General features: G+C 38.9%; 2 protein-coding genes and 1 non-coding gene across 4 annotated transcripts; 1 reads left to right on the top strand and 2 right to left on the bottom strand.

The window, feature by feature from the left end:
* The first annotated feature begins 26,388 nt into the window (after positions 1 to 26,388).
* On the top strand, positions 26,389 to 67,247 carry LOC127447318 (obscurin-like protein 1). The gene is made up of 22 exons (XM_051709104.1): positions 26,389 to 27,403; positions 28,920 to 29,189; positions 29,609 to 29,869; positions 29,977 to 30,282; positions 30,374 to 30,640; positions 35,286 to 35,561; positions 44,480 to 44,755; positions 44,840 to 45,112; positions 45,254 to 45,529; positions 45,627 to 45,902; positions 46,004 to 46,279; positions 46,363 to 46,638; positions 47,936 to 48,205; positions 48,760 to 49,026; positions 50,326 to 50,592; positions 61,297 to 61,409; positions 61,594 to 61,747; positions 61,962 to 62,123; positions 62,234 to 62,338; positions 62,686 to 62,952; positions 66,064 to 66,333; positions 66,627 to 67,247. The coding sequence occupies exons 1-22, from the start codon at positions 26,389 to 26,391 to the stop codon at positions 66,635 to 66,637; spliced, it is 5,934 nt and encodes a 1,977-aa protein (XP_051565064.1). The 3' UTR covers positions 66,638 to 67,247.
* On the bottom strand, positions 65,154 to 65,257 carry LOC127447671 (small nucleolar RNA Me28S-Am2589). The gene has a single exon (XR_007898407.1). It is a non-coding gene; the product is annotated as a small nucleolar RNA Me28S-Am2589 (small nucleolar RNA).
* Positions 67,248 to 67,460: 213 nt separating the features above from the next.
* Positions 67,461 to 123,127, bottom strand: LOC127447323 (carboxy-terminal domain RNA polymerase II polypeptide A small phosphatase 1-like). Of its 2 annotated transcripts, XM_051709113.1 has the most exons (7): positions 122,746 to 123,127; positions 91,068 to 91,222; positions 85,476 to 85,577; positions 80,260 to 80,316; positions 79,312 to 79,404; positions 72,006 to 72,191; positions 67,558 to 71,254 (listed from the first exon to the last, which is right to left on the bottom strand). In XM_051709113.1, exons 1-7 carry the CDS (start codon positions 122,819 to 122,821, stop codon positions 71,126 to 71,128), a joined length of 798 nt encoding a protein of 265 aa, XP_051565073.1. In that variant the 5' UTR covers positions 122,822 to 123,127; the 3' UTR covers positions 67,558 to 71,125. The 2 variants fall into 2 exon arrangements, with proteins under 2 accessions (XP_051565071.1, XP_051565073.1); XM_051709111.1 differs by lacking the exons at positions 91,068 to 91,222; positions 122,746 to 123,127 and adding an exon at positions 86,394 to 89,037 and having other exon boundaries at positions 67,461 to 71,254.
* Between the last annotated feature and the right edge of the window lie 982 nt (positions 123,128 to 124,109).

Genomic DNA, 124,109 nt, shown 5'->3' with positions numbered 1-124,109 from the left:
AGTACATTTTACAAATAATTTTAAAAAGACATTTCTTCAGTTTTATTAGTTTATTTATATTATCTCCATCTCTCAACATTGTTAAAATGAAGATCTAATGTCCATATTTTGAAAAAGACAAAGGTTTTCATGTGGTCCAATCTTTTTCACATGACTGTATTTCAATTTAAATGATGATTTTGCTATTATTCATAAATGCGGGGGAAACATCAAAATAAATGATGACCAGGCATGTCCAAACTATTGTCTTATACAGTGCACCATTATGCAGACAAAAGTTTTTGTTTTTTTTTGCAAGCAACATATGAATTGCAAACAATTAATTATATCATAATTGAAGTTTCACATGATTTTTTGAAAGCCTCTTAAAGATGAAATATGTAACTTTTTATACTTTCTTCTATCCCAGCTTAATATGCACTGACAACTATAAATAAGCCATATGTGGATCTCTATGGCCATACCCGACACAGCAACATTAATTAAATAAATGAGTTTGAAGCAGCAGTATCTGTTTGTTCAATCAATGGGAGATGGAGGGAGTATTCGAGAAAGTGGTTTGAAAGCAATGTTTATTTTTGCAAATCCATTTGGTGACACTAGTGTCGCAGAAATTACATGCTTTAGCTTTAACACATTGCTTGAACAAACAGGTAGTCCTACCTCAAACTCATGCCATTGGTTGAGTCAATGTTTTACAGTATATCTGGTCCAGTCTGTTCACTCAAATAAACAGACTGCAATTTCGTTCAGTGCTAGAGGCACAGAAATTACTCACTTCTGATTTAAGCTGACTTTGTGTGGTTTGTATAAATTAAAGTTTGAGTTGCCATTCTGTCATTACAGAAAGCAAAAGAGAAACAAATCTGATCTTGTCACTAAGTGGGAACAATGTTGTATGTGTACAGAGGCTTTAGGTTTTGTTCATTGAACTCTTCCATGTAGTTCCTCCCATGCTTCCATTGCTAATTTGTCTTCTAGATGAACTTGTCACCATTGCTCTTAACAAAGGCATGACCTGCAGTGTTAACTTGGGTTTATTTGACATACAGTGCTTATGCAATGTAAGGGATAAGTTGAAGTCAATTGAAAGCAGAGTGCTTCTCACACATAAATGTTAATCACTCCTCAAATGTGTGTCAGATAGTCTGTCTCTCTCTCTGGTATGCTGCCAGTTAGAATGGACTCATAAAGTCAGAATCCAGATAAGGCAAACATCCAATGAGAGTAAAATGTGATAATTTAACAGATTCTTAGCAACTGCAAATGCTCTTTCATGACACTGTGGGCAAACATGTTTCTATCTAAACATAGACAGCGATCACAAAATATTTCCGTTTTCTTTCATGTCAAAGCCAGACCACACATTCTTTACGACAAGTGCAAGGTAAAGAATGGTTGCCCAATCAGATTTATGCGACAGTGTGAATCAAAACTGGGTCAGTAAGACTGCAGTCAGGTCAGTTTTCTTGGTAACAGCAGGTCACTGGGAGAGAAAGAGGTCCAGACACACACACCAAAGACTTTAGGAACAACCATTGGCACACACACACACACACACACACACACACACACACACACATCCATGCATATACCAGTTAGGCTATCTCCAGCATGTTCTCATTATGAGCCCTCTGCTCCATGGTTAACCTTTCTCTGAGAAGAAAAGGGAGAGGATGGGGAGGATCGCTGAGGAGTCTGATGCTAGTTAAGATCAGTCGCTGCCTCAATCAGGCAGCTAAAGCTGTGATCAGCAGCTTTTTGGGTTGATGTTGAAACACGTTCCCAGCCCTGATCAGCTTTGCATTCCTATAAAAGCAAAGAATGCATTAAGGGCAAAGTGTGTAATTTCTGTGCCACTAGTGGCACCAGAAGGAATCGCAAGGCCCAACAATATGGCTCAACCTATGGCTTGAGTTTGAGGCAGAAGGATTGGCTTGTCCAAACGATGGAAGACAGGGTCATTTTTGAAACTAATTTAAAAACAGTAATTACTTTTGCAGTTCGGTTTGGTGCCAGTTAATTACACACTACTTCTAAGAACATAAAGTAAATTTAAATCTATAAATACGGAAAATTAACACATAAAACACAATATCGCAACATTGGCTCAACCTAATAGTTTCTCAAAACAATGGCAGGGGTGATATTTGGGAAACCTTTTTTGAAAAGTCGCTATATTGCTGTTTGGTGTGATTTTATGTATGCATAACTGTATTTTATTTGGATATACTAGCAGTTATTTTTTCACAACTCTCAAAGCTATTTTTTAAACTGTCATAAATATTGCGTTTGAAAGTTATTTATCATGAAAATATAACTGAAACAAAAGAACTTGCATTGTGCCAGTTACTTGACAAAGTTTTCAAAATGGAACACAATACTGGATTACACAGTGTGTATGCTGTAAATTTAAAAGTATACTTAAAGATCTCATGATTTTAGAAAGAACTTTAGAGTAGACCTAGAAGAAAAAACCCATATGTTTGGCAGCACATGTTAAAGGAGCAGATTTACAGTACTTCACAGATTAAGGTAAACAATGGTTATTGAGTGAAGTCCTGAAAATTTAGTCTATAAGAAAAAGACTGGTATAATCTAACTAGCAAGAGGAAGTAACTTCAGAATTGCTCAAATGCAAAACTACTTTCACCAGAGTAAATTACTTAGGGAAACAGCACATAAAAGGCAGTATTTCTTCACAAATATTAGTCATTTCACAGTTCACTGAGAAAAGTATTTCTAGGCATTTATGGTGAATTTAATGGAGAAAGTAAACATTTGAGGTTTAAACCTTAAAGTGACTTCTTAAACATCACACACTCACAGTCCTACTGTACCATAAATAGAAGAAATGAGCAAGTTCCAATTTAATGAGAGCATGTTAGTTTTAGTAATTGTAACCTCTTTCCACAAGCATTCTACAAATTCAATTATCAATTCACTTTAATAACCTTTTTATTTTTTATTTTTATTTTTTGGTAATTTAATAAAAAAATAAATAAAAACAAATTGGCTAATATGAGTAAGCACTAGAACTATAGAAAGAACCTTTCAGATATCACTGCTGTAACCATGCTAGCACTGGCAATGATGAAGATGATGACGAAGGAGTGAAGAGAACCCAAGTGCAGTTTATTTACAAAGTGTAGTAATCCAAGCGTGATGACTAAACAAAAATAAACAACTTGACTAGACTTGACATAAACATAACACGGCTTGACTTGGCTAGGAGCAAAACACATCCACATACATTCAATACTTGACCACTAGACAATGCAAACATGAGGGCTTAAATACAAGACATGGGATATCATAAACCGATGAACAAACAGAACTCATAACAAGCTAATTAAACAATAAACCAATGAAAACATGACACATGAACATGGAGGGAAAACATGAAATCACATGACAAGGGCACAGGAACTAAACTTTTCAAAATAAAATAAATGAATCAACAAAATACACATGACAGTTGCACTACATGTGCTAAAAAACAAACAAACAAAGAAAATCATGGTCCTCCAAACTACATTCATATGGTACATCATTATTAAAGGATCTCAAGCTTACACTATCTTGTCTTAAAAGTATATATAGAATAGTTTACCCTAAAAACCCTAAAAAAAAATTTTTTAAACTGTATGCTTTTAATATTTGTCAAACATAAATGAACATTTTAGAATATACATGTACAGGTGCATCTCAATAAATTAGAATGTCATGGAAAAGTTCATTTATTTCAGTAATTCAACTCAAATTGTGAAACTCGTGTATTAAATAAATTCAATGCACACAGACTGAAGTAGTTTAAGTCTTTGGTTCTTTTAATTGTGATGATTTTGGCTCACATTTAACAAAAACCCACCAATTCACTATCTCAAAAAATTAGAATATGGTGACATGCCAATCAGCTAATCAACTGAAAACACCTGCAAAGGTTTCCTGAGCCTTCAAAATGGTCTCTCAGTTTGGTTCACTAGGCTACACAATCATGGGGAAGACTGCTGATCTGACAGTTGTCCAGAAGACAATCATTGACACCCTTCACAAGGAGGGTAAGCCACAAACATTCATTGCCAAAGAAGCTGGCTGTTCACAGAGTGCTGTATCCAAGCATGTTAACAGAAAGTTGAGTGGAAGGAAAAAGTGTGGAAGAAAAAGATGCGCAACCAACCGAGAGAACCTCAGCCTTATGAGGATTGTCAAGCAAAATCGATTCAAGAATTTGGGTGAACTTCACAAGGAATGGACTGAGGCTGGGGTCAAGGCATCAAGAGCCACCACACAGACGTGTCAAGGAATTTGGCTACAGTTGTCGTATTCCTCTTGTTAAGCCACTCCTGAACCACAGACAACGTCAGAGGCGTCTTACCTGGGCTAAGGAGAAGAAGAACTGGACTGTTGCCCAGTGTTCCAAAGTCCTCTTTTCAGATGAGAGCAAGTTTTGTATTTCATTTGGAAACCAAGGTCCTAGAGTCTGGAGGAAGGGTGGAGAAGCTCATAGCCCAAGATGCTTGAAGTCCAGTGTTAAGTTTCCACAGTCTGTGATGATTTGGGGTGCAATGTCATCTGCTGGTGTTGGTCCATTGTGTTTTTTGAAAACCAAAGTCACTGCACCCGTTTACCAAGAAATTTTGGAGCACTTCAGGCTTCCTTCTGCTGACCAGCTTTTTAAAGATGCTGATTTCATTTTCCAGCAGGATTTGGCACCTGCCCACACTGCCAAAAGCACCAAAAGTTGGTTAAATGACCATGGTGTTGGTGTGCTTGACTGGCCAGCAAACTCACCAGACCTGAACCCCATAGAGAAACTATGGGGTATTGTCAAGAGGAAAATGAGAAACAAGAGACCAAAAAATGCAGATGAGCTGAAGGCCACTGTCAAAGAAACCTGGGCTTCCATACCACCTCAGCAGTGCCACAAACTGATCACCTCCATGCCACGCCGAATTGAGGCAGTAATTAAAGCAAAAGGAGCCCCTACCAAGTATTGAGTACATATACAGTAAATGAACATACTTTCCAGAAGGCCAACATTTCACTAAAAATGTTTTTTTTTATTGGTCTTATGATGTATTCTAATTTTTTGAGATAGTGAATTGGTGGGTTTTTGTTAAATGTGAGCCAAAATCATCACAATTAAAAGAACCAAAGACTTAAACTACTTCAGTCTGTGTGCATTGAATTTATTTAATACACAAGTTTCACAATTTGAGTTGAATTACTGAAATAAATTAACTTTTCCACGACATTCTAATTTATTGAGATGCACCTGTATGTCTTTTCTATAAAATGACAAATCTCTACATTCTTTAAAATTCTCATTTAGTTTTTCACAGAAAAGAAAAAAATATGCCATGAGGGTGTGTAAATAATGAATAATGTTTTTTTTGTGTGTGTGTGTGTGTGAACTGTTCTTTTAATTCAAATCGGTGACAAGAAATACGAAGACAATATGTTTTACAGTGGGCTGTTCAGCCCTACAAAGCAAAAACACAGCAACTATGCCAACAAAAAACTGAGGAAAAATGGCTTCAAAGTTTTTTGATTGTTCATAAAAATGCTGATTATAAAACCATCTTACTCTGGTTTCTCTGAATTTAGGCATAGTTGAGCTACACCTGTCTGTCACAGGACAAATCATAGTCCACCAGACCATCCATCCATCTTCTAAAGTCGCTTGTCCTATGTAGGTTCATGGGTAGTGCTGGAGCCTATCCCAGCTGTCTCAGGCCAAAGGCAGGGAAACACCCTGAACAGGTGGCCAGTCCATCACAGGGCTTCCACCAGACCAGATTTTGGTTAACTGCTTTTGACAAAATCTGTAGTTTCTACACTTTACATTTGCAAGAGTTTGCAGGGCAGTATTATCCATCAAAGAACAAACAGTGGATCTACTCTGATCATTTTACAGTTTGTTCCACCTGTCAGTTGGCTGCCTAGACCTGAACATAGTTGGCTTAAGCTTGGTGATTGAACCTCTCCATCTTGTCTGTCAAGTTTTGCTTAAAATCCTCTTAAAAGAATAAGAGGGTCATGCATGAAGTGCCTTATTCATGTCTTCCAGCTACACTCCAGTCACTTCCTCCTTGATTCATACTGTGCTGCTGTTCTGCAATAATACGCAGATGTGTTTTAAACACAGAATCCATTCATCATCAATCATCAAATACTCATCTATGTGTGTATGGTCTAGTTGTGGAGTGAATTTCATATTTTAACTTTTAGAATAGTGCCTGATTTGTGTATGAGGCTGTATTCTCCAGGAATTTGGTTTGTTGGTGTGATGCCACAGTTAGGACATGAAGCATGACAAATTGCCAAATAGTCTGAACGCTGCATTCTTGTCTGACATCATTTTAGTGGTACATGTGCTCATACAGTATTTGCTGAAAATCTTACCCTTAGGGCTATGTATTATGAGAGCATTTATATAATGATATTTGCCCAAACTATGAATGGGATATTGTACTGTACTGTCAGTCATTATCCCAAACTAAATTCTGATAGGGTGATCAGGACCCTGAAGTGAAGCGGTACATTATCCCATTATTTACACAGCTATTTATCAAATGAATAAATGAATGGACATGAATTATTAATATGATTTTAAAATAATTTCATCATATGAGAAAAAAAGGCTGCGGAGTGCTACGGGAGACCTGAAACTAGCACAACTATGTAGGAAATCGGTTGTCTGAGACAATGGTCATTTACACAGTTTAGAGGATATTATATAAAAACACTTGGCCATAGTATGGCATGGTTGGCCAATCTGAATCAAGTATTAGCATACATGTTATTACAGTCTTTCAGATCTTGCACTTTTAATACCCTTTATAGTACTGGATAACTAGATACTCACATGCATGTTCACAGTGTGTCTCAAACTACGGATGTAGTCCAGGCTTTTAGTTATTTGGGTGAAGCTATGGCTAAACAATGACATGCATGAAAGAATCCTGTTATCTGATCGCAGAATCAGGACGAGGGGCCTCTTGTTGGGTAAGGTGCATAAATCTGGTAGCTGTTTAAGTGCAAGAAGTGAGCTCAGACATGATTAGCTATTATTCAAAGGAATTGAGACAAAGGCCTTTTCATTTTTCAGAATACTGACTTTAGTCACCAAAAAAAGTAAAAAATAAATAAAAATTGTTGGATATTTATGTAATGTCAAACATTGTTTTTTATTTTTATTTATTTATTTATTTTTCTGCATTGTTTTAAAGCCTTGTGCAGGTGATATTAAATTGATATTAAAATAACTCGGGATGATGTTACTGCTCAGAGGTTGGTATTTTATAGCCCACAAGACATAATAGAATTCTCAGTAATGTGTCATTTCAGTATCAACTTTGTGTCAGATTTCTCTACTAAAATTTACCAAAAAGGAAACATTGACTAGAAACAAATGCAACAACACATATGAGATTACTAGAGTCTTTTTCTCAGGTGAAAACCCTGATAAGCAGGAGACCTAAGCAAAACTCAAAATTTGCTCTCATTTTAATCTCAATGCTGTCTAGGAGAAACAATTGTGATATTAAAGAGATCTTATTTGTAATTCTAGTAACACTTTATTTTGATGGTCCCAAATAGATATTTATGCTGGCTTTCATAACTCCGTCTTCCATATGTCACAAGATTGACCTGTTTTTATACCTCTGTCTGGTTAAACCAACATGCAAGAGTCAAAAATAAAAACCTTACTAGATGGAAAGGACACAGCCTGCTCTTCAGCTAGCATTTAATACTTAAATAGTCAACAAGGAGCTAAGAAGACATTAAAATTTGGCAAAAAATCTTCAAATTTGGCTTGAACCACGACCCACATATTTTGGCAAACCATGTCCAATCCTCCAAATGAGCAAAATTACCAAAGCTGACAGTTGTAGAACTCTTCTAATCTTTAAAACTAGAGAAGAGAAACAGAGACATGTGCATTTAAACAACATTATTCAACAATGTAGTAGCCAGAAAATGAGGACACAAAGGTCATACTCTTTAGAAGTACCCCTCTTAGTGGAATCTGCATAATTTGGTTCCAGGTGCTCTTGCTGTCTGCCTTGTTCACACATGTAAGCCAGCATACCTTCGGCTACAACCCTACACTCTACTCCTTTGCCCGAAGGCAGGTAGTTGGTGTTGTCCAGGTCAAAAAAGATAGCTCTCAAAATTCCTGACACTTTCAGTTCTGGTATACCCATGTCTAACCATCAGGGTGGAAGCCGTTGGAAACAAATAATTAAGCAAAAAGATAATGTTTACATGGTGAAGGTGAGTTTTTCCTTTGCACAAATCAGAGAAAGCAGTGAAAAACCCTTTATCAATTATGAACTTAGTTATAGTATCTTTCAGCAAGGCTGAAAGATCGCTTGATGAAAGGGCTTTTCATTTGATGTTTGTCTGTCTCCTATATAAAATATACAACAAAGAAACAAAAAGTTACTAATTTACAAAATAATACAGGAATAAAAGAAGATAATGTATGTCCGTTATGATAGGTCCAAGGTAATGACCGTAGTCTAAAAATGGGTAACACTTTACAATAAGGTTCCATTAGTTAACATTAGTTGAACTAACAATGAACAATACGTATTAACCATTTATTAATGTTAGTTAATGTTAAGGTCAACATATAGTAATACATTTGTAAAATCCAAAGTTGTATTTGTTAACATTAGTTAATGCACTATTAACTAACAATGAACAATTGTATTTTTATTAACTAACATTAACAAAGATTAATAAATGATGTAAAAATGTATTGTATATAATTGTTTATTCATGATACCTAATGCATTAACTAATGTTAACAAATGGAACCTTATTGTAAAGTGTTACCAACGAATGATTCTTTGTCACCACACAGTGGTTGCCAGAAGAACTCCAGAAATCCAGTGGGGTTTTGAAAAATTTTCAAACAAAAGGCCTATATATGAAATGTCAGATTTCCATTGAAGCACATATTATGGAACAATATCAGATCATGCTGGAATAACATGGATCAGGTATTGCACAACTTTTGACATCCACGTTGAATAAATGTTAATTTCCATGCAAGCTCAAAGGCATGTTGTCAAAGTAAAAGTGAGACATGCCAAATACAACACAACAATCTGGCCTTCTTTACTTACCGTACATTGATCCATTCTTTATTCAGATGAAACAGACTGTGTTTTATAGTAAATATGAATATGCTTAAACAAATGAGTATCTACTATCTAGACAGACAGTTTGTAATGCCTCTGCTCAGTCAGACACCCTTCAAGCTGAAATCTTTCTTGGCAAGAAGAGACAGGGTACTACAGGCCTTAAACATCCAGGCAGCATTCTAAACCTTGTGTGAAATCGTTCTGAGCCATTGACAGGACCATGCAATTGTCTGATATAAATGCATCGCTTGTCTGTTTTCTATCACACAGCAGAAGAGCAGGATTAATATATTGCTCTTGCGATTCACAGAGGTGGTGAAATTAAATGACAGTCTGACTGTGCTGTAGATCAGCGAGGTCAGATTGGTACAGACTTTCCAGTCTCAGTTTTAAGTCATGAGGAAACAGTGAAGCTGATGTAGGAAAAACAAATAGTGAAAATGGATGCCTTTGTACCTATGGAAACTGAGAGGTCATGCCAGGTTTATGTCACTCTGACTTAGTGATACACAACTAAACACTGTCGGTCATGTCAAGAAACCTGCCATTTGATGTGTTGACTCTCCAAAGTCTGAAATGCATGAACCAATTGAAGAGACAGCATGAGAAATGTTCACGTTAACAGAGCTTCAAAAACCGATACAAACACATTTTTCAATTACCTCAAAAGATCCTTACTCATTTCAGCACATATTTCCTAGAACATTCTTTCAGACAGCATGGTCAAATATTTCTTAGAACTCTCCACTTGAAACACAGAAAAGGAAGCAAAAAATATCACAAAAATAAACCCATGCACAGATTCACAAATAATCAACCTTTCTCAGTATTCGGACATCCTCCGAGAATCCCCTGATAAAGATGTGCTACTTTACACATTCATCCTTCATGTCCATTCATGTTTCAGGAGGTGATCTTAAAAAGTATTTGGAGCCTGAAGCAACTACCAGTGCTTAAGGTTTAGACGTTTATCTGCTCATTCCAGCCCATGAAATGGTAAATGAGCCATCCAAAATATTTTTACACCTATGCAAACCAGCCCATTGAATAATATAGTGGGCCATTAGATACATTTGACAAACAGTAGCTGTGGTTGGGTGGTTTACAAAAAAAAACATTTCAGTAACTGCTAAAGAATTAGAGGACGGGGTAATGGATTCAAATTAAAAGTTTAAACGTTTATCAATTAGCAAAATAAATAAATAAATAAAAAATACTGAGCACGTTAAACATTATGCTTGGATGTTAAACCTATATTTTCTATGAGATGGTACAAAATGCTATATCAATTTGCAGACCAGAGGCCATCTTTTCTAAACAACTGACTAGAAATATACTGTTCGTTTGGATAGTTGTGCAAAAGGCATGCAGCCAAGGTTCTACTGTAGATGGTAACACATATCTGGGTTGGTCAGACAGAAAGTCATCAATAAAGGAGTGACAACACTTTCTAAACTTTCAGTACCTCTACTTGGATACAAGGATTTTGAGACAATTTCATCTCTCAAGTCTTTCTCCTGAGACGTTTGCATTTGTGTGTGGGTATGCTGTAAATTTAAAGCTGCATTCAAACTTAATGTATAAGTCACTAAGAGATGACTGATAAAAAGAAGGGGAAAAAACATATTTGTTAAATATTTTGTCTATAGATATTCAAAATTGCTATTTAAACAGCATTTGAAGTCTGTGATTATTAAAATGGAAAATTATATTTGTGGAAGTTATCCTCAAGTCGTCACATTTATTTGTATAGCGCTTTTCACAACAGGCATTGTTTCAAAGCAGCTGTTATGCTATAACAGAAAATGAATGAATATAATGCCAATATTAGTTATTTATGTTTTGAAATATTAGTGGTTAAAATTAGTAAACTGAGTAAGTGTTGTGAGTTACTGATTAAACAAAATTATTTTATATTAACTATAAGTTTTAGTGTTAAAGTCCTTGAAGTTATCCCGAATTAACTAAGGAAATATACGTAGATGCATTGTCTTTTGAATTTGGCTGATGAAGGCTTTTGTTAGTGGTTAATTAATTTTATATGTAGTTTAAGAGAGTGTTGTCCCACCTTTGACCAAGTTGATGTAGTTCAGTGAGGAGCATCACAGTTTAGATTAATAAATGATGTAAAAATGTATTGTATATAATTTTTTATTCATGATACCTAATGCATTAACTAATGTTAACAAATGGAACCTTATTGTAAAGTGTTACCAACGAATGATTCTTTGTCACCACACAGTGGTTACCAGAAGAACTCCAGAAATCCAGTGTGGTTTTGAAAAAAATTTCAAACAAAAGGCCTGTATACGAAATGTCAGATTTCCTTGCTTCCATTGAAGCACATATTATGGAACATTATCAGATCATGCTGGAATAACATGGATCAGGTATTGCACAACTTTTGACATCCATGATGAATAAATGTTAATTTCCATGCAAGCTCTTATTTGTTATTTGCTTAAAAGTGTTGTCCCACCTTTGACCAAGTTGATATAGGTATCATTCAGTGAGGAGCATCACAGTCTGGCTGGAAGCTTATGGCATGTCATTTTGGTAAACTCCAGCCTGAGCCCATGCTTCAGGCAGTGGCTCATTAATAATCCCATGTCTTTGAGTTTGCATCAATTCATCCTCTGTGAAGTCTGTCTTAGTAGACTGAAGTGAAGTGAGTCTGGCTGGCACATACTGCAGTTGGTCATCATCACTCAGCGACACAGTGGGAATCGGACATCAGGCAGGACCGGAGATGGATCTGGTAGGCTCTGGTAAGCTTTAGACAGGGAAAGAAATAGAATAAAATTAGCGTAGATGCCATTCAATTTAAACCAGGTTTAAAGAATAAGAGAAGTGTTTTCAGTTCCTGCAGACCTAACTAAAGCAGCATAGCTATGAATTGAGGGATAAATTAGGTGTATGCCTGGCTGAATAGATAAGTATTTAGTCTAGACTTAACCTGAGACAGTGTGTCTGAGTTCTGAACACTGCTAGGAATACTATTCCATAGCTTAGGAGCCAAATATGAAAATCATCTCCCTACTTTTGTTTCCTGCCAGCAGAGGAAAAACGGGAGCTGTTTGGTGCTCTCAAGAGCTGCAGAAATGCATCAATATCAAAGTATTAAATTTGCCATCATTAGGCCAACACATAATCTGTGGCCGTAAAACTCTGCAGATAGCTCAGCAGATTTCCAAAGAATTGGAAAGCCAGTCATTCATAAAGTAATACACATGCCCCCTCTTCCGTGTTTAATTTTTAAATATTTTGGCTAATTTGATAATGCTTTCAGCCATCACCGTTTAAAACATTTTTCCATGATTAAATCCATTCCCCAGAATCAGTAAAGAAAATATCTGGCCATTACTGAAATAGATATAAATAACAAACAACCAAAGTTCAAAACTACCTGCCATCCAAACAATAAATATACAGTACATAGGCTACACACAAAATTACATTTAACAATTTAAATGGGTTATGACACTATAAAAACATACTGTAAGTTTAAGAACTCAAAACTTCCTCTGCAGCCCAAAAATAGCATTTATGTTTTCCACCCTGCAATTTGTTTTTTTTTTGGAAATCAGCCACATGGTGACGTCACAATGTGGTGTTCATTTGATTAGCACCAAACCCCCCCCCCCCACAACATACGTAATCGTAGCAGTGAAAGAGAGGGCAGCCGAGGTACTTCAACACTGAAAGTGTTACCATTGTTAGTAGGGGTGCACTGATCGATTGGCCACTGATCGAAATCGGCTGATATTCATCTTGAATCCATGATCGGCGATTGGCCGATCATGCCTAGATTTAGGGCCGATCTTTTTTGCAGCATGCAAAGAATCACACATACACTGTTACTCTAATGAATAAGCTCTTGCTCAGCCCTTGATGCATGACAGAGTGACCTTTGGAAGGTGAGTTGTTGGCAGTTCTAAGCATTCACGAATTTAAACTTTCAGACATGCTGTAACTCACATGAATATGCCGTTTTGTTTTTAAAAATGTGTAAGAATTACACGTTTATGAATATTAAGTTGCGAATATTTTGAGACATAAGGGTAGTTATTCTGACTCGCTGCACAGTGAGCAGGAAGAGGATAAAGAGGCTGCTAACAGGTATACAAATAAATTAAACAACAAATAAACATGCAAATACAAAATCTGAGTACACGTGATGTAACGTGAGTCGTGACAATCAGACGTTGTGTTGCGCTATAGAGACTGTTTGAGCGATCATGAGCATTTTTGGCTTCACTCTCCTCAGCATGAGCGCTCTCTGTGTCATTCAAACATGCACAATCTGCAGGTGCTCTCAACATCCCACCATCAGTCACTCATCTCAGCGCTATTCTGTGAGGATCCCAATTTAAATCAGATTAATGTTGGTCACAATACCACTAATAACAGATGCAACTGTTTAACCTTCAATAACGGCACTGCGTCTTCACACATTTTCTTAATAATTAGTGATTTGTGTTACAACAAGATTCCAAAGACAGTAAACAAATCATAGATATTAATGATTTCTCACTGGAGCAGTTTTAGAACTTGTGATGGATATATTTGTCTTATTTTTGAAAGTATCTCTGCTGTGTGTGATGCTCTCATGGTTTTTACTGGTTGCCAGTATGTCACAATGACCTTTTGATATTGACAACAGAACTATTCATAACTGTTTTCAATACAAATAAATATTAGCAATTCACAATTAATGTAATTTTAATGTAATTTTGTTAACACTTAATAGAAAGGTTTAATTTCTTTAACATTAGTTAATGCATTAGGTATCATGAACAAAAAATGAACAATATATTTTTACAGCATTTATTAATCATAATGTTAGTTAATAAAAATACAATTGTTCATTGCTAGTTCATAGTGCATTAATATGCATTAACTAATACAACTGTTTATTTAAAAAAAATGTATTAGTATATGTTGTAACTAACATTAAGTTCATTAGTTCATGTTAACTAAGGTAATGTTGTTAAATAATGTTAACAAATGGAACCTTTTTGTAAAGTGTTACTGTAATATTACTGTGTGGAGCATAAACATATAACTGCAGCATATAACTTGCAAAAGTGTGACAAAGGTTACTTAAAAAAAATCATCAGTATTGATATCGGTATCGGCCGATCTTAGTGTTAAAAAATCGGAGATCGGTATTGGCCTCAAATTTCCTGATCGGTGCACCACTAATTGTTACTGTAGTTTGCTTTTAAGCAACAAAAATATTAAGATGTCAAGTAAGGTCCCTTATATGCATGCCTTATTTCCCATCACACATAATGCGTATTGAAGCGGTCACAACAGAGATGAACAACCGGGCCGACCGTCCATTACAGCTGGATACAGATCTATTAACCCTTCACATTCGCAGCCAACCCAGTCTCATGAAAATTCATACATATTTTACGAGTTAGCTATTTTGTATGATTTCGTATGAGCTCGTTCATATAAATGTTTACAAATTCATCAGGTCCAAATGCCCGGATGTCTAATGCGGAAGTAGGCGCGTGTTTCGCACACTTGGCATTGAGGACATGCTTATTAATATTATGCCCTAATCCAAACCTTTTATCCAAATCTAACTGATCAGTAGAGTGTGTAAATATGATAGGAAGCTGTTGTGTGTGACAGAAGCAAGTAATTGTCACGTATTAGATGGAAACGATGTCCAGCGATGTCATTGGCTGTAGTGAAAGATGTGCAAATTCATACGAGTGCAGTCGTACGATATCATACAAATTAGCCAAATTTAGAAATGTCAGATGAATCCTTACGATTTCATCGTGAGAGTGTGTAGTCGCAGCTTGTGTGAGTCTGGACTATTTTCACTGTTCTCAGCTTTATATAGCATTATTATATCACCAAATCTTGTATGCCTGATAATAAGTATTCAGTAGCAACAAAATGCTGATTTTGTTCAATTATCAATTGTTATTTCAGTCAGAAAAACTGTAGTTGTTTGATTGCGTACTTCACATAATTTGGGACATATAGCTATTAAGGATTGCCTAGATAGAATGCTTTCAAGGGATTTTCCAAATCGCTTGCACGTTTACCTTCATTTGTTTTTGGACAAAAGAGCACCCCACGAGTGTTTTGGTGTTTGCTCTGCATAGATCCTAGCCAATCATAACACAGTGGGTGTGTATAATGAAGTTTTGAAAAGGATAGCACAGAAAACCACATGTTGGAAAAAGGTAATGTAATACTATATTATGACTGTTTTTTTTGTGCAAAAACCTTTACTAACATTATAACAACTAATATTAAAAGTGAAACTCAAGAGAAAAAAAAAAGAAAGAAAAAAAAAAGCATGACATGACCCCTTTAAGGCAACAGTCAAAACAATTCTGTCCTCTTTTACACTACAGATGATATAACCTCATGTTGTAACCCTGAATTCCTTCTTAACCAACAACTTATGTCTTCTCAAATGTTCAAAGTTCAGAAGAGACTAGAGTGTGTTACAGTAATAAGATAATAATATCAAAATCCTGGTTACAGTACACTTCTAAGTTACTCTTAAGGTGCATTCATAAAGGCAGCAAATGAATTGCTGGAGGTCGTCAAGTCACTGTACTGTTGGTTGCTAGGAGTTCTTACTTGATTGCTGTATCCAACTGTATCAAGCCCCCAGATCATGTGAGCTTCACTGTCTACACTCCAACCGCCACATTGTGTCACTGTGTATTTACATAAAGTTGAACTCTGCTTTGTTTTGTCGCATCGCCAATGGTTGCTGTCACTCATGTCTACTCAAAATGGAGTTAATTAACAGAGGTTCGGGAGGAGCATGTTAATTTTAATCTGACAAATCACAGCCCGCGAGCAGGAGTATATAAGCTGCTGCTTACCTGCTTCCTGTGACAACTCTCCTGACATGACAGTCTTTGCCGCATTTGGCCCTGCCCATTGCCCACGAACAGACCCAGGCAGTCGGATCTTCGGATGCAACTTTGCTGCAAAGCATTCGGCTCCATCAGAACAGCTCTTCCATCCAAACAATCTTGTTATTCAACAGAAGCTGCCACAGCAGCTCTTTTGTTTTTAGCAGTATTGACGGCAACCACGTTTAGTGTTATATTTTTTACCCTGTCTTTCTTTCTATGCTCCATTCGCCGAAGCAGTTTATAGCGTGAAGCTGCTTCCGCAAACTGGCTGCTCCGGCTCTTTAAAAATGTGAAACGGCTCTCTACGGCTGCTCATGTTCTCTTATTTAAACTTTCCACCGAAGTCTTCACCCAAGATTGCAAGTCCATTTCTCCTGCATATCAGTATGCAGCACAGAGCCAAAGCTCTTATTTCTCAGATCATTTTATGCTGTTTTTTTTCACATTGAAAAAACTAAATTAAAGTCGACATCACTTCAGCGTTTAAAATAATGCCTATCCATCCTGATTTCTGGCATCTTTTTGGAGTTTGCTGGTGAGAGAATTATTATTTTTGCATCTGCCTTACTTTTGGCAGCAAAAGCAGCCCCAAGCTTTTTTACTTATTGTCCGAAGCTACCTGCCGGATCTTGTCAAATAACTACACCGTTCCCCACTTAATTCACCTACCAGATGATTTCCTCTTTATCTCGCCCCCCTGATACCCACCCCTGTACCGTCCAGAAACTTTTTGCCAATTTAGGAATTCCAATTTCCCATGAGAAAACAGCGGGTCCCTTCTCATCCATCGAAATCCTAGGTATCACAGACGTCTTTTAAGCCTCCCTACCAAAAGAGAAATCGACAGGATAATCATAATCATGTCCAACCTCCTATCTAACAAAAGCTGCTCTTAACGAGAGCTCCTCTCCCTCCTTGGGCATCTCAATTTCGCCATGCGCATCATTCCCCAAGGCCGCCCCTTCATCTCACACCTCCTCACCCTCACCTCATCCGTCGCTGTGCTAAACGACACAATAATCCTAAAGCCATACTGCTGCGCTGAGCTCCAGCTCTGGTTAACATTCCTAAAACAATGGAACGGACTTACCTTATTTTACGAGGACTTCCTCTCATTCCCTGAAGACATCCAACTTTTCACCGATGCCGCCCTGTCCGTCGGCTTTGGGGGATTCTACCAAGGTCGCTGGTTAGCCTCCACCTGGCCCCCAGAGCTCACCAGCCTTCCACAATCAGCAGCTTCCTCAGCCCTGCACGAATTATACCCTATCGTGGTCACAGCCTTTCTGTGGGAAAACGAATGGACTTCAAAAGCGTCATAGTCCATTGCGATAATCAGGCTATAGTTCATTGCATCAACAAGGGCCATTCTCGTGCCCCCAAAATCATGCCGTTTCTAAGATGTCTAATTTGGATTTCAGCCTGTAACCAATTCATTATCTCTGCTAGACACATACCATGATCAAAGAACCAAATTGCTGACTCACTTTCCCGCTTTTCCTTTCAGAAATTGCAGGCGGACTCGACTCCAATCCTGATACCTCCCTGTTCAGAGCTGAGATTCCTATAGACCATCCCCTCAAAAGAATCGAGTCATTAAAATTCACCACCACCATTGATTATTTTGAACAGAGTAACAGCAGACACAGTGAACTATGGTGCAATAAACTCATGTTAAACCTCCTCCATTCCGGCATCCCGGCAAAATTGTACTCCAGTCGTTCATTCCGTATCGGCGCAGCAACCACAGCTGCCCAAAAAGATAGCACAAGCCATAGAAGCAGAACGCAGCACAAGCCAACTTTTCGCCTTCCACTTCTACGACGAGTGGTGGGGTCTCGTTCGAATCGCAGCATAGCCCTCTCGACCAGCCATCATACAAGAATGCACCTTCAAACAAACACGTAAAGCGCTCCCTCTATACAAATTTTGGGGGGAAGAAAAATTCAGAAGCATCTGCCAAGCCAATTTACCAAATAGAATTGTTGCTGGCTTGCTGTCCTAAATACTTCCTGCCATAGTCATGGTACCGATCTTTCATCTTAATGCCTTTTTGGGGGTAATCAGGACTCAAGTCAAGTCTCGAGCTCCAAGCCCTCCAGTATTCGGACAGCAAGCCAAATACGTTTACTTCTTCAACACAAGATTACGTTAACATTAGCCGCTGCTTACCTGCTTCCTGTGACAACTCTCCTGACATCCCACCTCCACCCCATCTCAACCTATTCTCTAGATTCATTATCTAAATAAATTAAATCTGGGGGGGTGTAATCAGGACTCAAGTCGAGTCTCGAGCTCCGAGCCCCCCAGTATACGGACAGCAAGCTAAATATGTTTACTCCTTCAACACAAGATTACATTAACATACCAACTACTGAATCACCAACTTGCATTGAAAATTAATGACTTGCAATCACTTTGTTGCTGCAAATGTGTAAACGCCCCTGTATTGCCATGCCAAACAGTTGTTCTCTTGCAAAGCTTCCACAATACCACCTGAATGAGGTGATACCTATGGATAAGTACTGTTTTCGTGATTATTCTTTTTGCAGAACCATTTGCAATAAGTTGCAACACATAAAGAGAGGATGCACTTGCTAACACCTTTTTTTTGGCAGCTGAGGGAATTCAGAATTTTCAAAAAGAGGACAGCTAATCCCTTTTGGTTTTCACAAAGTGGCTTATACAAACCGCTTCATTGCCAGGATACTGGTTCCAGGGTTCAGGGTAAGATCAGATTACTTCCAATGGCTGAAATGAGAGGAGACAGCTTTGAGCCTGTGAGACGTGAGCCTCTAAACAGCTGAGGGGTCACTGCTCTCTGTGTTCAGCCTCACACATTCATAAGCCACATCACACGTGCATGCAGCACCCCTATGGATCTGGTCTTTGAACGATTCGTTTTCAGATATTTCTGCTGAGGCATTTCACAGTTGCAGAGTTTATTTAAGGACGCTTTGCTGTACCGTCGCTGTCAATGAAAGTCATGCTGTATTAAATAGTAATAGCTTTGCCTTTGTCAGTAGAGCTAAAAAATAAAAATAAAATAATCCACACACTGTTGTTGACAGCAGAGAGATTATGCCATTTACATTAAATTTTAACATTTGAAGAACAGTTTTGTTTTTTAAATTATCTTAATGGGGTCATATCATAAATATTTTATACATTTTTTATTATAACATTTTTTGCTAATGTCCAATTATAATGTTATTTAAGTTTTTTTGTTGTTGTCAAAAACAGTAATATTTTGGTCTTTTACAACCTCTCTCTGACCCTTAAGTGGCTTCCACGTGACTTGCGTCGGGGCATCAAGCATCACTTTTCCCTCCACATGACAAGCATTGCAAAATGTGCCAGAGGAGGGGTGATTTTACAAGTTTTTCAAGTAAGAAAGCAGGAGGAATGCAGAGTAAATTTTGACAACATGTATTTGGAGAAGAGAAAAAAGTTCTGGAAATAGCTTTTATGCATTCATTGTACAAAGAATTAAAAGGACTTGTTTATGTTAATGTCTTAGGATGTTCTTGGTGTATTGAAATTATTTTCTGGATGCTCGGAAACTAAGGTGAACATTTATGGATAAAAATAATGAGACATACAATATATATTTATAAAGTAAATAGATTTTTATATATATATTTCATGTTGCTTTGTACTCTAAAAGATATCATTAGTAAGGGAAAATTGTTTGTGAATATCACAGCCTATTTTCATGAAATTTATGTGACAATGGCAACATTTTTGTACCCGCTTAACCTAAAACCTTAACCTAAACCTAATCAATAGTTTCTTAAAAGAATATAAAAGGAAATTCAACACGAAGAGCACATTTACTGAAGCAACCACATCATATTTTGACGCTTCTATGGCACTTTCGCTTCACTTTCATTTCAAGCATCCTTGGCTGGGCTCTAGGCTGGGTCTCCAAGTCCAAAGTCCAACACCAAGTGAGCTACCGCGGAAGTTAATCACACTGGAATAAGTGTGTAAATGTATAACTCCAACCCAACAATGGGTCACTGACATAGGTACAGACCACAACATTAACTGGCAAACAATTTGTAATAACATATATTCTATGACATGCAATACCAAAATTCAACTGATCCAGTACAAAATTATCCATAGAACACAAATCACAATGTACAAACTTGGGTGGGTTTGGGTAACACACAAAGTAACACTTGTTCTTACTGTATAACTTCCATTGACAACTATTTCCATGCACTCTGGCTTTGTCCACAAAAACAGCACTTTTGGTTGAAGATCATAGACAGACTTTCAGAGATTCTTGGCCTCAGCATCCCATTGTGTCCTATAATATCTCTAATTGGAGATCTGTCTGCAATAAACATTTCTAAGCATCTCAAACCATTCATTTTAATTACTTTGACTGTAGCAAAAAACAAAAACAAAACAGTTTTATTAACTGGAAAAATAGAACAAATCTTTCAATAAATAAATTAATGGCTCAATTTGCTAATTATGCACTTCAACCTGGAAAAATGATCCTTATCCATAAAAAATAACTATGTATCTTTTAAACAAACCTGGACCCCATTTTCTCAATACTAAAGAACTGATTTTGACCTCATTTTGACAAAAACCTATAACTAACACTGCGTTGTGTTCCCTTATATTAATTTAATCACAGTGTGTCACCCCTTTCCCTAATATATTTTTTCATAGGTTTTTTTCTACTTTTTTCTACTCTTAATTTCTCTTTTAGTTTAATTTATTCCATTAAGATGATCTGTATGTAGTTTGTTCGTTGTAATATGTTTGCACTATACAAATAAAAAGTGTGTAAATGTAGTTAGTTCTGTAATACAAGCGTTAAAATATATCGTTTTTTAAATGATGCTTTAGAGTAAAACTGTTTTGATATAATAACATAGAAGGGTGCGAGTAAAGCCTGGTTTATACTTTGGAAGACGCTGAACTTTTTTCTCCTGGACGAACTACAGTACCCTAGGCGAATGAAGCCACCGTTTATACTACGCGCAACATAATTTAAAAATTCATCCATTTAGGGTGATGTCACGGTGTTTAACATACTGTTCCAGCCACAAGTAAAGCCAATAATGCAGGTTTTCTCTCCGTGGACTGCCGCTTTTAGCGCTGTGCCGCTTCTTTGCTCTAAACTTGTAACGCAACATACTTTTTAAAATTTGTAAAAACTCAAATCTCTCTCCACTCATTTGTCGTGGCCGTGATGTCTTTGTAGAGTTTGTGTTGCAAATCATGTAAAAAAGTATACTTCCACACAATCACTGAGAGACAGGCTTCAAAGTTATCCATTTTAACAACAGTAACCTAGGTAACAACTCCTTAGCTGGCACGCGCGATTCTAAATAAAAAGCGTCATGTCCAAACCACACCCACGAATAGTTTTAACCAATCATCAATTCTCTTTGACCAGATGAATTCTCTTGGGTCAAGAATTTCAGAGATGTGCGCGAACAGGAGAAATCTCACCAAACAAACACTTTGGCAGAACAAAAACGTCACTGCATTTCATCATCATTTGTAGGCGAACTAAGCAAAGCCTGTTCGCCCAGTAAGTATAAATTAGCCTTAATATTGAGAAAAATAAGTGTTTATAAAGTCCTAAACAGCCATTGCACCCACAATTTGTGTGCAAGTGAGTAAAACGCACAGCTTTAGTGCCTCTAGTGTTAATTTCACCAGGAAACTGCAGCAAGATATAAAAAGCGGCACGTAAAACTCAGTTTGCAAAAATGTTGTTATAGTAACGTTCATTCTATGAGACTAGGTTGCAGCTAAATCACTACGATGTTCAGTTGGACCTGTCATTGCAAAGACAGACTTTGCATACATGCAAATTGCCCAGTAATCATCGGCTGATGCTTTGAAAGGTCAGCGGCAACAGGGTCAAAGTTGAAATTGTTTCAACTTTAAGTGCCAGGGGCAATGATGATGCTGCCTTCATTCCATAGAGTTCAATATATTGGGCAATTCTAATTCATTGGCCTGCAGGTTTGGTGTTTTGTAAAATATAGTTTTAAATTCCCCTATCCTTCAACAACAGCCTCTATGAAAAACCTGAATAACAAAGTGACAGGTTAACAAAATAATCCATGCCGAAATACACCACACAAACATTTAAGATCAGACTGAAATGATAACTAACACTGGTTACTAAAACTGGGGTCATTCAGAAGGATCTGCAGAGCAGCAATGGTACACAAAGCCAGGAACAGCACAAGAATTAGCTTTCCCCACTTTCTGCTCTTGTAGTTATTTCTTCTGGTGTTTAGGAATAATAGCTATTTATTAAAACATCCTGCATTCTTTTTATTACTTCACCATGACTGGATGGGCCAATTATATGATCACCCAAAAGGCATCCTTGACATGTAAACACTGACGTCATGTTGATGCATTCTGTTGATACAATCTATGACATCACAATGTTGTCGTACTTGAAGTATTGAGTTCTGAAAGTTACAGTGTGTTTTTAAAGCAAATCAAGATGTTTTATCTCAGAGTACAAAGGAAAATGTGTTTATCGTGATATGACTTCTTTAATAATTCTAGAGCCACACATCTACTAGTTCTGACGACAGATCTATATAAATTATGATTATTATCAGCAATGTTCTACAGTCTCTAAATGCCTTCAGATGACTATGTGGTTTGCTGCCACAAACAAACCAAATAATGCTTTTGTGACGCCAGAAAGTTGCTGCCTTTCTCCTTAGGTTTTTATAGAAAGGTCTCAAGTAAGCCAGGCAATCTGCTCAGGACAAGCCATCCAACCTATCTTTAGCCCCTGCGAGCAAGTGAATGGAGAGCCTGACTTCTCTTCACTTCTGTCATCGAGGCTGCCAGTATTTTTAGGGGACAGCAGCAGCTGCAAAAGCATTTAACGGTCTTCTATGAACAATGACACTCGGGGTGTCTCAGGACTAAACGCCACAGAGACTGTGGGACCGCTGAAGTGTTCAAAGGAAGACAGTCCAATAAGGCTAAAAGGTATCTTAAAAAGAGGCAGGTGAAAGCCTTCGCAAAATGGGCAGGTGACAGAGTTAATGAGGATGACTTTAAAAAAAAACTGCCTTATTGAAGTGGAAAAAGATTATTCTGATAAACCTACAACTGGACGTGAGGGCCTCCAACATTAGAAGAAGAAGCTTATTGCCTTGGAATGTATATTGACAGTCATCTTTGAGGACTGAAGAGAGGTAGGTTATGTTTGTGTTACAAAGTGCAGCTTCACTTAGGCCAAAGGTCATTCTAATTAAATCAAGAAAACAAACATGAGGTTAATCTCCTCTTAACCCCCTGAGGGAAATTCCCAATGTACCAGCATCATTTTGTGTATGTTTGATCTTACACAATACCTACAGTAGGTACACTTTTAATAGTTCCCAAACTATCAGCAATTATTTGTTGATATAACTATATAATATTTGCTTTCTTTTTGATTTGATTGCTTGAATGTTGATTGCACGCATGAAGTTCAGCTGAACGACAGTATTCTTAAATTGAGACAACATAAATTTGTTGATATACAGTATACTGTGAACATATAATTGGTGTGTTTAAAGTTCTTCGGTTGGCTTATTTGAATACATCACATTTTGATGTGATGTAGCACAAAGACCAACTAGTGAAAGATTTTGGTTTTGAAGAGAACACTTGGACTTGGATCATTTTCCAAAAGAAGACAGCTGTGTGTCATAGATGCCCAGGACTGGCAATTCACGTGTTGTGCCCTCTTTAAACAGATAGTCTTGGTGTATTGACATCAACCTGTACATCCAAGAGGCCAAACTAGCAGTGAGATTAAACTTGAGAAGCCACACATAAAAAATCTGACAAGGTCTAGATTACTTCATATGCGACAGAGGTTAGACTGCTTGGAGGATATTTTCGAAGTAAGATATTATTAGTGTTTCTTCACAAGTGTTTCTTTCTTGAAACAAATGACCAGCAAACAAATTTTTTTGAAAATGACATTTAACACTTAAATTTTTCATTGCATTCACCAAAAAGGGTGTGAAAGAGGCATAGCATATTTTGACTAGAAGTCCCCATGGGGTGTGTCCTGTGCGAGTGTGTGAGACCTGTGTTGTATGTGCACGCGTGTTCTGTGATGTGCTTTGTGATACCTGACACATGCCCTCTCACAGTTCTTTATTTAGGGCATACTATATAAAGCACTTTCCCACTGAAATACAGCACCAGCTGTGTTAGTTATGTGTTGTGGTCACTGTTGCAATAGGGCTAAAAGACTGTTCACCTCTTGACGGCTGGTTTGGCTCTTCTCACACACGGTATATATCTAAGAAAATTCTAGGCTTTAAGTACACATAACCCTTTCACTCTGGGGAGAGCCCACACTATCAAATCCCACTAGTAAACATACCAATACTCGAACTCAACAACTAATCTTCGAGAAATATCTTAAGCACTCTTGAAAATTAGGGATATAGAAATGTATGTGCTGTTTTCCAAGATACGGTATATAAGATATCTTGTTACGGTATGAAAGACAAAAACAAAATTGAAAACCTCAACCAACTGCCCGGACTTGACCTGGACTTCATAACAGCTAAACAAACCCATTGTCATTAAGGGCAAAATATAGATAAATATATAAAATATATATATATGTTTTTACATTTACTTTATCTGATTTACAGAGAAATAGGGGGTGGGGTTCTAGTAAATTTTGTCAGAGGTGGGCCTCACTGTCTAAGACTTTGAAAACCCCTGGCTTACGTAAATGATGGCAAAAAAGTTAAATGCAAGAGCCAAAGCCTGGTCTCATGCCATGAGCACAAGCTGACACAAAAAATACATACTGTACATTTATTAATTTAAATTAATAAATTGATTATTTGTTCCTGACAAGGTAATCCATGGTATGTCAGTATGGGACTATGTACTAACAGTTTGTCTTACATAAATGAAATAAAATTCTGTCATCATTTACACAGCCTATATTCTTCCAAAACCTTTATGACTTTCTTTCTTCCATGGACACAAAAGGAGACATCAGAAAAAATGTTAGCCTCAGTCACCACTCACTTTATATGTATGAGGAAAAAAGGTGCGATTAATATCCAATCAAAGTGAATGGTAACTGAGGCTAACATTCATTTTTGAGTGAACTATCCGTTTAATACATCCCAAAAGATTTCCTGTTTGACTGATGCCTTGCACTTTTGGCAAATGATTGCTAGCAGATAGATAAATTAGTATCGAAAGATCAAACCAATAAAAGATTGCAGTTGGTCTAAATATCATGTATTATGATATGTTTTTTGCTGGTAATTATGCTATCATACACAGATGATGTTGTTTCCCTGATTCTTAAAATAGTCTTGATAACTACAGATGTGTTATACACTTTCTGCTCATCAACTCAGCACTTTGCGATCACCAACTAAACACTTGTATATACATCAAACGAACTGAACAAATGACGCAGCTCCAGCTACAGACTACGATCAATGCAAACATTTATAAATGAATAGAGGGCCCCATTCCATGTATAGTAACATCTACTCACCTAATTGGCTACTGTATGTGTCGACAAACTCCATCCTCCACTGCTTCATTGAGTCAAATATATATATGATCATGTCGTTTAGTCTTTCACATGTTTTTAGATCTTCCAATAACTTTTATTCCATGTATATTTTTGGCATATTTTGAAAGTTTCCCTTCACCTGTCATGTTATCCACAAGCAGGCTTGATGAAGTGTAAACGTGATACTGAAAGTCGACTGGCTTGAATAGTTACCTCTGAAAATGATTGGTATGAACGTGGAAGGAGGCAAATTTCACTTTCCTCTGTTTGGCCTTTATTTGGATGCTTTTTAAATGGAAGCAGATGACCTTGCTCCATTTGAATAACAATTTTGATTGGCCAGTATGCTAATGAGAGGAGGCTTTATGCCATCAGCCTCATCTGTGATTCACAACGATTCATATAGTAATTTAAACACCTGTCTGCCACGCATGAAAGAAATCCACAACTCAGATGCCTTTAATGAAAAATATGTTTTTCTATTTATTTTTAAGTAGGTAAACTGATTAAAACAACATTTATCTTGAATAATTTTTTTAGAAGGCTCAGCCTCTCTTGCATCCTCTGACCAGCTGCAACCGATTGCTAGCTATTAATGACTGCTATATATTATTTAACCATTAATGAAAAGTCTTTTTTTTTATATATATATTCAGAGACTTACTTGATTAAGAGCTGGACAACAAAATTCTACCAGAGTAACATAGAGACTGAATGTCTGTCAATCTGAGCGGAGGTTGGCAAGTGAGCAGGGATGGATGTGTTTGGTGGAGCGCCACGGTTTCTGGCCTACCCTCGTCCTGTGGTTGTACAGAGTGGCACAGATGCAGTTATGAAATGCCAGATCAGTGGGGATCCCAGACCGGCAGTTATATGGGAGAGAAACAATGAGAAGATCCATCAAGAGGGCAGGTACCGGGTGTTTGAGGATGGCAACGTCTACAACCTTATCATAACTTCAGTCACAATGGAAGACAGTGGGCAATACATCTGCAAGGCCAAGAACTGCATTGGAGAGACTTACGCAGCAGCAACCTTGAAAGTAGAAGGCGAAGCACAAGAGATGGAATTGAGAGAGGAAAACAAGCCACGCTTCCTCATCAAACCCCTCTCAACCAGGGTTGGACGAGGAGAGGATGCCATGTTCTCCTGTAAACTTTGGGGCAACCCTCGACCAGAGGTGATGTGGGAGAAGGACGGCAAGAAGTTGAACGAGATCTTTGAGAGCACACATTTCAGTGTTAGCTATCAGGATGGAGGGTGGTTCCAGCTAAAGATTTTCAAGACACGAGCACCAGATGGAGGAGTGTACATGTGTAAGGCCCGGAACGAGTTTGGAGAGAGTCTGGCAGGGGCTGTGCTGTTGGTGGATGCCGGACCGGGTCACGAAGATGAAGGGAATCGTAACGGTTACACAAATGGCCACCGGAAGGCTCATCAAGGAAAACAGAGAAGTGGGAGGCAAGTTGCAACAAGGTTGAAAGATGACCCACTGCCAAACTCAGCCAAAGTGAAAATGTTTGCAGTGACAGAGGGGAAACATGCAAAATTTCGTTGCTACGTAACAGGGAAGCCCAAACCAGAAATATTATGGCGGAAAGATGGTAGGCTAATCTTGTCTGGGAGACGGTATCTGCTGTATGAAGACAGAGAGGGATACTTCACACTTAAAGTTCTCTACTGCAAACAACAGGACAATGGAGTTTATGTCTGTTCTGCTTCTAACACTGCAGGGCAAACCCTAAGTGCTGTACACCTTATTGTCAAAGGTAAGAGTAATCTGTTGAATTAGCATCTGTATTTGGATATGTATGAATAGGGCAGATATATTAATACAGATAAATCCATAGGGCAACAAGACAATTGAAACAATTCTTCACATTATCCAGTCTAAAAAAGAACCACCTGATCTAGAACATTATAAAACTATATTAGTTTGTCAAACACATGTGCAACTGAGGAGCCAGTTGGTGTCTGCTGTGTCAAGCATTTGGCTCCCTAATCAACAGTTACTTTAATGATGATTCAGTTGTAAGAAATGCATCAAGGGAGCTTTACAATTACCTGACCAGGCCAAACTCATTAAAATGGAATAGATTCCATCCAGTCCTACAACTGAAAAGTCACTTAGGCTCTGAAAGGCCTGAGGCCCACACATGTGATAAAAATCTCTGGGGGCAAGCTCGTGTTTCTCACATGGACCATCGAATGGTCAAAACTGATTGCTTTGCAAAGCAATATTGCATCAGAGCCAGACAACACCATAAAGCTCAAAGGTTACCATGGCTAAACTGAAAGTACGACTGCTAAAGTAAGCATGAACGAGAAATTAGCACCTCAATACCATCAGGGATGGTGTGGTACCAACAATCTAGATAATCCTTAAAAGACATCTTGCATCAGCATACCCTAGGGTCAGCAATCTAACCACAGAAAGCACATATTTAGTTAAATACGTCAAAACTATTATGTGTTGCTAACATTGTTTAATTTACAGGTGTCTGATGGTGTCACTTACAGTTTATTCCCTATGCAAACAAGGCATTGTGTTAATATGCCTTAGCATAGTTAAATTATGAGACTTGTCTCTTTTATTCTCAGAATGTTGTTTGTTTTCTGCAACTGTACTTCCTATTCTATGAGCACTGACATGATATGTCACAGCAGTGTCTTGCAGTTTGACATGCTATACTCAAATAAATTCAGTATTTCAGTACAAACTTCTAATTACAAAAAAATTTAATCAGTAACATAATCCTGATATTTTGGATTACCTAAAAGCTACAAAAAGACAAAACGACATTTTGAGTAGCTGACTTTGAATTTTCATGCTGGACTAAGCTGGTTTATGCTGGTTAGTACTGGTTTGGGGCTGGTCTAGCAGGTGAACTAGCATAGCCATGCTGTTCGCTGTTTGATGCTAGTGTCCCCACCAAGCTTCTTAACTATCTTACAGCAAGACTTCCTTAGTTAAATTTGATGTTAGTATCCCCACCAGGCTTCTTAACTATCTTAACCAGCAAGACTTCCTTGGTTAGCCAGTTTCTCCTAAATCTTCTCCAGACCAGCACCAAACCAATACTTACCAATATAAACCAGCTAAGACCAGCATGGAAATACAAAGTCAGCCTCCAAAACACAATGTACTGTATGTTAGTTTTTTTTTTCAGTTGGCCAGGTGTTAGATATTCTGCAAATGTGAACGAAATAATGCAGATCTATCCATTACTAACACATAAGAACACTTTTGAGAACTTCTGGGTTTTTTCCCTCTTGTAACAAAAGAACCACCTGTGCGGTTTAAGCAACCACTGAATGACCTACAAGTCTGGGAGAGAGACTTGGCCATTCTTGAGTGTGAAGTTCCTGAAGACTCTGTTCCAATCACATGGTACTTAGAAGACAGACGGCTACAGCCAGGAGCCAAATACGGAATGGAAGAGTGGGGGACAAAGCGTCGACTCACAATTCGTGATATTGGAGTTGATGATGATGGGATATATCTCTGCGAGATGGCTGATGGGGGCAGAAGCATTGCTGAGGTAGCCGTTAAAGGTAAAGACCTTTAAGCTGTATTAAAGAGATGGAAATTTTGTCATCATTTACTCACTTTCATGTTGTTTCAAACCACTATGACTGACTTTCTTCAGTGGAACACAAAAAGAGATGTTAGACAGGATGTTAGCCTCAGTCACCATTCACTTTCATTGCATCTTTTTTCAATAGAATGAAAGTGAATGGTGACTGAGGCTCTCAGTCTTTATCATTCTGTCCAACATCTTCTTTTGTGATCTCGGAATAAATTCATATGACTTTGGAACAACATGAGAGTAAATTATTTAAATTTTTAGGTGAACTAACCCAGTTATTGCCAGCATCAATTTGGGAAAGCATTTTCACATGAATATGATTAGCATTTGCTGTAATCACTGAACTGAGTTTGACTTCCATCAATGTAAACTTACTCTTTGAAGGCACCATTGTAAGAAAGATGCCAAGAAAAGTTGATGTCCTGGAGGGGGAAAATGCAGCATTCTGCGTGGAGGTGGAGGAAGAGGAAATGGACATTCACTGGTACAAAGATGGAACGGAGCTAAGGGAGACCCATCAGACAATACTCAAATCTTTTGGAAGGACACACATTTTGGTCTTTGTCAACACGACACCACAAGACTCTGGTCTGGTCACTTTCTATGTGGGTAGATCAAAGACATCCTCTCAGTTACGAGTGAAAGGTTAGAAAAAATTTGCACAAATCATTTGCAATTATTAATATGTAAACCCTTGATTCCAGAATCTTCTAATGTATTACCAACTAACCTCTTCTTCTTTCTTATTTCAGGGGCAAGGCATTGTCCACCAAGCTGTCCTATTGGAGTACAGATTAACACAGAACGAGCGAATGCAGCTCTCCTTTCCTGGTTTCCAGCACAAGACTCCCGAAAGAATACATCATCTGGATATATAATTGAGAGACAAGAGGTCAGCTCACAGGAGTGGCTGCAATGTTTGACTACTGACTCTGCAACCTCAGTGGAAATTCTCGGCGACAGTGTTCCATGTGAGGCAGACTACAGATTTCGGATATGCAGCGTCAACAAATATGGAAGGAGTGGAAATGTAGAGTTTCCTCGAGCAGTTCACCTTGGTAAGTGCAAGTTTATTCATGAGGGTGATGGTTGTTATGAAGCTGTCCTGTTCATACACAGCACTAACAAAGTAATTTCCAATTTATCTAGTTCCAGTAGCCAGAATTCAAGCACCTCTACAAGATGCTTTAGTGCCAGAGGGCCAAGATGCCTGCTTTTCCATAGAGCTCTCTGCCTCAGTTATAGGCACTTGGTTTCTTAATGGAAACCAGCTTCAAGATGATGAACGTTTCTCCATAAGGCGTTCACGTACACACCAGTCCCTACGCATTCGTGGAGTACGAGATACAGACAATGGAGCAGAGATTACCTTCATTGCCTATGGAATACGAGATTCTGCTGCTCTGTATATACAAGGTGAACACTTAACATTGATTTCCTTATTTGAGATATTTATGATGTTATGGCCTGGCTTGTAGAGGCCACAGCATATGAGTCAAAGACAAAAAAAGTCCAAATATGAAAAGTTGCAAATACACTAGATATTTTACGATGGGTTCCCTATCTGTCACTCACTCAATGTTGTGTTGATGTAGTGACACTAGGGGTCATTCTTGGGAGCCCCAAACACCTCTGATCTTTGAGAAAAGGCCAACGGGAATTGGCGAGTGGAATTTGCATGCCACTACCCCGGACATACGGGTATAAAAGGAGCTGGCTCGCAACCACTCATTCAGATTTTCTCTTCGGAGCTGGGCGGTTGTGTTTCAGTGAGCTGAATTCCTCTGCCGATCCATTCACCTCTACAAAGCTGTTGGATTTACGGCGCATTACAGCGGCTTCTCCCCCTCTTGCACCGGTGGAGTGCAGAGAATACCCCTGGGTGCTTCAGCAGACTAAAAGTGTATATTCTTCCTCTGAAAGAGTATATTTTCCTTTTAAAAGAGTGGCACTCACGGAGAGTGTTTTTTTAAAGATGACTTTCCATTTGTGTATAATTCCTGGTTGCGGTCGTTACCTCTCCGCTTCCAACGGCCATGATCGCTGTCTTACGTGCTTGGGTGCTGCCCATGCAGAGACGGCATTCGTGGACGGGTCATGTCCTCACTGCGAGAACATGACCATGGCAACGTTCTGGTCGTGGCTTTCCTTCCTCAGAGAGAAAGCCACCCAGCGGCTCTTCTACCTACAGGTTTGAGGCCATGTCGGTTAGCATTGGGGGCAATTTGGGGTCCCCAATGGGAGCCGCTCCGCCGGGTATGCCCCTACGGACCTCCCATTCCCCAGCATGCTCGTTCGGCCCAGTAGAGTTCTGGGATGAGACAGCTGGCTCATCTCAGGGCGGTCTCATTCGGGGCTCGTGAAGAGGATGAGCTGTCGATCATAGCATCGGAGAGTGAGCTCATCCAGTCTGATTCTGAGGACTCGGTTGGGATCCCACCTTCGGGTGTGGTCGCCCAATCACAGGCCGTCGTGGAGCTGGCCGTGAGCGTCAGGCTGGAGTGGAACCCTCCACTCCCCCCTGAACCCTCATGGCTTGACGATTGGTTCCTGGGCCCAGAGCGCCGCTCACGGCTGCACCCCGCCCCGGTCCCTTTCTTCCCGGAGGTGCACGAGGAGCTTACGAGGTCGTGGCGGGCACCACTCACTGCCCGGACCTGGTCTCTCAGCTCCTCCGCTCTAACTACCCTTGATGTGGAAAGACGCGATAGAGCCTGTCCCTCCAGCCGAGATGAAGAAGGGGTTCTACAGCCCCTACTTCATCGTACCGAAGAAAGGCAGTGGGTTGCAGCCAATCTTGGACCTGCGAGTACTGAACCGGGCCTTGCACAGACTCCCGTTCAAGATGCTGATGCAGAAACGCATTTTAGCAAGCATTCAGCATGAAAATTGGTTTGTGGCAGTAGACCTGAAGGACACGTACTTCCAAGTCTCAGTTTTACCTCGACACAGGCCCTTCCTGCGGTTTGCTTTCGAGGGCAGTGCATACCAGTACAAGGTCCTCCCCTTCGGTCTGTCCCTGTCACCTCGCATCTTCATGAAAGTCGCAGAGGCAGCCCTTGCCCTGCTAAGGGAAGTGGGCATCTGCATCTCGATGACTGGCTAATCCTAGCTCACTCTCGGGATCTGTTATGTGCGCACAGGGACCTGGTGCTCAGGCACCTCAGCCAGCTGGGGCTTCGGGCCAACTGGTGCTGTCGCGGCAGGTCACACTCAGGGGAGAGTGGAGACTCCACCCCCAGGTGGTCCAGCTGATTTGGAGTCAATTCAGTCAAGCGCAGATAGACCTGTTCGCTTCCCGGGAATCCTCCCACTGCCCGCTCTGGTATGCCCTGACCGAGGCTCCCCTCGGCACAGATGCGCTGGCACACAGCTGGCCCCAGGGGCTACGCAAGTTTGCATTCCCCCCAGTGAGCCTACTTGCACAGATGCTGTGCAAGGTCAGGGAGGACGAGGAGCAGGTCGTCCTAGTAGCACCTTACTGGCCCACCCAGACTTGGTTCTCGGACCTCACACTCCTCGTGACAGCCCCCCTGACAAATTCCCCTGAGGAAGGACCTTCTTTCTCAGGGACGGGGCAGCATCTAGCACCCGCGACCAGGAAACTCCACGTCTGGCCCTTGGATGGGACGCGGAAGACCTAAGTGGCCTACTGCCCACAGTTGTAGACACGTTCACTCAGGCTAGGGCTCCCTCAATGCGCCTGTATGCCTTGAAGTGGCGTCTGTTCGCTACGTGGTGTTCTTCCGATGCGAAGACCCCCAGAGATGCGCAGTCGGGTCGGTGCTTTCCTTCCTGCAGAAGAGGCTGGAGGGGCGGCTGTCCCCCTCCACCTTGAAGGTGTACATGGCTGCTATAGAGGTGCACCATGACGCAGTTGACGGTAAGTCTCTCGGGAAGCACAACCTGATCATCAAGTTCCTTTGAGGCGCGAGGAGGTTGAACCCTCCCAGACCGTGCCTCATTCCCACATGGGATCTCTCCGTGGTCCTACGGGGCCTGCGGGGAGCCCCGTTTGAGCCCCTGGAGTCGGTTGAGCTAAAGGTACTATCTTTGAAGACTGCCCTCCTGACTGCGCTCACCTCCATCAAGAGGGTAGGGGACCTGCAGGCGTTCTCTGTCAGTGACACATGCCTGGAGTTCGGTCCAGGATACTCTCACGTGGTCCTGAGACCCCGACCGGGCTATGTGCCCAAGGTTCCCACGACCCCGTTTAGGGATCAGGTGGTGAACCTGCAAGCAATGCCCTAGGAGGAGGCAGACCCAGCCTTGACGTTGCTGTGTCCAGTGCATGCTTTACGCATCTATTTGGATCACACGCAGAGCTTTAGATGTCCTGAGCAGCTCTTTGTCTGCTTTGGAGGACAGTGGAAGGGGAACGCTGTCTCCAAATAGAGGATCGCCCACTGGGTCATTGACGGCATTGCTTTGGCATACCACGCCCAGGATGTGCCGCCCCCCTTGGGGCTACGAGCACACTCTACTGGGAGTGTGGCGGCCTCCTGGGCTCTGACCAATGGCGCCTCTTTAGCAGACATCTGCAGAGCAGCGGGCTGGGCAACACCCAACACCTTCTCAAGGTTTTACAATCTCTGGGTTGAGCTGGTCTCGTCCCGTGTGTTGTCAGGTATGAGCAGGTAAGTTGCGGGACAGCTAGCCAGGTGTACCGCTTGCATATAGCACCTTTCCCCTCCCGGAGGTGAAGACGTGTGCTTTTCATCCCCAGTCGTGTTCACTAAGTCATGGACTCTGGATGTCCTTCCTCCTTAGCCCTGTGGCAGGCGAGTTTGCGGAGAAACTCGTTGCAGGCCAGTATGTGTGCTAACTTGGCCCTGTACTGGGGTAGGTGCTCCACATGCACTTGTAACCCCGTGTGATGTATAGTCTGCGAGACGGTTCCCCCATTGGTGAACCTGCGTCTTCCTTGGGCAGAGGCCCCTCTGCCCCCGGTCGCCGTGTTTGTAGAGCTCCTCCCCCCTGGGTAGGACCTACCACGGGGACTTCTCCACATCAGACACTGCCGACAAGACTCGGTAAGACCATGTGACATATTTCCACACAATTTCCTCACCGTCGGGCAGGGTGTGGTCTCGGCGGTGTATTCCCCTTGGGAGTGACACCCCCCCGATGAAAACACTTATGGCCCCCAGTCAATAAACGATTTCCACTCTTTTTGGGAAGAAAAAAGAGGAGAAAAGAGGCCACGGCTGGGCTAGCCTGTCTCCATTTTTTTGGGCAGTCGACTTATCCCCAAGGTGCAGGGGACCATACGACGCTCGTAGGAGCATTGGGGGAGGTTACGTGACGGCCAGGTTTGCTGACTACGAGGCACACAATGGTCTGCCCTTCTCACACCACCAGTCCACGTAACACAGTTCAGCTTATTGTGGCCTTTTGTATAGGGACCCCAAGTGTCACTACATCAACACAACGTCGAGTGAGTGAAAGATAGGGAAAGTCTTGGTTACTTTCATAACCTCCATTCCCTGATGGAGGGAATGAGATGTTGTGTACCTCCTGCCACAACACTGAACTACCCGCTGAAATGGCCGGGACCTTGTCTCGGCTCCTCAGCACAAAACCTGAATGAGTGGTTGTGAGCCAGCTCCTTTTATACCCGTATGTCCGGGGTAGTGGCATGCAAATTCCACTCGCCAATTCCCATTGGCCTTTTCTCAAAGATCAGAGGTGTTTGGGGGCTCCCAAGAGTGACCCCTAGTGTCACTACATCGACACAACGTCTCATTCCCTCCATCAGGGAAAGAAGGTTACGAAAGTAACCAAGTCGTTTTCAGTTGCTGTAGAGCCTTGACAAATTGTCTGCTCCTAAAATTTGTCCCCTGATCAGTTTGTACAAGGCCAGAGCTCAAAAGAAGTTAAAGAAATCTGACTAAAATGGACAGCTTGTATAATAGGAAAACTGTACATCGTAGTTTTCAGGTGGGAGAAGACCTTTGCTTACTTAAGCATGGCAGTTCCAGTCTGAAATAGGCAGAGGTCATAACAATGAGGACATTAATAATTGTTGTGTTGTATTGGCTTATCTGTTCCTCTCATTCAGCTCCACTGGTAAAATTCACTCCACTTTCTGAAATGGATCGAAACAAATTTGTGGAAGTTGGCAACCCTATAGTGCTCTACTGTGAGCTGTCAGACCCTGAGGCCCCAGTCCGTTGGTATAAAAATGGTGTTGAACTGCATTCAATGGAAGGTCTGCACATTCAATCGGAAGGAACAATGAGGAGGATTGTCATCCAATCAGCGGATTTCTCCCACTCAGGAGTTTATAGCTGTGATGCGATTGATGATGTCATCAGGTTTAATGTGGAGGTTGAGGGTGAGTGATTTTTCTTCTTTTCCTCAGTTGACATGTTGTAAGTTTAGCTAAACAAAGCATTGATTAATGCCCAAATTTTATATGAATCAAAATGAGAAGATTATATTCAACATATTAAATCTTGCACATACACTAAGTTTAAGTTTACCAAATAATATTGCATCAAAACACATATAGCGCCACCTGTGAGGTTCTCAGTGTTTCCGGAGGCTGAGAGGAACAAGTCCATTCAAGCAGGCTCAACAATAGCACTGCAATGTGAGCTCTCAGATCCACTCGCCCAGGTGTCCTGGTACAAAGACGGAGCAAAACTCCTGCCACAAAATGGACTAGACATCCAATCCAATGGAACAAAGAGGGAACTGGTTGTCCAGTCAGCTGAATTTTACCACTCAGGGGTATACAGCTGCAAGACAAGGGGTGATGCTGTCCACTTCAATGTGGATGTTAAAGGTGATTTAACTGAAATATTTACAAATTTCATTTTGCCATAAAACTAACAATGTCACATATTGCATACTGATTTCACTGGCATTAAACTACACTTTGTTCAATTTTAAGACTGTATAGCTGTCAAAATCTGCATATATTTAAAATAAATTAAATGAGTATTCAAAGGTAAGGACTTAAAAAACTCTAAAATATCCATAGCCCCACCAGTGAGGTTCTCAGCTGTCCCAGAAGTTAAGCGGAGAATGTGCATTGAAACAGGCTGCCCCATTGTTCTGCAGTGTGAGGTTTCAGACTCAACTGCACAAGTCTACTGGTACAAAGATGGGGATCAGCTCCTTGTAGAAACTGGAGCAGACTTCCAATCAGATGGCTGCATGAGAACACTGAGTATTCAATCAGCAGACTTGTCTCACGCCGGTGTGTACAGCTGCACGACAAAGGATGATGTCATCAAGTTTAATGTGGACATCAGAGGTGATTTTGCCATTTTTATTTCTGACTTACAAATTAACTGGATGTCTTCTTGCTTTTATGCCACTAACAGACCCTGCTTTCTATGTTGCTCTTTTGTGTTCTTCAAAACATTTTCAAAGATTCTATGACTCAATATTGTCTGGTTTAGCTTCACAAATTTGATTTACCTTTTCAGGCACGATGTTCTTGTAAATTCAGTTATTAAATATTATCTTAATGAAATAGGTCTTTTAATCAGGAAAAGTTCTTGTAATTCTTCATGATTCTGATATGAATCGTCATCTGTAGCTGCACCGGTGAGGTTCTCAGCTGTTCCGGAAACTAAGAAGAATATATGCACTGAAGCTGGTGGCCCCTTTGAACTCCGCTGTAAGGTCTCAGATCCTACAGTCAATGTCTGCTGGTTCCACAACGATATACAGCGGCAGCCAGAGAATGGTTTGGATATTCAGTCTGAGGGAGATGTAAGGACACTGGTAGTCAAGTCAGCTGAGCCCAGTCATTCTGGATTATACCGCTGTGAAACCACTGATGATTCTGTCCAGTTCACTGTGGATATTAAAGGTGATTTGTGACTTTTTGAGAAACTTGTAGATCAAGTAACCCATTTGCTCATCTAGATGCAAACTAACAAACAGCTTTTTGTGTCGTCTTTGTCTCTTAGCACTGCTGTTATGGACATGCCTCTCACCAATGCATCCAACCTGTGGGCAGAGATTTGATACAGATGTTACATGTTTTGCATTACTTTGTTTAACTTGCTTCTTGGCAGATGGTCTGAGAAATCACAGATTAGGCAGTCTAGATAACTTTTTCATATTAATGTTCTGTATATTCTTTAATAATGCAATGGATCACCTTTAGACCCACCAGTGACGTTCTCAGACTTACCAGAGACTGTGAAGAAGCAGGTGGTTGAAGCAGACTACTCCATTGATTTACATGATGAGATCTCAGACCCAGATGCCAAGATGTGTTGTTACAAGGATGGTCTAGAGCTCGTCTCAAAAAGTCAGCCTCAAATCAAATCGGAGTGTACCAGGAGGACGTTAGCTGTCAAGACAGCACAACTCTCTAACTCTGGATGGTACGACTGTGTGAAAACGGGTGATGTCATCCAGTTTAATGTTCAAGACCAAGGTGATTTTCAAATATTTGCTTCTAATCTACTTAATGTTTTTGTGTGGCAACTAACAATGTTGTGCTCTCTGTGTAGCTTTTTTTAATTCTCTTAAAATGTATTCTGACAATGTTACTTGTACATGTCCTTGGCTTCAATAGCCAGAATTGGATATCTTTCTTAGTTTAGAAAATGAGTCACTTATACTGAATAAAGCATTCCTCTGTCAATGGTCATCTGTAGTGCCAGCAAAGAATATTTTGGCTGTTCCTGAAGTTGAGAAGACCAAATGCATTGAAGAAATGAAACCTGTTGCACTACATTGTGAGATCTCAGATGCCACTCCATATGCCAACCAGACAAAAGATGAGGAGGTCATGCTTCCTCAAGCTGCAACTGAATCTGTACCTGAAGTTTGCTCAGAAGCATCCAAAGGAACTTTAATCATCAAGACACCAAAAACACCTCTTTTTGGAGCAATCAGTGCAAAAATATCAGATGATCCCATCCAGATTAAAATGGACCAAGGTGGTTTGCAATTTATTTTGAACCCATTCAGAATTAGGAGTGTTTCCATGGCTGAAGCAAGTCAGTTATTGTTTTCTTTGTGGCTTTTCTAACAGCAGAACAGTCTCACTATGAGGTATACACTGGTGAGACCTATGATGACTCTGTCCAGTGCACTGTGGATATAAAAGGTGATATAATGCAACTTCAACCCAAGCATATTTAACCTAGTGCCTCTATGCCACTAACAAGAGTGGCTTTAAATATCCAATGGCTCTTACTGAAGATGCTGGTCCCCTGCATCTTGATAACCATCCCCAAAACAGCTCCCACAACTAATCCCTGCTATCATGTCTTTTCCAACATCCAGTTGGTCTGCACACCCATCTTCCAGACTAACAGTCATTATATAGACTTACAAATCTTCATTCTTCACTGAAGCACATTTCATTTAAACTTATACTGTAAACAATCAGTCTCCATTCGCTTGAATCTTGTCCATGTGCCATTCAATCTTGTCCATGTGCCATTCAGAATCATCATCAGTACTGACAGTTGAAATACAGAATGAATGGAGTGAATGTTGGGCACCCAATGATTCTCTGATTTCTTGCATAATCATATGTTGTTTTTAATATTTGTTTTAACCACTGTTTGTCTTATTTTTAGACCAGTATGTGATATGGTCATCTCTCTTGCATTTTTGCTTCAATCTTATGTTCAAAAATCTTGAAATTAAACAATACAAAAAAGTCTTAACAAGCTTTGCCGACTAAGAAGACAGAAAAGTACTTCAACTATTCTTTGTGTAAAACACTCAACTACAGAAGAGTTCCTGAGACAACCAGGATTAGGAACTGAGGCTGAGATGACATCTGAAGCTAAGAAGAAAAAGCTTACAGAGGGAATATCTGAAAAGAGGATGATTCAGAGAGATACCTCAGTCTCCACTCCTACAGTCTTCAGATTTATTGAAGAGAAACCACAGCTACAACCAATGAGCCAAAAAAATATTTATTTTTCCCAAGCTGAAGGCTCAAATCTCTTCAAAACACAAGAGAGTTGCATGGATCGTGATGTCTTAGCTTTTAAGGTGGATGTTGAAGGTGATTTAAATAGTTAGCTCCATCATTCTGCAAATAATGATGATAGCAATATACATGGCATTGACAACATTTATCACCTAACAACCATTTAACGTCATCCTTCTGTATTTTGATCCATCACATAATCAAACAAGTTATGTGTAGGATTTTTCTACAATGCAGCAGCATTTCGTAATTATTCACCAGTCAAAATCCATCACCAAATATTTATCTAATAATGATTCTCATCTCATTATAAAAATGCTATTGTAATATTTAAATCTAACTAGCAAAAAAAAAAAAAAAAAGTAATGGAACATTTTGATTATAATTATAAAAATTAGTGCAGCTGAATTCATCTTGTTAATGTAAAATGTAATGTGTTATAATAGTAATACCTGTCTCTTTTCATATAACTTGAAACATTCCTAGCTTCGAGGATGAATTCCACACTAATTTGTGGAATAGATGAGGCCTTGTCCATTGATGCAGACTGTTCCAGTGTACTACTTACTGAGAACTCTGAACACATGGCCCAAGAGTGTGGGCACCAAGACAAATCTATATCCTTCCAACAAGATGGGACAAATGGGAAAAACCTGTCTCATGATTCATCTCATAATTTCATAAAAAGAAAAGAGCTCATCCAGTCATCAGAGATGTGTCTCAAAGCAGCGTGTGAGACTGAATCAAAGAATCAGTCAGTTGTATATCAAGAAGTAAAAGGTGACTCAAGACTTTGTGTCTAACACACAATTAATGACCAAAAGCAACTAACTTAGTTTGGCTTTTTGCTTAAATGCTCTGTACCCAAGACAATCCAAAATTATTCACAGTTACACTTTTGATAAAACACTATGCTATAACTCACTATAAAACGTTACTTTGTCCCCTCAAAACTGAAGAACCTGGCCAAAAAGCAGAATTATTAACCCAACCAACAGAAACTGAAAGGGTCAGACCCACTGAAGGCGATTCTCCAGTTCACTGGAAGAAGGATGGAACACAATTCTACTCTGAAAATGGACAAGTGATTGAATCAAAGGAAGGTATACGAAGAATGAATGTTCCGACCACAGACTTGGGATATTCGGGTATTTACAACTACAAGGCAATGGATGATGACATAATATTTAAGGTGGATGTCAAAGGTGATTTAAAACTAGTTTAAATCCACACTGCTACATAATCAGTTCCAGTCATTCAAACAATAGTTTTCAAAAATAAAAAATTCACATTTAAATTAGCCTAAAAATCAAACATAAAATTAGATTATTAAATAAGTAGTCTAAAAAAGTGAAATTCAGTTATCCTATCATACTGACTACCGTTCTCTCATTTGCATTTTTTTAGTAGAGAAACAAATAATTTTCCTGTCATGCATGTTACATATTAATTAAAAACATTTATATCAACTTTTTACTGTTTCGGTAAAATTAACTGCATACATTAAAACATATTAAATTTAACCCCTTAGCTACGTCGCTGCAAAGTTCAACAATCCATGAAGCAGAGAGAAGAAAATCAAATGATGAAACAGACAATGCTAATTTTCCACAACCTGATCTACCGAGCACAACAGCAGAGGTGTGCTGGTACAAAGGCGAGAAACTCCAACAACAATGTGACATTATCCGCCAATCTGAGGAGACTTTCAGAGCGCTTGTTGTTAAATCAGCTGAGCCGTCTCACTCTGGAGTACATGCTTGCGAGACAGATGATTCCACCATCCAGCTTGCAGTGGACCTACCAGGTGATTCATCAGTCATCTACGCCAGCTCAATCCATCTGATTACCACACTAACCACTTCAACCATGCAATGGTAACTAACTCTGTTGAAATACTTTAAATAAAATGCCAGGGTAATAAGTTGTTGTTAGTTGTTGTCACCACTAGTGAACATTTCAGTACAGGAGTAAAAACTTGTATTATGTTCCTTTAGAAAAGTTATTAGAAAGTTAAAGTTAATTCCAAAACTTAATTCCAACTTTTACAAACTGGCAACTAGAAGATTAGCAGTAACAAGTTTTGGAGTATGTTTAAGCTTAGGAAACTATATTGGCATTTTTGAAGGAACAATTATTTTAATTGTCTCCTTATATATATATGTATATATTAAGAGATGATCCTTTTTAAATATTATTATTAATATGGTATAATATTCATTTTGATTATACTTCTTATAATCAAATATTTTTAAATTATCAAAAGTAATCCCATCACTAAACTATGTACAAATAGGAAGACCTGATGCATTCAGAAGTAAAATGTGACAAAATCCAATTCTTACCTGTCTGTTAAGTTTGTCTTTGTTGTTTAATGTATTTCGTCTGTGACTTTCAATGTTTTCTGTCCTTTACTCTTGCGCTACTAATCCTTCATCTTATATTTTGATGTTTGAGTTTGTCTGTTTTCTATGTTTGTTTTGTAATTTATTGATCCTTATGGTAAATCTTCAGTATATCCTTAAAAAGGCATTTACTTGCCAACTAGACTCTTTCATAAAACACTAAATGTTAATATTTGGGTGCACTCTTGAGAATCGTGTTTTGAGAAAAACAATGCTTATGAATGAAATTCTATAAGTTCAATAAAATGACAACATAAGCAATATAAGTAAATGTGTCTGTACAAAATTGTCTATAGCTCCACCAGTAAAGTTTTCCAGTGTCTCTGAGGCTCAACGGACCAAATGCATTGAGGCAGGATGCCCCTTTAGACTGCAATGCGAGATCTCAGACCCTGGTGCACAAGTCTGCTGGTGCAAAGATGGGAATGAGGTGCTGCCTCAAGATGGTGTTATCACTGTGTCTGAGGGAGCAATGAGAACACTTTCTGTGCAAACTGCTGAAGTATGTCACAGTGGAACATACAGCTGCCACACTAACAATGATGCCATCACATTCCTTGTGGAAATCAAAGGTGATTTGATGCTTTTTTCATGAAGTAAATCGTGACAGTCAATCTCCTTTAAAACCATATATTGTGGTCTTCAGGAGCAGGAGGCAATTGGTTTGCTTGGCATGTTAACTGGTTTTCAGTCAAAAACATGCTTTTGTAAAAGGAAATAAAACAATTTGTCAAGGTCCACTAAATCATGCAGTTCTTTCTCTATGCCATTCACAACTTTGTAGCTCCATCAGTGAAGTTCACACCAGTTTCAGTAGTGAAGAAGAACAATTCCATTGACGTAGGCTCACCAATTGTTTTGAAATGTGAGCTATCAGACCCTACCGCTCAGGTTGTCTGGTGCAAAGATGGTAAAGAACTCTCCCTAACCTCCAGCCTTGATTTCCAAACTGATGGAAATATGAGGAAACTAACTGTTCAATCAGCAAAACTGTCTGATGCTGGATTCTACACCTGTCATGTTCCAGGTGACACCATATCATTCAAGGTGGATGTTCAAGGTGATTTTCAAAGCACTACCACACAATTATAGAAATGGTAATCTGCTGTGTATTTGTTTCCTGGCCCTTAAATTACATTTCATTTCTAATCACCCTCCAAAGAAAATTTCCCTTTAAATCTACCTCTAACATCTTTTACCATCCATTTATACCCCAAGTGCAACTGCTTCTCTCACTTCTTGATAATTGGGCATATCCCATATACCTTTCAACAGATTTGTACTTTTTTTGCACAAATTCAATTGTGACAATTATTTGCTAAATTTGCTCTAAAATTCTCAAATTTTCATAGCTCACCCTGTTAGGTTCTCAGCACTCCCAGAAATTGCAAGGAACAAGTTCATTGAAGCAGGCTGTCCTATTATACTTCAGTGTGAGATCTCAGACCCAACAGCCCAAGTTTCCTGGCTCAAAGATGGAGTCCAACTCCAACAACAAACTGGACTTGACATCCAATCAGAGGGCACTATGAGGACAATGATCATCCATTCAGCTGAGCTCAAACACTCAGGCATGTACAGCTGTGAAGCTGTGGATGATCGCATTGCATTCAAGGTGGATGTTGCAGGTGATTTTGAGTCTACATACTTTTTCTCAAAACCACTAACAATGTGTCAAGTAACGCTTCATCCACTAAATGCTACTAAATAATCAAAGCCCCATTTTGTTAAACACTCAAATTATCTCTTCACCAGAACCAAATCCTTTACCACTTCTGTTGACATGAACAATAACTATAAAAAGGATTGCATGGATTGTTTTTTAAAAATCTCTCAATCAGTTATTGCTGAGTTTTATTGATGATGTCACCTAATTTAGAGACACCCAGTAAGTTAAGAACATGCTTCACTATCATATAACACGAGACATCAACTCCTTAAAATACCTAATGGAATCAGCAAACTATCTCATTCATTTGCCATATATAAGTTTCAATCTTTTTTTTAAATTATTATTATTTAATTACATTATTTTCATTTTTCTCATCAATTAGCAGCTGGATACATAACTTATACATAAGGAAGGCTTTTTTGTTAATTCTGTGAATTTTTTTGACTGAACAAAAATGCTCTTAGCTCCACCAGCGATGTTCTCAGCTGTTCCTGAGATTGAGAAGAACAAGTCCATTGAAGCAGGCCAGCCAATCATTCTCCAATGTGAGATATCTAATCCTACAGCCCTGGTCCAATGGTACAAGGATGGATCACAGCTCCTCCCACAGACTGGAGTTCACTTCCAATCAGAGCACACCATGCGGACACTGGTTATCCAATCAGCAAACTTATCCCACTCTGGGTTTTACAGTTGTAATACTGCTGATGATATCAGCGAATTTTATGTGGATGTTAAAGGTGACATACACAGCTTATCCGATAACTATTTTGTTAACTAACAAATATGTCACTTTGTAGAGTTCAGTTTCCATTGGGTGAAAGCATTCTTCTCAAACTTTCGACAGATCCATTCCGCTGCTTTTATGGGCTCCTTAACCATTTTTCTAATGCAGGACACCTATTTTTTGAAGCTTCCCAAGTATTTTACATTTTTCCACCAACTTTGACATCCTTAGATGCCATTTACCCAGCTATCTTGGTTCTCTTTCCTATTAAAAAAGAAACCATTTGAGCTGGACAAGCATGCCATGTAACTAAAATCTTTGTACTTAACAGCATTTAATTCTCACAAAGCTTTCATTAACTGTATTCTCTTTTCTTGTTTTCCATTTGGCTTTTAGAGTGGAGACAGAGTTCTTCAGGGCTGCCCAAGCAATCATCAGTGCTTGAAATGCATGCTTAACATGTCATACTCATGTAACAAAGTAAGAGCGGCACAACAAAGAACTAATCTTCATTGTCTTCTCATTGCAGCACCTCCTGTAACATTTGCCTATATCCCAGAGGATGATCTGCACAGAAATATTGTGGAACAAGACAATCTTCTCCTTTGTTGTGAGATATCCAGGTCAGATGCAACTGCACAATGGTATAAGGATGGAGTAGAAATAAAGTCTGGTGACAATGTCCTTATAGAAGCAGAAAACACCATACGAAGGCTAATCATCCTGTCAGCTCAGCTCTCAGATTCTGGGACATATACCTGTCGTGCTGGAGATAATGCCTTAATATTTAAAGTTAATGTAAGAGGTGAGTAAATGTGCTTTTGCATACTAACAGGGACATTATAAAGACATTAAGTGGGATGCCTAACTTTTTTGTCTTGCTTTACAGAACCTCCAGTAATGATTGTATATCCCAAGGAGGATGTCCACCTTGATCGTCATGTTCCTGAAGAAATTGTCCTTAGCTGTGAACTTTCACGGCCAAATGGAAAGGTAACGTGGTACAAGGATGGACAGAAACTTCAGGAGAGTGAAAACATAAAGCTAAAGATGGAGGGTCCGTATAGACGGCTAAAAATTCTGCACAGTGGTGTTGAGGACTCTGGAGAATATGTCTGTGACACAGCTGATGATTCAATATTCTTCAATCTTAACATAAAAGGTATTTATTAATAAGCATCATTATCAATCAGAAGAGGTGAAACTTTTCCATTGGAAATGATGAGTCTTCCAGAATGAGTTCCATTTGAACAATTGCTCTTTGTCAAAGTACATCAGATTTTGTGCTATGTGTACCCCATAGAACCGCCGGTGCGCATAGTTTCTCCAAGCCAGTCCCAAATGGAACTTTGTCAGCAGACATCAGAGAGGATGGTGTTGAGCTGTGAAATCTCCAGACCAAATGCCAATGTGCGTTGGTATCGAGATGGACTTGAAGTGGAGGAAAATGATAGCCTAATCCTTGAGGTTGATGGTGTCTACAGGAGACTTATTATCCCAAAACCTACGGTTAAAGACTCTGCAGAATATGTTTGTGACACCGCTGATGACTCGGTGACCTTCTTCGTAAATATTGCAGGTACACTAAAACACCATTTCTTTAATAATTCCCACTTTAGAAAAATGTCAGTTTTAAGTGTCCATCATCTTCATAATGGCTTATTTTTTTCATGCAGAGCCACCAGTTAGATTTATTCGGCCCAGGAAAATGGCCTATGGAGTAGAGAAACTAGTTGGAGACATTGTGGTGCTTGAGTGTGAAGTGTGCCGATCAAACGCTGAAGTTAGCTGGCAGAAGGATGGAGAAGAGATTGAGGAAAACAGCAACATATCTATCACAGAGGATGGCACAAGTCGACAGTTAACTATTCATTCAGCAGCTTTGGAGAATGCAGGGCAATACGTTTGTGATGCCAGAGACGATGTAATGGATTTCCTAGTGAAAATCAAAGGTAAGTAATACACTGATAAAAAGATAAAAAAGGTGATAATACATGCTTTGTTGAATCCATTCCTGCAGCTAACTGAAACAATTCCACCCTCATCCCTCCAGATCCACCTCTAAGAATTCTACGAAAGGCTGACTTAGAGACAAAACGGCATTTTGTAGTATCTGATGCCATTGTGTTAAAGTGTGAGATCTCAAGAGCAAATGGGGTGGTCAGCTGGCTTAAAGACAATGAGAAGATTGAGGGAAAGGAGCATTTCATCTGTGAAGAGGGCGGCACATTCAGATCTCTGATTGTCCTGAGTGCTGAGATGAAGGATTCAGGGGAGTACATTTGTGATGCACAGGATGATAAGGTTGTCTTCAGTGTTACTGTAGAAGGTACTACCTACTAAAGGATGATGCAATATAAATATGATAAGTAAATTATATGCATTTACTTTAAACTAATTCTATTTGTTCAGAGGCACCAGTGTCCATTGTTGGGAATTCAGAGATGCCAGAACAACACACTTTAATAGCAGGAGATGACCTTATCCTGGAGTGTGAGGTATCTCAAGCAAATGCTGTAGTTCAGTGGTACTACAATGGAAGTGTTCTACAGGAGGATGCACGCACAAGCATTGAAAGCAGAGACACAGTGAGGAAGCTTGTGATATCAAGACTTCAAGCATCTGACTCTGGAGAATATATCTGTGATGCTATTGATGACAAAATGACAACTATGGTAACAGTTCAAGGTAAAATTTCCAATAATATAGCTCAAAAAAAGTAATGTCAATATACAGTACTGTGCAAAAGTCTTAGGCACATAAGATGTTTCACAAAAACATTTATCTTAAGATAGTTATGTATATCTTCAGCTTTAGTGTGTCAATTGGAAATATACATTTTAGACTCCCAAACATTAATAGAATAGAGTAGAAGAACAGGGAGCCCTACAACAGATAGCATGGCCCCCACAGACCCCCTACTGAACATCGAGTTAGTCTGGGATTGAATGAAGAGATAGAAGCAATTGAGACAGCCTAAACTGATAGAAGAACTGTGGCAAATTCTCCAAGAAGCTTGGAACATCCTATCTGCCAACAACCAAGAAAAACTGTGTCCAGGAGTACCTAGGAGAATTGGTGCTGTTTTAAGGCAAAGGTGGTTATTTTTGAAGACATCCTTACTATGCAACATTTTTCACCAGTGGCTAAAACGTTTGCACAGTACTGTACATCCATTAGAACATTGTGTGAATCATTAATAACAGCATAATTTGCTATAATTTCTTATAGAACCACCATTCAAATTCATCAAAAAAGACGAACAAACAAACTTTTCAGCCTACGAAGAAGACAGTGTAACACTATGTGCCACTGTTAACAGGGTCAAAGCCCCTGTGCAATGGCAGAGAGGTCACGATCCAATCAGAGGTGATCGTTTTCACACAACAAGTGATAGAAACACCCATTATCTAACCATTAACCCACTTAAAAGATGTGATGCTGGAGAGTACACATGTAATGTGGGATCTGATGAGATGCACTTCAGTGTTCTTGTTAAAGGTAAGACCAGAACAGAGAATGGACTGTGCTGACATCCAACTCTACAAATTTTTTATATGGTTAGTTGTCTATACTGTTTTTTTAATCAGCAATGAAGGTGAAATTCTCCAAACCACTGGAAAATGTAGCGGGACTCAAAGGTAGTGATGTGGTTTTGAAGTGTGAACTGTACAAGTCCAAAGGAGATGTTCAGTGGCTAAAGGACAACCGGGAGATTGCACCAAACAGACATTTTACAATCAGAGCTGAGGGTCGAGTGAGAAGCCTGGCAATTCATAATGTAACAGAAGATGATGCAGGAGAATATGCTTGTGAATCCAAAGATGAAAGGACTTCAGCTGCTGTAGTGGTCAATAGTAAGTTAAAATTTTACTAACACACATGGTAGCATGGCTTGACTCTCTACATCTGCATAAAGTTTAATCTGAAATCATAAACATAACATATTATTGTAGCGCCTATTTCCTTCTCTTCTTGTCCTTAGTTCCTCGCATTGTGGAGTTTGTTGCGGAGCTACACAACATAACTGTCATGGAAGGTGAAGATGCCACATTTAAGTGTGTGGTGTCTCCAGAGGATGCAAAGTTGGCCTGGTTTAGGAATGGCCAGCCAATTTCATCAAATGAGAAGTTCAACATCTCAAGTAATGGATTATGCCATGTGCTGCATATCAACAACTGCCAAGTCTCAGACAGCTGCAAGTTCACAGCCGAAGCTGAAGGTGTGCTTTCCAAAGCCATACTTCAGGTCCAAGGTACAATATCTTCTATCATTATTTCACAGCTTTTGATTTTCTTCTGAATCAGTTAAAATGAATTCAAATAAATACACATGTTGGGAATAAAAGCCATTTGGACAGAATATGCGACTCCTAGAATATGTGTTTTATTATAAAAGAGATTACCAAAATACTGGAGGACAAAATATACCAGTTAATTGATCTAATGGGTAATTTTCTGTATAAGAGTATTGAAAAGGGGGTAGGGTGGAATTTTCTTCAAGAGCTTGTACAGGTCTTTAATGCCATGTCAACATGTTTGAGTTTAATAATGACCCCTTCAGACATGCCTGAATTGTTGAAAAGGTGCTTATGATGGCTTGTGCTTAACAGCTTCTCTAGTTAGAATTCCACTCTTAACTGACAGAGGCAAGTGTTACTACTACAGCACATAGCAATGTGGAATGAGGAGCACATTAAATAATGTCCGCCATTGGCTTCGCTCATTGGCTTTCTGATACAAAGAGCTTTGTACAGTTTTACAAACTGCCATTGGTAAAGATTAACAATTCGGCCTGATTTGTACACAGAGGCACAGGTGCTTTTTAAAAAGAGCATGGAGCCGGTAATGGCAGAAGAGTTTGGAGAGGCAACACTCGAGGTGGAAGTCAGTCTTGAAACTGGGGAGGTGCAGTGGATGAGACAAGGAGTGGTTATACATCCAGGGCCCAAGTACACCTTGAAGCAGAACGGCAAAAAACACTCTCTCACAGTCCACCAGCTTGCCCTTTCCGACCGAGGCACCTACAGCTGTGAAACGCTCCACGACCGCACACAAGCCAAGCTTTGTGTGGAACGTGAGTCTGCACGTGCTGCTGTCTTTCTCACTACACATGTGCTGTTGTTAGCATTTCTTAACCGCGGTTCCTGGTGATGGCCCCTCATTTCAGTCTGTTGCGATGGTGTTGTCTTAAACTAAGTCAACCAAGTGCAAGAGTAATGTGAGCAAGGCAGCTACTTTGGTGACACTTGTTCCACGGTTTGACAGCAGCGAACAGGTGACTGGCAGACGTCTTACTGGGTCCTGGGGAGCAGTTTTCTGAATTGACATTAGATCAGAGGAGCTATGATAATTAAATTAGCTATGTTAAATGAGAAGTGGATCAAGAGCTGGTACAAGGTCCTGCTAGAGTAACCTTTTAATTCCTCTTAGTTGTCTGTAAAATAGAGATATTATGAGTGGGTGATAAACAACATGCATTCATCAACTGTTTGCTATTTTATTGACAACATTTATTAGCCTGTCTATATCAAACTTACCAAAGCTTTTCAAGATCTCTTCACATAACCCTACAGGATAAAATACACTTCATAAGAACATTATCAGTTCTAAACTTTCCTTTAGTTCTAAACTTTCCTTTTAGGATAGCTTGAGTTGAGGAAGCTTTGCTATACAACTGAGCAAGTGATGAAAGTCATTGCTTTGGCTGCTCCTGGCAACATCTACGAATCTGGATCTGTTTTCATGGAAGCTAAATTTATGCACTGGCCTTCAAAATCTAGGGTGGTGTCACCAACTCTCTAAAATAAACCTATCTTTTCCACGGGGAATGCCTGTCTGTTTTGGAGTACTTCAAAAATGTTGGCATAGCCCCGATCGAAGGCAGGATTTAGTGTATTACTAACACTGACTAGACCAAACTGAGCCACCTAATTCAACAACAGTCTTTCTGCATTATTAACATAGTGTTTTTTATTTTCCTTTCATCTCTGTCTGCCTGTCTCTATCTTTATCTGTTTCTTTTTTCTTTTCCCCATCCTATTCATTGTTCTGTCTCTTCAGTTGTAAATGATAATTTAACCAAAAACGAAAAATTCATTTTTTACTTTACTCTTATGATGTTTCAAATCCGCATGACTTTCTTTCTTCCGTGGAACACAAAAGGAGATATAAGGCAGAGCGTTAGCCTCATTCAACATTAATTTTCATTTTATAGAAAAAAGATGCAATGAAAGTCAATGGTGGCTGTGGCTGTCATTCTGCCTAACACATCAGAAAGAAAGTTTGGAATAAAATAAGGGTGAGTAAATGATGACAGAATTTTCCTTTTTGGGAGAACTGTGCATTTAATATCATTTGGTTTACTGTCACACAGCACGAAAAATCAAGATCCGGAAAGGTGTATCTGAGATCCAGACTTATGAGCGAGAGACAGCTTCTTTTGAGGTGGAGCTGTCACACAGCAATGTGGAAGCATTGTGGCAAAAGGATGGGCACTCTCTCAAAAACAACAACCACTTGCGTATGACTGCAAATGGACGGGTACACAGCCTTACCATCTCCAACCTGACCTTAGATGACACCGGCACCTACATGTTTTCTGTTGAAAATGTCAAATCATCCGCAAGATTGATTGTTAAAGGTATTGCATGAATCAGAACTATACTTGTTAAATATTTAAAGGTGATTTAAAAAAAAAAATTATAATACTTTATCCTATTCTTTTTTAAAGGGGAAAGTGATTGTTAAAGGCAATTTTGTTGAAAGTGATTGTTAAAAGAAATCTGAATTTTGTTTATGTTATATATTTAAAGTAGGGCTGTCAAACGATTAAAATTGCATATGTCGATTAATTAATCGAAATAATCACATAAATATTTGCTGAGAGAAATAACAAAACTTCAGTATATAATGATTCAATAATTATAAATATATTGACATAATTATAAATATAATAAATATTATAAAAAATAAATCAGATAATTAAAATGCATCACCTTATTGAAGCAGACGAGACAAAACATTGGCTTTAGAAGGCAATATATTGTTTATTTCCAATTTATCGGACATACTGTATGTGTATCCTTGGCCAACTGTCCACAGCAATCCAGTTTTCAATTGAATTCATCCATCTTTTTGAGATAGATTTATTACAAGGGCTTTTTCTTAGGACGTGTCAATGTACTCACGCATCAGACGGACGCTTTTGGAGCATCTCCAATCTTTTGTGTTAAGGTTACTGTGTCAAGTTAAAAGTAATTTGAAACTCAGAAAAACACATCTCGAGATCCCTGCATTTGGAATTGCACCCAGTCCAGTAGTGTTTAAATGCAAGAGCATGTTCTTGTCTTGTGCTGTCGTGAGTGTCAAGCAAGCTTTAGTTTGGTTTGTTCTCTGTTCAGCTGCGCGTTGTCTATGCAGCTTGAGTTTTGCTTACTGCTCCCTGCTGAAGACAGGTGGTACTTCAAGCTTGAATTGCTCGGTTGGTAGATATGTTCCATATTACAGTCCAGGGACATGATTAATTGCTTTACACTGAATAAACATGTCAAATCAACATCCAATTAAAAAGGTGATTTTTTTGTTGTTGAAATATTTGATCCTTTTCCAGTTTAAAGGGGAAGTGTGTAATTTCTGAGCCACTAGTGTCACCAAAAACAGTTAAAAATACAAAAAAAAAAAAAACAAGTTTGAACACTCCCCCTCTTCCATTGGTTGGGCAAATAGATAGTCCTGCTCCAAACTCAGGATACTCAGAGCAATGTGATAGCACCACAGAACCACAGTGTTTACACTTTTCATGGGCATCAAAGTACTAATAGCTTAAATTGAAATAGGAGAAAGTAAACAAAACAAAAACACACTTTATCTGTAATAATCCAAGAGACAACAAAAATAAGTCATTCATAGTCTGGGTTGGGAACCATGCTAAAATACTCTGATGGTGTTTTCTGATGTTCTATCTAGCAGCACACTGCCTCTATACTAAATTTAACTCTTATGAGTCAGTTCTTTTGAGTATACAGTGCAAAACACACTGTGCGACCAATGTAATGTGGTGTCAGAGCAAGAGTGAGACATAGACTCAATAGCAGAAGAACAGTTCAAAGGATTTAATTACAACAAATGTCAGCATAAACTATGCTGGCGATGAATAGGAATCCCAGCAGCGGCTGCAGTAGCAGGAGGTGAGGAACGAGTCTGTGTGCACGTTGTGGCCACGCAGCGGGCAAAGGATGAGTGTTCGTAGACAGGTGTATGTGTTGTGGAAGTCAGGAGCAGATCCCAAGGAAGAGTTTGTTGAAGCATGGTGGTGCAGAGAGCAAAGCCAGGACGAAGGAGGGCAGTTGTATTCCCGACCCACGGCCAGAGATGAAGAATTCTCCACTGGAGATTCGTGGGCAGCGAGGACAGGTGTACGGCAAACTGGAAGGTAACCACACTTCCTGACATGTGGGCAGAGACAGGCAACCAACAGATACACGAGACAGCACCAACTAGACAAAGCAAGCAAGGTTAGCCGCTTGACAGCATAAGCAATAATCTAGCGAAGACAGTGAGGGCACACAAGGATTAAATTGGGAGTGCAATCAGAGTGGAACAGGTGTAGCTAGCACGTTAATCAGCGGCACGATCAGTGCTTCCCCGGGAACGATCAACGTTCTCATGGAAACACTGATCATGCATGCCGGCACCGCCTGAGAGACATGAGGGAGAGAGAAAAACAAAACAGCAGAATAAACCGGTGAACTCACCGGAGCTGTGACATGTGGTTCCTGAACAAATGACTTTCGTGAGCCGGTTCTTTGTGCTGTGAATAAAAACAAATCAGTCAGACCTGAAAGTTATGTCTTCTGTCATGTCTAGCCTGAAATGAACCAAAAACTGTTGCCATGTTATGTAATATTGTACATAAGGCTCCCAGGCAGAGCAGTTAATGACAGGTTGTTCATAAGTAAATGTGAACTAAAAGATAAGCCAACACATTTCGAGTTTTGTTGTAATCAGTAAAAATTTATAATAAAAAAAAAAGAATGAAATTTGTTAGTTTTAATATAAAGGTCCAGTTACAGTAGGACCAATTACTGGATTACATAAAAAAAAGTTAAAGTGTTTTGTATTGTAAAGTACTGCGATGCCCAACCGGTCGATCATGATATAACAGTCGATCGTGTTATCTTTGTCAGTTGATCGCAAGATGGTTTGGCAAAAATATTAAAGCGACCATATCCTACAAATTTTAAATCATACACATTTTAATAAACACAGACAATCGCCTGGAAGCTCGAACCACATCAGATTATTGTCTCACACCAAACAATTGCATTTATTTTCAAATATTTTTTCCTGAAAAGTAAGAAACGTTAATGGAAACATTAAGGATTTGGAATGTTTAGGAGGAATCAGAATTGTTAAATTCCTTATGATTCCCATACCTATTCATAGGTTCACCTCTCAAAGACTGAAAACATTGTAACGCTTAAAAAAAATTGCTTGTTTTGAGTGGTCTGACATGTCAAATTCTGCCTCCACCAATGGCATTAGTTTTTGGCAAGTCTATCGGTTAGGGGTGGAGGATTTGGAAAAACCTGCCTAGAAACAATGATTTTCTTTACAATTCTGTTTGGTGCCACCAGTGGTGCAGAAATTACACAGATCACCTTTAAGTGTCACAACAGACACCAAAAATTACCTGAACGTCATATAACGTCATGAACGCAAATACCCCTTGTGACAATGTCTCTTGCTTAGTCTTGAAGGAGGAAGAGGGGCCCAGGCAAACAGTCCACGTAAATCTTTATTTTACACACTTTTCTTTCTAACACACAAAGGATTGCTTTTCAGCACACCAATGAACATACACTGGACTGCTGCGTGTCTCTCTCTCTCTCTCTCTCCTCCGGCAGTCTGGATTGCACTTTTATCCCTCTCCACTCTCACTGCAAACACAAAAAAGCTGTTAGAGGTGATTTTACACAGGTGCCAATCCTTACCGTTCGGTCTCTACCAGCCTCGCTCTCTGCAAACGTTACTCAGCCAAGCCCCCATCGCCCAACTGTCACTTACTCCCCCCCCCTCCCCCATATCTGTAGAGGAAATCCTCAACAGTCATCTGCGCCCCCGGCCTGTGGACCACCTTGACCTTAAAAGGCTGGAGAGTTAGATACAATGGGTGATCCACACATTGGTAGCTGGAGGGGGGCATGGTCTGAACAGAGGGTGAAAGCACGTCCCAACAGATAGTACCGGAGGGTGAGGACCACCCACTTGATGGCCAAACAATCCTTCTCGATGGTGCTGTACTTAGTCTCTCTCAGCGAGAGCTTGCGACTAATGTACAGCATGGGATGCTCCTCCCCCTCCACCATCTGGGACAGTACCACTCCCAACCCTCTGTCCGATGCATCCTTCTGCAAGATAAAAGGGAGAGAGAAGTCAGGAGAGTGCAATAACGGCCTGCCACAGACAGCAGCTTTCACTTGCGTGAACGCCTGTTGACATGGCTTTGTCCACTGGACAGGATCTGGTGCCTCCTTTTTAGTAAGATCAGTCAGTGGGCTGGTGATGGTCAAATAGTTAGGCACAAACATATGATAATAGCCAGCCAGCCACAGGAACTGTCTCACCTCCTTTTTGGTCTTAGGTCTCAGGCAGGCTACAATCGCTGTGGTCTTTTCAATTTGGGGCCACACCTGTCATAACCCAAGTGGAAGCCCACATACTGTACTTCCACCCGTCCAACTGCACACTTCTTAGGGTTTGCCGTGAGTCCCGCCCATCTCAACGACTTCAGGACAGCCTTCAAATGCAGCAGGTGCCACTGCCAGTCATTACTGTAAATAATGATATCGTCCAGATAGGCAGTGGTGTAAGCGGTGTGCAGTCTGAGGATTCTGTCCATGGGCCGCTGAAACATAGTCAGCACCTCGAACAAACCGAAAGGAAGGGTGACAAATTGGTGTAAGCCCAACGGTGTGGAAAATGCTGTTTTTTCACAGGACATGGGATGTTAGGGGATCTGCCAATATCCCTTTGTCAAATCCAGTGTCGAATAAAATTGAGCCGTGCCTAACAGATCAAGCAGTTCATCAGTCCGAGGCATTGGGTATGCATCAAATTTAGACACCACATTGACTTTTCTATAATCCACACAGAACCGGACTGAGCTGTCACACTTCGGAACCAGCATTATCGGGCTGGCCCAGTCACTGTGGGATTCTTCTATTACCCCCATATCTAGCATGGCCTTTAATTCTTCCCAAACAACTTTTTTGGTAGGGATGACTGTGTACCACTACCCCTGGGGTCATTTCAATATGGTGCTCTATGAGATTCGTATGACCGGGAAGAGGTGAGAACACGTCGGAGAATTCTCCTTGCATCCTGGCAACCTCCGTGACTTGTGACATGAGAGGTAATCTCCACAAGTGACCTGGATGACTCGATCAGTGGCTTTTAAGTTCACCTCTGGTCCAAGCTCCTCCCTCTCCGAACCACCGTCGCCAAAGTCACGGGGACTGGCTTTTTCCACGGTTTTAGGAGATTGAGGAGGTAAATCTGACGTGCTCTGCCTCTGTCCATTAGTTTAACCTCATAATCAATTTCCCTGACTCGCCATGTGACCTCAAAGGGCCGTTGCCACTAGCCGAGTAATTTAGAGCTCGATGTGGGGAGTAATACAAGGACTTTATCTCCCGGTGCAAATTCCCATAGCTGAGTACCCCATCATACAGCCGGCTTTGACGTTCTTGAGCATGGAGCAAATTGTCCTGTGTTAATTGCCCCAGTGTGTGGAGTTTTGCTCTCAGGTCAAGAACATATTGAATTTTGTTTTTGCTATTTGAAGGTCCCTCCTCCCAATTTTCCCATAGGACGTCGAGCACGCCACACAGCCGATGCCCATACAATAATTCCAATGGGGAGAACCCCGTGGAGGCTTGTGGGTTGTCTTATACTAGAAATAATAGGGGCTCGAGCCACTTGTCCCAGTTTCGAGCGTCTTCGTGCACAAACGTACGAATCATATTCATTAGTGTCTGATTGAATCGTTTGACCAAGCCACCCATTTGGGAGTTGTAAACGTTGGTCCGAATAGATTTAATCCCCAATAATTTGTACAGTTTGCATAGTGTACGTGACATAAACGTCATGCCTTGATTAGTGAGGATTTCTTTAGGAATCTCCACTCGGGAGATTATTCTGAAGAGTGCCTCTGCAACACAACGTGCTGAGATGTAGTGCAGAGGCACTGCTTCCGTTTATTGCGTTGCATAGTCCACCAGAACAAACACAAATTGATGTCTGCATAGTGTCTGCTCTAATGGCCTGAAAAGGTCCATGCCAGTTCTTTTGAAGGGGACCTCGATCAATGGAAGGGGGCGCAATGGCGCTTTTGGGGTGGCCGCAGGATTCACAAACTGACATTCACGGCATGCCGCACACCACCTGTGAACATCCCCGTGAATGCGCGGCCAATAGAAACGGGCCATCAGATGGTCTAGTGTTTTCCCTGCCCTAATTGACCTGCAATCAGATTATATTGAGCTGTCTGCAATAACATTTCCCAACGGCTCTTCGGTATTAACAATTGGGTTGTATCCTCCTTTGTCTAAGCGTCCTGTGTCACTTGATACAACCGATCCTAAATAGTTGAAAAATACAGGTATGCGAGTGCAACGTCTGGCTGAAGGTGTTGACCATCAATCGCTTTCACTTGATTGTGCCTAAGGGTCTCGTCTCGCATCTGCTCCAGAGGGAAATCCCCAGCAGGGAATCCTCTAAGGGCTGGGGAAGCCGAGACTTCCCCATCCATTACGTCCTCCCTACGTGGAGCTGACGTAGACGGCCCTGGCTCTGCCTTCCCAGCCAGCAGGTCACACACCACACACCGATACCCTTTTTATGCAGGACCCATCCACACACATTCTGCTTAATAAGGTAGTAAATGCCAGCCAATGAATTCCCAAGATTAGTGGATGGGTGAGGCGGGAATTAACCGCAGCCTCAACACTATGTTTTGTCCCTGAATAGTGACCGTCACTACAGAGTCATTTTGGAAATCCCCGTGCACACACCTTACCTTCACCCACCGACTTGTATCCAAAGCCTCGGACTGAACCAAGCTTTAGTGAATGGAGTTTTGATTACAACCTGAATCCACCAAGGCATGATATGTACCCCCCTTAATACTCACAAGTATCTGATATGCTCCTGCTCAATTGGGGGCTGCCTGTGGCACGTTGGGGACCCGGACCAATATCTCCACCTCCATCGTGGGGCATCGGTCCCATGGGACCAGTGAACCAGTTTTGGGGTAGGAATTCCTCATTTCTGAGGAACAGGAACAGGACGAGGGGAAGGAGAGGGGGAGGGAGGAGAGAGAGGGGGAGAGAGAGAGAGAGAGAGAGAGAGAGAGAGAAAACAAGAAGGTTCGCAGACCCCCGAATATGCTGCCATATGGTCCTCAGCCAGCTGGACTGCCTCATCCAGAGATGCCAGGTGGTGGCATTGGACCCACTCTGCCATTCCTTTCGGTAGCCGTGTGATGAATTGCTCCAGTACCACCAGATCGAGCACTACCTCAACGCCTCGTTCTTCAGCCAGCAGCCACCTTTGGCAGGTGTCACGGAGTTGTTGGGTGAATGCGAATGGGTGGCCAAATGTGAATGCAAATGTGAAATGTGAATGAGGTTCTGGGCTGCGGCCGACCCATTGCAGGTTGGCCTTCCTCAATTACACTAGGAGGTTGGCCGCAGGAAGTTGTTGAGCCGTGAGCTGGGCATCCCCGGTCAACAGCGGCAGTAGGCGGACCACCCACTGGGTGCTCAGCCACTTCCACGCTTCGGCCGTTCGCTCGAAGAGCTTGATAAAAGCCTCTGGGTCGTCCTGCGTTCCCATCTTGGTCAGCGTGACATGTGGGTCCGGGGTTGCAGCTGGAGACCCCTCCTGGTGTACGAAGCTCCTCTGTTTGAGCCAAGAACAGCGTCTGGAACCGCTGCTCCTGTTCCACACGTAGGTCAAGCAGAGCCTGATGTTGGGCTTGGTGGATGCCGGCGAGGGTCTTGATTACTTCGGTCAGCAACGAAGGCTCCATGACGGCGTTTCTTCCTCCTAATTCCTGGGTTTCGGCCCCACTGTGACAATGTCTCTTGCTTAGTCTTGAAGGAGGAAGCGGGGGCCAGGTAAACTGTCCATGTAAATCTTTATTTTACACACTTTTATTTCTAACACACAAAGGATTGCTTTTCAGTACACCAATGAACACACACACACACTGGACTGCTGTGTGCGTCTCTCTCTCTCTCTCTCTCTCCTCCGGTGGTCTGGATTGCCCTTTCATCCCTCTCCATTCTAACTGCAAACACAAAAAAGCTGTTAGAGGTGATTTCCCACAGGTGTCAATCCTTACCGTTCTGTCTCTCCCGGCCTCGTTCTCTGCAAACGTCGCTGGGCCACGCCCCCATCACCACAACTCTATTTACTCATTATGCAAGGGCATACAGGCTAGCGATCATCTGCCCTTTGATTCATCATTGCCTTGTCAACAATTAACTTATAAGGGGTGGAATTTGGCCACGATCAGCTTAGTCATGGGAGGTAAGCGGGCCCAGTGCAATGATGTAAGTCTTCAAACTGGTTACATTTCAGATTCTGATGACAGTACAATGGCATGGACAGACAGCTTTGCTACTGCTCTTACCATGTGTCAGGTTACAAATATAAAAATATATGGATCACATGATCAGACTCAGGCTACTGAAACATTTCAAACATTCACAAGCATACTGTAAGGTGTTGGTGTAAGGTAATCTTTTCTACGGCGAGTCACTCAATAGGGCTTATCCTTTGGAGTCACAGAGTTGTCACTGAGGATGACAATAAAATGTAAATGCCACTGCAACAAAGGACCTCTCAGCACAAAGCTGAGGTAAGGTTAATGCTAAGCCCCTGTTATACTGGACAGATTGACATGCATGTAACATTGTCTCCAGAGGTAAAGTGTTCAAATGTCATCAAAAAATTTTTGTGTTGTGGCTCAGCAGTTAAGCCATCAGGTTCAATCAAAAAGTAGCAAGTATTTCTCTTCTTCCTAATCGAATGTAGATACAGTAGCGGCTTGTGACCAGAGATATAGGTGGGGCAGATCTTGCCCCACCTATACCAGATCTTTTTTTTTTTTTTTTTTACATTATTCTTCTCATTCAACTCGCTGACACAATATGTGGTGTCCTTGCATTATTCCACCACAAGGTGGCACCCTTAGAACATAATGTTGATTCTAATAATTTAAATAAGAACGTTTTATCTTAAATGTTGACTTGTTGTAGTAGGTCATAATTTAAATCAAATTATTTTATAATGTTAATTGTTGCTGAAGAACCCCAGGGAGGAGATAGAGAGAAACAGAACTATCTACACACCATTTACACATTTCCTTAAGCCCCATTCTCACCAGAAGTGATTTTGTGGCTTGGTGTTACTAGACTCTGCGATCTGTGTTGCTAGTGGGCATTCTTACTGTTTGTCACTGTAACGTTATTGGAGGACTGCAGGTCTGGCCATAGTTTTTTTTTAAAAAGTTTTTTTTATAGGTGAGACCTAATAATGGTAAAATTAAGATATCATTACAAATTGACAATGAAAATTGTTCTCTTGTCTCTAAAAATTTACATTCTGCAGTGTAGAGTGTTTTATAAAAGGTGCAGCAGTGTTCAGTGCATTAAATCATTAACAAGATGGTCAGTCTATCAATACAAATCATTAACAAGATGATCAGTCTATCATGAATGAATGAATCAAATTCACTCGGAATGCAGACCATTTCTGACATGCTTTTCCACGCATCATTTTATATATTCATGCATGTGGCTACAGACAAATTATATAGAACAGTAAAAATCCTGAAAGTTGCCAGGAAACAGATCATGTGAGCTCCGTTGTCTTCAATCTCACTGGTAGTCGCTCACGAATGTTGTTCGTAATTTGCATAAAGTTGAAATTTCCTCAACTTGTCTTGTCGCTCTCCACGGCAAACTCTGTCGCAAACGGCAGCGACAGCTCGTGTCACCGGATGTCGATGTGTTCATTGAAAATTAATGGGATCGTGTCGCTGTCTCGCGCGATGTCGCTGGCAGTGTGAACGGGGCCTTAGCCTTCTAAAAAACGAAATGCTTTATAACGATAACAATGTTTTAAATAACGGTAAATTTAAAACAGAATGTTTCAAGAGCTAAGGCTTTCTGATAGTGGTCGACCGATATATCTATCACCGAGGCCGATAAATCGGCCGATATTCAGAATTTTTTTATTATAGGCATTGGCCGATAAATTTTCCTGTTTGGCTGATTTTTTTCTTAGGGCCTCGAGGGTGCTGAGAATCGCCTGCTTGCATGTTAAGCATCTGAGACATGTAAACGACCAATCACAGTTCGATTTTTCGTGTTACTACAATAAAAGACTGGTGTGCAACCCAGTCTCATTTAAATGATATGCATATCAGAGCCGCCATAGACACGCCTGAGCAAAGTTACTCACATGTGCTCACATTAAATTGCTCACGTGTTTCACTCTCCCTCTCTCTCCTCAACAGTTCCCTGTAACTTTTAACTGTCTTGTCTAATGATAAAAAGGCAAAAATCAATGAAACTAATATCACATACTGCATCCTGTGAAGCGCTCATACAGTATTTCTTCCTCTAAAGCACGTTTTCTGTCAGCCTCTCCTCAGCATTTTCTTATAACTTTTAACTTTCTTGTCTTATGATAAAAAGGCAAATATGAAACTTGTATCATATACTGTCTGCAAATGCGCGGATGTCTCATTTAAACAGATGTAATTCACGAACCTCATCAAAATCCAGCCTTTTCTTCCTGTCAAAGGCTCTTCTAATATCTTCTTCTGAAGCGCATATCCAATCAGCCAGAATCAAAACTTCAGGACCAGGATCAAAAGTTCCTCTAATGCACAAATCATTATGGTCAGTTTGTGACAATCCAAGCAGGTGATTCAGCCCATTTAATCTGTCAGGAGATTGCTGCTCGTGCTGGATCCTCACAAGGATTACACGTTACGGAGTTTTCAGCTACTTTACGACTTAGAAATAGGATCAAAACTTATACTAGGCCTGCTGTTAAATACATATGTCAACATTTTGAACACATTTACGAGCAAACAAATTACATTATTGGCAGTTTACAGTATGGATCTATGTTTTCAAGTGGATGAATATTTAGGTGGGGCTCTGCCCTTCCTCCTCATATAGACAAGCTGCACCTGTGTAGATATCTAACAAAGCATACAGTATGAATGCTGCAACCTAGTCTCATATCTCCTTTGCTACCTCAGAAATACCAGTATCAGTCCTGAAAAAGCTTGAGGATGTCACCCAACCAGAGGGCTCTGGGGTAACACTTGAATGTGAGCTGTCTCGACACAATGTAGACATAAAGTGGACAAAGGTAAAATTACATGAAAAACTCTGTCCCCCATTGCAGCATTTAATCGCTAAGTTCAACTCAGTTAAAAGTTCCAAACCATGGCTAATATTAATTATATGATCACAAAAGAGCTTGAAATTGACGTGTCTGCTTCTGGCAGCAGGTGGTTTTCCATTGAATAAGTCGGCATGTCTTTTACTTCCAGAATGGAGTTCAACTTAAGCCAGGAACAAATCAACGTATATACTCTATAGGAAGGAAGTGCTTTCTACAGATCCTCAAGTGTGAGCTGGGAGATTCTGGCTTGTATGTGTGTGATGCTGGGGATGCCAAAACATCCTGTTCAGTGGAGATCTATGGTAATAACAGAGAATCTGTCACCTTTTTATCACAGCATTTAAGTCTTTATTCTACAGGGGAAATAATTCACTCTAAGTACAACACTGCCACCCACTGGTAAAGAGACCTATTTGAGTTTCTGCAAAATGACAAAAGGGAAATGTAATCACTAGCTTTGTTTCAACTGAATAAGTAATGCATCATGTAATTCCGAAAATTAACATATTTTGACAGAGAGGGAGCTTGAGATTTTGCAAGGTTTGGAGGATTTGGATATTCAAGAAGATCAAAATGCAGTGTTCATGTGTGAAGTGTCCCTGGATGATGTTCCCGCAGAGTGGTTTAAGAATGGCGAGAAGATAAAACCAACCAGCAACATTAAGATCCGTCAGGAAGGTTATTCTAACACCTCTTCCTATACTCTGACCTCTCTATAAAATTGGCCTCTGTGAATATTTAAATTAATCTCTGATCATGACTTTTCTTTACATTGTTTTCTTACTTAGGGTCTAAGCACTTCCTTCTTATATGCAATGTTAAAGGAGAGGACTCTGGAAAGATCAAGTTTGTTGCCAAGAATGCTGAGTCTACAGCTTACCTTGAGGTTGAAGGTCTGTATTTTGTTTACACTAGCCAATGTTAAATAGCTAATGTTACGAAAAGCATGAAAAATCTTTTATATTATACAACAACAAACATTGTAACCAGTCAATTTTTATTGGCAGAGTAAAAACAAACTGGCCATAATGCATCTGAAATGTTAGCTACTCTGTATTAAAGTATTAATAGAACTGTTGTATAAAACAATGTCATGCTTGCAATCATGCTGTTGTGTTGAATATCAGCACAGCTGTGATTATCTGCGGCCTCTTGCCTACGACCGAATCACAGTCGTGCTGCTATTATGTACAGTACAACAGCAATTTAAAATTAAATATACAACTTTGTATCTCCACAGCACTCCCAGCGAACATTGCAAAGCCACTTCAGGATAAAACAGCTCTGGAGAAAACCCGCGTTGTACTGGACTGCGCAGTGACTAGTCCCCGTTGCAGTATCCGCTGGTATAAAGGCCCTAATGTTATCCTGCCCTCAGAACGCTTTGAGATCTGCAGTGAGGGGTGTTATCGAAAACTTGTCATTCAGCAGGTGATGTTAGATGACGAGGGCACCTATAGTGTTCAAGTTGGAAACTACACATCTTCAGCAAGACTTACTGTAGAAGGTGAGGCAAATTCAGTCCAAAACTTTACCCAATAACTCTGTAAGCGGTCAGTTGTGTACCTGTTCATTCTTCCTTGACTGGTCAGTCAAAATCATGTCACATTTATTTTAATAATAATAATAATAATCTCATATAAACCAAAATAACTATTATATTTGAACTATTACCCTTTAATATGTAGCATATATAATATGTTGCATAGCGAACAAATCCATTTTTTCCATTTCCTCATTTGTTCACGGCTTCCTCTAAAGATTCATCATAAATGCAGCAATGATGAGTATTTGTACAAATAATCTATATTAATTAATCACACTTTGTGCATATCAATTATTTTGCAAATAAAGTACACATTCATTCAAAAACTTCATAAATTTGTCCATAGAAGTCAGTGGACGTACGGTCCATTGAGCTTACTGAAACTGCTTTCTGATACTCTTTTAATACAGTCAACAGCAGGCTCATGCGCCAACAATGCACAAAGATGAGAACTGACTGTGTGTTGAGAAAATCTGAGAAAGTATACTTTGGCCCTAAGTGAAAAGAGCAAACACACACACAAACACAAATAGTGGGGTTCAAAAGTATGAGTCTGAATCAAAATGTAAATTAAACTTGGAGATAAACAAAGTTTCATGATTTTGAAAATGTAATACCAAGAAATTAAATAATATAAATCTAATTTGTGACATTAACTTTGTAAATCATTCTGATAATATGGATCATCAGGTTTTGCACAAACTTGCGTAGTCCATGTCAGCTCGAATGCATGCAGTTATTAAAGCTGAAGAAGGACATACCAAATTATTAAAAATTCTGAAATTCATGTTAGTTATTCAATTAAATGTATCACTCAAACTGTTATGCTGATAATATGTAGTTTGTCATTAAAAAATAATCTGTGTTAAATTAGAAAAATGCAAACTAGAAGCATTGTCACAAGTGGACTCAAACTTTTGAAACACACCTAATATCATAAATACACACATAGAGTAATTACATATGTACTGTAGGTGCGTTGGCACAGTGATTTAAGGAATATTCTGGGTTAATACAAATTAAGCTCAATCGACAGCATTTGTGGCATAACGTTGATTACCACAAAAAATAATTTTAACTTGTCCCTTCTTTTTTTTATTTTTTTTAAAAAAAGCAAAAATCGAGGTTACAGTGCAGCACTTACAATGTAAGTGAATGGGGCCAATTTTTGGAGGGTTTAAAGGCAGAAATGTGAATCTTATCATTTTATTAAAGCACTTACATTAATTCTACGGTTAAAACCTGTTTATTATTTGAGCGGTAAAGTTATTTAAATTGTCGTTTTTACGGTTGTTTTAGGGTTGTTATGTCGTCATGACAACAAAGTTGTAAAAATGGACCTAAATGTACACAAAAAAGGTTAGTAAGCGATTTTATCACACTAAAACCATGATAACACACATATTGTTTACATCTAGTGGCTATACTTTTGAAATAGTGAGTATTTTAACATTTACTGATTGGCCCCATTCACTTCCGTTGTAAGTGCCTCAATGTTTCAGATTTTTTTTTTTTTTTTTTTTTTTTTTAAAAGAAGGAGGGACTAGTCTAAATGCATTTTTGTGGTAATCAATATTATGCCACAAATGCTGTAGTTTGAGCTTAACTTGTATTAAACCTGGAATATTCCTTTAAGAAGGTAAATTAAAAAATGGCACTTCATTTATAAAAGTTTGCCGACTCCTGATGTATATTGTGTCATTTGGGACACAGTTACAGTCTCTTCAATGTTTTGTACTGTTGTGTAAGTTGGTGTTGATCGTTTAGCTGACAAAACATCCAAAAAAACATCCAAAAAAATCTTCCATCTATCCAAAACATTTTAAGTCGAAAAAAAGAAGAAAAAACTTAAGAAAGCACGAGTTGTGAAAATGACACGTGATCCATTGGAGACTGTCTATCCCTCACAGCCTAATTTATTTTCATCCTCGTCAAAAATTAAATATGGCGCTCCTCTGAATAAGGCAATCAATGCTTTTTTCTCCCGCCTGAAGCCCAACTACTCTGTACGAAGATTGGTCGAGCTCTTAAATGGGCGGGACTTCCCCCAAAAAAAGGCCAATAATTTAAACGCCGATTCATTACGATGTAATTGTTGCTAATAATTTAGGAGTATCAATATATTTTGTGCTTCCCCACTCTTTAAAAACGCACCAGCAGCCAATTCTCTCAGTCAAGTTCCTCACAATTGTCCTAAACTAAAGTCTTAAAAGCTCATAAACAAATTTAAAAAGAGTGTCACTCACAAAGATGACGTCAGAAAGCGTCTTCTTGTGAGTATAGCCTCGCTTTGATATTTCGTTTAAATTGAACGCATTTGTCATTCATTCAACGCCTAGTACATGATTAAAGCTTCTTATCATGTTCACAACAAAACCTTTTCATCCATGAGTGTATTCTGAGCCAATACAGTATGTCTCTGGACCACTCGGGCCATGCAGCTTACCCTCGGCCACCTCTCTGCAACTTTGTGGCACTCCAAAATTCCATTACGATATCTGGCAGATGAGGCTATGCCCCGGGAATATAACAGGAATTTATTTATACTTGCTGGCAATGGTGTAGATTTGGCTTGAACATTGGGGGGTTGCAGTGTGAAGTATTTACATGTTTCCATTGATCATGGTATAAATAATGGGGGGTTGTACTTGCTTGTTTTGATTATTTGGGGGTGGGGGGGTTACGTCCTCCCAACCCCCTGGAATCTATGCCCCTGCTAGCTGGAAGATATATCATATTACTACAAAATCAATCATGTTCATATAGCTAACGTCAGACAAATTTTAAAGTCTGTTTGTTATTAATTTAGACAATTAAATATAGTGTTTTCATTTACACCCCAAATTAGAGGCTAGGCCAATTTATCTATTTAATGTCAAAGTTGACCCCTAGTGGTAGATTTTGGAATAGTGTTTGAGTCTCTTCTGAAATGTTATCGACAACTTATTGTAAAGGGTAAATGGATTGTGGTATACATTGTATTATTGCAGAAAAAAAAAAAAAACATTACATTTACATGCCTGGGATAATTTATCATCATGTGGATTGGTTTCTTTACAATATTTAAAACAGCTCAGTCAATCCTGATTGTGAGAGAGCTGCAGGATGTGGATGTTACAGCTCCTGGGGATGCATGCTTTGCATGTGAAGTCTCTTTACCTGTGGCCAAGGCTCCAACCTGGACCCTGAATGGCGAGACACTGCATCCTGGTCCTAAAGTCAATATAGAGAAAATGGGAACCATTCATAGGCTTACTCTTAAAGAGACATCTGAGGACATGAGTGGCACTGTGTGCTTTATCTCAGGAAAAGCCAAAAGCACTGCACATCTGTGTGTTAGAAGTAAGTCACATATATTGTTGCTCTAGTTGTTGTAATACTGTCTAAAGTGTGAAAATCTTGTATAACATTAAATGTAGACTTTATATCACTGTACCAATGTGCATAGTTATATATATATATATATATATATATATATATATATATATATATATATATATATATATATACACACACACACACACACACACACACACACACACACACACACACATAGTCATTTAGATATTAAGCATGTTTATTTGTGAAGGTTAAGTCCTGCTGACTTATTTATCTTTCCCCCCCACTTTTTGCAGGTAACCATTGAGAAACACAAGTTCATACAATGTTCAATGCTGACCTACGCCACAATTTCTATACAAGACAGATCAAATGAAATTATGACACCATCAAGTCTCTTTTTCTTGCAGTGTGTCTGAATATGCTGGTCTGGGGTTTTCTTTTTCTTTTGGAACTATCAAAAGTAAACTAATTCCCATTCTACAAGTTTACCATCCAATATAGAAACATTTCTTCAATTCTTATGCAGTCTAAATCTTTAATCAGACATATTGGGATTTGTAAATTACATGAAATTTACAGCACCAACCCTGACACCTAGACATGTAATTCATCCATGTTGTTATTTACATTTCTTGCACAGTAGTTTGGTATTTAAATTTGAAATTTGTGTACTATATCCTTGTATAGATATCCTGTTTTTTAATTATTGTTTTGTGGGATGCAGATTAAAGTGAGTAGGTTAAGGCATGTGATAAAATGTGCAGGGCCAAAGATGATCAAAAGAAGGTTTGGGACAGAAAGTAGTTTCAGCATATGTAACTTACAGTATACATCGAAGTCATGAATAATGTAGGGAAAATGTGTCATTTACAAATAAATAGAAATGCTTTTGGGAGAAATGTATTAGTTGTTTGCTTCCGTTATATATATATATATATATATATATATATATATATATATATATATATATATATATATATATATATATATATATATGTGTGTGTGTGTGTGTAAAACGGATATATATATATATATATGATATTTCCCCTTGTTTATCAATACCTTTCAATAAAATATGTTTTACAGAGCACGCTTCTAGTCTTAACTTCTATTTATGCTCTTCTGCTACTTGAAGTGAATCACGATATTAAAATAATTATTCGATATATACTCTTGGAAGATAAGACTCTTTATCACCATTTATGTTTATCAACACTGCCATCTACTGGTACAAAAGTGTATGACCTCTGCAACTGTCACTATAAAAAAATGACATTAGATCTGCATAACAATTTATTTATTTTTTTACTTTGGAAAATTGGATCCTACACTCACTTTTTCATAATTTATACATTTTAATTTCATAACAAAATTCCCTCAAATTGAATGAGTAATCTTTATTCAATTAAAATTGAAGAAACCTAAATATTTTAAGTTTTATTAAAGCTTACGTATGTAACTTTTTCAGTGTAAAAATACTTTCTTCTATCCCAGCTTAATATGCAGATAACTATAAGTAAGCATAGGTTAAAACATGTTTATTTTTGCAATTTCATTCGGTGGCACAGAAATTATATATTTCAGCTTGAATGTATTTTTGTTAAACATCACACAATTCAAGTTGATGGAATTTTGTTATTTGAAATTCGTCAATCTTAAAAAACAAGCTAAAATATTTTCTGAATGTAGATGATATTGGTATAGAAGAATGTTCAGCTAGGAGAAGTCCCTGGATGATATTCCTCAGAAAATGGTAAAGAAGTTATATTTCCAGCAACAACTGTACAATTTTAGGTTACAACTTACCTCATGTATATGCGGTTTACAAATGATTTCCCCTAAAGTCCATTTTAGAAACTTAACATGTTTATAGTGTTTAAATGAAACACTATCATTGGGTCACACGGTTTCGAATTACCTTTTGATTTTCTGTCAATATTTTGATGGAAGATTTATTTGCATGGCACATTTAATGTCAACAGAAATCATAGCTGAACCTCAAAAGGATTCTGAGATAAAATATAACTTCAGATACATTTAACAGTGTCCAAAGCTATTATAATGGGAGCCATTACCACTGAACTAAATTTGAGATTTTACAGATTGTTTGTTTTCAGTCAGCCCAATAAGTTTCCGTGAGGCAGTAACTTTGAAGTTCTTAGCTTCATTTATCTTAATAACAATCAGAATACCAATATAAAAATGTCAGTAGTGACTGTAGAGTACATTAAAATAGGCTACAGGAAAAATACTTCGATAATAGCTGAATATATAAATAAAATCACGGTATATACCAGTTCAGCTATTACGGAAAGTTAGCTGCTCTCTTGGATCTTGTAATATTGGAGAAAAATGCAAAGAATGCTTATTATTCAAAGCAAGCACTACCAAGACTATTACATAACCTCAGAAGAAGGGGGAAGAAGAAAAAAAAAAAAAAAAAAAAAACATGGACCTGGGTCGGTCCTGTTGCATAAGCAGACTGCATGGGTGTGAGAAGTCCTACTGAGATTGTCCAGGAGCCAGCAGACCTCAGAGAATGTATCAAGTCAGACATGCGATTCAGTAACATATCTTCCACTGCAACCTCAGATTCACATGTTCAAAGACAGAACTCTTTGTACCTAATGCATGTACCCAATAAATGTAGGCTGGAGTTTCACTTATTTTCATGAAATTAGAAAGGATTTTTTTTTTCTTCTTCTCTGTTAACATTTCACATTTCTTTTTTTCTGATTAGTACATTTTAAGACCATCTTGATATAGCCTACAGTAAATGATTTATGTTAAATTGTTTACCTCTAAGGCATTCATTGAAGAGTTTAAAAGATGACCCAAATAACCATGTTACTGTACATTCAATGCTAGTAAGAAAAAAAAAAATGCTTTTCAAGAATCAGAATCAAATATGACTCAAGATGCTCTTTAAACCTTTATGGATAACAAAATCTTTTTTTTTTTTTTTTTTCTCCATGGTATAGCACTATTTTCATTAATATCACAAGTATAGAAATATGGCATGTGTTTTGCCATCAGCACATCTATTTCAAAAGTCAAACACTGAAAATGGACAAAATGGTAGTATTAAAAACCATGACATTGTCTTTCCACTCTCTCTCACGCACACAAGAACATCATCACCACTACGTCTCACATCAACATTGGCACTTGCAAAACAATCAACTCTGATCGAGCTGAGCAAGTATACGATCCCCATGAGTAAAAACATCCATATTTAACGGCACCGCTAACAACAAGGCAAGTCAACTGCACGTTAACAAGGGCTCTCCAATCCACTGTGCTGCATGCCTAAGTCAAGGCCGACATTAGTTTCCCAATAAACCAGTTTGCCCAACTGATCGTTTAGTGATCTAATGGAGAGTTAAGGCATTAAGTTGAATATCTGCTTCCAATGAGGGTTTGATTCCAGTATTCTTTACTTCTTGTGATTAATATAAACACACAAATGGCATACTGTTGTGAATTTTAAACTATACAGTATCAGACAAACTGATTGTGTAAATAAGACCACTTTGACATTGTCCGACAAAATTTAGCTACAGTCATTTTAAGGCAACGTTGAAGGACCTCACAGTAGACAAAATAAAGCACACTGTATGTGATTCGAAAGGTGCATTAGCTTAAAATTCGGAGTGAAAACAGGCCACACAACACAATAGATGCAAGGCCAATTTAGCTTTCTCATATCTGTTTTGTAAAACTTCAATTTGAAAAGCTGGCTGATTGTACCATGACTCTTTTTTTCAGGCCTGATTTGAAAATTAAAATAGAGAAGGCAAAAAAAAAAAAAAAAAAAAGAAAAAAGAAAATTGAGTGAATGCTTGCTTCAAAGTCCAATAAACTTTACATTTTGGCAAGATAAAAGTGACAGCAATAGTATTCCATATGATTGCCATTCACGGTTTTGTCCCACACTTGAGGTACACTCATTTAACACAAGGAATAGGGGAAGCTTAACCAAAGATATAAACTCAAGAAGAGGAAGTTAAAATGCAGTTGTTTCCTAAAACAGATCTTCACAAATCACTAACCAAAGAGGACAATAAACCAACTGTTCATTTTAACAGGGCTTCCCTCAACCTTGAAAATTAAAGATGGAATAAAACATAATGCAATAAATTTCAAGAAACATTGTCCAGATCACACTGTCCAGATTCACTCCAATTAAAAAAGAAAAAAGAATGAGATAGTATATGTTTGCATAAAGGAAACTGACCGTATTTTAGGACCATTATGAATATTTTGCATTGTAACATTATTTTCAAGACACATTTGCACATTTCCCTGCAGAATTCTTCTACTTCTGATTTTACTATTGCACTCTAATTGCTATTATTACCAATAGTTATTCTAATTAAATCCTCATTACTGTCACACAGTAATTATTTTATTAGAAATCAGCATACATTGTCAGGAAAATAATTTCATAATGCAAAAAAAAAAAAAGCTTGATAAAAGCAAAGTACAATTTCTTATTTCTTTCTTTTGATTTTGGGGAAAATAATGTGTGCTGGACATGTTGTTGACAGGTTTTGTTATATTCACCCATTCAGGTGTTAAAACAATCAATTAACTGTATGTATTTGATAAAGCAGTCTTTCACAGTTCTGTCATTCAGTGGCTTATTCTCTTGTCAAACATCCTGTGAATGGAATTCTGGGTAGGTGATGAGGACTGAGCTAGTGGATGGTCCTGTTAGTGGGAAGCAGCGTGGTGCTCCGAGCCCAGCAGCCTCCCTGGCCCCATACTGACAGATGACCCTATTGTCATGCTAGCTAGTAGTCCTCTGCTGCTTGAGCACAGTATAGACATTATCCACTTTACTGAGTCTTTCAAAGAAAGGGATTAGATCCAACAGCTCTGTGTCAGCCATGTCATCGAACCAGGAGGCTACAGGTACCTGAACATGAAGGAGAAACAGAACAGAATAGTTACAACAGTCTGTGTTTTCATTATATGTGACTTCTGTGTCAGTGTTGTGAGATGCAATTGTGTGATTTTTTTTTTCTGTAGTAAAAAAAGAACATTATTGTAATTTCATGTATTTATTATATTAAAAATAAAAGAAAAAAAGAAAAAAAAATCTGCTTTAAAAATATGAAATATGAAAACTGGAACAAAGTGACAAACGGTAGACAAACAAATTCTGATAATATTTAAAGGAGTATTTATTCACCCTCATGACATTTAAAACTTGTACGCTTTTAATTATCCATGGAACACAAAAGGATGCATTTTTAAGAATCTTTACACAGGTCTTTTCCATATGACAACCGTTCATAATAACCATGGCTAAGATTCAAAAGTGACAAAACAACCCCACCAAAACAGCATAATAGTAGTTTGTATAACTTGTATGCTAGATTCTAAATCCATTTATTAATCAGACTGAATCTGACAAGTTTTTTTTTCATTTTTGGAAATTAACTCCCATGGTTACTATTAACTATAGTTGTATGGAAAAGACTGTATGCTCCACAAAAAGAAAGAAACAGGTTTGGAATGACATGAGGATGAGTAAATATTTCATTTTCATTTTGGGTAAACTATTCCTTTAACGCTAATGGACATGCACTTATTTACTATATTGTTAGACACAAAGGAGTAGTAACTGCAAAAGAACAAAGAAAGGTGATAATGCAGAGACGTACAGCATTGTCTGGGTGGAATATGTAGGAGGCTGGCGAGTTGTCTACAATGATGACTTTGTTTAGATCCCTGCCTAGACGGCTCAGGTCTTTGACGTAGTTTCCACGGTGGAACACACAAGATTCCCGAAAAAGCCGGCTTCGGAAAGCACCCCACTTGTCCAGCAGGTCCGAGACGGGATCAGCATACTAGAAAAAGAGAACGCCAGTAATGTGACTGGTGTGGTTAGATTGTAGAGTCTTAACAACAAAACAATAAATATGTCTTACTTCCTAATAACAAACTCCTAGCTGAAGAAATTATTTTAGAGCTAACTAAAAAATAAATAAATCTGACTAAAGAAATTTCCATGATTTTTCCAGGCCTGGACATTTTAAAGGAATAGTTCAACCAAAGATGAGAATTATCTCATCATTTACTCACCCTCATGCCATCCTAGGTGTATATGACTTTCTTTCTTATGCTGAACACAAATGAAGATTTTTAGAAGAATATCTCTGTACCAACAATTTGAAGCTCCAAAAAGCACATAAAGGCAGCATAAAAGTAATCCATATGACTCCAGTAATTAAATCTACAGTGCATCTGGAAAGTTTTCACATCGCTTCACATTTTTCACATTTTGTTATGTTACAGCCTTATTCCAAAATGGATTAAATTCATTATTTTCCTCAAAATTCTACAAACAGTACCCAATAATGACAACGTGAAAGAAGTTTGTTTGAAATCTTTGCAAATTTTTTAAAAATAAAAAATGAAAAAAATCACATGTACGTAAGTATTCACGGCCTTTGCCATGACACTCAAAATTGAGCTCAGGTGCATCCTGTTTCCACTGATCATCCTTGAGATGTTTCTACAACTTGATTGGAATCCACCTGTGGTAAATTCAGTTGATTGGACATGATTTGGAAAGGCACACACCTGTCTATATAAGGTCCCACAGTTAACAGTGCGTGTCAGAGCACAAACCAAGCCATGAAGTCCAAGGAATTGTCTGTAGACCTCCGAGACAGGATTGTATGGAGGCACTGATCTGGGGAAGGGTACAGAACATTTCTGCAGCATTGAAGGTCCCAATGAGCACAGTGGCCTCCATCATCCATAAATGGAAGAAGTTTGGAACCACCAGGACTCTTCCTAGAGCTGGCCGCCTGGCCAAACTGAGCGATCGGGGGAGAAGGGCCTTAGTCAGGGAGGTGACCAAGAATCCGATTGTCACTCTGACAGAGCTCCAGCATCTCTCTGTGGAGAGAGGAGAACCTTCCAGAAGAACAACTATCTCTGCAGCACTCCACCAATCAGGCCTATATGGTAGAGTGGCCAGACGGAAGCCACTCCTCAGTAAAAGGCACATGACAGCCCGCCTGGAGTTTGCCCAAAGCACCTGAAGGACTCTCAGACCATGAGAAACAAAGATTGAACTCTTTGGCCTGAATGGCAAGCATCATGTCTGGAGGAAACCAGGCACCGCTCATCACCTGGCCAATACCATCCCTACAGTGAAGCATGGTGGTGGCAGCATCATGCTGTGGGGATGTTTTTCAGTGGCAGGAACTGGGAGACTAGTCAGGATCGAGGGAAAGATGAATGCAGCAATGTACAGAGACAACCTTGATGAAAACAGAAGGTTCATCTTCCAACAGGACAACGACCCTAAGCACACAGCCAAGATAACAAAGGAGTGGCTCCAGGACAACTCTGTGAATGTCCTTGAGTGGCCCGGCCAGAGCCCAGACTTGAACCCAATTGAACATCTCTGGAGAGATCTGAAAATGGCTGTGCACTGACACTCCCCATCCAACCTGATGGAGCTTGAGAGGTCCTGCAAAGAAGAATGGGAGAAACTGCCCAAAAATAGGTGTGCCAAGCTTGTAGCATCATACTCAAAAAGACTCCAGGCTGTAATTGGTGCCAAAGGTGCTTCAACAAAGTATTGAGCAAAGGCTGTGAATACTTATGTACGTGTGATTTTTTTTTTTTTTTTTTTTTCGTTTTTTATTTTTAATAAATTTACAAAGATTTCAAACAAACTTCTTTCACGTTGTCATCATGGGATATTGTTTGTAGAATTGAGGAAAATAATTCATTCAATCCATTTTGGAATAAGGCTGTAACAAAACAAAATGTGGAAAAAGTGAAGCGCTGCGAATGCTTTCCGGATGCACTGTATATCTTCAGAAGCGATATGATAGGTGTGGGTGAGAAACAGATCGATATTTAAGTCCTTTTTTACTATAAATGCTTCTCCCTGCCCAGTAGGTGGCGATATGCACAAAGAACGCGAATTGCCAAAAACAAAAGAAGAATTTGAAATTGAAAGTGGGGATTGATCGTAGAAAATGTTTTAAATATTGATCTGTTTCTCACCCACACTTATCATATCGCTTCTGAAGACATGGATTTAACCACTGGAGTTGTATGGATAACTTTAACCCCATTCACTTGCATTGTGAGGACCTACAGAGCTGAGATATTCTTCTAAAAATCTTCATTTGTGTTCTGCAGAAGAAAGAAAGTCATACACATCTGGGATGGCATGAGGGTAAATGATGAGAGAATTTTAATTTTTTGGATGAACTATCCCTTTAAGTATGATATTTGATAAACAAGGGACATATGGACTACTAAGTATTTTATGGTACTTATGTGTACTTTTTGAAGCTTGAAAGCTTCAGCGCCCATTCATTATAATTGTATGGAAAAAACAACCAATACATAGTTAAAAAATTCTCCTTTTGTGTTCCATGGAAGAAAGTAAGTCACACAGGATTGGAACATGATGATGAATAAATTATGGCAGAATTCTGAAAATTTCCTTATATTTCAATTTATTTATTTTTTCTTCAATGAACCCTGTAATCATCTTTAAAACTGATACACACAGTGAGTGATGACTATTTATTAAACTCAATGTTGAATACTCTGCAGAGTGCAAAACATCTCCGGTTACACATGTAACCTCGGTTCCCTCAGATGAAGGGAACGAGACACTGCTGTAAGCACAATGGGGAGTGTCCTTCACACAACCTTGTTGAAACCCTTATACAATTACGGCAATCTTCTGATTGGCAATGTTGTCTGAGCTGCGCCCCTTTAGGCGTGCAGTAGGCCTATATAAGCGGGCGCTCCATTTCTACAGAATTTTCTGACTGAGGGACAAGAGTGAGGCACTTGTATTATGAAACTCTGAAGTAGAAGTGCAGCCAGCTTTAGCACTGTCTCGTACCCTTCATCTCAGGGAACCGAGGTTACATGTGTAACCGGAGACATTCCCTTTCGATTCAGTTCACTCGACATTGCTGTAAGCACTATGGGGAAAGATATCCCATCACACCGCAGTACGTGACATTACACTCCCAGAGTTATAACACTAAATAGATATATTCATAATATGACTTATAAGTCATATTAAAGTGCATATGAATAGTCCCACGTGGTGGATGCCAGATGGAAACTAATATAGTCTGGGATTTATATGAACCATATAGATATACACAGTATGGATTATTAACCCTCTCACAACAAGGTTGGGAAAGTAGGTTTTATTTCTTATGGGAGTGCTTATGACTTTAAAAGAAGCAGTTCAACAGCATATAATTAGGTGGCTGTGTTGATTATAGTCAGTAGCCCATCTGTAATAAGAGCTTGGGCTCACCCGCTTGAAAGTAAGAAGCACTCTATACAGAGAGGACCTCTGAGGAGATGGATGCTACATCCAGGTTATAAAACCTCACAAACATGTTTTGTGAGGACCATCCTGCTGCCAAACCTATGTCCTGTAAGGACACACTGTTTGTCCATGCCCATGAAGAGGCCATGCGCTTTGACACCAATAGGGCAATTTGCGCCCTGTGATTCGTAAGCGAGGGCAATTGCTTCAACGATCCAGCGAGAGAGCCTTTGTTTGGAGAATGACATTCCTTTTGTGCGTCCTTCATAACAAATAAAGAGCTGATCCGACAGCCTAAACTGACGGGTGCACTCAACAAAATATGCATAGATTGTTCTTCATCTGAATTAAATGGTGGGGGAAAGAAGGCTTGCAAACAAACCACCTGAGCCCTAAAAGGTATTGATTAAACCTTAGGCACATATCCTTTTCTAGGTTTAATGATGGCTTTTGACAGATCTGGACCAAATTCCAGGCATGAGCTGTCAGTCGACAACGCCTGCATGTCACCCACCTGTTTTAATGAGGCCAAACCAATAGGAGTGTGGTCTTTAAGGAAAGCACCCGCAACTCAACAGATTCCAGTGGCTGGAACGGGGAGTTTGTGAGTGTCTTCAGCACCAGATTTAAGTCCCAAGTCGGCACCATAGCAGGGCGAGGGGGGTTCAAATGCCTCACTCCCCTGAGGAACTTTATGACTAGATTAATTTTGCCTATCGAAGAGCCAGCCTCCAGGGCGTGGTATGCTGAGATAGTCGCTACATAAACCTTAAGCGTTTACAGGGTAAAACTAGCGTCCAGCCGCTCTTAAAGGAATGTCAAAATCTCAGCTATGGGGCAATTCACCAGGTCTTTACCACATGAAGAGCACCTATTTGCAAACACACACCATTTAAGTGCATAGAGGCATCTCGTGGACGGTGCTCTAGCCTGTAAAATGGTATTCATCTCCGACTGAGCCAATTCTGGCTCGTCTGATGTGCTCCGTTCAGGGGCCACACATGTAGGTTCCACAGCTCTGGCTGGGGATGCCAAATCGTGCCTTGTGCTTGAGGGAGAAGGTCTCTCCTCAGCTGTATTTCCCACGTAAAACCAGGACTGATTGGGCCATTTCGGCACAATTAACAGAACTGTTTAAATGTCCTCTCTGACTTTGCTGATGACAGAATGAAGGAGGCGCATGGGGGGGAAAACGCATACTTGCGTGTCACCAGCCATTTGTGAGTCCACACCCAGCGAGGCTTGGGACATGGAGTACCAGAGGGGACAGTGGGTGTTCTTCGCAGAGGCGAATAGGTCAACTTCCGCTTTGCCAGATATTTCCCAAATCCTCATTACTGTCTGAGGATGTAGTCTCCATTCCCCTGGTAATACTCCCTGGCATGATAACAGATCCGCTCCAAAATTCAGACGGCCTGGGACATGTGTCGCACACAATGAGAGGAGATGACACCTGCTCCACTGGAGGAGGCGTTGTGTCATGCTCATTAATTGTGGTGATCGGAGTCTGCCCTGGCGATTTATGTACGCCACTACTGTTGTGTTGTCCGAACGAATCAGAATGTGGTGACTCACAATGTTGGAATGAAAAGCTCTCAAAGCTAGAAAGACAGCCAGTATTTCTAGGCGGTTGATGTGCCACACCCGTTTTGTACCTGTCCAGGTGCTGAAAGTCGGGCGTCCATCGCACACCGTGCCTCATCCTGTGTTGGATGCATCTGTGGTCACCACTTTTCTTCTGACCCAGCAAAACACCCTGTTGGTAGAAGGCCAGCATTTTGAATGGGCGCTTCGCTTTGCGAGCACGTGATTCAAGCGTCTCGGATCTAGAATGGCGATGAATCACTCTAAAAAGCCTTCCACGGCGTTGCCAAAGAGACCGTCGGGCGACACCAGGGTGTTGAGGAGGGCGGCTTTCTCTGCGTCACACATCTCTATGAGAGATAGCCAAATATGCCGGTCCAGAACCACCAGGCTGCTCATCGTTTTGCCGATGGCCTGAGCGGTAGTTTCGTGGCTCATAGCGCCAAATCTGTAGCGGTGCGGAGTTCTTTGAACAGTTCTTTGAACAGCTCTGGATTTAGCCTTGCTCATTCATTTGTTTGAGGAGCTTAACTTGAAAAACCTGCAGCACCGACATGCTGTGGATGGCTGATCCAGCTTGGCCCACTGCTGTATAAGCTCTTTCAGCCAGTGCGGACGTCAGTCGACACGGCTTGGAGGGGAGGGTGGGGTGGGATTTCCATCCCATGGCAGTATTATGGCAGAAATGAGCTGCGACTGCCTGTTCCACCGAGGGAAGCTTTGAGTAGCCTTTTCCCTCGGCGTGATCAACTTCAGTGAGGACGGCAGCATCTCCGACCTGAGTGTGTGAAAAGTAGGCTGCACGCTAGGTCTTTGTGAGCTCCACGTGGTCCTCAGGGAACAATGGTGCACTTCTCTTGGCCACGGTCTGTTGATGATGGCCAGTTTGCAAAAACCATTCATCCAGGCGAGAATTTTCTGGCTCTTCTGGAGGGGACCACTCAAGACCGAGCTCTTCAACTGCCCTTGTGAGGATGCGAAGAAGCTCCTTGTCCGTGGTGTGTGCCAGTTCTTCACCCTCGCTGGGGAAAGGAGCAGCAACATCCTCCGTGAACCACTCACCAGAAGCTGTGAGTGACACAGCATCATCCCCATTGTCAGAGCCGCCAAACGTAATGAGGCCATGTGCTCCAATAGAGGGCCCAAACTCATCACGCACATATTGCACAGGCAAGAACATTAGATCGGAAGTTTGGGTGGCTTGCAGGGCTTGCGGCGGCACGAGATCCTCCTCTAATTCTTCCAGCTCAACCTCACTGCCTCGCCGTGACTCCTCATATGGTAACTCAAGACTTAACATAGAAGAGGTGGGTGGGAGGGCACGAGAGGCCAAATCTTCCCTCAGAACAAGGTCAATCCTAGAGCGCAACGTCCGGAGATTCATGCCCTCACAAAGAGGTGTGTGTGTGTGTGTGTGGGCGCGGCCCAGGCAGTGAACACATTTCTCCTGCTCATCAGGTGGGGGGATGTGCGGTTCACATAGGAAACACTTGCAGAACGACAACTTTAAAAAGATGCGTATCACGCAAGCGACTCTTTAGTTAATATTGTATATATGTAAAGGATACAGTAACTCCAGCCAAAGCACTGTGGGAAGCAGGTAGGAGTTTCTCTGAAGCACCGCGTTACTCAACGATGAGCGTCTGAAGCAAAGAACCCGTTCACTGAGAGCGTCTTCATTGCCGATGTGGAGAACTCTTCACCAGAACACACAGGAAAGCCTCTCGGTGCAGGTGCTGAGCACAGGCGATGAGTCGTACTGTTCGCGTCTTGCTGAGAAGTTCTGTCCACTGTAAGTGTATATCGACGGCGAAGCAGAAAGAGTTCCAAGACGAAGAAGAAAAAAAATTCTGGAGAAATGGTCACTGAGTGCCCGCTTATTTAGGCCTACTGTACGCTTAAAGGGGCGGGGTTCAGACGCCATTGCCAATAAGAAGACTGCCATGATTGTATAAGGGTTTCAACCAGCTCGTGTGAAGGAGACTCTCCATTGTGCTTACAGTAATGTCGAGTGAACTGAATTGAAAGTGAACTCTTTCTGGATTTCTTACCTTGGCTAAACTTGCAGTGAATAACACACACTCGAACAGTTCCCCCATCCGTTTAAGGAACTCGTCGACATGAGGTCTCTTCAACACATACACCTAGATGCAGCAAATAGACAGAGGACTAATGGTTAAAATGTGTCATTACTTTAAATTTTAAAAGATTATATTTCACTGTTAGCATGTAAAGGGGAAATCCAGCCTATGAGAAAAAAACTGGCACTGAATTAGATCACATGCATACAGTGCTTTGCACCATTCCAGCACAAGATTTATTGCTTAATAAATAAAACTGATATCACCCTGCATCTCAGTTAACGAAGAGCTTTATTTGATCAAACGATAAACTCTTTTTTAAGACACGCAATTAAACGGGTTGTTTTACAGAGAAAACTGGGTCAGCCAAGTACATTTATGAAGCTGTTGGTCTTTCTCCTGAACCAAGTCATCCCGAATAGGCTTTCCTGACATCACAAGCCTATCCTGGATTACTTGAAACAGGCCAAAGCCTGAGGTTTTCCAGACGTCTTCGATCTCCTGGTATAATTGGGGCTGTAGTTGCCCTTTAAAGGGCCATGGCATAGTGTTGGCAAAGCCTGAGAGAGCAGGAGACACGTTCTGAGAGAAGATTGATGGCCAGAGAGTTCTCAGAAGCCTGTCCAGGTTTCTCCATTTCGTCAGGACACAAAAATAGCCACCTGCTGCTCGGACTCATCAGCTGAGACGGCAATGATACTAGCAGGTAGGACAACCGGTGTTAAGCGGCAATATGTAAACAGAGGAGAAAACGTCTGTCTGAAGAGTTCTATATGACTCTTTTGGTGTTGTTCAACAGACTGTAAAAGCAGAATGACAAATGGGGGTCATGTCTATCAATTTTATTGACAAAGTCCAACTCTTTAATTGTAGACAACTATCCAATGTCAACCTTATATGAGGTCAGATTTTACTCACCTGGTGCACTGTTCCATCAATTTCCACTGGAATGATAAAGTCAGCATTGTTCACCGGCTGGGAAGAAAAAAAAAACATATAGCTTATTTGATTGTTCCAGCAGAAGAAAATAAACAATACAAAATAATAAGATTTCAAGTTATTCAGTTTATTTATCCATGAATAAAGGGTATCTTATACTATCAGGGATGTCATAAATATCAATATCGATCGTTGGCACTTTATTTGATCAATATATTTATTGATATTTCATTCAGTTGGCTTCTGTTTAACAGTCTGGCGTAATATCGTTGGGAGACCACAAGAGGGTGATATAATATTTACTAAAGCCGGTCGCGGTCAGGAAAGGCACAGGTATCACACACACACACACACACACACACACACACACACACACAGGCCAAGCTGAAGCGGCGCAGCAGATGGCAGTCCAAAGTTACAAAGATTTCTTCAAGAATGAACCAAGTGACGTTGATGAATTTGAAGGTTAGTGTATGAAACTGGTGTCACTACACAAACTCAACGATTAAAAATGGTGATGTTTATAATGCAATTTCTCTGTATGTAGCCTTGTATGGGTCTTTCATTCAAGCTGTAAAACCACAAAAAGACATACTTGTAACTAAAAATACATTGTGTAGGCTATATGAAAGATATATATACACAATATATCATCCAGCGATGGCTAGAGTAAATAATCGTTGTCCTTTGATAATGATTTGGGTCAAATTTAATGGAAAACTAAGCGAGTTGCGCTTCCTAGCACTGCAGAATTTGTGTGCATACCGTTGTAGAAAATAATTGTTTGGAATTTTACAATGCACCATCTTGTCTACCAGACGCATACGGTGTGCGACCCCCCCTTTAATTTACCCTGCCGCTCACACTTTACTAAAGTTGTGTTGAGAAATATGTTTGAAAAGACAAAGACTATTATGCAATGAGCAGGCTAATTTATATCTGAAAAAATACAGTTATATATACAGATAATCATCAAGAAAATCTTCCCGATTATCGATGCGAGAAAAAGGCACTGATCCCAAGCTTATGCACTAACATAAAAAAAATAATACTTCAGGGGCCTGGGTAGCTCAACGAGTATTGACGCTGACTACCACCCCTGGAGTCACGAGTTCGAATCCAGGGTGTGCTGAGTGACTCCAGCCAGATCTCCTAAGCCACCAAATTGGCCCAGTTGCTAGGGAGGATAGAGTCACATGGGGTAACCTCCTCGTGGTCATGATTAGTGGTTCTCGCTCTCAATGGGGAGCGTGGAAAGTTGTGCGTGGATCGTGGAGAGTAGCATGAGCCTCCACATGCAGAGTCTCTGCCGTGTCATGCACAATGAGCCACATGATAAGATGTGCGGATTGACTGTCTTAGAAGCGGAGGCAACTGAGTCTTGTCCTCCGCCACCCAGATTGAGGTGAGTAACCGCACCACCACGAGGACCAACTAAGTAGTGGGAACTGGGCATTCCAAATTGGGAGAAAAGGGGATAAAAAAAAAATTATTCTGTCATTTACTCACTCTCAAAACAGTATGCTGTTTTATGATGCAGAAAATAAAAGAAGAAATTTAGATATGTTTACACAGCTCTTGCCATAAAACAGCTCATAATGTTCATAAAGAAAAAAAAGAATAAACAAAAAATAAAATTGCACCATTAAAGTAGTATAAAAGTAGTCCATATGACCCATGCACTTTATTGCCATCAGATGGGTCTGTGTAAGGAACAAACCAAAATGCAAGTCATTATTTACTGATACTCTTACACTTCCCCGAACCTCACGCCTAGACTGTGTTAGTGTCCATAATTCAAAAAACAAAAAACAAAACAATGTTGTGTTTGGTTACTACACTAAGAAGAACTGATGATGTTTTAGCATAGTTTATTAATCTGGGCGTGGACAAGGGCTAGACACAAGTTTTGATCTGTTCCTCACACAAATCTATAGTATGACTTCAGAAGACTTGGAATATAGTGAACAAATCATCGTATGTACTCTGTTAATGATGTTTTTGTTTTTTTTGTGATAACCCATAGTCATTATGAACTGCTGTTGTATAGCAAAAGCTACGATTTCATGATTTTTCAAACAACTTCTACTTAAAAAAAACAAACAAAAAAAAAACACAGGGTTAGCAAATACCCAGAAATTGTCAGTTAAGATCACGTTGCAACTCAAGTGATCAATTTGCATTGCGAATGACTGGATCAATAATTGATAATAAGCCATTATTGGAAATGGTGTGTAAACATCCTAAAACATCCTAACCCATTTGAGTTTTCAGTCATTTTCAGAATACTGCCATAAAGTGTTAGAGTGGTCTTTAGATAGATCTAGAACCTGAAACCTCAATCACAAATGTTGAGATAATCACATTTATGTGTTATAGAGATGTTAGAACACTATGACCTACATTTGCAGAAGTGCCATTGGGTAACATTATGTGCTCTTGATAAATGAAATTAGATCACGCATGTTCTTTCAATGCTGAACTGTATGTAATGCTTCACAACTGCATTAGCAGTTAATCAAATATCTTGTACTAAATATAAGGGGGACCAGGGCCAGTATTAACAAAGGTTTTATCTTACCACTAAGAGTTCTCCAAAGAGTTTCTAGCAAAGAGTGTTTGCTTAAAATCTATACACAATGCTGCTAAGAGCAAATTTTACTAGGGAAATTTTAAGGTAAGAGTAAGGCAGAGTTGACCTTGATGCTATGGATGACGTCACGTTCTATGAACGCAGTCTCTTAAAATCGGCCAAAGTAATTGGTAAACAGGGAACTGCTATTTGTCGACAAACTAATTATATAAAGACAGCGGGAAGTGTATATTATTATATTTATTATTTATTAACCGGCTTTTAAAAAGACTAGACAGGAAGCTTGTTGCTTCTTTCTCAACTTATAGGGAAATACATAATTAAAGGAAAATTTGAAAGCGAAAAAGCAAGCATAAAAGTTTCCACATCAATGAGGAATTTCCTTTGATTTCGCAAAATATCGAAGAATGTAAGAAAACGGTGGTATACTGTTTTCAGCCTCAGTCAAGATTAGAGATCGCAGACTTTAAGTGACAAACATCTGCCACAGGTAATTGGTTCATTCGTTCTGTGTAATTGTAATCATACACAGCAAAGTCATATTTTTCACGTAGCCTATTTATACAAAATGAATATAAATCTATCTCATACTGGCAACATGAACTTCATGATACTTAACCCCAAATAGAAGTTAGGTTCTGTTAATATATTGTTCAAAATCTTTATCCCTGGTGGGTTGTTTCGTTTCGAGGGAGAGGTAACCGCATCCCTTACTTAGTTTACAATAATAAAAACAACCTCGCAATTTTAAAAGGTCAATGCCATAATAATATTCTAATACACTGACTCGACTGCGAAGTAGATTGGCAACAGCAGTCATGCTTCAGATCATTTGTGATTCACTCTTAGGTATTTAGGAGTCATCAGGATGACTTCTAAGTTGTCGTGGCTTTAGGCTTAAAATGCACCATGAATTACTGCTGGATGAAAAATTTACGAGTCCTTAAATTAAGATTGGCACGCCAAAGATTCTAAGTGTCAGTTGTCCAGGGTCAGTTGTAAAATTGTTCATATTTTGCGGTAAATCTCAGGAACCAAATAAGCTACTTCACCAATTTTTTGTCACAAAAGAGGTACATTTGTCTGTTAAATACTCAAACCAACCAAATAGTTCTACCACGTAGAGATTTGAAGATATTCAAAATATCGTCAAACAAGTGAAATGTTACAATTGACCCCTACCACGGTGTCAGTTGTACTATGGTATGTGGTCAGTCTATCTTAACCAGACATATCTTGAGAATCATTTTGTGCATGATTTTCATGAAAAACACACCACTATATTGTAATGTAATTCATTTTATATGTATGGGTTGGTAAAAAAGATGAACAAGCGATTAAGCAACAGCTGATAACCGTGAATGTATTGGCCAACATATGAAAACAACATAAAATGGAAAGAGTATTTCAGTAACTATTTAATCTGTTTTTTTGTGGCATACATATATTGCACCGCCATTAGTGTATCCTTTATGTGCCCACTGTTTGAATATTTTGCAACAAACTTCAAATATATTGCATTTCATACTTATTCAGTGATTTATAGCCAAGTTTTTTTTTTTTTGTTGTTGTTCTTGTTATTTAAAATTAAAGTTTGCAATGTTTCATATTCATCTTAATTCATCTTAAAGCTGGTTGGTTTGGTTCATGGCTAAAAATCAATACTGAAGAATCTTGAAATGCCTGTGGATACTCCAGCTTAGAGGAAAACAATTATTTTCTGCCTGGCTTTGCCAAACTTTGCACATAACATCTTGTTGATGTCATTCACTTAAGCAAGAGAAACATTCATCCATAAAGAGTCAAATCAGGGATTGCCGCATTTCTCCACAAAGTGTATGCATGATGTGTGTAAAAACAAAGAGTAACTGCATCACAGGTCAACAACATACCACCCAACCCCCAAACGTTGCATGAATTACCATGTAAATGAGCAGAAACTGTTGCATTATGTCTGCAAAACTTAACTATGTTTACATTAGTGCGAGAACCAATTTAACTGACTCTGAGGTATGTTATCATATATGATGCTTCTATTGTTGTAGGTGGTGACTGTCTGTTTACAGTGAAGACAAATACTGGTCACTTACAAACAAGAATGTAAATGCATAAGTCAAACCAAAAACCATGCATTAAAGCTGAAGTGTGTAATTTCTGCACCAACAGTGTCACCAAACAGAATTGCATAAATAATGACTGTCTTCCGATATGTATTCATTTGGTTGGACAAACAGATTGTCTAACCTCAAACTGACTTTATTAGTTGAGCTAATGTTGCTGTTGCGGGCTTGCTGGTATGCTCAGACAAATGTTTTGATAGAGCCACAGTCTTTATAACCTACACATGGTTTACTTATAGTTGTTTCTGCATATTAAGTGGTATTTCATTTTCAGCACAGAAAAAAAATGACTCACTTCAGCTTTAAGGACTGTGATGTGAATGTGGCTCAAGCAACAGTGTTAAGTGTCTAGCTATAACATGTGTCAAGTGTATCCCATGACCATGATGTGCCAGCAGCACATAGCATGTGACATATAGGTAATTCTCACCCACTGCCAGTTATAAACAGTTAGAAAAAAGAGATCAACACATTTGGCTTACCTTGAATGAACTGTGGACTAGTGTTTCATCCAGGTCAATAACTACACAGATCTTCCCTACATCTTTAGACTTTATCTGTGGAAGAAGTGGTTTGGCTGGGACCTGTAATAAACATTCCAAGGACTCTGGTAAATAAGTAGCTTTGTTGGCATTTACTGCAGGCTATTTTACAGTAAAAATGGCGTTTCGGTTCTTACATCACAGACATTATAAACAAATCAGTAAAGAGAGATGCATCTACATTTCAGTGATAAAATACACTTCATTATCAACATTATAATTTATTATTAAAGCTTAATCTTTAGACATATGAGTATCCATAAGGGGGCATATGATAGCTCTTTGAGCACTAGCATTCCATAAGCAGAGGAAGATCGAGTGACAGACTGTAGCTGGGGTGGGATTGCAAAGCTGCTGGCCAACCATTCGTCATAAGAAAAATTACACAGTGCATGCCTGAAAATGACTCTACCCTATGCATACAGAGTTAGTAGCTGAAATTCAAATTTGTGTATATAAATTGTTGATGCTTTTCAAAAAATTGCAAAAATGTAGACCAATATACAAGTCCAGGTCATTTTGACATTACTGGAATCAGCCGATTAACATGTGTGTTGTCCGATATATGGAATTGTTACTTCCCCTTTGTGGCAGTTCAAAAATTAAGGAACAGCCTTGTAAATGGATAATAAACATTTACTAAAAACTAAACAATTTTAGTTAATTTTTAATATCGTAAAATTAATCCATTCATTCAATTTCTTCATCTTTGTGTGTCTCATGTGAGTTTATTAAATTGTCTAATATAGGGCAGACCGGGCTAGCTGTCACAAGGGGAAGTTTTTTTCCCTCTTGCAATCTATGGCAAGGCAGGCCAAATCAAAGGTTAAACCTCTGGTTTAAAGGATCTCAAAGTACCTGCTCTATGGGCGGAACACAGAATTCACAGTCGCAGATATCTGAATATTCTTCATCATCAGATGCCTCACTGTCCTCATCACTCTGTTCAGAGTCTGTCTTTTTCTGATCAGAGTTTAAGTATCCTTCCTGCTCACATTGTTCAGGTGCCTCACTTCTTGCAACTTGATGTATAAGCTGCTCTAATTTTGCATTTTGCTTGTTTAGCTCTGACAGACTATCTGTTCCATGGGGATGGGGGATCTCAGAGGTGTCTTTTGGCTTAATATAGGCCTCTGATGTGTCTTGCTGACAAACTGATCCACAAATCTCAGGAGTGTCCGTTGCTGTGTTTGATTGTTCCTCTAAAGCACATGGTATGGAGAGTTTCTGTTGATCAGCAGGTGGCATCTCTTTGCCATCTTCGTGTTCTTCAGCACATGCCACAACACCTTCAAAGTCATACATGGATGTTTTTTCATCTTCAGTAGTTTGAATTTCTCCACAACAAGGTCCATAAGCCCCCTCTGTTTCATCAAAGAAACTCTCTCTCTGATCATAGATCGTAAACACAGATCGAGGCTCTTCTATGATTTCCTTGTTTTCAGATCTGTAAAGTTCAGATAAGTTCTGACTGACCTCATTTTCCAACAATGTATTTTCTTTATAAAGGGATTCCAAAGCATCAACTCTTTGACAAGTGCTCTTTACAGAACAGAACTCTGTGGAGTCTCTCGATAAATCCTCGAAAGCATCTTCTACCACTGCTTCAAGTCCATGACCTTCAATGGCTCCAAACCAGGATCCTTGCACATGCATGTCACCATTGTGTTCAATGACCTCTTCATTTTTAGGGCAAGGTTCATTGCCCTTGCCTTCCTCAGAATACAGTGTGGAACTCTCCCCAATAATATTAGGCATATAAGCTTGGGTTTCACAAAGTCCATCAGAAAGAGCCTCAGCATATGTTTTATTGCTTTTCTTTCCTGTGACTTGTTGCTCAGAATCAATTACATGTTCTTCCTCATAAGCATCCAAGGCTTCTTCAGTATACATGTAAAAGGTCTTGTCATTGCCTTCTTCAGAATACTCATGTGATTGTTGAATCTGAACAGAGGTCTCATCATCCTCTGTAAGAGGACCGAAATGTTTTTCCTTCTCACATGCTTGATCTAAGATTTCAAATGATTCTGACTCATCGACAAAACTTTTAAACGATTCATCTGTTTCAGAACTGCCTTGGCTTTTGCCATCATTGCAGTCAGCATAGTCCTCCTCGCTTGATTCATCCAAAGAACCTTCTGCTTTGGTGACTTTATCCATGGAGTTACCCACATTAGAGTGGAGTTCAAGAATGCTATCCTCATCTCCATTGAGCTGAAAAGGTTGAGGAGTTTCATCATTACGATATCCCCCTCTATCCCGTTCTTCACACTTTTTACAGAACTTCCTAGAGTTATCCAAAGCTTGAACTTCAGGCTTAAAATCTGCCCCAACTTCAGGGGATTCTAAATGTTCATTTGACTTGATAAGTTCTGCTCTATGATCTGACTCTTGATTGTGTCTCAAAAGATCGGTAAGAAATTGTGAAAGCCACCGAGACTCAAAGTTTTCCATTGATCCAGAAAACATGGTATCACACTCAGATGGTTTCCTTTCCACAATCCTGTTGGTATGATTAGGCAGATCTTTTTTGGGGAGTTCTGAGTTGAGAAAGACGGATCTTGGTGAATCACATATTTCATGGTATTTTTCTGCAGGTTTGCTTTGATGTGGGCCCTCAGAATGGTCAGGATTGCATTGTTGATGGACGTTGCATTTCTCAAAGTATGCTCCACAGCCTGTGCATTGTTCTAGAGCCTTAACACATACAGTAGAGTCTTCAGACGATTCACTGTGCTCAGAAAGTTGGTAACATTCTTGATGAAATGGCGGTCTTCCCTCTGAATTACCATCAGTTGGGACTTTAAAGGTCCGGCTACAATCAGTACTCTTCAACAGATCAGTGAAACACTCTGGGTTGTTTAGCAAAGCTCTCTCATCAGTGGTGTCCGTTTGCCTAGTAAGCCGTGTTTGCTCAAGGGACACACAGTGGTCAGATGGCTTACTTTCTTTAGAGACTTGACACAGTTCAGGGCATTCAAAATGTATGGCATGGCATTCAGCAGGCTTGTTTTGATTGTTAGGCTTAGACTGTTTAGATGACTTACGGTCTTCAGAATCTAGTTCAACTACCAACTTTTGATCAAATAAATTGTATAGCTCAGATAGCAGAGTGGCATTCTCTTCTTCAGAACCACTGTACTGTTCTGTGGATTCCTGATATTCTGGGTCACATTCAGAAAGTGTTTCATGATCTGATGGATCTAATTGTGAGGACTCAAGAAGAACTTGTTGAAAAGAATCACAAAGATCTGGGTTTGTCTCAGATGAAGTTAACTGTTCAGGATCATCTTGTTGAAAAAACTCACCAAGATCTGGGATCGTCTCAGATAAAGTTAACTCATCTGGGCTCATCTCAGATAAAGTTAACTGCTCAGGATAATCTTGATGAAAATACTCACAAGGATCTGAGATCATCTCAGATAAAGTTAACTGCTCAGGGCAATCTTGATGAAAAGACTCACAAGGATCTGTGCTCATCTCAGATAAAGTGAACTGCTCGGGATAATCTTGCTGAAAATACTCACAAGGATCTGGGATCATCTCAGATAAAGTTAACTGCTCAGGGCTATCTTGATGAAAAGACTCACAAGGATCTGTGCTCATCTCAGATAAAGTGAACTGCTCGGGATAATCTTGATGAAAATACTCACAAGGATCTGAGATCATCTCAGATAAAGTTAACTGCTCAGGGCAATCTTGATGAAAAGACTCACAAGGATCTGTGCTCATCTCAGATAAAGTGAACTGCTCGGGATAATCTTGCTGAAAATACTCACAAGGATCTGGGATCATCTCAGATGAAGTTAACTCATCTGGGCTCATCTCAGATAAAGTTAACTGCTCAGGATAATCTTGTTGAAAATACTCACAAGGATCTGTGCTCATCTCAGATAAAGTTAACTCATCTAGGCTCATCTCAGATAAAGTTAACTCTTCAGCATCATGTTCAGAAATCTCACTTTGATCACTTTGTTCAAAAGCAATGCTTAGATCATCACGTTGGCTCATTTCAACCAAGTCAACTGAAGTCCTTATTTCAAAAGACTCACTGTGCTCAGAGCAGCTGTCCAACAAAGAGCTGTAATCAGATGAACCAGCCTGATCATGCTGATCTAAAAATTCACCGTCGATTTGACTATTTTCAATGCAAAGTCCATCCGTTTTGTTCAGCCCAATGGCCTTTTGGTGCACAGAGTAGTCAATAGGCAATTCCTGTTCTGTGCACAATTCAGTTGCGTGTTCCAAAGACTGTCTTTCCTTTTTTGGATCTCCTTGTCCAGAGACCTCAGAATGATCAAAGCACAGTTCAGTAGGCATGTTTACCTCCGTGTGCTCACTTTTAAAAAAGTCAGAAGATTCCAAGTATTTAGTAATGTTGCTTTCAACAAAAGACTTCCTTTCTCTAAAAGATTGGCAAAGGTCAGAATGGAAACACTCCAAACATTCTTCCATTGGTTTGTTCTCTCCACAAATTCTGCAACAAGAGTCAGAGATGTGTGTTTGCAGAGAGGAGTCACAGGGCTGAAGGGATTCGTTGAGCCCACAGCCTGCCTGTGACACAAGCAGCAGTGTGCACATTGACATGACGGTAGGGTTGAGACTTTACTGAACCCGCACTCATCCCGCCTTCAGGAGACCAACCGATTTATTTTGGTGCTACGGAGACGTGACAAATAACTCCTGCCATATCAAATCACTATAAAAAGCTTAAGTAAGGCATAAATCTGAACCCGACACCTAGAACGTCTTGACACTCGATCTGCTCTTAGTTGTTTGCAGCCATGTATTTTTTCCCCCCAAATAATCAATTAAATGGAAACATGAATGGCTTTGTCTTTTGCCAAAATTTTTGGCATACCTATGTATCAGATTCCAATTAGTTGCGAATTAGCAGAACTGATAGCTTCTGTTTTTCCTAAATCAATGCAGTTAAAAGGGGTGTTTTATTGTGTTTTCCATTATTTTATTTAAAAAAATAAAACAGAGATCAGGATTTATACATGACTGCAAATAAGATCTAAGCATTATGTTATATTCAAATTTAAAGAATAAAAAAACTGAAAATTCTTTCATCATTTACTTGCTCTCATGATGTTCCAAACTGATTCGACTTTTGCTCTTCCGTAGAACACAAAAGGAGATGTTGGGCGGAATGTTAGCCTCAGTTACTATTTACTTTTATTGCATCTTTTTCCCCATACAATGACTTTAAATGGTGACTGAGGCTAACATATTGCCAAACATCTCTTTTTGTGTGCCACAAAAGCATACATATATGTGGATAAGTTTGGAACAATGTGAGGGTGATTTAATAATGTAAAAATGCAAATTTTTCAGTGAACTTTCCCTTTAAGCTTATAAACAGGAAAAGAATTGCGCAAAGCAAACATGAGGTTTCAGTTTCCTCACTATCACAGCTGATCATGTGGCTCTTGGTTGTTAACCGCAAGCTGCCCAGTACTCGGAGAATGCAAGACTACAAGATGGGGATCAAAAAAAGAAGTTAAAAAAACCTAAATCAACTCTTACTTTTGAGATGGTTCCATTCTCTTCCACCAGGAGTGGGGCGTTGTTATTTACGGGCACGTGATCTACTTCATCATGGCACAGGCAGCAGAAGAGACTGTGGAAAATCCCACGACTGCGGGGTTTCTTCGACGGGGATGCAGCATGTGGAGGGGTACCTGAGAAACGAGAACCACATTTTGTCACACCCACCACTATCCTACTTTTCGTCGCCATATATCTTTGCATACACGATACACTTGGCTAGTTCTGACAGCAAATGCCTCACATCAGGGGTCCTTGTTATGAGATAACTTTACTCAGATGCAAATGTAAATGACTGGTAATTACAGTCATTAAATTACATATTTTAAAAAAACAGATGAGTGTCAAAATCTGAATAAAAAAATAAATAAAAAAAATAATGAGTGTCAACATCAGATTTTAAAAAAAAATTGAAAAGGAGAACTTGTAACAATAATTTATTTCCACAAACTCAGTGAGGACACAGACGAAACGGCATTGAAATACTTTCCCAGAGTTCAAGTAACCACATGTTGAGATATTGTTTAAAAGTTTGCTCAAAAATTCTAATTTTGTAATTATTTACTCACCAACCTAAAACCGTATGCTGATATTTTGAAAAACCTCCATCCAGCTCTTTCCCATACAACAACAGTTCAATGTGACCAGGTGCTGTCAAAGTTTGACGTCATCGACGGCAAAATGCATTGATTCACTTGTGTCGCATCAAACGCAAACACAAATATTTTTCGTAAATAACAACCTAAACTTCAACCTTTTCCTTAAACTAAGCTATTGCATAGCTTCAGAAGACTATAGCACAATTTAAACTACCATGAGTCATAATTAGAGCCCGACTGATATGGGATTTTTGAAACCGATACCAATTTTATTTTTTAAAATTCACAGATTACGATACGGTGGCCAATATAGTTCATTTTTGAGCTGGAATGAAAACAGACCTTTTCTATGTGGATTGTGCACCGATATGACTATACAAAGGTACTCAGAAGGCTGCTTTCTTAAACAAATATTTTTATCAAAGAATATTTGTCATTATTATACATTGTCAACAAATTCTAGAAATGAACACTGAGAAAATAAAGAATAAATAAAAATACTATAAATAGCTTAAAAAACATCAGTATGGCATGTTCAGTATCAGTCATTTGCTGACCATTTAAATAAATAATAAATTAAATTATAGCTAAATAAAAATCAGTACTGTATGATTAGTATCAGTCAATGGCTGACCATTTAAATAAAGAATAAATTCACATATGATAAACAGCTAAATAAACATTAGTATTACTGTTTAGTATTAGTCAAATGCTGACTATTTTAATACTGCCAGTCAGTTAGGGGCGGGTTGTAAAACAAGAAGCATTTACACCTGCCGAGTCAAGAGATAAACAGTGGCAGCAGTGTTACACCGTATTCTGCTATACAAGTTCAGGGTAAACTTTCAATGGTGGAAAACCAGACTTTTAAATATTACATTTTGTAAATGCAACGACTGGAATTGTTCGGTTGAAGGGGGTACCAAACTGCGAATCCTGAATAAAACAGTTTGGTGAATACATATTTATACATTAGCTTCCAATCAGCTGACAAGGTATGAAAGTAGCTACGTGGTTAGCTAGTTAGCTATAAGCTCGTTGTCACGGCGAGTAAAAGATGGACATTGTTTATTTACTTTCCAGCACTGCGTCTCACCAACTACATAACAACGTAGCGTGAAATCAACACTCAACAGACACAATCCACCACCGCACCATTGCCTGCTGAGCTGCAATAAGATGCTCTAATGCTTATCTTTCAATCTGCTATGTTACTGACTGCACTGACTAATTATAGCTGGCTAACAGCAAACAGATGTGATAAACATGAGTGACATGGTTGTCAGGGACAGGGTTAATGTTATATTAGTTATATATTTGTTTCAGAAATTCTGTTTTGTGGAACAACATGAGGGTGAGTAAATAATGTCAGAATTTTCATTTTGGGGTGAACTAAGACAAAGTGCTTTACTGCTCATAGAACAGCATCCATGGATTTTATTAAATGAAAACACATGTCTGTCACACCCATGCGTTTTCCAAGACTGACTTCATAATATGAGCTTCACAATAATCTAAGCTGCATCATAGGATACCTCAATAAGTGTGCTTTTGAGCCTGGCACTGAAATAAGTTTATGTCCAGCAATCCCAGGCTGTTTGCTAATAAGCTAGATATTTGTCACCAAATACAGCAGACAGAGACATAGTCTCTGTGAATAGCGACACATTACAGGGAATCCACGTGATTATGGATCTATGTTGGGCTCAGGACAACAGCAGACCCCTGGGAAACTTACAGGAGTTAAACAACAGTGACGAAAGCTGGACTTTGCGATACAAAATCTTTGACAAATTAGGCTGTGGCTGGAACGGTTGAGGCCGCTGTCAACGGGAGGGCTTAACTTAACACTCAAAATTCAAAATAAAAGCTCAAATATCAAACAAAGCTGTTATAAACAAGTTGGTTAGAACATATTGTACTATTGATTTAATTACACTGGGGACTTTATCAGAGAAGGTTGTCTTTGTTTTTGCAACACGATCCTAAAAAATAATAACTGTTCACTATTTCCCTTGAGACTGTAATTGTTATTATCATTTTTTTCTTCTATAGAATTTACATTTACAAATGAACTTTCTTAGCAGCATAAAAAACAAAACTGTATAAAAATGTGAATTTTGAATGTTGATATATGGATATAATTGTTGAAAACGTACTAATTAGGACTGGTTGTCGCTACTTATTTAAACACCTCTGATTCGCCATTGTATTATTGCATTTAAAATTCTCTACTGCTGCTGCTGCACAGAAAACGTTTTAAATTTAGATCAGTATTTTTTAGTCGATTTGTCTCCTTTTGACATGTCTTTCAACATAAAAGTTGCCCTTAAAACCAAACTTAACCCAAAGTACATACATAAGAGCTGCCGACCCATCATCAGGATATAAAACGTGTCTCTTGGCCTTCAAACATAAAACGTACACTGACTTGTCAATGAGCCTCCTTCTAACTCTGAACCTAACTGTAAGTCTATGTGACCCCAAAATATCCAGAGAATCTGACAGGTCATAATATTGAAACATCGCATAGCGAGAGCACACCTGCATCCTGGCACAGGGCACGAGGGTGGCAGCTCAACAAATATAAAAAAAGAGGGCAGATGAAGGGAACAGTGTTAAGAAACAACATCCAGCCCTTCATGTCAACTACTCCGATATTACACATCAGAGGGCTTTAAATAGCGCCCGCGGGCAGCTGCTGACAGCGGTTAGTGATGGCATTCACCGCAAATATAGAGCACTTACAGCGCACCATAAACGGAATCGTGAAAAAAAAAAACAACTTTGTTGTGTTCCCAGCTTGGGAACAGGGTGGAATGGCTCAACCATATGTTTATCTCATACTGTATGCGACAGTAGTTCTCAACTAGCTTACATTGGACATCAAGTGACAACCCAACACAGCAGCAAAGTTGTTTTTTGTACAAAAGTAAACAAAAATGTCTTTTAAATCAATTTTAAATGTATTAACATTAGGACTGCCCATTTAACACGTTAATTTAGTGTGATTAATTATAAAAAATAATGCAAATAATCATTCCCCCTGACCCTTTTTTGGGTCGCAATCCACTAGTTGAGAAACACTGGCATATGTGAAACCTTGATGGAAAACATGATGAAAGAACATGACATGCAGAAACCAGTTCTAATTCAGCAACAAACGTGATCTTATAAACAAAAAAAATATCAAATAAAGACTAGGCTGGCAAAGATAATTCAAAAGAAAATTTGAATGACATGCTGTAACGAGCAAGAGGTTGGGATCCTTTACTCTGTGGCTTACGCTAAAAATGTCAAAAGCTGATAATGTGGTTACGGCTTTCTAAAAGGCAGCACTGCTCCACCCAGGTCAGTAAATTTCGTTCCACATAGTTAAAAGTGGCTTATCTAGGTCTCTTTTAAGAGGGCCTCATTGCTATTCCAATACCGACGGACAGAGGTCACTCAGCGTCTGGCTTTACGACCGTGACATGCGCATTACAATCTCACAACTTGTTTCACGTCACACTTTTGGGCAGAAGGGCAACAGATTTGGGTAACATGGCACATACTTTACATGGGTCTAAGTAAACACTGGCCCTAACTGTTACATAGCACTTTTTTTTCTATTAATCCTTTATATTTTTGCCTATTTTAAATAGACCTAGTGGTGGGCTATATAAATGATAAAAAATGTTCTTGATATTTTTTAAGATTTTGTACGAAATTATACATATTGATATTTATGTTTTTGCTCTTAAAATGAATATATAAAAATATTTTTATTTTTATTTATTTTTTTATTTAGAGGAGCTATAATTGGGAGGGACCATACAGACATTATTGACAAACATATTCAAGATGCAGTAACTAAAATAAAGGTCTAGTTAAAATTATCAAGGCATGTTTGATTATGCAATGGATATTAGTATTTAATCACATTTATTTACATAAATGTTTACCAATATAAAAATGTATACTTATAATCAGTGTCGGGTTTAATCTAATTACAAAGTAATTAGTTACTGTAATCTAATTACTTTTTAGTAAAAAAAAAATTAATAAATTGGTGTGATGCATTACATTAAAATTCTTGTAATCAGATTACAGTTACTGACTTTCAATTCATTTAATTACTTTTAAGTACATAATAGGGTTATGCTTATTTCTAATATATTATTTATGTGGAATACATGAATTATGGCCCACTAACAAGTCATTCTGAAGGAGAAATGTGAAGTGCTGAGTGTATGACTTGTGTGTGACAATGAACAAAGAAGAAATATAGCTCAGCGAGTAAAGACGCTGACTACCACACCTGGAGTTCACGAGTTCAAATCCCAGGGTGTGCTGAGTGACTCCAATCGCATTACAATCATTTCATATTCACAAACATATTCGCAATGCCACATATTTTTATACTGTTGCAACCAGTGTTGGGTGTAATCTAATTACCAAGTAATTAATTACTGTAATCTAATTTCTTTTTAGTATAAAAAGTAGTGTAAAGCATTGCATTTTAAATTATTGTAATTAGATTACAGTTACTGCCTTTTAATAAGGTAAATTACTTTTAAGCACATTATTTGGGTTAAGCATATTTCTAAAATACCATGCAGAGCATGAATTACGCTAATATATACATCTGTTCGCGTTTCTGTCACTGTTGACAATTCATTTTAAGGGAGCAATGCACAGAGCCGTGTGACTTGCATACAACAACAAACAAGGAAATATAGACAGACTTTTCTGTGAAAAGTGTTTTAGAATGTAGGCTAACTTTAAACTTTAAAAGTAATTAGTAATGTGATTACTTTTTTGTTGAAATAATCAGTAAAGTCGGTAATCTGATAACAATTTTAGAGAAGTAATTTTGTCATTTGTAGTGAATTACTTATTTTGAGTAGCTTACACTGGTCACAACATAATCATAATAACACACCATGATGACCACTGCAAATACGTATATTGTAAATTGCCCACCCCTAAACTCCATTCATGAATTTATATGCTGGAAGATAAAAAAAAAAACACACAACATTTAAAAACATAAAAATATATATATATATATATATTTATATATATATTATTATTATATATATATATATATATATATATATATATATATATATATATATATATATTATTATTATTATTATTATTATTATTTTAGATTTATTTTCACTGTTATTTATTTGGAAATATAACAATAAGGTAGTTTTTGATGTACTGAATTACAATAGCTACCAATACAATGACTAAATCTCACTTTCAACAAATGCAGAAGCTGCTAAAAGGGGTCAAATTTACCCACTGGTAAAATACATAAAGTGGTCTGAACCAGAAAGGAAACGCTAGGCAAACAGAGCAGATACTAAATGGACAAGTCCTGCCGCTTCAATAGAACTTCAAGAGAGAATGAGAATCCCTCCGGGGGCCCCAAAGAACTCTTTTTCTCTTTTCCCCCTTCTTGCACACCCTCACTGGAATGCAGCCATATCTCTGGCCCATAACTCAGCTGCACTGTGCCCGGCCAAGCCAAAATAGGAACAGGAAGTGAAGTAAGAGCTGCCGCAAGGCAATGGAAGGCCAACAACTGAGCTTTCTTTGTGTCCCACCTTCGCCAGATCATGTTTCACATGCAACAAAACAGGTACAGAACAGCGATGGCCTGGGAACAGCATGCCGAGGTAATCCACAGTGCCATGCAGACAGAGAGGGATTCCAATTACTGAACAGATTCACTGACCCACTTTGCCAGGGCTGTAACACCTTCCAAGACAGAAAAAAACAAAGGGTTTTGAAATATTAGGAATATTAAGTGACTGCATGCAGACTTGCGAAATAGATGTGGGGTCAAATACATATTTCAATGTACTGTTGTATTTTACATCATGATACTGTAGAGATATTCTTACACCTACAATCAATCATTTTTGTTACATTTTTCACACTGATTTTTTTTTATCCAAATAGACATACAGCTGCATTAGGTCAACAAGCACACAATTTTTTGACCAAAATGCAAACTCATAACAAGCTAAGAATATCATATATAAGTCAATAACTTTATTATTATTTTATTTTCTAAGGATGTCCAAACAGATTCTCTGTACAGCTAGACTGCCAAGGTTTTCATGTAATTAAAAACACATTGAAATCAAGGTATACGCTACTCACTCCATCACCTTTTTTAAACTCTACCCTACTTCTATGGCTCTACTATGAAGTAATGCAATAAGTTCAACACTTGATGCGTAAAGCACCAAAGTCCAATAAAGATGAATAAGAAACAATACATTAAACAAAGAATCGCACTATTATCATATTGCAACCCAGATATTGATGTAATATCTCATCGCACTGGATCCCTGCTGCTTCACTCCCCTATTGCAAACGCAGTCTTTGCTGTTGTCAATCCCAAACACGAAGAATTGACTAGGGCAATGCTTTGAAGCTTGGCCTTTCTAAAAATAGTGTACTATAACAGTGGCTAACAGGTGCTTCAAATCCATGCCCAAAATATATCGATGGTCCTGGACAATGTCTTGGCATGCTTTTCACGGGGTCACACCAAAAGCTAATCCTCAGTAAACAACATTATCAAGTAACATATCTTCCAAGTAAACACATAAATTAGTGCAGCCAAAATAATCCAGGTACTAAATTGTCTCTTAGCTGTTAGGAAGACTATTGCTGAATTACGCAATGAGTCCAGTGTTCTTGGTGTTTGTGTAGCCCAATCCAACACGTCACAGTTTAGTCAAATTCCAGTATCCAGGAAAAGAAGTCAGTCTGATTTAAAAGACTTCCATGTCTCAAAGGTATAATTCCCCCAATAATTAAAGTAAATGGTGAGTAAAGCAAGCATTCAGCCTAACATCTCCTTTTGAGTTTCATTGAGGAAAATGTCATATGGGTTTGGATTAACATAAGGGTGCCTCATTTTTGGGTGTACTATCCCTTTATGATGTGTAACATCTCAGTTATCTGATAGCCTACATCTATGTTTTTGTTTATAAACAGGATGAAATGTATACATTTTTGGGTGTACTATCCCTTTATGATGTGTAACATCTCAGTTATCTGATAGCCTACATCTATGTTTTTGTTTATAAACAGGATGAAATGTATAAAGAGGGTCTGTGCACCAGGAAAAAATAAATAAATATATATTTATTTACAGAGTTGAGTGTATTCGATTACAAAGTAATTAGTTACAGTAATCTAACTTTCATTAAAAAAGTAGTGTAACATTAGATTTTAAATTCTTGTAATCAGATTACAGTTACTGACTTTCAAGTAATTACTTTTAAGTACATTACTTGTGCTAAAGTAATGTGAATAATACATTTAAAATATTAATTCATTTGTACCTCTGTTAGCGTTTTTGTGACTGCTGAAGGGTGTGCAACAATGAATAAGGACATATAGACACTTTGAAAACCAGAAACTTTTCAGGAAAAGTGATTTAGTAAGTTAAAAGTAAAATAATTAGTAATGTGATTACTTTTTAGATGAAGCAATCAGTAAAGTAATCTGGTTACATTTAGAGAAGAAATTAGTAATCTGTAGTGGATTACTTATTTTGAGTAATTTACCCAACACTGTGTATATGCAGTTTATATATATATATATATATATATATATATATATATATATATATATATATATATATATATATATATACTCACCAGCCACTTTATTAGGTACACCTGTACATCTACTTATTCATGTATTTATCTAATCAGCCAATCATGTGGCACAGTGTAATGTATAAAATCATGCAGCTATAGGTCAGGAGCTTCAGTTAATGTTCACATCAACCATCAGAATGGGGAAAAAATTTGATCTCAGTGATTTCGACCATGGCATGATTGTTGGTGCTAGACGGGCTGGTTTGAGTATTTCTGTAACTGCTGATCTCCTGGAAAATTATCAGATTCCACAAAATAAATCAGGGCTCCGGACTGAGACAAATTTTTCAACCATTTTTCCTAACAGTTTGATTAAACTTTGCAAGAGGTCACATTGGTGCGACTACAAAGTTGGCTGACTCTCTGATTGTGCTCTGTAATTTTTTTTCCTTATGAGAAATATCAAATGGCAAATGTTCCAAACGCAAAAGGAAACAGCTTTACTCGGATCAGTCAGTGCTGCTCAATGAACAGATCAGCACAGAGACGTGAATTTACACGTGGACCGGTCTCGAGCGCTCAGCCGCACAGATCATCATAAACAGAGCTACGAGAATGCACAGGCTGGGTCGCGAATTCGGCATTGATTATTTGTTTAAAACCTCTATGAAAGCCCATAATGTGTCGATGATCAAAATTATTAAAATTTTATTAAACGGCCCCAACATTCTAAACAGCACTGAAAAGGAATAAAGGACAGAAATCGTAAGGTTTCAATCCACACATCACAGATATTAAAAAAATATTTACCATGAACTTATATCAATAAAGTAGTGAGAGAATACAATTTAATTTTAGAATGTGTTTTTCTTACGAAAAATGCCATAATTTGTTTTATGGTTACTGTTAATCATGGTTTTACTTATACTTTTGGTTACTATGATCTTATTGCAAATGCCACAGTTAAAACTATGGATACAATGGAACTTTCCTTCTGTGTAAACTTTTCTAATACCCTCTGATTGTAGACAAAGGCTTTGTTTGTCTTCAGATGACTGTATTTTAATCATCAAGATCCTGATAAAAAGAAAGAAACCGTGAAAGAAACCAAATTTTCTTTCAGTTGGACTGGTGCGACCAACTCAAGTGTTGGTGCAACCATTTGTAGAATTTAACACTGGTGCTACCACTCTTAAATGTTAGTCTGGAGCCATGTAAATAAATAGATAAATAAAAAATTATTTGCTGTGGCATTGCAAGAATTAATTTGCAAGAACAAATCTAAAAATAAGAAAAGATGCAAATCTGTTGTTTTATTCATTACCCAATTAGCACTCTTGCAACCTGTGATCTCATTACCGTACCTACGTGACTTGCGTTTTTTGCATAGCCGAATTTCAAATATTACGAGTAAACACAACTAAAATGGACAGAAAACATGGAAGTTCTTGAAAAGGAAAACTATCAACGATGGTTATGTGGGACAGTGGGATAGAGGTGTGCCATGGGATTTGTTTAATTGTAAAAAAGTGTGCCATGGCAGAAAAAAGGTTGGGAAACACTGTCTTAGAGTGTATAGAGAATGGTGTGAAAAACAAAAAACAACCAGTGAGAGGCAGTTCTGCGGACGAAAACACCTTGTTGATGAGAGAGGTAAATGGAGAATGGACAGACTGGTTTGAGCTGACAGAAAGGCTACGGTAACTCAGATAACCACTCTGTACAATTGTAGCGAGCAGAATAGCATCTCAGAATGCACAACATGTCAAACCTTGAGGCAGATGGGTTACAACAGCAGAAGACCATGTTGGGTTCCACTTCTGTCAGTCAAGAACAGAAAACTGAGGCTGCAGTGGGCTTACCATTTGTGTACCTCAGCAGAAATCCAGATTTGTCAGACCAGGCGATGTTTTTCCAACTGTCTACTGTCCAGTTTTGGTGAGCCTGTGTCCACTGCAGCCTCAGTTTCCTGTTCTAAGCTGACAGTAGTGTACCCAGAGGGGTCTTCTGCTGCTGTAGCCCATCCGCCTCAATGTTCGACGTGTTGTACGTTCAGAAATGCTTTTCTGCATAGCACTGTGGTAACGCATGTTTACTTGGGTTACTGTCACCTTCCGGTCAGCTTGGACCAGTCTGGCAATTCTCTCTGACCTCTGTCATTAACAAGCCATTTTCTTCCACAGAACTGCCGCTTGCTGGATGTTTTTTGTTTTTCGCACCATTCTCTTTATACTCTAGAGCATTGGTCTTCAACAAGGGGTCTGTGGTGGTACTGCAGGGGGTCTGCAAATTATTGTTTGATCCACAATTGGCATTTGTAATAATCACTCACTCGCACGCGAGCGACAGCGAGAGAGAGGAGTATGAATTTTAGTCCATCGTAAAGTGTGACTAAACAGCGCTAGTCAGCAGAAGCGCGCAGCCCGGACAAACCCTTCACACACCCATGCTCATCACGAGCTGCTCAATGCGCGACACACATCAGCTTTAGCAGCACTGCAGTGGAGGGTCGCGTGAGTAAACGTGTCTGCTTTGCTTTGGTCGCGCTGTGCGTTTGAGCAGATGACAGCCTACAGTTTCTTTTATTATTAGTTGTGTTTTGCTTTCAGAACAATAGCTTACTTGCATGGTGTAAATAAATAGTTACTACTGAGATTTTCAAGCTGGCATACGTGGTCCTTAACATTCGACACACATAAGACGATGACTCTCAAATCAACATAATTAAAGACGCACTCATGCAGTCATTGTTTTCCTCATTACAAATTTTTAATCAATGAAATTAACAGCAATTTTGAAATATATGCATAAAATCGATCACTCACAAGAGATGAAGACTCCATTTTAGTAACCTTATAAAAGTGGTTTTATTCTGCATGGACAGGGTCTGTCTGTTTTTCTGTATGTCTGTTTGTCTGTCTATCTGTCAGTCTTTTTCTTTCTTTTTGGAGGAGGTTTGCCACAGGGATTTACAAGGAAAATTAAAAATGTCACTTCTTGTCAAAAATGTTGCAAACCCAAGCTGGTTGGCTGGTTTTAGTTGGTCGGTTAGCTGGTTTCAGAGGGGGTTTGAACACTTTTTAGCTGGTCAGGCAGGGAGAATAGCTAAAACCAGCCTGACCAGCCAAGACCAGCCTCAGCCTGACCAACTAAGACCACCCTGACCAGCCTCAGCATGACCAGCTAAGACCAGCTAAGGCCAGCCTGACCAGCTAAAAAAAAAGTGTTCAAAACCCCTTTAAAACCAGCCTGACCAGCTATGACCAGGCTGGGCGACCAGCTAAAACCAGCTTTTCAGCAGGGCAGCATTTAATGATTATTTCAATGGCCTTGAAATGTAAACATCATGTAGTATGTTCATACGATATTATGGAAGCCTACCATACACGTTTTTATAGGCATAAAACGAAACACTCAATTTTATATAATATGTAACGGGGGTCCTAACTCCATCTCTCTACCCACCAAGGGGTCCATGGCCTGAAAATGGCTGAAGACCCCTGCTCTAGAAACTGTTGCACGTTAAGATTCCAGGAGATCAGCAGTTACAGAAATACTCAAACCACCCTGTCTGGCACCAACAATCATGCCACGGTCTAAATCACTGAAATCACATCTTTTCCCCATTCTGATGGTTGATGTGAACATTAACTGAAGCTCCTGACCCATATCTGCCTGATTTTATACATTACACTGCTGCCACATGATTGACCGATTAGATAATTGCATGAATAAGTAGATGTAGCCTAAAGGTGTACCTAATAAAGTGGCCGGTGAGTGTATATATACACTATATGGCCAAAAGTTTGTGGACACCCCCTTCTAATTAACTAATTTGGTTACTCCATTAAATCCAGTAAAGAAAAATATTTCTTTATGTAATGGCTTGGGATTTGTGTGCTTCCAAATTTGTGGCAACTGTTTGGGGATGGCCCTTTTCTGTTCCAGCATGACAACGCCCCTGTGAACAAAGTGAGGTCCATAAAGAAATGGTTTACTGTGTCTGGCGTGGAAGAAATTGACTGGCCTGCACAAAGCCCAGACCTGAACCCCACTGATCACTTTTGGGGTGAACTGGAACAGCAACTGTAAGTCAGGCCCCATCGACCAACATCAGTTCCTGACCTCACTGATAGCCTTGTGTCTGAATGAGAGCAAATCCCTGCAGCCATGTTACTACATACAGTATAGTGGAGAGCCTTCCCAATAGAGTGGAAGCTGTTATTACAGCAAAGGGGGAAATTGATGCCTAAGGTTTTGAAATCAAATGTTCATCAAGCACATATGGTGTCCACAAACGTTTGGCCATATAGTGTATATATATATATATATATATACAGTACTGTGCAAATGTTTTAGGCACTTGTGAAAAATGTTGCATAGTGAGGATGTCTTCAAAAACAATGACATAAATAGTTTTCGTTTATCACTTAATGTCATACAAAGTCCAGTAAACATAAAAAAGCTAAAATCAATATTCGGTTTGACCACCTTTGCCTATAAAACAGCACCAATTCTCCTAGGTACACCTGGACACAATTTTTCTGGTTGTTGTCAGATAGGATGTCTCAATCGCTTCTGTTTCTTTATGTAATCTCAGACTGACACGATGTTCAGTGGGGGGCTTTGTTCAGGGGCCATGACATCTGTTGCAGGGCTCCCTGTTCTTCTATTCTTATCTTTTCTATTTGCAAAAGTAATGTTTGGAAGTCTAACATTTAAATTTCCTATTGACACACTAAAGCTGAAGATATAAACAACCATCTTAAGACAAATGCTTTTGTGAAACATCTTTGCCTAAGACTTTTGCACAGTACTGTGTGTATATATATATATATATATATATATATATATATATATATATATATATATATATATAAATATGATATAAAAATAATATGAATGTTTAGATTATATTTTGTCGGGCACTTCTCACGCACCTTACAGTCTAGCTGATCCCACAAAAGCTCAATGGGGTTAAGATCCATAACACTCTTTTCCTATTATCAGTTGTCCAATGTCTGTGTTTCTTTGCCCACTCTAAACTTTTCTTTTTGTTTTTCTGTTTCAAAAGTGGCTGTTTCTTTGTAATTCTTCCCATAAGGCCTGCACCCCGAGTCTTCTCCTTACTGCTGTACATGAAACTGGTGTTGAGCGTGTAGAATTCAATGAAGCTGTCAGCTGAGGACATGTGAGGCGTTTATTTCTCAAATTAGAGACGATGATATACTTATCCTCTTGTTTAGTTGTACATCTAGCCTTCCACATCTCTTTCTGTCCTTTTTAGAGCCAGTTGTCCTTTGACTTTGAAGACTGTAGTGTACACCTTTGTATGAAATCTTCAGTTTTTTGGCAATTTCAAGCACTGTATAGCCTTCATTCCTCAAAACAATGATTGATTGAAGAGTTTCTAGAGAAAGCTATTTCTTTTTTGCCATTTTTGACGTAATATTAACTTTAACCGTCAGGGGTCGACAGACGCGCTGGTGTGTCCTGCTGGATTTTTTCCTCATAACAGCAGAAACAACTTAAAATACTCAGTCATTTTTGGGCATACAGATAAGTGTAAGACATCATCAGAGACTATAAAAGGTCTACTTTTATTTGTGTACACTCACAATAACAACAAAACCTTGTGCTTTTGTCAAATAAAGAAAATAAACAGGGTGCACTTTCAGCGTCTCTGTCTCCGCGAGCATCTTTCTGAAACACGTCACAAAAATTATCTGAAACTCAGCAAATACTTATCAGACAAACATGAAACATATGTCTAAAGAAAGCTTAAAATGTCTACTTTTAAATAAAACAATTCAAATTTAAAACAAATATTCTCCTGCAATGTAATCTGTATGAAACTAAAGAGATATACAGTTTCTCCTGGCTCATAATTATCGCTAACGTGATCACACCCACGCGCAGAGGGCGCTATTCATACGGTAATGTGCTGAGGCGATCAATGCAAATGGTAAACGCCCCCAACAATGCCTTAAAAAACATCAAGTTCATCATCAGATTCATTCACTTTCCTGCGTGTTTGTAAGATGGCACGCTACACAGGTGAGGAAGCTCTACAGATGGTCCTGGATAGTGACGAAGAGGTCACATTTTCCTCAGAAGAAGAGCGACACTCCGACGATGAACGTTTGCATTTTGAAGAGCGACTTGATCCAGCCGAGGATACAATTTCGGACGAGTAAGCCATTTAGTTTTACTTACATATTAGTTGACATGCTATTTTATATAAACATGTACATATTTTACTAGTTGGACTATTTCCAGACTTGCCAGCCAGGATTCAGAGTATTAAAATTTTAAATATGTCCTAATAGGCAAGTTTTAGTTACATTTAAATGTTGTTTCAGCTAAAGCAGGTATTTAAATTGTATGCTGTATGATATATGATATGTAATATGATATAAAAATAATATGAATGTTTAAATTATATTTTAACTAATGTTTATGCTGCCTTATTATCATCAATGAAGCTTGTGCTTGCAAATATCTGTTCGGGTGTTAATGTGTAAAATGTGCTGTAAATATGCCCATATTAGAAAATCAGCATATCAGAATGATTTCTGAAGGATCATGTGACACTGAAGACTGCAGTAATGATGCTGAAAATTCAGCTTTACATCACAGGAATAATTTGCATTTTACAATATCATTATATTATATTATATTATCAGACTTAAGCCATTAATATGTTTTTAAGCAACTGAAAAAAGCACAAATGTCAAGGCATGTCAAAACTTCTCCAGGGCCCAAACCACCCTCAGACCCCAGAGGGTTAAGACATGCCAGTCTACTGCATACGGTGGCAACTCAAAAACAAACACAAAGACTATGTTAAGCTTCATTTAATGAACCAAATAGCTTTCAACTGTGTTTGATATAACTTGATTTTCTAGTACCAAATTAGCAATTTAGCATGATTACTCTAGGATAAGGTGTTGGGGTGATGGCTGCTGGAAATGGGGCCTGTATAAATTTGATCAAAAATTATTTTTTTCAAATAGTGATGGTGCTGTTTTTTACATCAGTAATGTCCTGACTACACTTTGTGATCAGCTGAATGCCACTTTATTGAATTAAAGTACCAATTTCCTTCTGAAACAGCAAAATCCGTACTTTCCAAATGTTTGGCCGCAAGTGTATATCTGAAATGTTTAATCATGCCATGCTAGACTTAGATACTGAATTAGTGACCAAACAGTTGAAGGTCTGCCAACTCGATTAATATTCTGTATTGAATACTTGCTAGTGAATATTTGTAGTATTTGACAAGCAGAAAATCCAGGAATTCCTCATGAGCGTCACAGCATGTAGAAACAAGACACAGATGAAAATACGAGACATACTGACGGACACAAGAATTTTTACATGTGTTGGTAGGTGTTGTCATGTTTACTGTACATGACAAATCGAAAGCACTTGAAAGTATTGTGCTCCTTTTATGTGGTTCAAATTAACTTTGTATAGTTCCCAGACTATGATGGTCCAGGGGTACACAACACAAAAAAATTTGCAATGCAAATAAAAGCTGAAAACACAATGAAATTAAGCCACAACACAAATTAAATTAAACCAATCAACACAATGAAATTATCAAAAAAAGAAAAAGCTTAATTTCATTGTGTTGTGGCTTAATGTTGTTCTGCTGTGGCTTTTTTGTTGTGTTGTGGCTTAATTTTATTGTGTTGCGGCTTAATTTTGTTGTGTTAAATGATAAAGCTTAATTTTGCATTTTATCACACTAAAATCATTTTTACACGCATATCCTTTATGTCTTGTGGCTATACTTTTGAAACAGTGAGTATTTTAATGTTCAAAAATGGGCCCCCATTCACTTCCATTATTAGTACCTCAGGAACCAAGATTTTTGCTTTTTTTTTGTCTCAAATGCTGTCGATTGAGCTTGTATTGAAACTGGAACATTCCTTTAAGTATGACATTGTTTTAAATTCCCATTCATTGATACACCCATACAAAGTATAATTTCAAAATGTTAACTAATCTTTCCATAAACATAAGACACTAAAGCATTTGTCATAAAAGTGTGATAATTAGGCCTAAAAAGTAATTGCAACAACTATGAATACAAAAAGCCTATTTCTTTCTTAATTAGGCTACATGCTCCCGATTCCTTTTCAAGCACGTCATAACTTTCCTTACAGAACAATCTGTTTCATTTACATTCATCTGGGCAACCTGATATTTAGCTACCTTGTTCTGCAACATTCTTGAGGACAAATGTAATTTAAGGTCAGGCACAAAAAAAGAAAAAGAGGCTTGGTACGTTTCCTTTATAACCGTATCACTTCCTCATAAATATTCCAGTGTGCTTGCCATCACTTTCACCACTGCAGGAGTTTTAATTTTGATGTAATCATATAAACTCAGCAAAAAAAGAAACGTCCCTTTTTCAGGACACTGTATTTTAAAGATAATTTTGTAAAAATCCAAATAACTTTACAGATCTTTTTTGTAAAGGGTTTAAACAATGTTTTCCATGCTTGTTCAATGAACCATAAACAATTAATGAACATGGACCTGTGGAACAGTCGTTAAGACACTAACAGCTTACAGACGGAAGGCAATTAAGGTCACAGTTATAAAAACTTAGGGCACTAAAGAGACCTTTCTACTGACTCTGAAAAACACCAAATGAATGATGCCCAGGGTCCCTTTCATCCGCGTGAACGTGCCTTAGGCATGCTGCATGGAGGCATGAGGACTGCAGATGTGGCCAGGGCAATAAATTGCAATGTCCGTACTGTGAGATGCCTAAGACAGCCCTACAGGGAGACAGGAAGGACAACTGATCATCCTCGCAGTGGCAGACTATGTGTAACCACACCTGCACAGGATCGGTACATCAGAATATTACACCTGCGGGACAGGTACAGGATGGCAACAACAACTGCCCGAGTTACACCAGGAACGCACAATCCTTCCATCAGTGCTCGGACTGTCTGCAATAGGCTGAGAGAGGCTGGACTGAGGGCTTGTAGGCCTGTTGTAAGGCAGGTCCTTACCAGACATCACCGGCAACGTCGCCTATGGGCACAAACCCACCTTCGCTGGACCAGACAGGACTGGCAAAAAGTGCTCTTCACTCTTCACTTTAAAGTCACGGTTTTGTCTCACCAGGGGTGATGGTCGGACTCGCATTTATAGTCGAAGGAATGATCGTTACACTGAGGTCTATACTCTGGAGTGGGACACCAGCCATACTGCTCATTCTGTGTGTGATTTCCTGCAAGACAGGAATGTCAGTGTTCTGCCATGGCCAGCGAAGAGCCCGGATCTCAATCCCATTGAGCATGTCTGGGACCTATTGGATCGGAGGGTGAGGGCTAGGGCCATTCCCCCCAGAAATATCCGGGAACTTGCAAGTGCCTTGGTGGAAGAGTGGGGTAACATCTCACAGCAAGAACTGGCAAATCTGGTGCAGTCCATGAGGAGGAGATGCACTGCAGTACTTAATACAGCTGGTGGCCACACCAGATACTGACTGTTACATTTTTTTGACACCCCCCCACCTTTGTTCAGGGACACATTACTCCATTTCTGTTAGTCACACGTCTGTGAAACTTGTTCAGTTTATGTCTTAGTTGTTGAATCTTTTTATGTTCATACAAATATTTACACGTTAAGTCTGCTGAAAATAAAAGCAGTTGAATGTGAGAGGATGTTTCTTTTTTGGTGAGTTTACTTTACACTCATAAGTTCCAAACCAGTATTATTTTCTTTATTTTTCTACGCACAGATGAGGACCACTCCGCAGGGTCGAGAAAATCTGGGTTGAGTACTGTCACGCATTAGAGGTGGGGAAAAAAATCTATATGTTAAAGTATCATGATATTTTTCCTCGTGATATTGTATCGATATTTGCACCCCAAATATGGATATTATTATTTACATTTTTCCACATTAATGTTGTGGTGATGGGAAAACATTCTCATTCTCTTTGCCAAATCGATCTAGTAATTCAACAACAGTCCTTTAGAAGGTGCAGTTATCTTGCTTTACACATAATCGCCCTCCCTTACTAAAATGTATTATGATTTTACAGTAGTAATGAGGTATTTTGACAAAAACGTTAGTATCATTTTAAATAAGGGCTGGGCGATATGGCTTCAGAAATTATATCTCGATATTTTTCAGCAAATTGACGATATTCTATAAATTTTTTAAATCAGAGGAACCGGGACCTGGGTAGCTCAGTAGTAAAAGACGCTGGCTACCACCCCTGGAGATCACTAGTTCGAATCCCAGGGTGTGCTGAGTGACTCCAGCCAGGCCTCCTAAGCAACCAAATTGGCCTGGTTGCTAGGGAGGGTAGAGTCACATGGGGTAACCTCCTTGTGATCGCTATAATGTGGTTTGTTCTCAGTGGGGCGCGTGGTGAGTAGAATGTGGTTGCCGCAGTGGATGGCATGAAGCCTCCACACGCGCTATGTCTCCATGGCAACGCGCTCAACAAGCCACATAATAAGATGCGCAGGTTGACAGTCTCAGATGTGGAGGCAACTGGGATTTGTCCCCCTCCACCCAGACTGAGGTGAATCACTACACAACCACGAGGACTTAAAAGTACATTGGGAATTGGGCATTTCAAATTGGGAGAAAATCCTAAAAAAAATAAATAAATAAAATAAAAAAATAAAAATCAGAGGAACCATCATTTCATCTAAACAGCCATTGTAGCCATATGGAATTAATATTTCAAAGGCATTAAATAAAACTCTATTTAAAAATGATGACGGGATGACGGCATCCCACAGTTTTTAACTAAATTAACACAAGGGAGAGTAAAATGTAATCATTTTCATTGATTTGCATGTTTATACTTACATTTATTTTACTAAAACATTTTTCTTTGTGAATGAACAAGGTGTGCAAAAATTAACTCACTTATTTTTGGGAAATCAGATGAATATTGCATAGTACTAAATTATTACTGTGGAACCCAGTCAAGTGTATTATTATAATATAATACTGAAATATTATTATTTTCAGGATAAGATTTGTTAAAGATAAATTAATATATTTCTGTCCTATTTACATCACCTTAAACTGGGGTTTTTATTTTTACACTGCAAGTGCTGTCGAGTTTATTTCACCTTCACCAGCAGCTTTTATTATGAAATGGAAAGTGCATGTGTTTGTTTGACAGTTATGAGTTTAGCATCTTGTGAACCGCTGTCAAACTCTCCTTTACTGTTCCGCATTTGTAGATTTGTACAATAACTTTTTAGTGGTTACTAATGTTTGGAATTGTGCGAATGCTTGAACCAGCGGTACTTCACAATGCAGATGACTGCCCTAAAAACACGAGCCCATGAGCCCCACAACCCCCACGTGTGCACACAGATCAGTGCGTCGCCAGTTCATTCTGAAGCGCACACAGACCATTTTTATCTGTCTTTCATCACATCCTTTGGTAGTTAAATAATCAAATATGATCATAACTCCATTTTGATGTTATTTTGATTAATTAACAGCGAAGGATCGTGAAATTAGTCTACTGATGCACTCTGTGAAACTTAATGGCCAAATAAAAGGCTAATTAAAATCATCGCAATATTCACAATATTGTTGAATTTTATATCATCAGCAAAATCATCGCAATTATATCGTGGGTATTCGATGTATCACCCAGCCCTATATTAAATAGGCTAACCTTTTAGGTGAAATAAATTATACTTTTGTGTATTGATGTTTTTAAAGTGTCAGGCTACAACTGCATATAGTTGAAGTCAGAAGTTTACATACACCTTAGACAAATATATTTAAACTCAGTTTTTCACAATTCCTGACATTTAATCATAGAAAACATTCCCTGTCTTAGGTCAGTTAGGATCACTACTTTATTTTAAGAATGTGAAATGTCAGAATAATAGTAGAGAGAATTATTTACTTCAGCTTTTATTTCTTTAATCACATTCCCAATGGGTCAGAAGTTTGCATACACTTTGATAGTATTTGGTAGCATTGCCTTTAAATTGTTTAACTTGTGTCAAACGTTTTGGGTAGCTTTCCACAAGCTTTTCACAATAAGTTTCTGGAATTTTGGCCCATTCCTCTAGACAGAACTGGTGTAATTGTGTCAGGTTTGTAGGCCTCCTCGCTCGCACATGCTTTTCAGTTCTGCCCACACATTTTCTATCGGACTGAGGTCAGGGATTTATGATGGCCACCCCAATACCTTGACTTTGTTGTCCTTAAGTCTTTTGCTTGAGGTATGCTTGGGGTCGTTGTCCATTTGGAAGACCCATTTACGACTGAGCTTTAACTTCCTGGCTGACATCTTGAGATATTGATTCAATATATTCACATAATTTTCCTTCCCCATGATGCCAACTATTTTGTGAAGTGCACCAGTCCCTCCTGCAGCAAAGCACCCCTACAATATGATGCTGCTGTAGGGCTTTACTGGTTGTTTAGATCAGTGTTACTATCAGAAATAATTGGTAATTATTTCTGTAGTTATTAATCAATATTTAAATTAATTAATTGGATCTAACTCATTAAAACCTCATATGGGACTCCAGTAAATGTAGTGTGCTACGTTTAGGAGCAAGTTTGGTTATTAGCAATAATTAATAATTATCAAAGATAATTATTAATTACAAAAATCAATAGAACATTGATGAGAAATTTTTTTAATCCTTTAAAATCAACACTTATCAAAGATAATCGTTAATTGTTAACATCGATGAAACATTAATTACAATTAACACTAGCTTATTGATCATTCAAATTCAATCAAAGATAATTATCAATTATCAAAAATCAATAGAATATTAATAAGGATTAACATTGACGGGGCACCACCCTGGAATCAGGGACTAATAACCGAATATTAAAACAGTCTCAATATTAGATTGTTTTCTTAGGAAAATCGACATCCGAAGAATATCGATTTTCGGGGGAAAAAAAAACAATGAATGAAGGTTTGAATCCGAGCACTGACATCCCGTCAGCATGACACAGGCGTATGCAAAACAAACCAAAACACTTCTCTTTGTAATATAAACAAAAGTTTATTTATGCAGTAATATCAATTAATCATTAATACAATGCAGTCAATAAACTTCTGACTTACAACTACAAACTAAACAGTGATATGATTAGATATGGAAATAAAAATAATTCTATAACACAAGGTGTGTGTGTGACAGTGTGTGTGTGTGTGTGTGTGTGTCAGTGTGGTTAGTGAGAGAGAGAGAGAGAGAGAGAGAGAGAGAGATTATTCAGTGACAGCCCGAAAGCTGATTTCGCGATAGCTGGAGATAAAGCAGCCGTGTTCATCACTCAGAGACGCGGTTTTACGAGCGGGGCTCGTAAAAGTCCCTTGTTATTTGACTCTTTAATGGATGAACTCAGTTGCTGTCTCACCCGCGATGGCGAAAATGCACAACAGTCCAATTTGGTTGGACCACAATACAGCAAAACAAATTCGTGATAATTAATACCCTGAGTATTAATAATGAGCGGACATGGCGGTCCGTAAACTGTACAAGCAAAAACCTTGAAACACAAGAATAACACGCTATAATATTCTATCTCTGCCCAGACGTAACCTCTTACTTGAATCGCATGAGGACACAGGTAGAATGTGTTTTCCTCCGTCCTTTAACTTTGACCCGGTTCCTTGAGGCTCGTGTGATGACGAGAGCCGTTTCCTCGCGCTGTCGGCGGGCGGTACGGCTGTTGATTGTCGGCGGGCGGTACGGCTGTTGATTGTCGGCGGCCGGTACGGCTGTTGATTCTCAGCGGGCTGGCGGAGAACTCAGAAATGTCGACTTGATTGAAGATGGAAGAGAAATCTTTAATCTCTTCACTTCTGTAGGCCAACGGATGAAGATGCGAATTGCTCGGCGGTCTCCTTCGGATCCGTTAGAGTGTTCGGTTGAACACAGAGTAATCTCAACTCGTCCAGCGAGATGGAGATTGTATGGCTACAGTTTCAAGTCGGACATTACTTCCTTATGCCACGAGGCTGCACCGGAGAGCAGCAAAAAGCTACATCCGTATTCGGTGAACTAAGTCGCTGGAAGCCACTTTGGAAGCATTTCAGAATTATTTGAAGTCCTGATGATGTCATGTTTGAGGGACGTTCTGTTGTGTGCCTCATCCAATAGGAGTTGAGTGCTCGATCCTTTAGTGGGCAAGGCTTCATGAATCTGTAGTCTGTTTTGGACTCCCTTTGTTTGATTTTGGCGCGATTTTTGTCAGTACAATTTACGACTTAGAAGGAGGGGGCTTGAGGAATGTTTTTGACTGTTAGGCCTGCCTTTGTCTTCTATCTGAATACATGAGGCCCAACACTGCCACCCCCATGCTTCACGGTTGGGATGGTATTCTTCAGCTTGCAAGCCTCACCGTTTTTCCTCCAAACATAACAATGGTCATTATGGCCAAACAGTTAAATTTTTGTTTCATTAGACCAGAGGACATTTCTCCAAAAAGTAAGATCTTTGTCCCCATGTCCACTTGCAAACTGTAGTCTGTCTTTTTTATGGTGGTTTTGGAGCAGTGGCTTCTTCCTTGCTAGCAGCCTTTCAGGTTATATATTTATAGGACTCTTTTTACTGTGGATATAGATACTTGTCTACCTGTTTCCTCCAGCATCTTCACAAGGTCCTTTTCTGTTGTTCTGGGATTGATTTGCACTTTTCGCACCAAACTATGTTCATCTCTAGGAGACAAAATGTGCCTCCTTCCTGAGTGGTATGATGGCTGCGTGGTACCATGGTGTTTATACTTGCGTACTATTGTTTGTACAGATGAACATGGTACCTTCAGGTGTTTGGAAATTGCTCCCAAGGATGAGTCAGACTTGTGGAGGTCCACACATTTTTTTTCTGAGGTCTTGACTGATTTCTTTAGATTTTCCCATGTCGTCAAGCAAAGAGGCACTGAGATTGAAGGTAGGCCTTAAAATACATCCACAGGTACACCTCCAATTCAGTACACCTCCTATCAGAAGAAAATTGGCTAATTGCCTAAAGGCTTGACATCATTTTCTGGAATTTTCCAAGCTGCTTAAAGGCACAGTTAACTTAGTGTAAATAAACATCAGACCCACTGGAATTGTGATATAGTCAATTAAAAGTGAAACAATCTGTCTGTAAACAATTGTTGGAAAAATTACTTGTGTCATGCACAAAGTAGATGTCTTAAATGACTTGCCAAAACTATAGTTTGCTAAAATTAAATCTGTGGAGTGGTTAAAAAATGAGTTTTGATGACTTCAACATAAGTGTATGTAAACTTCTGACTTCAACTGTAAGTACTATTATTTATTTTTAGAATAAATAGCTACCTCTAGCTACATTGACCTAACCACAAAAATAGGGACCCATTATGGTCTTATATGCGTATGGCTTTGCATTGTACATAGATATTAGGAAATAAACTGGCCATGTTTTGTAAACTGGCACTTTTATATTAATTTAACAAAGAATTTGGTGATTTGGCAACAGTTTTCTTAAGTCAAATGAAGATGAATGAGAAACATACTGGGTGCGGAGCAATCAGAAACGCAGACAACCAAAGTATACTTTGGCCTTTAGGGTAATATTTTCCTTAACATATGTGTTTCTTTCACAGAAGAAAAAAAGTAATGCGGGTTTAGACATGAGGGTAAATAAATTATGAAAGGATTGTCATTTTTGGGTGAACTATCACTTTAAGTTGCATTTCTAAGGGCACATTCCAATCGAAAGTAATCATCCCTATGCTCCACTCACTCGGAAGGACAGAGCTCTTGATGTGGGCACTCTAAAGGGAGCATGGCATTACTGAACAAATGTACCCGTCGCTAACAGTCTCGTGGAAACGTCATTTGTGAAAAAAATTTTCTTACGTTTGGAACGACCCTTCGAGTAGCGTCCTCTTCCTGGAGTGCCTTTCAAGGGAGCAGAATTGCAGTTTGGAACCTATATTGGTTTTACTGATTAATCTGCACCGATTGTAATTAATATGAATATTTCAGATGGCAAAGGCTTTGAAGACGGTATCAATGTGAGAGTACTTTATTGAAGTATCGCAAGGGAAAGCACAATGTCAAATCTGTTACAAAGTAATCAGCATGGGGGCATGTTCATTTTGTTAAAAAGCACTATTTTACATTGAGTGAAAAGTTTTCATTCATATTATAGATTTTAAAAACTAGCTGTCGATTAATAAAGTTATCGTATCGGTAAAACCCACTATCGTTCGACCTCTGATTTGGAAAACGTCCTAAATCGTCTAAATGATTATATGTATTTATGTATATATGTATTAAAATCTAAGTAAACGCTCAGACAAATGAAAAGGGTTCCATGCCCTGTACTGAACCTGCTACAGGGAGTGGTTGTCTTCAAATGTCAAACAAGCCTATAAACCATCTTCATGTATGTGTGCACAAGAGAGGAAAAAGGAGTACTGGTGAAAAACACAGTGGTTGGAAAAATAAGCAGTGAGGCCGACTGCTATGGCTGGAACTGAACAGATCCTCCCCAGGCTCTCACTGTAGTCACCATCATTCAGAAAGCATAGTTGTGTTCATTAAAAAGCATTTAGAATGTTTCTAAAATATTTTTATTTGCAAAACATAAAAATGGAAAAACTGTGCAAAGCTTAAAATAATATGCAAAACGTTGGCATAAATGAAAACAAAACTAAAGCAGAACTACTTGTCATAATCCTTTTAATAGCACAGAGGAATTTCTTTAGATATGTCAATAAATACTAATGATATCAAATGTTGCTTTAAAGTAGGGATGGATTGATATTGGGTAGGCTGATGCCATTTTGAGATTATCAACATGGGCCAATAACCAATAACTGATTAGCCGATTAACAAAAATGGTCATACCACTTAATGGCCAGTTACAAAATTACAGAAAAATAGTGTACATCTTATTTGTTAATAATCATTAAATAGCTAAATATGCATCAACATTATAAATATACACTCACTGAGCACTTTATTAGGAACACTATGGCCCTAATAAAGTGCCCATCATGGTCTTTTGCTGTTGTAGCCCATCCTCCTCAAGGTTTGATGTGTTGTGCATTCTGAGATGCCATTCTGCTCACATCAATTGTACAGAGTGGTTATCTGAGTTACCGTAGCCTTTCTGTCAGCTCAAACCAGTCTGGCCATTCTCTGTTGACCTCTCTCATCAACAAAACGTCAACAAGACGTTTCTGTCCGCCGAACTGTTGCTCACTGGATGTTTTTGATACCATTCTAAGTAAACTCTAGAAAATTGTTGTGCGTGAAAATCCCAGGAGATCTGCAGTTCTAGAAATACTCAAACTAGCCTGTCTGACACCAACAATCATGCCACGGTCAAAATCACTGCGATCACATTTTTTTCCCTATTCTGATGGTTGAACATTAACTGAAGCTCCTGATCCATATCTGCATGATTTTATGCACTACACTGCTGCCACACGATTGGCTGATTAGATAATCGCATGAATATGTAGATGAACAGGTGTTCCTAATAAATTGCTCAGTAAGTGTACATCACCATGATATCAGTCACTAGCCACACACTCTCTAGAGATTGGCATATGCCATTAAAAAACAAAAACAAACATATTGGTCAACCACTAGTATAAAGAAACTAAAATGTTATCTAATAAAATTTATTTATTAGTAGTAATAGTATAGTTATTATAGTTATTTGTAGTAGTTTTTATATACATCATCAATTGGTAATTGACCGTTTTTCAATGACAGATGCTGACTAGAGAGCAATGTGTGTTAAAAAAGGAGCGATGGCTAGATATGATTAGTAATGTGGAGGTCATGTTCCCAAGATCTGAAAAACTTTCAAAACATAAAATTGAGAAATTGAGAATTTACGATCACAGACAGCAGATAAGCAACTTTATAATAGGGCTGCAACTAACTATTATTTTGATAATCGACTAATCTAACGATTATTAAGACGATTATTCGACTATTTGGCCGATTATTGCAACGATTAATCATTAGCTCTTAACTGACTATTCAGCTTGTGCCCCGAGTTAAAAGGTTGTATTACACATGCTTGCTAACAATAAAGAGGACAAAATCATCTTTTAAAAATACCTGTAAATGACATTCACTGAATTAAAGGGAAAAAAATACTTCTTATTCAGTTTAATTCAGTAAAAAATTCACTGCAAAAAATCATATTGTTATCAAGTGTTTTTGTCTTATTTTCCATTTAAAATTGTAAAAAGATACATTTACCTGAGAAGCAACGTATAAAATATTTAGAATTCCTTTAAGAGACAAATATAAGTGTATTTTGTATATAAGTGTGATTATACTTCTGCAATTGCAGTAAAGACAAAATATACTTATATTCAAGTTCTATTCTCTAAAAGCAAGTCTAAATATTTATATGCTGTTTCTCAAGTGAATGCATCTTTTTTTTAAGGATTTTAGATATTTAAAAATATTTGTATTTTTAATATTATATTTAATATTATCATTCTCAGTTAACAATTTTTTCTTCTGCAGTATAGCTGCTAAAGAAAATGTACATTGTCTTAAAGGAGTTTTAGATATTTATATTGGAAAACAAGCCAAAACAAAAACAAATCAAAAACATATTTTGTTGCAGTGTATAATGGGGCGAAGACTACCCTCTCTCACCTTTCTGTTCACTTCAATCCACCTTTAACTAACAAAAAAACCTCTCTCTTTTTAATGAAGCTGTGTATTGTCAATTTTCTTCACGATAAGAAATGCACATTATATTAAAATATATGAATTAAATATAACTGCATTAAAGATCTAACACCGGGGTGTTTCCTTTAAAGACACTCAACACGCAAGTTTTGCTTAAGCGGAGCGGCAGCTCCGGCTATGCTTATTCCACAACGAGAGTGCTTCTGTATTTACTTATTTTGTCGTTTTTTATTATTCCCTCATATTTTGCAATCTATATCACCTGAAGCTGTTTGGAAAGTTTAGAGTGTGTATGGACTGTGAGCTGTGTTTTCTTCCTCTCCTCAGTCAGGCGTGAAATGCAGTGCTGCTCTCGCGCGCCATCATTAGTTTCATATGATCTCATGTTATGTTAAATGACATCAAACGACAACTCGACAACTAAATTTGTCAACAATTTTTTATTGTCGACGTTGTCGATAACGTCAACTAATCGTTTCAGCCCTACTTTATAGTGACATAAAAAATTATTAATTCAAAACTCAAAGACGAGCAAAGACATTGAACGAGCAAAGACTTTTCTATTCCCAAGAAGTTGCTGAGAAGTCAAAACATTTCCCAAGAAATCACCTTTAACCAGTAAACAAACAGTGGCTTGTCTGACTACTAATATATAAAGATCGTATCACCTTCCGTACAGGCCTACAATGCTAGTCGAAAGTTTGGACACATCTATTCATTCTTTATTATTCCCATTTTCCACATTTTAGTATGATAGTAAAGTCAAAACAAAAAGTATGCATTATGCAGTGACTAGATTACAGCTCTGCACACTATGGTCATCTCTCAACCAACCTAAAGATGTATCCAATTTGGATGCTTCTTAGGGTGTTTTCACACCTGGCTCGTTTGGGGCATTTATTTTTAAACCTGGTGCGCTTTCTCCTTCAGGTGGTTTTCACACTGGGCCTGTTTGCCGCAGTCCGAAACAGAGTGCGATTGTTCCCGGCTTCCCCCGCAGTGTTGGTCTGGTTTCAGACTCTTTCAGATTCTATCAAACCCTGATGCTTTTCCATCATCAATCTGCGTTACTGTAACGGTAGCCAACTGGTACGTGATAGCTGTGCAGTGTGTAAACCAGGGCTCCAGACTGCGACTAAATTGGTCATAAATGCGACCAAAAATAATTGATTGGGACAATAATTTAAAATCTAGTCGCACTCAGGTTGTGCGCGTTCATATGCAATTTTGTCAGATATCATTTTGTGAGTTATTGAATACATCTTTAGAGCGCGCACCACCAGTGTGTCTCGAGTCACTTTACCCAGTGCGAGAGAGTCGTGACCAAATGACTCTTTTGAACCGGGTCTTTTTCATGAATCACCCGAAAGAACGGAGGCGCTGCGCTGCGTCCAAATATCCATACTTCACTACTATATAGTATGCCAAAAACAGTATGCCAATGAAGTAGTATGTCCGAATCCACAGTATTCATGAAGCAGTAAGCGAGAAGTACCCAGATGACACTATTTCCGGTGAGATTCTGAAGTGCGGATCGAATGGACACTTAACAATCCCATAATCCCTCAGGAGCTGAGGCGACGTCACTTTCAAAACGCTGGATTTAAAAGAACGGCAGTGAATCGCGAGTCAGACAGCTCTTCTCAACAGCAAGTGCTCCATATACCAAGATAATTGTTCCTTGTGCTTAAATGGTGCTTGTTTAACAAAACCAGAGCAGATAGTTTTCGCGGTTGTTGTTTTTACGTCATAATGTGGGTCACGAGACAACGCCCACGTCCCCGATGAAGTATGTCCAGAATCGGACGCAGGGAGGGTTTGAACTCAAGAGCTCAGGTTAGCAGTTTGAATCAGATTCGTTTTCTTAGCGAATCAGCCATCAGTGTGTTCACAATTGGGAGCACAGACATTTTAAAATAAGAGTCCCATGTGTATTTCGGGCTTCTTTATAATTAAAAGTCCCGTATTCCACTTTTTTTTTCTTCTGGTAATTATTGATTGGGATTGGAGTAGCACAACACACTGCATCTGGGATTTCATTCAATTTGCACTCTTGTAGTCTCTGTGTCTGGGCCACCCAGTAACAGTAAAGTATAGTGCGGCACTTACAATGGAAGTGAATGGGGCCAATTTTTGAAGAGTTTAATCAGAAATGTGAAGCTTACAATTTTATAAAAGCACTTACATTCATTCTTCAGTTAAAACTATTTTAAATTTTAGCTGTAACGTTTAAATCGTTGTTTTAGGGTTACAAGTTATGTCGTCATGGCAACGAAGTTGTAAAACTGGCTATAACTTTACACAGAAAAGGTTGGCAAGCAATATTATCACACTAAAATCATGTTAAAAGGCATATTATTTATATTTTGTGGCAATACTTTTGTTTACAGATTGGCCCCATTCACTTCCATTGTAAGAGCCTTACTGTAACCCAGATTTTTGCTTTTTTAAAGAAAATGAGGGACGAGCTGGAATAAATATTTGTGGTAATCAACATTGTGCCACAAATGCTATCGACTGAGCTTAACTTGTGTTGAACCTGGAAAATTCCTTTAAAACAACACTGAAAGAGTTCCCAAATATGATGGACACTTGTTGACTGCTTTCCCTGCAATATCCAGCCCAACTCATTCATTAAAAAAAAAAAAAATAAATATGAAAATGTTAGTATAGTAAAGAAATCCATATGTAAGCACAATTTATATTAGTCTACAAAGCTGATTTCAAGCATTCAAGGTTAAGCCTTTAAATTAAAATTTTTTAAGATCACAAAAAGTAAGTTAAATTCAGTCTAATGTGTCCAAACTTTAAAGGTAGAGTAAATAACGGTGTAGTGCATCAGTTTTACTTTCACGTGGACTACAAAACTATACCAGCTTAACACAATTTACATACACTGCCTGGCCAAAAAAAAGTCGCCGTTTGGATTTAAATAAGCAGATACTTAAGAGCCTATGATTGGATTATTATTGCAGTGATTAATATGTTTCAGCTGGCAACAATTCTTTTAACTGTAACTAATGCAGTGTGTAGCTTCTCATTTCTCAAACAACCATGTCAGAAGACTTATCCCGTGGTCGTGGAAAAGATCACTGGAATTGGGTTAAGAACTGTCCAATGCATAAAACCTAGAAGGAAAGTGGTGAACCGTCAGCTTCGTGGAAGAAATGTGGTTGGAAAAAAATCTTGAATAATCGTGATCGGAGATCACTAAAACTTTTAGTGAAGTCACATCGTAAAAAATCGACAGTAGAACTCACGGCTATGTTTAACAGTGAAAGTAAGAGCATTTCCACATGCACAATGTAACGAGAACTTGCAGGATTGGGGCTAAACAGCTGTGTGGCCACAAAAAAAGCCATTTGTTAGTGAGGCTAATCGGAAAAAACAAGCTCAATTTGCTAGAGAGCATAAAGATTGGACTGTGGAGCAATGGAAAAAGGTAATGTTGTCTGATGAGTCCAGACTGACCCTATTTCAAAGCGATGGGCGAGTCAGGGGAAGTGCATGAAGCGATGCACCCATCATGCATAGTCCCCACTGTACAAGCCTCTGGAGGCAGTGTTATGATCTGGGGTTGCTTCAATTGGTCAGGTCTAGGCTGAGCAACGTTATGCAGCAATAAAATGAAGTCAGCTGACTACCTGAATGTACTGAATGACCAGGTCATCCCATCAATGGATTTTTTTTCTTCCCTGATGGCATGGGTATATTGCAGGACGACAATGCCAAGATTCATCGTGCTCAAATTGTGAAAGAGTGGTTCAGGGAGCATGAGGAATCATTTTCACATGAACTGGCCACCACAGAGTCCTGACCTTAACCCTATTGAAAGTCTTTGGGATGTGCTGGAGAAGACTGTATGGAGTGGTCGACTCTCCTGTCATCAATACAAGATCTCTGTCAAAAATGTACGCAACTCTGGACGAAAATAAATTTTGTGACGTTGCATAAGTTTGTCGAAACAATGCCACAACGAATGCCCCCTGTAATCAAAGCTAAAGGTGGTCCAATGAAATATTACAGTATGCAACTTTTTTTTTTTTTTTTTTTTTTTGGCCAGAGTCTTTACTTCAACAAGCATTCTGCATTGCCAGCATTTAAAAAAGACATATCAGGAGATAAGCTAATAAAAGATAGACAAGTTTGATAAGGGAGATTCCATTAACATACAATGACTGCAGTGTGCAATCTTGTCCCATGATAACCTGTTACCTATTGAGGGACTCTGTTAAATTCAAAATCGTTCATTATATGTAACTGCACACATATACACAAGCTGACTCTGTAAGGTTTCCTTATGCACTTCAAAAAGCCACACAAGAAATTATAAGCTTTCCTCAAACGTCAGTGCAGAGTGTCATCATGGACACGCCCCCTTCACTTCAGAGACTTCATCAACATAAAAAATAAAAGTTTCTCTAATAAAAAAAATAAAATAAAAAAAAAACTCTAATTTATTGCATGCATATATGTGAAGCTTAAGCCAAACTATATGTGACGATGGGTCAGCAATGTATCATATATCAAAAGAGATGAATGGACATGATCTTCATGCATGGTGCGACTGTCATTAATTTTTTGGAGTGAAAGCTGTCCGGAAATCCGTGTTTGAACACTATGTTTTCAATAAAAGCAAATAAATGTGGCTTTTTAAACGAGTGCAACTTTGTATCCAGAGGTCGCCGCCCAAAACAGTTCTCAAAGGAGTTTGACATGTGCCGCTCCAAAACTTTCTCCCAACTCACCTCTTTCCCGTAAAGGGGCACTCGCTTCTTCATCCCTGCTCACTTGCGTGATGATCGAAGAGGACGGGTGGTCCATGAGATCCGTAAAGCCAGTAAAAGTGTAATTTAAAAAGGTTTTCCGTATTAAAATATTTCCGCTGGCTACTATTGAATAGAAAAAAAGAAAAAAGAAAAAAAAAAAAACCTCCCTGCAAATGCCCCCAAAAATCCAAAAGAATTTTACCGTTCAAGAACAGACATAATAACGAGGATTAATGTGGCGCGTATGCTTGTATAGGTTAAAGGAAAAAAGCAAATGAAATAAAAATAATAATAAAAAGTTAAGTTTCTAGATGATAACTTTTCACAACATGGAGTTCGACTCGGCTCTCAATTTCAAGATACAAACATGGAACTCGCCGGTTTCAAGGCACCCCTCGCCTTAAAGCAGCAACGCCATTCTCTGACAGAAAACAACACAAGCGCACAAGGTCCCACGTTTATACATTTGGAAAACTGTTCCAGTGTTTCGAAGAATCGGTAGAAAACTGGTACATTTAACAGTAATTCAAACATATGTTTTAGTACATGTTCACATGCAGCATTAAATAAGAAAAATTCAAAGGGATGGTGGTCTTGCGAACCAAGACGTTGTACTAGTGGGCTAATACAAAACATATTGTGGTCCGTAAAACGTTAAACAAAACCGTTTTATTATTATTGTACATCCTGGAATAATAAGGCATTTATTTATTCATTCATTCATCTACAATCTAGAAATGCCATGTGTGAAGGTTGTTAGTCTACATTCAAACATAAAACAGGTAGCAAACTCATTCACAACCTAGATTAAAACACAGTTTAAACAGGTAAAAGCTATTTATTTTTATTTATTTATTTTTGGCTATTTTGTTCTATTTTTTATTATTATTATTATTATTATTATTATTATTATTATTATTTTAGTACAACAACAAATAAAAAATTAACAGTTATCCTTCAAACGTAAACCATCAAATGTATCTTCTAAAAGTATTCAATTTGACCATTTTCGTCTTTCACCCACACTAGCTAATAAATCAGCATTTGTACAAACTGCCCACACATTAGATGTCATATTTAAATAATATACGTTGCCCCTTTAATATCTTCCAAATCCAATACGCAAACGAAGTTTAAAAGATCTCTTAGCCTCGCTGTAAGTGAATGCTCAATTTTGTCTTAAAACACGTTTTTCTAATGTCCGATATATAATATATACGATTAGTTGCAAATCGGGAATGGTTTTCAAATGAATGCGCGCATATTGGTCTGCTTTTCACGTTTTGACAAGTCGGAAAACTTTCTTGCGAACTTTTTTTTGGCACGAGCTGAGATAGGTGGGG

The sequence above is a fragment of the Myxocyprinus asiaticus genome, chromosome 10, assembly GCF_019703515.2.
Source record: "Myxocyprinus asiaticus isolate MX2 ecotype Aquarium Trade chromosome 10, UBuf_Myxa_2, whole genome shotgun sequence".
NCBI classification, from domain to species: Eukaryota; Metazoa; Chordata; class Actinopteri; order Cypriniformes; family Catostomidae; genus Myxocyprinus; species Myxocyprinus asiaticus.
This window is presented reverse-complemented; position numbering and strand designations above follow the sequence as displayed.

Bases quoted from the DNA above. Each gene is read 5' to 3' on its own strand.
- LOC127447318 (XM_051709104.1), top strand. From the start codon at position 26,389: ATGGATGTGTTTGGTGGAGCGCCACGGTTTCTGGCCTACCCTCGTCCT. The intron at 44,756-44,839 runs GTGAGTAAATGT...CTTGCTTTACAG, and splicing joins ATTTAAAGTTAATGTAAGAG to AACCTCCAGTAATGATTGTA. The intron at 50,593-61,296 runs GTATTGCATGAA...TTGCTACCTCAG, and splicing joins CGCAAGATTGATTGTTAAAG to AAATACCAGTATCAGTCCTG.
- LOC127447323 (XM_051709111.1), bottom strand. From the start codon at position 89,015: ATGAGCACAGATCCTTGTGAGTCTTTTCATCAAGATTGCCCTGAGCAG. The intron at 85,578-86,393 runs GTACTTTGAGAT...TGTTTATTACAG, and splicing joins GTGTTCCGCCCATAGAGCAG to GTCCCAGCCAAACCACTTCT. The intron at 80,317-85,475 runs GTAAGCCAAATG...TTTTCTTCCCAG, and splicing joins TAGTCCACAGTTCATTCAAG to CCGGTGAACAATGCTGACTT.